The 111312-nt window shown below is 41.2% G+C and overlaps 8 protein-coding genes across 13 annotated transcripts; 2 read left to right on the top strand and 6 right to left on the bottom strand.

Annotated features, from left to right (window-relative positions):
* Positions 1-6588: 6588 nt before the first annotated feature.
* Positions 6589-10880, bottom strand: sf3b4 (splicing factor 3b, subunit 4). The gene is made up of 6 exons (XM_080863986.1): positions 10794-10880; positions 9822-9950; positions 9194-9736; positions 7906-8073; positions 7489-7647; positions 6589-6918 (listed from the first exon to the last, which is right to left on the bottom strand). Exons 1-6 carry the CDS (start codon positions 10825-10827, stop codon positions 6746-6748), a joined length of 1206 nt encoding a protein of 401 aa, XP_080720112.1. The 5' UTR covers positions 10828-10880; the 3' UTR covers positions 6589-6745.
* Positions 10881-11900: 1020 nt separating this feature from the next.
* lix1l (limb and CNS expressed 1 like) lies at positions 11901-22370 on the bottom strand. Its single transcript, XM_080863907.1, has 6 exons — positions 21827-22370; positions 19490-19653; positions 17784-17924; positions 17316-17411; positions 17012-17089; positions 11901-15549 (listed from the first exon to the last, which is right to left on the bottom strand). The coding sequence occupies exons 1-6, from the start codon at positions 22164-22166 to the stop codon at positions 15298-15300; spliced, it is 1071 nt and encodes a 356-aa protein (XP_080720033.1). The 5' UTR covers positions 22167-22370; the 3' UTR covers positions 11901-15297.
* Positions 22371-30162: 7792 nt separating this feature from the next.
* On the top strand, positions 30163-32963 carry LOC308384082 (uncharacterized protein). Its single transcript, XM_080862415.1, has 4 exons — positions 30163-30313; positions 31063-31131; positions 31234-31357; positions 32123-32963. Exons 1-4 carry the CDS (start codon positions 30178-30180, stop codon positions 32322-32324), a joined length of 531 nt encoding a protein of 176 aa, XP_080718541.1. The 5' UTR covers positions 30163-30177; the 3' UTR covers positions 32325-32963.
* LOC308384081 (polyadenylate-binding protein 1) lies at positions 32565-39448 on the bottom strand. Of its 2 annotated transcripts, none has more exons than XM_080862413.1 (14): positions 38680-39448; positions 37103-37296; positions 36193-36308; positions 35809-35948; positions 35604-35698; positions 35372-35509; positions 35034-35129; positions 34548-34914; positions 34002-34112; positions 33740-33885; positions 33544-33628; positions 33285-33415; positions 33070-33162; positions 32565-32961 (listed from the first exon to the last, which is right to left on the bottom strand). In XM_080862413.1, the coding sequence occupies exons 1-13, from the start codon at positions 38870-38872 to the stop codon at positions 33070-33072; spliced, it is 1905 nt and encodes a 634-aa protein (XP_080718539.1). In that variant the 5' UTR covers positions 38873-39448; the 3' UTR covers positions 32565-32961. The 2 variants fall into 2 exon arrangements, with proteins under 2 accessions (XP_080718539.1, XP_080718540.1); XM_080862414.1 differs by lacking the exon at positions 38680-39448 and adding an exon at positions 38348-38371.
* Positions 39449-42678: 3230 nt separating this feature from the next.
* LOC308384402 (14-3-3 protein beta/alpha-A-like) lies at positions 42679-50012 on the bottom strand. 2 transcript variants are annotated; one of them, XM_080862940.1, is made up of 6 exons: positions 49893-50012; positions 47718-48049; positions 46098-46221; positions 45292-45455; positions 42916-43011; positions 42679-42817 (listed from the first exon to the last, which is right to left on the bottom strand). In XM_080862940.1, exons 2-6 carry the CDS (start codon positions 48045-48047, stop codon positions 42740-42742), a joined length of 792 nt encoding a protein of 263 aa, XP_080719066.1. In that variant the 5' UTR covers positions 48048-48049; positions 49893-50012; the 3' UTR covers positions 42679-42739. The 2 variants fall into 2 exon arrangements, with proteins under 2 accessions (XP_080719066.1, XP_080719067.1); XM_080862941.1 differs by having other exon boundaries at positions 49823-49899.
* A 4569-nt stretch (positions 50013-54581) lies between these two features.
* On the bottom strand, positions 54582-61048 carry znf706 (zinc finger protein 706). Of its 2 annotated transcripts, none has more exons than XM_080862822.1 (3): positions 60925-61048; positions 55444-55579; positions 54582-55318 (listed from the first exon to the last, which is right to left on the bottom strand). In XM_080862822.1, the coding sequence occupies exons 2-3, from the start codon at positions 55576-55578 to the stop codon at positions 55223-55225; spliced, it is 231 nt and encodes a 76-aa protein (XP_080718948.1). In that variant the 5' UTR covers position 55579; positions 60925-61048; the 3' UTR covers positions 54582-55222. The 2 variants fall into 2 exon arrangements, with proteins under 2 accessions (XP_080718948.1, XP_080718947.1); XM_080862821.1 differs by lacking the exon at positions 60925-61048 and adding an exon at positions 57140-57246.
* A 4097-nt stretch (positions 61049-65145) lies between these two features.
* Positions 65146-86092, top strand: grhl2b (grainyhead-like transcription factor 2b). Of its 2 annotated transcripts, none has more exons than XM_080862819.1 (16): positions 65146-65855; positions 67540-67711; positions 68249-68316; positions 69656-70028; positions 70637-70695; positions 70834-70990; positions 71769-71880; positions 75799-75893; positions 79566-79724; positions 80582-80639; positions 80816-80955; positions 83823-83860; positions 83999-84090; positions 84853-84938; positions 85068-85132; positions 85222-86092. In XM_080862819.1, exons 1-16 carry the CDS (start codon positions 65836-65838, stop codon positions 85334-85336), a joined length of 1809 nt encoding a protein of 602 aa, XP_080718945.1. In that variant the 5' UTR covers positions 65146-65835; the 3' UTR covers positions 85337-86092. The 2 variants fall into 2 exon arrangements, with proteins under 2 accessions (XP_080718945.1, XP_080718946.1); XM_080862820.1 differs by lacking the exon at positions 65146-65855 and adding an exon at positions 65885-66143.
* Positions 86093-86790: 698 nt separating this feature from the next.
* LOC308384264 (neurocalcin-delta B) lies at positions 86791-109947 on the bottom strand. Of its 2 annotated transcripts, none has more exons than XM_080862736.1 (4): positions 109754-109947; positions 94216-94646; positions 92306-92411; positions 86791-90767 (listed from the first exon to the last, which is right to left on the bottom strand). In XM_080862736.1, exons 2-4 carry the CDS (start codon positions 94591-94593, stop codon positions 90673-90675), a joined length of 579 nt encoding a protein of 192 aa, XP_080718862.1. In that variant the 5' UTR covers positions 94594-94646; positions 109754-109947; the 3' UTR covers positions 86791-90672. The 2 variants fall into 2 exon arrangements, with proteins under 2 accessions (XP_080718862.1, XP_080718861.1); XM_080862735.1 differs by having other exon boundaries at positions 86793-90767; positions 94216-94649.
* Positions 109948-111312: the final 1365 nt, after the last annotated feature.

The raw sequence follows: 111312 nt of genomic DNA, 5'->3' as shown, positions 1-111312 counted from the left end.
GTATCCCTGAGTGCATCAAGAACTGGCAAAACGAGACCTGAGCCCTCTCGATCAGCCTCCGAGGCTCAAAGAAAAACAGAAATGTGGTGTGGACATAAGACATCTAAATGTTTTCATTTGTGTGGAAACGTGTGGGAACTACGTGAAAAGCGTGTTTTACAACTAAAAGAGGCGACTGCTTTTAGTAATCAGCGCGTAACACCTCATTTAAGACAACATTTTTCAGGCAAACATCTGGTTAGAACACCTGCACCAATCATCTAAACGGGGGGCGGGGGTAGAGAAGCATACACAGCTGCAGTAAGCCCTGATTTGATTTTTTTTTTCTTAAGGTATGCTTGTCCTTTACAGTTAAATACCTGTAAGCACAGCAAGACCTTACAGTACTTTTTGCAGTTCACATCCTCTCATCATGGGTATGAATATCATAGTAATGCTGGGCTTTAAAGATTTCTTTGAAGTATTTGTTTTTAGGGTGTAATGATTCCACAGCACACATCTTTAATGACTTTAATAGACAAGAGCTGGGTGCACAAAATTGAATTTATTTTGAATTTGCTCTAATCCACAGTGTCAGAAGTATCCATGCACAGTAAATTTCACTGAGTACATCTGACTCAAATTGAATAAAATTTTACTCTAAAAAAGACAGCATTTGATCCCAGTCTAAATGGAGTAAAATTTACTCTTCCTTAAAATTTACTCCTTAATAATTTACTTGGTTTAGTTTAAAATAAAATAAAAACTAATTTTATTCTAAATAGAACAGAATTGTACTCTGAATGGTATTATAAATAGAAGAAAAAATCACTTTATTTCACTATGTAACTGCATTATAATCATTCACTGCAAGGTTTTAAAGGTGCAATAAATAAATCAGAAAAAAATATTTTTATTTTAACAGCCACCTTTATTATTCGGAGGAAACAGTATGGTACAATACAAAAACTGTAACTGCTTGTTGTAAATCAAATGCTTTACAGCAGAAAAGCTCTTTGACATAAATTACATGAGGTCCGTCTCTTGTGCACAGAATTTGAAAACCATTCGAATGCTCATTGAGACACACAGCTTCTTGTATGGAAACAAACGTTTGAATAACCTGTGGTGTTCGGCGATCAGGTGTTTCAAGAAAATACTGATGCCTTTTGATAACACTGGTGAAAATACAATATTCACTATTTGAAGCAACAGCAGTAGCAAATACCAGTGCTGACCATTTGGACAAACTATGTCTCTAAAGATTAGTGGTAGATTCCGAAGTAAACACCAGGACTGGATGGCGTTTAACCCCAAGTCGATTGAGTCCTCTCCCAACTTCACTGTAGGTGGTTTGTTGTTTTGTTCCATGTAGCCATAGTTAAAGCTCTTAATTCTCCTGCCCACTTCCTTTGATGTTGTATACTGATCATGTACAGAGCATTCTCACTCCCGAGGCGTAACATGTCGACGTTTTGTCACATCCCGCGGCGTTCCTGAGGAACGCGAAAGGAGACCTTCGGCGTTCTTATGGTACGCGGTGGGTTATGGCTGGAATCCAGTGCAATGACGCTCCCGCGGTAATAGACGTTCCAGCCCTGTATTCCAGCCCTAAACCTAACCTTATCCCTAGCCCTAACCATAACCTTATTCCAGACCGTAACCAGGACTTTAATGATGTTAAATAGCGTGTTTCTAAGCGATTTGAAGAAAAAGAGCGAACATGTGTAGGTTCAGTCCAGACGGTTCTCATATTTCCTCTTTTTCCGAGGTCGTCATTTAGGAACGTGGTGGGTAGCCGAAAACGTAATATGGTGACGATTTGTCACCTAGCGTAAAATGTTACGCTTTGGGAGTGAGAACGGGTTGTCATGTAACGTAATCAGTTTCATTTCATATTGTGCCACTCCCTCCAAGACATCATGCATAATATCAACAGAGAAATTTTCACATGTATTGAAGTACTGCAATGAGCTTAGAATGCAAGACTGTTTAACATCCATCACATAAGGAAGTCTCTACAAAACCAAACAGGCAGTGAAGACCAAGTTCCATGTACTGGGTCATACGGGGGAACCTTAACTCCATCCCTCTCCGGGATTTTCATATCCTTCACAGTTGGATCAAGTATCTTAGAGAAGCCATATGTTTGGGATGTTGAACTCCTTGGCAACTGTGAACATAATACAATTGCATTACACATTTGAAATAAACACCAGAACAAGCAAAAAAAAAAGTGAAATTAAATAAACTGAACAAAATAAACCTAAACATTTGGTATAGCAGCTATTATAACATCATCATCAAAGCTTGACTGATTCACACTACGAAACACGCTGAAAACCTTAATGTTTTTTTACTCACCGCAATCCAAAAACGATCAGTAGGTCAGTTGGCCTTCAAAACATATGTACTTCTGTTGTTCTCTGCACTTCATATGCACAGCTGGCATCCTTAATGATATGAAAAGGATATTTTTCAGTACAAATTCTTACAAAATTGAACAAAAAACACAAATATATTCCATGTGTGTCTTACAATCTCGTGTTATATTCTGATAATGTGAATGAATATAAAAAATAAATAATAATAGTAAGGGCAAACTCAACGTTGCAGCAGTCGGAAGTTTGTATAATACCAATCTAATACACTAGGGGCTTAAGAAACGTCTAAAACTGCAACCATGTATACTTTACAATTCAGAGTAAAGCAGGCGTGCTTTCTAGCTCAACAGGTGAAACATCCACAAACGTCAATCCACGATTAAACACACATTTATAACAGAACACATTAGGTTAAAAAAAAGTGGATTTGCATGCCTCAATTTGGTGTAAAACACATGTGTTCACAGACCTTTTTGGATAAAAAACTGGTGCACCGGATTTGTTAAAAACACACTAGCCTGGTCAATTATACTACCTAAAAGCAGCTATTGAGCAATGCTAAATTTAGTTTAGTGACATATATACCTTAATGCTGTCTGCTAATTACTCATAATGTTGACCTTTGCTTAACAGGCGAAAGGACACTTTCTCAGGCTGAACTCAGGACACACACCCCGACACGCACGCACACATGCACACTGATACCACACTCCCTTCCCCGGATCCAGCGCCTTCTCCCATGCTTGCTCCCCCCTAACCAACCTTGTCACAAACTCGCAAGCTGTAATGTTACTTACAGGCGTTACCTTTCAGATAAACAAAAAAATCCCCATTTTATCCTAAATGAAATCATTATTAAGCACTTTACTCACTTACCTGGCTCACCGCTGACAGTTGTCTCTGTTCCACTGCAGGACAGCAGCAGAAAGGAAACTTAGGAAACTTAGGAATTTCCTCCGTTTTTTTTTTTCTCTGTTCAACTCCAGTGGCCAATCGAAATGATTACAATCCAAAATGAGTAAAAATTATTCTTAGATGAAAATGTTAACTCTGGAAAAATCATTCTCGCCATTTTCCTGTGTACATAATCCCCACTAATGCTTAGTTAAGTGAGCCTTTTCAAATTGCACAGTGTTTTTGGTAGCAATCAGCAAACTTCTGGCATAATTCTAGCTCGATATTTGCTCATGCTTCTTGGCAGAATTGGTAGTTCATTTAAACTGGTAAGTTTCCTGGTACCGACCCAGCTTTAAATTGTAGCCCACAGATTTTCAGCAGGCTTGAGGTTGGGCTTTCCAGAAGGTTAGCCTGCTTTATCCATTCAAATCCAGTTTTGATGTGCGTGGAATCATTGTCCTGTTGGAACACGCAACTGTGTACAAGTTAAAAACATCTAGGACTTGGTTTGAAGTAATACGCCTTCTTCATTTTTCTATACACTTTGTGCAGTGTACCAGTACCACTGCTAGCAAAACAGCCACACAGCATGATGCTACCACCACCATGCTTGACAGCTGGTGCTGTTGTTAGGTGTGAAATCCTCACCTTTACTCAATTTTTGTCTCCTCTGATCATAAAACCTTCAACCTTCAACCTTCAGCCGCCGGTGCATCGAGCCGCCTGGGGGGCTCTTCAACTGGTGGGGGGGATGGTCACATCTTGCAGGAGCTTTCTTCTCTCAGGAACTCTCTGCAGGAGGGGGAGATACAGGAGAGGTGGAGGAAGATCTCAGCCTGGGCGTTTACCGTCTTATGTAGTCTGGAAGATGTGTGGTTGGTGGGGTGGGTGCAGTTTTCTCTGTGGTGGGGTTGGGTGGACTGTCCAGGGCTCTGTGGAGCCGGGGGGCGCTACTGCACTGGGCCCCGGTCTGATGGGCCTGGGCCCCCCTTCCCTGGCGGGTCGCGGAGGGTGGGAGTGCCTACTGGGGTCAGCGGGGGAGCTGGCCCCAGGGAGGGGTTACCTGCCCCTCCCTTCCTTCCCTCCCCATCTCCAGCTGCCTCCCTCTTCCCGCTCCTCCACAACCACCCACACATGCAGGGCCTTGGAGTGGGAGTATGTCACCAGGGTGCAGAGGAGGCTACGCCCCCCCCCCCCCCCCCCCCCCCCCCCGTCCCCTTCTGGCTGCCTCTGCCTCAATTTTATCCCACAACTTAGACATTCACATTATTCACACTCTCATTACACATACATATAGGATCTTGGGGGTGGGCACAATCACGGAGTCCAAATCACCATCAGGGTGTATACCTCACCCCTGACGTCGTTGCCCACCTCTCAATTTTAAATACACTTAGTCATTGAGGGTTAGCAGGAGGGACTATGCGCTTACCTGCTGCTCCTTGGCAGGTAGCTCCATGCCCTCCTGGGTTTTAATTGCACCTTAGAACACATATGCATCAACACTACAATGAGCGGGTGGAGGGAGGTTTGGAGTCTTCTCCCACCCCCATTCTCTGCGGCCTGCTGGAGCGGGAGGGCTAGTAGGAGGAGTTGGCCGTCCGACTGCGGTCTGGGGTGTGGGGCCTCCCTGCTGCTGCGGAGTCGGGGTGGTCTGCCTCTCCCCACCGCAGGGAAAAGGGTAACACCACCTGGGTCTGGGTGCAATTCCCCCCTCCAGGGGCAAGGGTACCTAGACCCGGTTTGTAGAGTACGCTTGGGGAGTGTGATTGTGTGTACAGCGTCTCTTTATGTCTGTCTCCACGTTGGTTGAGTGTGGAGTGAGTGCATATGAGAGCATGAGGGTGGGAATGGATGTTTGTGTCTGTGTGTGCCTGTATGTCTGTGTCTATATGTCAGGTTGGGTATCAGACGCCACCTCTCTGGGGACACCTCAGGCCCTCCAAGGTTTGGAGGCCTATCTCCACCCACCACCACTTCCCCTGCCGGTGGCGGACTCCCTCAGGTGTCAGTGTGTTGGTGGTTCTTTGTGTCTGGGGGTGGGCGTCCGGGTGCACACCGGCTCACTCCTTGGCGGCCGCTTGTCGGGGCCTGGGGCCTGGGGCTCGCTCGGGCCCCTTTGGAGGTGGGGTGCCCCCGGCCTCTCGGCCTAGGGCTCGGTCACTCAGGCGCAGCTGGGGGCCGGCGGAGCTCACGGGCGCGTCACTGCAACTCCCCCTGACTTCTGCTCCGCGGCTGCTGGGCGAGCCCTCATCTGGGACTCTCCTCAGCTCTTACTGGGACAGTGGCGCGGCTGCCCCTCTGTTGGTCTTCCTTGGTCTCTTGTGTTCTGGGGGCCTCTGGATGTCTGGAGTTTTGATCTCCTCCATACCCGCTTCACACCCTGGAGGACGGGGCTGTGGCCCCCCCACACTCCCTAGCAGATCATTACATGGAGAAACCTTTGGAATGCAAGCATGCTGATCCACACAGGTATGCACACATGGGTATTCACAGACGCGGACTAAAGCTTTCTTGGCTGCTGCCTCAAAGCACACTGTGCGCTGTCTATCTTGCGTGCTGCACAATATCGTTTATTACTTAGTAAATACTGATATCTATGACTAGCTAGTTTATTGTGATGGTGCTTTGTTTTCTCTATTATTATGTTGCTCTTTGTTGTTTGCTGTCTCCTCTGTTTGTTTTTGTTTGTTTGTTTGTTTTTTTTTCTCCATACAGGTGACCCAGGAGTTTTCTTTTTTTTTTTCTCTCTCTCTTCCCCCCCCTTCTCACCGTCTCTTCTCCCCTTTGGTTTTCTTTCTTTCTCTCCCCCTCTCTCTCTCATTCATTCCCCCTGTCCTATTTATTAAAAAAAAAAAAAAAAAAATGACAAAGGATGAACTGAAGCTCTGCCATCACGTAATGTCGCATACTGCTGTTTCTGATGTCATTTAGAAAAAATAAATAAATAAATAAATAAATAAATAAATAAAACCTTCATCCAGGAGGAGTTTGGTTTATCCATGTGGGCAGCTGTAAATTTCATTCAAGCTTAAAGGACCCTCTCAGTGTATGTCTTCACTAGGCACAGTGACACTGTCATTCCAGCAGTTTCCAGTTCCTCCAGCTGTCCTGGGTACACCCCCCGGACCTCCTCCCATGCCCCCACAACAGCTCACCTAGGAGCAATAGTTTCAACAATTCTTCTATAAGATTTCTGAGCACACAGATGCTCCGGGAGGAATAAAACTATACTTTGAAAGCAACATCTGATCTGTGTCCCTTTTAGAGCCACAAGTCTGTTATTTGATGCTGTGTTTTGTTGTCAGAGTAAATAAAAACAGTAAAGAATTGTACTAAAATTTTTATTTGTTGTTCATCTGTACAATGACCAAAAAAAACCCAAAATACAAACAGGTGGTTAAATTACTCTCACGCTTACAAACTAAGCCTAAGGATGCGTTTTTTTAAAAAAAGCAAAATGACAGACAGTTATCTAACAGGAATTACGATGGCATCGGTGCTCTCAGAGGAGCCCGTGGGGGGACACCTGGGGGCCTCGGTGGCATCGGAGGTCCTCTCTGGAAGCCAAAGGGAGGTGGTCGAGGAGGACCGGCACCATAGCCAGGTGGAGGCATGGGAGGAGGAGGCCCTCTCATGCCTGGAGGGACAGGAGGGCCTGAGAGAGAGAGAGAGAACAAGTGGTCACAGTCTGATAAAACCGCTGTAAAACGCTACCAGGAGCCGGGGTTCACACCAGAAACCTTCTTGCCATGACGCAACAGTGCTAACTGCTGTCTTGCCATGCCGCCCAACATGATGTTACATCTTATTCAGCTTCCTTCCCATATCCTTTCTTCTGGGTATCAGAGCCCAGATTTTGTGCCACAGCTGGCTGGTGTAACAGCAATAATACATTTTTTAAGGCTTGGCTCACAAATTTTAGTAGGGTACCTTCACAGGCATCAGCATGAGTCAATGAACATTTGACTGCTTTCCAAATCATCTCACAGCTCAAATGTTTATTTTATATGCTAAATTATCAATGTGTTTCATCAACAACAGCGCAACCTGAGCGCAAGACAGCAAAACCATTTTCAATGCATAATATCAGTTGTGTTACGGAGAGAACCCTTCAATGATTCTTTTTACAGGGAAATGTTTCTTTGAAGGACTTTTCCTCTTATTTTGGTGCTCAGAGAAACTTTTATTAGACAACAAAGACTGAAGGAGATGCCACAGCGCTTACCTGTGGGAGGCCCATATGGCGCTCTGGGAGGCATGCCCATAGGTGGGGGTGGAGGCATGCTGGGGGGCGGCGGTGCCCGGGGGTTTGATCCTGGTGGAGCAGGAGGCGGAGGCACCATGCCAGGAGGAGCAGGAGGAGGCATGGGCATCTGAGGCATACCTGCATGGCAGCAACAAAGCAAGCTCAAGCTTAACATTTGTCCACATGGACCAAACTGGTAAGAGTGAAACTCCAGGTATATTTAAATACGCCAAACACAGGTAATCTATAACTGATAACGTCATGCAGGCTCATATGTACAAGAACTACATAAAAAGCATGTAAATATACATATCTAAACTTTTATAACGTACTACTGCATTACTTTCCACAAGGAATGAATATGGAAACACATTGAAAGCATAAATGTAGCTTTACCTGGATGCATGCTGCCAGGAGGGAACGGTGGTGGTCCGGGTGGAGGTCCGCCACCACCCTGCGGGCCTGGTGTCACAGCTACTGGTGGTATAGCCATAGCAGGGGGCATTGATGGAGGTATCGATCCAGGTGGAGGAACAGGAGGGAAAGCACCAGGAGGTGGCATGCCTGCACGCAAACAGGTTGCATTTGCAAAGTGAGTCTCATATTTCACATTTGAGCAGAGCAATGTGACTTATAATGATCTACCCATGGTAGCTAATGTAATATCTATGAAGAACTTCATTAAAGGACCAATCTGTCAGCTGTCATGTTCACTTTACTCCACACACTGATCAAGATTAGTTAGATTAAAAATAATCTCTTTATCACCTACTGATAAAAGAGGCATCATCCAGAGCAGCACAGACACACTTCCTACATCATCTTAATGCTCATGATGGAAACTCAGCTACTCCCATGACAGCCTGTAATCTATAACAATTAATCACATACTGCTGCTGTTTAGAGATTATCCCGAGAAGAACAAAAGGAAGCACAACAACATGACCGCATATCACCGGCATATCACCTGCTAATTACTCAGAATTTATTACTTCTTAGAATAAAATGATCACAATAACTGAGCGTACAGGAAGCATGAGCAGCAGGTATAACGTCCTGTCTATTTCCAAACAGGATCTGGTCAACAATTGGATTGTGTGTGTGCAAAAGAAGGCAAACTCACGCTTTCGTAAATTAAGTTTAACTGACGCCGTTTGTACTTTAATCGATAGTTTAACAGAGTAATATAATTAACTGCCATGAATAACGAGCCCAAGATGGGGCTGGCTGTTGAACAGCAATTCTAAGATAATCATTCAAGTACTGCATCGTTCTCTTAGACAGACAAAACTATTTAAAATATATCATCACAGCCCACTGGACAAACTCTGTGTAATAGATACTGCTCTTTTTATTTAATGTCCAACCATTCAGATGTAAAGTAAACTACAGGAAGTTCCATGTGAGCATAATGTAAAAAGAGATTAAAACGTATGAGGAACAACTTTTATTCTTAGACCACTCCAGTTTGATTACTTCTTTTTCCTGGAAGTAGGTCAAGTTGTACCAGAAACCCAAATTCATCTTGTAAGCTAATCACTTAAAATCGACACCTATTAACTTCTTATTAACGGAAACAAGATTTTTCCACATTACCTGATGAACGGTGCCTGAAATGTTGTGTAACACCCCACAGAAATGTTCAAATGCCCAAAATGCAATAAAACAACTTCCATTTGCTTACCTGGAATGGCCATCGCAGCTCCCAGCGTGGTCAGGACTGGCGTTGGAGCCGTTGGCGGTGGAGGAGCATCTGCAAACAGCTGGTGAGGCCTGTCTGCCTGGGAGAGAGGATTCTGAGCGGCCAGGAGTCGCTCTGCGGCCGAGCCGTGACGCTCTCCTTTGGAATCTTTCTTGAAGGCATACGACACTGTGATGGGCCTGTTGCAGAGGTACTGGCCGTTCATGGCCTCAATGGCGGCATCGGATGCATCGAAGCTGGCAAAATTGATGAAAGCATAACCCTTAGAGTTGCCGGTGTCTGGGTCTCTCATGATCTTTGGCGTCTGGAGGATCACACCAAAGGCACTGAACGTGTCGTAGAGCAGTTTCTCATCAATCTCTGGGTCCAGGTTACCGATGAAGATGTTAGCACCGACATCCAGGTTTTTGTTGTGTGCAGAAGCTTTATTAACCCTGATCGGTTTGCCATAGAGCTTTATCATATTCATGATTTTGATGGCATAGTCGGCATCCTCTTCACTGAGGAACTCCACAAAGCCATAGCCTGAGAAAGTAGCAAAAACTGTTAGATGAGCTTGTTTTTAGTGATCCTTCAAAACACGTACCAAAAAGGTGATCTGATTACTTACCTTGATGTTGGCCTGTGACTCTGTCTTTGGGCATGTGTGTGTTGACCACAGGACCAGCCTGCAGGAAAAGCTCCCATAGTAACGGCTCAGACACTTTCTCATCCAAACCACCAACATATACAGTAGCGTCTAAAACATGAAGAGAAAATAAACCTCATAATGATCAGTGCGTCATCACAGGTCGTCAATCTCTTTTTCAGTGGACACACGTGACATTAAAGTAAAAGTCGATGGAGAAACTTCAAGAATAGAAAAATAGCTAATATTTGGAAATAAATTAGTTAATCAGTGAGATCCAGTCGCTTGTGTCCTTTGGAAGGCCTGTTAATATAATTCAGCCAGAAGATGTGTACAGATAACTATGCGTTGTGACCGGATAAAAGATTTATAAATTATTTACTTGCTTCTTCTTAAAGTTCCTTTATTGCCTCTCACACTCTCCTCACATTTATTATACGTGTACAATATTTAATCAGGAAACTCACGTTTAGTGTTTACATCTAAAATACCTATATCTGTATACCCACATCAAGAAATAAAATAGCCCCGTATAAAATCAGCACGATACGAAACAAAGACGTTTAATATGTTTAACATGACCGCCGAGTCAAGCTATAAGCTATGTTGTTAGCTTCTTCGGCTACTTGTAGTTGTTGGTCAACTAGACGTTAAGTCTGCTGCTAATTTGTTTGGAAGAGTCGCACTTTAAAACAACCAAAAACCATCGCTGAACTGGCTTCTATATAAGTAACAAGTAAAAGGATTAAAAAGTCTGTTTGCAAAGGAAAATCAGCGACATGCTAAGCTAGCGACAACTCAATGTTTCCATGTGATCTGCCATTTGTTTATCACAAACTGCTGTCTAAAGGAGGCAGTCGGTACGTAAAAATGAGCCGGTTCCGGTGAAATGTACCAGCACTTTTATGAATGAGAAGTGCAAAGAAACAAAACAGAGTTTAATGATGAGTTTACCTTGGTTTCTTTCTGAAATTGGTCCCGCTGCCATGTTGAATGACCAATGCAGGGGGAGCGCAGCACAATAAAACCCCGCCTCTTCCGATGTTGTGTACCGGAAGTATAAAACAAAAAAAATAATTTAATTTAATTTAATTTAATTTAATTTAATTTAATTTTTTCTGGTATGATATTAAATGTCGGATTTTAAAGAACATTATGTGAAAAACGAGTTCATTTCAGCTAGAATTGAATTTAATTATTTTTTAATGCTTCTGGACACAATTTTCCAAAAAAAAAAAAAGAAAAATTCCAAACAACTTATTATTAATTTATTTTAATTTAATAATAACAAACATAATTAATTAGTTTCACAAACACAGTCCAGGTACTGAGTAGCTTAGTTGTAGTTAGGTAGTCAGTGGGGTTGTAGTCTCATTTAGGATTCTAAAGGATTCAGGTTAAAAGCTCTCCCTCTTTCTTTCTGTCCTGCACACGGTAGGGTAGCATTTCGTTGATGGCAGTATGGACAACAGTCTGGATCCCATGCGATCATCTTGGCTGAATCATTTGATTTATATGTCACCCAGATTTAGGAGATTGAACTTAATGGTTCAATCTCCTAAATCTCCTAAAACGACCCCCATGAGAACCAAGTGATCCCGGTCAGGCGCAGCTCCCTATCCAGTTGGTGATGCTGCCATTCAAGATCCTGAGCAACCTGGACAGGGGTATCAAGTCCTTTGATTATCTGAGGTAATAGAGGAAATTAGTCTATTAAAGTTGTTTTTACTTTGATAACTCTTGTGGGCTCTGAAAGAGGAAAGATAAATGCACCAGTATTGCTCTGTAATGTTAATCGTGTTTGGTTTTGATGCCTACGATGCCTAACTAAGATTGTGGGTGGAAGGCTGTTATGCCTTCTGGTGGCATTTGCAAGTTATTGCATAATTTAAAAAAAATAAAGTGAATGAAATCAGTGCTTTTATACTCTAAAAATCTGGAATATGCATTTTTATTAATTTGGAATATTAAATTATTACCACTGTGTGTGTGTGTGTGTGTGTGGCCTTGATTTTCAGTCACTGAAAACAAGTGGCTCGACACAGTGCCATTTGTAACAGCAAATTTATTACATATACATATAAATCTACTAAAAGTATAAACATGGAATACAAAATGTTCATAGAAAATACAAACAGTAAGGACCTCGAGAAACACTCTTATAAAACAATACTGTATAGAATATGAAACATATAAAACCAGAACTTAATCAACACATCATGCATCAAAGCAAAAAAAACAAAAAAACAAAAACATGTAGAGCCAAAACTGTTTTTTAGCAAACAAATGGCAAAAAACAAACATACGGTTCAAAAAAACTTCAATTATATTGATAACAAAGAAAGATCAAAGGCATTTTTACAGAAGGAGCCTTGAGATTAATGGCTTGTGGCTATAAAAACAAACAAACTAAAAACCCAAACAAACCAGAAGTTGAGCATCTAAATTGAAACAAACAGCCTCAGCCTCCTTCCCGTTAAGCAGTTCATTAAAACACTGCTTGAGATTTCCTCATTAATCACATTTACTTTTCTTAATTGAGTCAAAGAAGGATAAAATCCCTGAAAGTGTTTCTGCATATGAAATCCTGGCAATCTGTTTAGTACCAAGTTTAAAATTTACTGATTTGAAATTTACACATTTGAAAAAGTTGAAGATATTAACCAGGATATATAAAGATGACTTTTTCTGTCAATTATAAATTTGCATTATTAATTAAAGAGAACTGCAAAGTCAACATTTTTATATTTGCACCACACACATATGCTGCAAAGTGGGCACAAAAAAAGAAAACAGAAACAGAATCAGTATATAATGTTTATAAATTTATACCAAAGGTAATAATATTAAATACATCCTTCACAATCGCCATGTAGCATATTAAGGAAATTATTTGAATAAAACACTCTGCAGGTACTGGAAGTATTACCCAGCACAGATGCCACTTCAGACTGTAATTAAAAGACGGACGTAGCCACCATGTCATCACCCACTGGTTTGGAAGCCCTGCATTTGGCATTTTGGACTGTTTTGATACCAGACATAACAAACAAGTGGTGAGAAACTGGGACTGTTGTGGACGGCTGGATCAATAAGCTTATGAAGAGATAAAAATGAATACTGAGCAGAAAGTAGTTCAGCTTATTGATCCGGCCCTCCACAACAGTCCTGGTCTAGCACACACCGTATTTTATCATAGTCAACACCAGCTCATAATTTACCAACAGACATCATGCTGTGTGTTAAAAGGGACCACAATGACATAAGGAAAGTAGTGACTGGGGTCAGTCATTCCAGAGGAGTTGACAATTATAAAGAATGCAGGTTGAAGGCACTTCTGCACTGGCTTCACTTTTCAGACTACAGGGGCTTGTTTGCTGGAAAAAAATTTTTAAAAATCGCCATTCCTAACTTGAAATTTCAAGTTAAGTTGAAATTTAGCTAGCTCTGCCAATCAGAAAGCTCTGTGAAGGCAGATCATTTCCTTGTCATCAGCTGTCTAACACTTTGACATGAACACACCTTTATCCATTTCTGCAAAGAGCCATTCAACGTTTGCTATACATTGGTAGCTCACAAGCTTCTATATTAGCAGAGAAGCTATGTCCATCTTTTTTATACAGTCTGTGATTCAGACCAATGAAGTAACATTGGTCAGATTTTGTTACCTTTGGGGCCGAGTGTGGGAACTTGTTTACATCCGTTTTCAGTCTTTATGCTAATCTATGGCGAAGCGGCTTTATTTAGCTTCATATTAACCAGACGCCCTTCGTGTAACGTCAATCAAATTCTTAGAGTAAATTTCCCCCAAATGTTTGAACTATTCTTTTAAAATTCTGTAACAGTAAGAAATTAACCGCATGTGTAAAGAGGACTGTTCAAACATTGCTAGCTACCATTTTCATAAAGGCACAAAGACTCCAGAGATGAGTTATAGAAACTTCCTGCACTTTTTCTTTGTTTGTTCTTTCTTTATATTTCGTATAATCGGGTTCTGCTCCTGCTAATAATCCAGCATTCAGCAGCAAGAACGAGCCCTCCTGTTGTCTGACTTTCATTACATCCAAAAGAACCATATCACATCAATTAAAACTTGTGTGGGGTCTTTTTAATGCTGCTTGTTAAAACGCCTTTATCCCTACAACATATAAAAATGCATTTTATAAAGACGAACAAATATAAAGTTATGACATTTATGGGGAAAAAATGGTAATAAATGCCTGTTATATTACATTTTTTTGGCATGCAGACATTATAACACTGCCAAAACCCAATTCCTTCTTCCAGTATCTCAAAAAAAACTTAGACCACAGAAGCTGGCACTGTTCTGACTACAATGACTCAAAACTGATGGTTCAGCTTTAAAAAAAAAAAAAAGAGAAAAAAAGCCCAACTCATTCTCTGGCCTCCATTTTTTAACTGCTGAGACCCTGACCTACATTTAAGTCCTAACAAACACTCACTTTGTTTGAACTCCACTAGCTGACCAACACAATCTGCATCACAAGAGCAGATTTTGCAGTTTTTGTAAGTCGTGTTGCTTTGCAGGTCCTTTTTGCTGATAACGCATTAAAAATGATACATTCGGCTAGTGTCATCGTCGCCAAGCAAGAGACGAAGCTTTAAAAAATGCCTTTGCAAGAAAAGCTGAAGTACAACGGCATAGTGGTGGTTTAATATTTGATCTTTTTTTTTAACCTGAGCTGCTGTCAGAGCATCAATTACCTGCTGACATGTTTCTTCATTTGCAAATTACCCACAAATTATTATTACATGAGTCAATAAGCGTATTTCTGTGCTTACTGGAAGTCTAGTATTATTAGAGGCTGCTTCCCATAAAAAACCTGTAGGAGCAGGTTGCACATCCATTACAGAAAACCGGTGATATTAGCTGGGATCTTTTATCCCCTTCATTCATATCTTGCTGAGTGGGTGACCTCTGTTCCTGTGCTTTATTCATGAACAAACACAGGCTTCTTGCATCATCAATTTTGGCATCTTCCCATCCCAAATACTACAACCAACCAAAACAAACCAAAGCCGAGAAGAAACACAGGAGCTATACCTCATTAGGTTTTGGTCTGATGGGTCATTTTATGCCCCGTACATTCACTGATCCATAAAGGTTTTGTCTCCATAGGTCTACTTTGAGTAAGTACAGTATGAAATAATGAAAACAAAACATGTAAATCCCAGTCACATTGAATGCCGAGCACTTTTACAGGCATCTAGAAAAAAAGCACTGTCATCCTGTAATTACTAGGCACAAAGAGGTAACGGGCTATAGCGGCTAGTATTTGTTTTATGGACAAGATGTGCATACTGTAAGTCAAGGCTTGATTACCTGGTACACGAAACAAAACCAAACCTAAAACGTTCTGAGAAGTCACCTATGAAGTGATCAGTACTGTTACCAGGAATCCTACGGAGTGTGAAGGCATGTTGCCATACGGTTGGTTTAGTGTGATGGCAGAGTGGCGGTGTTGGCTGCACTGAGCTGACCCACAGCTAACATGAGGATGTCCTTCTTCTCTTTGTAAAAACGCAGTTCTCTGCCCGCCAGCCTGGCGTCCTCTAGTTCCCGCTCTGTCGTGGCCAGCTCCTGCGCGATGGTGCCCGCTACGCTCTGCTCTCGGTTCACCCAGTCGGCGGCCATCTGAGTGCGCATGTCATCATCCAGAGCCCGATGGGAGTAGTGAGCCAGCACCTCCTGCAAGTTCAGCCAGAAAGTCATTTAGAGTCAGAAGATGTGATAGTGGGAAACAGCATTCCCAATTAGATATTCCTCGAGTTATTCAGATTCTGATGCTGAACCTAATAAAACTTCATTTTAAATTTCATAAGACATGAAATTTCTTTATAATTTTTGGTGAAAATGTGAAATAAGCACAGTAAACATGCACAGAAATACAGTATATATAAGACAGAAACAGAGTTATACAATCCTAACAAGGTTGAAAGTCAACATTTGGACCACCTTTATTCTTATTTGTCCTCTAGACTTCTTGAAAAACATGAAAAGCTCTATTTTGGATGTTCGCTATCTTTAGATGATCCCACACTGCTGCAGTAATGCTGAAATCCAGCCTGTGGGGAGGCCAATCCATGGCCCTGATAGTGCTCCGCTGTGTGTTTTTCTATGCAGGTATGCTTTCACTGCACTGGCAGTGTGTTTGTGATCATTGTCACACTGTCATGCATTCATAATTCCATCATTTTTGACAAGACCTCCATCACCACTGGCTGAAATGCTGCCCCAAACCATGACAGAGCCTCCACCATATTTCACAGATGGCTGTAGGCACTCTCTGTTGTCTCTCAAGAGAGGTCAACGTATGTGCAGACAGTTTTTTCTACTCTTGGCTCTGTATGATGCCAAAAAAGAGTTTTAAATTAGAAGAAAAATGCAAAGAATTCATTTTTATGATCATATCATGCACAAAGCTTCGACTACACCGCACCTCCTTTTAAAGCGGCTTCATGTGGCTGCCTTAAAAGGAGGGAGACCCTAACTGGCGCTACAACAACTTTCAGAGGATGGGCTAAGGGGCTGTACAAAAGCCCAATTTGAGATAAATGGGGATTATTTTGAAACACACATATTTTAGGAGGCACATGCTTTGTTTTTGCTCTTTTTTCACTCACTGCTCATGGTGAGAAAGATAACTACAAATTTATCTAGAACAGTCCTGTCACAGAGAAAAAGCCCTGCTAAACGCTGATCGGCCACAACATTAAAACCACCAGTCAGATTTTGTGTTGGTCACCAAAACAGCTGTGGCCCATCTGGGCGTGGACACAGGACCTCTTTGGGAGTGTTTTGGTGTCTGCCACTGGGACGCTGGATGCGGTTCGTTTTGGATATGTGGGTTGCTGGGTGGGGCCTCGATTGATTGAATCTGTCCCGACTCTTACAAAGGGAAAAGAATAGGAATTTGGGCTTTTCATTGTGGTCCTTGAGCTGTTCCTGAGCAAGTTTTGCATTTTGGTGAGGAGCTAAGAAACAGCAGGACATTGCACTGTGGAGATAATCTCTTTTTTTTTCACTTCACCTCTCAGTAGGTTTAATTTTGTGACTGATTACTGGGAAATTTGTTCATTAAAAAAATAAAATAAAAGTAGCTGAAAACTGTTACTATTTTTGTATAATAGAAGGCATTTGTTGGCTTTACCTGTCGGGAACATTGTCGTTCTCTCATGGCTTTGAGGCTTCCGTTCCAGTGCAGCAGCTGGAACACAGTCATCAGCTCCTGGAAGACAAACACAGCCGAGACCAAGAATAAGAGACCAGTAATTCAACACTGTGGGGCCAAACTAACTACATATTATCACTTTTGGGCGAACATTTACACATAAAACTGCTACTTTTATGCATACGTGTTCTGTATGTAGCTACTCTCATACAGGCTCTGGGCCTACATTTATCATAAGTTTTCTTTTTGTTTTTTTTTTTAAAAAGCTACTTAAAACACGCACCTGAAACTCCAGCATGGACTTTCCTTTATTGGACTCGAGCATGAAGCGAAACGCCCCGATCCCTGTGTTGGGGTTGTCGGCCTCTTCTCTGTTTCCCTGTGAGCATAGACAAGCACTTAAAGTCAAGTCAGCCACAGGTTGAGCTCACATAGTAAATGCTACTTACTCATATCTCCCTACAGATATTTGGCACATATTTGTGTTGAGTTTGGGAGTCAGTCCAATGCAGTGTAATTTTCCTTCATTTAATTTTGAGAAGCATCAGCTATTTGTATCCATAGTATACACTTTCATAATATTTACTATGTGTAAAAAAACAAAACAATCCATGCGTATGATGCCAGCAACTGAGCAAAATTAACCTAATACATCATGTTTTTGGAAGCGCGTTCAAATCGACCATCCTACTTGACTGACAGTCGTACAAACACAACTTTGAGTTCTCTGCAGTTCTTTTTTTAAACTTACATTAAAGGAGGCCAACGCCTCATTCACGCTCTTCTCAATGAAGTCGTCTGTAATCCGACGCGAGGGATGTTCGTTAAAAACGGAGTTCATCAGGGCGATTTTGGCGGCGCTGCGTCTCGCCTCTGCCTTTGTGGGACAGAACTGTCAAACAGCAAAGAGAGCATGTATCAGTGGACAGATAAACAGTCAAAAGGCCAACGACAACCCGGCCGGTCTTTAAATGACTCTTTGTGGCTTTGAGCTTGCATCCATATTTGGTCTTGTGGTTTTAGGAATGCTTGCAACAGAATAACCAAACCACAACACATTCACTGACGTTCAACCAAAGACAATGGCGTGTTTTTACAGTAACGTGCAAAAAAAGTCTTGAGCCACTCCTCGTTTTTTTATATGTTGATGGGAAAGCGGGAAGGAAAATTAGAGTTAATGACCTCGAAAGTCAGTACTTGGTATGACTACCTTTATTCTTCAACACAGCCTGAGCTCGCTTTGGCAGCTTTCTTGTCATTTCTTTAAGTAGTTTCTTTGGATGTTGGCTGCCTTTTTGTTCGGTTTTATGTCAAGATGATCCCAATGATGTTGACGGCACCTGGGAGCCCAATCCATGACTGATAGTGGTCCATTGTGCGTGCTGAAAACTGAAGTTGTTGCGAATTGGATCCTTTTCAGAAGGTGTTGCATGTTGAATCAAAATCTAAGGGCACTTTTCTGCGTTCACAAGTCCGTCAGACTGAAATGGAACCTCAAACCATGACAGAGCCTCCACCTTGTTTTACACGTGACTGTAGACACTCATGTAATTTGGCATAACTCAGCCTTCCTTAAGAATGACTCCTTGACAGCCAGCCTTCCACAGGGACATTTATGATGAGGCTTCAATGAACATTAGATGGATCAGCTGAAGGTCCAGATGCATCTCTCAGGTCCTGTCAGGTCTTTTTTGGATTCCTTTCTATTTCTTACGTAAATAACTTTCCAATACCGTTCGTCTGATGTAGATAGTTTTTAGGCCACTTCTTTTGTCAAGGCATTATGCCAAGTTTTCAGCCAACAGATGTTTGGGAATCACCTCGTTAATATGAAAATATAACTTTATGCCTGTCAAACTATGTTATTGTTGGCATTTTTACAGACTCGGCTAAAGAAAATTGAACAAATGATGTGTTTTTGTGGCAGGATGAAAGCAACAAAGTAGTTAAAGATACACTTGGTTGGTTGGTTAACTGCCGAGTTGTCTGTTACGTGTAGACACAGCACTGGTTCATCCCTCCTGTCAGGTCTTTGAGAGTTTTTTTTAAGGACGTGACCTTCAGATACTGTTCATATGCTCTAGATAGTTTTTTAGGCTTCCTGCTTCTTTTTTGTCCTCCACTGCGCACCATCGAGACGTATACCAAGTTTTCCAGTAATAGCTCTTTGGAAATCACAAATATATACAATTTTATGCCTAAGCTTTCACATTTTTCATGCTCGACTAAAGAAATGTGTTCTTGTGACAGGCAGCAGTTTAAAATTGTAAGATGTCTGTTATGTGCAGACATGCATAAAAAAACGTTCCTTTGAAACGGAGTAAAAAAGCAGCCAATGTCCAAACCCGCTTTAAAAATTCCAAGGAAGTCCGGCTCCTTTGGAAGCAAAGTATAAAGACTTTCATACAGTACTGCATATTTCATAATATTCACGCTAACAGAAAGCAGACACTGCACCTGGAAACTTCCAAAGCAGCTGCCGCCTGGAAGGCTAACATAGCAAACATAAGGAGGGCTGTTGGACGGGACCATTTCATAAACAACGAGGGCTCCGTTCCTCAGGTCGGCTCCTCTGGTCAGCTTCATCTGCCAAAATTCCTGCAAAGCCTCCACCACGTTCACTGCAGGACACACAGATAAAAGAAGAAGCCCTGTTACATCACACTAATACAAATCATTAGTGCAGTTTACATGTTTTGGTCTGTAGCCGTTAGGCGAGCTCTGCGACATCCTCTCTAAACAAAGATGGAAAGGTGCAGGGGAAGGTCGTCTCCAGGATGCCACAGGGTTTTCCGGAAAGATTTTAGGTGGCTGCCCAGAGGAAATTCTGCATCACCTCAGAGGAGAGGCTTGGAGAAAAACACTCGACTCTGGCCCTCACACGAGAGAACGGAGTTCATGTCATCCACAAGGAAACAAAAACAACAATGGAAAGCTGCAAACTCTGCAACTGAGTCATAAATGATTACTTGGGTTTGGGGTCTGTTGGGAAATATGTGTGCAGCCAACACGATTTGAACGAAGTTACCGCCTGAATCTTGCTCTGGAGGCCAGGCCACTTTGTCGAACATTAAAAACAAAAAATTAAAGCTTCTGTCAACAAACTACAAGCCATATTTTCCATACTATAGAGCCCTGAAGGACAATCCAAATCATTTTTTAAACACACACGGCTCTCTTGCTTTTACTCTGTGACACAGTTTTTATCAAAAGTTTTAAAATGTTTTAGATACTTTAAATATTTTGGTTGCTTTCCATCAGGGAGGCGCCTGATCTCTCGCTCGCTCGCTCTGCAGGATGACAGATAATGCGTCCAAAGACACAGCCAGAGTTGTAAAGAACCATCTTCAGTGTCAACACGAACAAGGAGAGGCGCAACAGATGGTCAGGCCCCCACGGAGCCCTGATCTCAAAGTCAAGTCAGTCTGGGATTACATAAAGAGAGAGCCTAAAGAAACGGAAACAGCCTAAATCTGCTCATTAATGTGGGCAAGAGTTGGTGCTACTTTAAAGACAGTTTTTTTGTGTGTTTAATGCTTTTTACATAAAGTTAAAAAAAACTTATTTTACAAATACTGTTTTTTGTACTTCCACTGCAGCTTTTGTCCAGAATCTACTCTATTTTAAAGTCTGGAGGTATGACGAGATATTGGATTTGCATTGCGGGTCTGCAGCCTGTAGTGCAGCAACTGGGGCTAACAAACCAATTCAGGCTTGTGACAGTGGTTTATTAAGGCCTCTTGGTCTGTTTTTATCCAATTCTGAGGATTTCCTCCATAACAAAAGTGCAAAGAGACAGGAAACTCTCGGAGATATCGAAGGATGTAATGTGAAGCTGATCCAAACTACAGTCAAAGAACATCCTGCAACTCCACTTGAAAGTCCAACGAAATCTTTTCCAAAGGTGTATTTGCACACATGCCCCCCCTTTTTTTTCTTATAGTACTCCTTTAAATACACTTAATAGGCCTTTTTGAAATTGCAACTTAATCGCTTGAAAACAAAAGTATAGGAAAGCCTAATTACATCACCTCGTGTGTGTGTTTTACTGCCAAAAGTCTTCAAAAAATGCTGCCAATAATTGTGTTAAGAAGCCTAACTGGCATGCAGGGGGAGAGGCTGTTAGTTAGGGACACATGGGGACCATCTTTTGGAAATAAATCCTATTAGCCTGGGACAGGCACACATGTTAACATTACTTAAGCTTTTGGTCTAATGATAGTTTTAGGAAAACTCTGATAGAAATCAGTCAAGTACTTTAAATTAAACTGGATTTTTCAAGTAATTATTACTAATGATGTGCATTTTGCACATCATGAAGTAATAATATAAAGTTTAATATAAAGTACATAAAGCCTTATAGGGGCACTGCTCTTTCATTTTTCAAGGTTATTATCGATTTCCACAGTGTCTATTCTTGTTATTTACCGTGTAACATGAGTGTAACGGCTAATTTACGAACAATAGTGTATTGTTCGTAAATGCAAACCCCTGCAGCCCCTGGATGTTAATCCTGTGATGGAGTGACTGGAGCGAATATCAAAGGAAACTTCACGGTAACATTGCATCAGGTGCAAATGACCACTGGTGTGTTTACACACCGGAGATAAAGGTGGAAATTACAGGAGTTTGTTCTAAGTGTGGTGGAGGTTTTTTGTGCCTTCCTTCCAAACAAATGGCGCAGCTGAAAGTGGTTTCCAGCTCTCCAAAAGTCCCCTCCCCAGCTACAGCCTGAAGCAGTATGACACGCGTTAACGCCGCTATTTCCAGGACAGTGTCAGCAGCGGACATTACCTCTGCCGTAACCCTGCGTGTGTTTGGCGAAGCTGCGAACCACAGCCTCCACCGCCTCCTTCAGCACGGCCGGGTTCCCCGGGTTACAGTGACCGCTAGCCCCCGGCCCCAGCCCCGCTCCCATTCCGCCGTACAGGCTGTGGAGCTGCAGCGGAGGCGGCGGGGGAGGAGGCCCGGAGGACGCCGCCAGAGAGGCCGGAGAGGACAGCAACGGTGCGATGGGGACCGTAACCCCGGGCCGGAGAGAGGAGCGGAGGGTCCCGGTCGCTCCCGAACTGAATCCGATGCCCGGCTGTAGCCGCTGATGGCGGACACTGTCCGGGATAACGTTAGATTCCATTGTCCCGACGTAACGTCTGCGGAGTCCCGGCTCTGGAGCAAATCTGTAGCGAGGAGCCCGACGGCTTGAGCTGAAAAAGTGAGCTTTAAGAGCTGAATGAGCGAAGTACGGCAGGGTTTTTCTCAGTCACAGCCTGTAAGCGCCGAGCCGACGTTGATTCGACACATAACGGAGCTGCTGAGTCCTCACTCCCTGGATTAGACTGCGGGACTGTCAGTCAAGTGCTGCCTTCAAGGACCCCTCGTATCCTGTTTCTTCTACACTGTGAAATGCATTTACAGTCACAGTCAGGCTGTACACGTTTTCTAATGTGTGTTTGTAAGCTGGTATTCTTTTAATTTTATTGCACCTGTTCATTGTTACACGGACTGTGTTTTTAATGGGCTAATTTCCTCCCCCCCACCTGTGTTTGCTTGTTTTTGTGGAGTATTTCCTCATCCTAGCTGAGGATCCAAGGATGCAGGAAGCTTTACTTCCTGGGATAGTAATAACACACTGACCTTAAGTTGTTATAATATTATCTTTGCATTCAGATTGTAATACAAGCGCACAAAATATTCTACAGCTAGGAAACACCTTTTTTTTTTATTTTTGTTTAGCTCTGATTTAGCTTTATGATGAAATCCTACCAGAAATAATAAACCAGCTTCTAGGTTATTATAGCTAGTATGGTAAGCTAAACTAAAAAGTGAAGCTACATGTAAAAAAAAAAAAAAAAAAAGTTAAATAAAAGGAAAAAAACTGGACATTTAAAGAAAAAAAATTAAAGCTAACTAAAGCGGTTTTGTAAACTTGAAAAGCCAACTAAAGTTGAATAAAAATAGAGAAAATGTTAGTAGTTCTTCTTTTTGTTAATTTGATCAAATTAAATTAAAGTAAAACAAAAAACGTAATAGATGTGGCTCAGGTGATCGAGCAGGTCGTCTACGGGTTTGTGGATCGACAGTATCCTTGGGCAACTGTCATGAGAATTCCAATGTTTTCTGGAGGACGTGAAGGCAACAGTGGAAAATCAGAAAATATCAAGCCAAGAAATCTGAGCCTCCTCTGTTCTCCTCTGGCTCCAACAGAGAACAACTACAGTGCGGGTTTACAGCTCCAACTCTGCTGAAGCATGTGATTAAAACTTGGATCAGACTAACTCAGTTTACTCGATAAGAGGTGGAAAAAAAAGATGATCTTACTTTGAAATACTGAAACATAATGCAACTTTGTACTACCTTAACTCTGAGCTGGAGTGAGGGTGAGACCACCAACCTAGAGCAGAACAAAGACTTGAAGAGGAAATGGGACCTCCTCTTGTGCCTCCTAAATATTTTTTAGGACTTTGTGGGTCTTGTGTCATTTTTCATTCTTTCTGCGGTCTGCGATGAAGCCAGAGAAGTCCAAAGGAGGAACTAGTCCTCCCTCACTTTTTTTGTTAAACTGAATCTGCATTAAGTCAAAGATTGAACCTAATCTGTTTCCACTAAAAAGCCCATTTTAAACAAATTAGAGCCCAGTGAGAAACTGGAAATCGCACAAAGGACAAGAAAAACCGTCAGAAATAGTGTTTACTGCAGAGTCTGCAAACAGCTGAAGGATTTCTGCAGATGCGCACTTTATAACTGTGAATGAGTGTGTGCCTGACTAGTGCATGCTTTTATTTCCCGACCCCAGTTCATAACTTCAAGGTCCATGGCTTATGTTCACTTCCTCTGACATTTGTCTGTTGATCCTGTTCTCCAGTTTTCTAATGGGATCTTGTGTCAGCATGGACTGAACTCCACGATGGATACAACTTTGATGATGGAGGTTTCAAGATTAGGTCCAAGCAAAGCTGCTACGGGTGATCCTCTGACCTAAATACTGAGCATTCTCACTCTTTTTTTTCCTTCTTAAATATTCAGTTTGTCTCATTGTTTGCTATATTACAATTATTATCATTTACAGACATCTTGAACATGTGCTGTTCCCTCTAAAGAGACCTGTGAAATTTCTGGTTTTAGAAACACCGCAGACATGCAGGAAATTTAAGTAACTTCTGAAACAAGCTGTTTTAGCATCTCTCGCTTTCTTCTGATTGGCTGCCACTCATAAACAAAGGGTTTGAGCAGCAGGTTGGTGGGGCTTCTGTGCTTACAACTGTGCATCTGATGATTATAGACATCACACAGAGACAAGAATAAAAAAAGAAACTGGCAGAAAATGAGTGTTTACAGCTGTCAGAGCCAATCCCTGTAATGGACTGGCAACTTGTCTATTTCAGTATCTATCTGCACTTACATTTCAAGCCATTACACATTTAAATTTTTGTGATTACAGCTTGTAGTAGCTCATGAAAATACAAAATCTGGTAGCGCAAACTAGTAGAATAATTATTAGAATGTATTTAATTTTGTTTTGGGGGATGCAGTGCATCTAGAAAGTATTCACAGCACTTTTCTTGTTCCACATTTTGTCATGTTACAACTTTATTCCAATGTGCATTAAATTCATTTGTACCTCAAAATTCCATGAAAAACTTTGTTTAAAATTCTTGAAACGTTATTGAATATAAAGAACAAAAGTTTAACATGTACCTAAGTATTCACAGCCTTTGTCATGACACTCAGACTTGAAGTGAGGTGTATCCTGTTTCAACTTACAATCCGTCATTGTTCCTATAGCTTAACTGGAGTCCTGTGATGATTTCAGTTAATTGGATGTGATTTGGAAAGGCACACACTTGTATATACGAGGTCCCATAGTTGACAGTACAGGTCAGCGCACAAACCAAGCCATGAAGTCCAACAAATTGTTTTTAGATCTCGGAGACAGGATTGTACCGAGGCGCAGATCTGGGGAAGGGTACAAAAAAATTCTGCAGGATTGAAAGTCCCAATGAACACAGTGGCCTCCTCCATCACCCATAAATGGAAGAAATTTGGAGCCAACAGGTCTCTTCTTAGAGCTAGCCTTTAGTCAGGTGACCAAGAACTTGACGGTTACACTGACAGAGCTCCAGCTGCTCTCTGGTGAGATGCGAAGCATAGGGTCATCATTTCTCCAGCACTTCATTAATCAGGCCTGTATGGTAGAACAGCCAGGTGGAAGCCACTCCTCAGTAACAGGCCCATTACAGCCTCTCTGGAGTTTGTCATAAGACACCTGAAGGAATCTCAGACCACGAGAAATAAAACCCTCTGGTCTAATGAAACAAAGATTGAACTCTTTGGCCTGAATACCAAGGAAACCAGGCATCGCTCATCACCTGGCCAATACCATCCCTACAGTAAAGCATGGTGGTGGCACCATCATGCTGTGGGGACAGTTTTCAACAGGAGGGACTGGGAGACTAGTTAGGGTCAAGGGAAAGATGAATGCAGCTATGTAAATAGACATCCTTTATGATAAACTGCTGCACAGCACTCTGGACTTCAGACTGAGACGAAGGTTCATCTTCCAGCAGGACAATGACCCTAAGCACATAGCCAAGATAACAAAGGAGCGCCTTCAGGACCACTCTGCGAATGTCCTTGAGTATGCAAGCCAGGATCCCACACTTGAACCCAATTGAACAGCTCAGTGCACAGATGTCTTCAGAAAAGGAGCTACAGCTGTTGTATTCCTAATATCAAGCTGCTCTTGAGCTAGAGACATAGTCAGAAGTGGGCAAAGAAGAAAAAGGAACTGGATTGTTGCTCATTGGTCCAAAGTTCTCTTCAGGTGAAAGTAAATTTTGCATTTCGTTTTGAAGTCAAAGTCCTGGAGTCTGGAAGGAGAGTGGAAAGCCACAGAATCCAATGTGTTTGAAGTCCAGGGTGAAGTTTCTGCAGGCTGTGATGAGTTGGCATGCCATGTCATCTGCTGCTGTTGGAGGTGGTTAGCCACTGTGTTTTATCAAGTCCAGAGTCAATGCAGCGTCCACTGAGAGATTTTAGAGCACTTCATGCTTCCATCTGTGGACAGGCTTTATGGAGGTGCAGGTTTCCTGTTCCAGGAGGAATAAGTACCAGCCCACGGTACCAAAACTAGCATGTTTTTCTCACCGTGTTATTACCGCCGGGTCGCCTAATCTGAACCTCACAGAGAGTCTGGGGGAAACATGAAAACAGCCTGGCCTCAGCAGCGCCAAAACCCGATCACCTCCGTGTTACACCACCCTGATGCAGTAATTCTTGCTAACAGAGCCACAGTCAAGTACTGAGTATATAAATTAACTGGATGAAATATTCTAACAATCTGAGACACTGGATTTCTGTTTTTCATGAGCTATAAGCCATAACCATCACAACTAAAACAAAAAACTTCATATGTTTCACTTTAGATATAATGACAATAACATAAATGAAAGTTTTCCTTTCAGGCATAACTTAACAGCATTAAGATGCTCTTGTATATAGCTCTTCCACAATTGGGTACAACATTTAAAAAGTTGATAGCAGTACATCAGTTTTGTCTATTTTAATATAAGAGGGCAGCTTAGTACATGATTCACTTTAGCAGCAGCTGCTTTACTGAATGTTATTACAGCTCTGAGTACGTTAGTGCTTCTTTCCCGCTGAGTTGAGCGCGTAATGCAATCAATCATTTTTATGGATGAGCGAGAGCCTCAGGGGGTCAAAGCTTAAAGGAAAGACAGAATCAGGACACTTTTTCTTTTTTCATGCTGACATCTTTTCGAGTAAATGCCCCCATTGTTCACGTCGTAGCTCTGCTGAACTACTTTATTCCTGCTGCACACACTTTAATGTCAAGTGATGCATCCTCACGTCGATTGCATACCACAAAGCAGATGGTTCTGTGTCTGGAGCACTTTTTAGAGACGCAAACAGCTTAAGCCAATAGGACAGTGCAGGCCTGGACACAGAGAATAAATGCTGGGTTGCAAACATGGTGCATGTTTCCACATCTGGTTTTGATCAAAGCTTTACGGTCATAATCTCATTTTTAAAACTCCACTGCAGACTTTTCCCACCAGATGAATAGAGGCTCACGATACATTTGTACAAGGTTTATTAAACAGCTCGTGTTGTTTATGCTCCCTGCTCACATATTTCTATCCAAACACATGTATGAGATTGTTTATTACTGGCTGGGGTGGGAAGCAGTCGGGAATTAATCATTTTACAGCAGCTATAAAGATAGATTGGAGGCAATAACACCCTGCTGGATGTAAGCCAAAGGTAGAAGGTTTACATTCACATGAATGAGTGTAATCCATGACAGTGCTTCCTAAAGAACAGCTGAATGAGGCAGCTTGAAATATTTTTTTTCCCACTTAATAAAAAAAATGTTCTGCTTAGTAATTAATTAGAGTAATTAAAGATGAACAAATTCAAAAAGGGTGATATTTTGTGTTATACAGCATGAAGTTAGCATGCTAACATTTGGTGTTATTTTATTTTGCAGGTACCGTTATGGTCAAAAGTTCTTACATCCACTCATCATGGTCATTTCAAATTTCATGGTAATTTTAGCTTTTAGTGATTTATTGAACTGTTCTTTATCCGGGGTGGAATGATTGTACAGCATAAATCTTTGATGACTTTAAAAGACAATGGCTGAGTGTTACTCACTTTGGATCTTCTCCAATCCACATGGGGTCGAAAGTATAAATACAGACTTATAAGTGTTTATAATCGGTTAGATGTCCCTCAGCATGATGCACGGCAGCCAGATAGTTTTGGTAGGCATGAGCAAGCCTCTGGTATAGTTCTGGCTGAATATTTGACCACTCTTCTTGGCAGAAAGTTAATTTCCTGGTATGAAACCAGCTCTGACGTGTAGTACACAAAGTTTCAATAGGGTTGAGGTTTATGCTTTGGGAAGACCATTCCTAAAGCTTAATGTTAGCCAGCTTTATCCATTCCCAAACCAATTTTGATGTGTTTGGGATCATTGCTCTGTTGTAAAAGCCAACCGTGTCCAGGTTTCAGGTGTTGATTTGAGGGGAAGTTGAAGAGTAGTCCTCCTCCATCGTTATTCTTTGCGCAATGTAACAGTACTGGTAACAAAACAACCCCAAAGCATGATGCTACCACCAAGCTGCTTGACAGCTTGTATAGTTTAGTGTTCTTAGGTTTCAAAGCTTTACATTTACTCTTCCAAACATACCTCTTGTCATTGTGGACAAATAGCACAATCTTTGTCTCATCTAACTATAAAGCTATCCTCCAGAAAGCATTTGGCTCGTCCATGTGGGCAGCAGCAAATTTTAGTTGAGGTTAAAGGTGTTGATTTTATGGCAACACTTCTTATTCGGTCAGCAATCTCTCAGTCCATGGAGACTTAAAACTGGCAGCAGTTCATGACAGGCTTGAGCCTTAGTAGTTCCTGGGTTGTTCCAGAACATCTTAACCAATTTCCTCTCATTTGAGGGTGACAGTATGAGTCTTCTCCAAACCTTGTAAGAGTGGTGCCACGTTCAAATAACTTGTATTTATGTTTAGAAATGGCTTGAAGAGACCTTCCCAACTAGTGTAAATCTACAATTCCCTTTCTTAGATCTTCACTGAGTTCCTGAAAACAGGAGCACAACACTGCCATCAAGCCTATGATAATCCATTGCCATATATGTTGATGTTAATGTCACCAAAAGTCTTCTCAGAGATGGCCTTGCTGTCGTAATGCTGACGCTGTTAGTTATGATCAAGTGTTTTCTTCAATCAGCGTGATAAGATGCACAGTCATGTGTTTACTGAGTTCCTTGGACTTTCCCATTGTTCTGAGTATAGGTTTATCTAAAGACCTTGCAATAATTAAACGTTTTTATGATGTCAAAAAGAAACTACCAGTTGTTCTCTAATGAAAGGTTAAATGTAAAGTTAAAAGCCCCAAATTACAATAACGTCCATGCCTCTGATCAGTGGATCAGTGGATGTGAAGCCAAAAAGTAACTCAGACCTCCATTCTTCGTACTGGCCACCAGGGGGCGATAGCTGTGATGGCAAAAAAACAAACAAAAAAAGCCAAAAACAAATTCCAGTCCTGAAGACGTCTGAGAGAAACTAGCTCTCAAACATGATCTCCGTTAACATGTTGCTGTTGACTTTGTGGTTTCTGGGACTCATTTTATTATTATAAAATATTAGGACATTTAAAAAACAGAAACGAAGCTTTTTTCAGAGAGCAGAATTATTCAGACACAGTGACCTGCCCCTTGATCATTACATCCAGTTTTGAAACACCAATGACAAAAAGACTCATCATAAGGCTTCAAACCGGGACTAAATTAACTAATGGATGACATCACGACAGCTGCGTCCATCTTTTATACCACCTATGCTTCTTAAAAGGCAAAGCTATATTATTTCACCCATTGTTCGCTGGTTTCATGTCACCAGGTCGTCTCTAGTTGCTTCCTGTAACTGTTTTACTTTTCAAAGATGAACATAAAATAACAAAACCCGGGACGGTGGAAACTTGTGCTTCAGTATGTGGCTTACATATTACTACACCATGGATTTTCAATAGTTCTTCATCTGCTTTAGTTTGGTGCCACCCCAGTCCAAAAATCATTGAAAGGCTCCTGGCTTAGGGAACTATAGAAACAGAATATACAAATGGCAAGATTTTTGATTTAACCTCTGTGAACCACACATGGATTTATTGAATTTATCCAATAAGATGATTTGATCTGGACCAAAGTGGTCTTTCTTTAGAGAACTCCATAGTTTACCAAAGAGTCCAGTGCTTTGTACACACACTGAAGAACACATCAATAAACTAATCAGTCATAAGAACTCAGTTTACTCAATATACTCCTGAGCTTTCACAATGTGTGCACATCTTACTGAGAAATGAACACAGAAGCACAACACTGACATCAACCCTGATTTTATAATCACACGTATCACATCTGTTAAAGATGATGTCACCAAAAGTTCCCCCAACCTCACTGGCCTCACTGTGGTAACCTTGATACTGTTCTTGATGATTAAATATTTTTGCCTAATCATCATGATAAGAGCCACACTCATGTTGGCTGTTGGACTTTGCTTGGGTTTGCCCAGCTGGCAGACAGAGCAGCAAGGTTCAGCATCCAGTAATGTTTTTTTTCTTTCTTTCTTTGTCTCATCCAATCAGATCTCCGTCTGACAGGAATGCATCATCACCCTGGGCTATAAGAAGTGTAAGAGTCCTGAGTAAAGCCACCATCTGGTCCACATTCTCCTGCAGCACAGGTGAGTCTGATTTATTTTCTAATAGGTTTGAATTAAAACCTTTTCTCTCCTTTCCCCCAAAAAGCCTTAAATTGTTTATATTTTCTGAGACTTGCTGTAAAAGTGCACCTCGTAGTATGTGAAATGTCAGCATTTAACAGTGACGTGAGGCAGAGCTCAGAGGCAGCAAAAGTTTATTTAAAGACAGGCATTAAATAAGCCAACTCCTACAAACATTTACTATGCTACTTAAATGCAATAATAGAGCAGAACGTAATATAAATGCTGGAAATGTAAAGAAAATGACTTTTAAAAGTACTCTCATGTGTAGGATTGATCCTTAAAGTTATATTTTTACATAAAAATTCTGGAAGAGGCACTTTTTATGTGCTTTAAGTAAATTATAGCATTTCTTTTGCTAGTTAACAACCAAAGAAGCAAGAAGCTCATTAAAAATAAACAAAAAAAACCTCATTCCAGTTTCTACCCAGGTTGAGCTTCAAGGCTTAATTTTCTCTGTGATAAATTATTTCAAAGGTTTAGAGTATATAAGCTATAATCACTGACTGCTGAAGTTTGAAAAAATACACAAAACATTGATTCTGTTTCCATGTGACAACAAGTCAAACCAGGATTCCTAGACAATAACTTTGTCATTGACTCACCTGATTAAACATGGTGTGGATTTTGTGGGTGACTTCAGGCAAATACTGCTTTTTAACATCTAACGCCTCAAGCGCACTGCTCACCAAACGTTATGTGTTGTGCAGGTGTAATCCAGTCAGCAGTCATGAAATTCTCCCTCATTGTCGCCGTTGTCGTGCTCGCCCTGGCACAAGGTATGACCAGATTTTGACATTTTTGTTAAATATCTATCGGGGAAGGTGGGAAGTTTAAAAACAAACAAAACACTTTATTTCATTTCTGTTTTTTTCCAACAGGAAGCTTTGCACAGGAAGCCTTAAATCTTGACAACCTCAGTCAGTACTTTGAGGACCTGAAGAACAAAATGCCTCAAGACCTGAGTGAGATCATCCGCAACCCAGATCTGGTCAACCAGGCTCGGTGAGTAACCAACTATCTGCAAAACGTCTTCACACGCATGTAGACGTGTTCAGAATGATTAAAACTGGACTTTGTCCACTGTTAAATAACCAGCCAACAGCTCCTCTGTGCCTCTCAGTGATAACGTAATCATGCAAGGCAGACCAGACCCACACAGTAACCCTGAGCACTGCGTGTGTGATAGAGATGTTCTTATCTCTGTGTTTTTACTAGCTGCGATAAGTGCAGGGAAGCTTATTGTAATAATAGACTAGTTACTGTATTTATTTACAATTACTTGGCATTTTTTTTGCATATATATAAATGAAATAGTCATTAATATGTGATCATATAAACCAAGCAGTTTGTAATTATGATTATCAAGCACTTTTTAAATAAAATAAGATTTATTTATATATCGCCAAGATGCTTTATACTATAAGGTAAGGACCCTACAATAATAAAGAGAAAACCTCAACAATCAGATGATCCCTCTATGAGCAAGCACTTGGCAACAGTGGGAAGGAAAAACTCCCTTTTAATAGGAAGTAATCCCCAACAGAACCAGGCTCAGAGGGTCAGCCATCCTCCGTGACTACTGTGATTAATATGCAGTACATGTAGCTGAAATATGAGTATTTCTACCACTCATACTCTACATGTATTTATACCTAGATTGTCAATAAATGAGAGGTGTGAGCATGTAAAGAAGCCTGCCAGTAAACATGGCCAGTGGTGCGTTTCTGATTTCTAAATGTAACAGTGAGTCATTTTCTACCCTAACAGGACTTTCTTGGAGGAGAGGAAAGCCCAGCTGGAGCCTCTGGCCATTCAGATCCAGGAACAACTGAGGGCCGCTTCCACCAACGTGGAGGAGCAGCTCAAACCTCTGGCCACCCAGTTGCAGCCCATGTTTGAGAACCTCCAGAAGCAGGTGGAGGCTATGGTCCAGACAATGAGAGATCAGGCCGCTGCCATCGGCAACTAAATGAAAACGATCAGCTTCTCTAGCAGACGTGCCACCACATCACCATCTTTTGTCGTGGACTGAATTCATACAGCTGCTCGTGTTGGATGGCTGACTTGACATCAGGGAGCCTAAAAATGTGTTTCAGTGCTTGTTAATGTTTGACTGTTCCTCCTGTCACAAAAGCACAAATAAAGAAAAAAGACTTGAAACACAACTTCTGTGGTGGTTTCATAATGTGAACTAGTGATGCCTCAGATCGAGCATGTAACAGATGTGTTTTATTATTCGTTTTATTCAAGCAAGCAAAGGTCAGGGGAAAATTGACAACAACAGGTCCAAACATTCAAAAACGAAATTGATAAAATGGCAGAAAGGAATGCTTTCAATCTTTTGTTCCACAGAATTCTCCTTTAAAACCCCTCAAAACTGAGCATTTTTTATTTGAACTTTTTCCCTTTTTTTCCCCATCTTTCATTCAACAAACCAGACCTGATGTTTCTGTTCATTGTAGGCCGGGCTGGAGATTTGTTTTCATTGTTATTTTTTTTTAATATATTATTTATTTTCTTTTTACTTTGTTTTGTGTGTTTTTCAACTTTTTCCACTGTGAAATTCTTTTGTCCATCGGTGAAGCTGGTCTCAAGGTTCCACACTCCTGCGGGGAAAAAAAAAAAAAAAAAGTGACGTTTTCTATTTACAAGAGGCTCTAAATGAAATGAAAGCACTAGCCTCTCCTTGTTACAGCAGCTCTGAAAAGTCATACCTAAACACTTGGGACACCAGCTGAATTGGTCACTGTCTTCTGGGCGGCTTCCTTGGCCTGATGAGCCTGCAGTACAGCCACAGCCTCATCCACCTAAACACAGCAGGTCACCTAATGTTAGCAACAGCGAGCACTCTGCTCTCCTTTTTAAGAGGAAGACTCTTAAAATAATTAACGGCCTGACATTGTTGATAATAACTTGCGTAAGTACTGACCTTTGAGCGGAGAGACTCTGGGGACTCCAGCATGTGGAGCAGCTCTGAGTTGTCGATCTCCAGCAGCATGCCTGTGATCTTGCCTGCCAGGCTGGGGTGCATGTTCTGGATCAGTGGAAACAGACGCTCACCTATTGGAGGGACACATAAGAGATTTAAAGACAGGATGAACAAAGAAAGGCCGTGCCTGTACTCAGTACTACTGCTATAGATAGGCTAAGGCTACATTTAGTCATGGAGAGCTGCTACTAAACCTTACCCAGCATCTGCTTCTGCTCCTGAGGAGGAGCAGCAGCCAGCATGGAGGCAGTCAGAGGCTCCTGTCCCTGGACGTGGACTGCAGGCTTTGGGAAGATTGGAAATTTAAAAAAAAAAAAAATTTATGTACATCCCAGTTTTTCCTCAGTTGTAGGGCAGAAAAAAAGCCATTAGTTCTAGATAATGAGCATTCCTACCTGCTGCATGTTAACTTGTGGCTGAGTGTTCATGTGCTGTTGGGTATTGCGAACTCCTGCTGCATACTTGTACTGAGGTACTCCACGCACGGGGGTAGCTGCTGCGGCAGCTGCAGTGGCTGGTCGGGGGCCCATGGTCTGAGTGGCTGAAGGGGGGAAAAAAGAAAAAGAAAAAACAAAAAGGATGAGCATGAAATATAATAACTAACAAGCAGAAGAGTTACAGGACACAACTGTGTGTGGACAGTGTCAGTGGACTGACCGACTCGCTGGGTGGTCATCATGCGGGGCACCTGGGAGGAAGGCCGCACTGTGCTGAAGGTTTGAGGGCGAGGGCCTGAGGGACGTATTCCACCCGACATGTTCTGGAAGTCTATGGACAAATAAAATCAAACTGCTATTAATATCCCATTTATAGTTCATTAGTTAAATTCATTCAAGCCCAACACACACTCCAGAAGGTGCATTTGAATATTTTAGCAGCACAAACATCTCATTCTCATTTCAGCTCCTTTTCATACTTGTTCTGCTTTCTGACCAGATAAAGTGAAAAGTATGTAAATGAAAACAGCTTTATTGGGAATTTGACTATATTAAGAAACAGTGCTGTCTCTGAACATCTCTAAATGAGCCGTTCAACTGAAGTAGACTATGGACACAAAACGCAGGTGGTCTGCTGATTTTTGCATAATTGGTGAAAATAATAGACAATCTGTATTTTACAAAATAACATATCTTTCAAGTCTCTTTTAAAACAAGAATAAATATCAACACAAATATTACAAAAGGACAACCTCTGAATACTCACGCTGTGGTCGAACATTTTGGGTGGTCCAGCGTGGGCTCGGGCGGAGCTGGGCCATCTGGCCAGCAGCTGGGTAGTAAGCGGCACGGTTCTGGGCCTGGGGGATGGCTGCCATGAAGTAGCCGGACGGCGGGGCGGCCTGGTACGGGTTAATGACTGGATTTGGCACTGCGCGCACACTGGCCATGCGCTGCATGTACTGGTTGGTCAGGTGGGCTTGACGCTCCTCTTTCCTCTGGGCCAGGGCCACGTACAGCGGCTTGGTGGCTACGATACGTCCGTTCATTTCTGTCACAGCTTTGGTGGCCTCCTCTGGGGACGAGAAGCAGACAAAGCCAAAGCCTTTACTGCGCCCTCCTTCCATCATCACCTGAGAGAGAAGAGAAAAGGCATTTATAAATACTACATAGTCACCAACTGCCAGTATCATAATAGAGAGCATTAAAAGATCATTAGTGCCAGCTCATAAAATTCTATTATCGGTCATACCTTGGCACTGGTTATGGTGCCGAATGGCGAAAACTCCTTCCTCAGACGTTCGTCGTCTATTCCATCGTCAAGGTTCTTCACATACAAATTAACACCCTGCAAATAACCAAAAGTAATCTTGTAACTTCTTATAAACACTACATATACAAAGTGATCTCCAGCAGATGTTTTTGTCTGCAGCACATTTTTATCCCCAGGATCCACGGTGAAGGAAAGTGGGGCCCATGAACTACAGTGTCACTGTTGCAGCCATTTTGGCCAGTGCAGCCCACCAAAGAGGGAGCACTGAATTTGACAAAGCTGCGGTCTCTGGGCAGACTTGTCAAGAAGAAACGAACCTGGTAGCGAGTCATGCGGTCTTGCTTCATCTGCTCAAATTTGCGCTTCAGCTCAGTCTGTCGCTCCACCTTCTTCTGGGCGCGGCCGACATACATAAGCTTGCCGTTCATCTCCTTCCCGTTCATCTCATCCACCGCCTGAAGAAAGCATGAAATCGGGTCAAGTTTGTGAACATTTTCTGGCGGATACGATGTTTACTGTTTTTGTTGAAAGAAATTAAACGTGGCTCACCTTTTGGGCATCCTCGTGTCTTTCAAAGCTAACGAACCCAAACCCTCGAGACTTTCCATTTTCGTCCGTCATGACCCGGATACTCATGGCATTACCTAAGAAACAAAAAAACCTTATTGCCTTCCTTTTTTTTTTTTTTGAATACCTCTTTATGCCAACACTGGAGCAGCTGAAACCATTTTAAAGTTGGGACACGCCGACTTACCATATTTACTGAAGAGCTCCCTCAGCTTCTCATCGTCCATCTCATCGCCAAAGTTTTTAATGTAGACATTTGTAAACTCCTTGGCTCGGGCACCCAACTCAGCCTCGCGCTCTTTGCGAGATTTGAAGCGGCCCACAAACCTGCATTAAAAGGATATTTTAAAACTTACAAGCGCATTCATTATGGGGGACAGTAAAAATTAGTACAGTTTAATTACTGCATAACTGTTATGACTTATTTGTATATTACAGCTATACACTTTTATCACAAACAAACTTCATCAACATTGCACTGAAACATCCAACACTGTTGGTTAACATGACTCAGCAGCTTTCAGAAATTATACATCCAAACACCTGGAAGCCAGTGAATACATTCACTTACACTTTCCGGTCATTGAGCAGCATGCCATTCATTTTCTCAATGGCTCGTTCAGCCGCCTCCTGAGTCTCAAAATGCACAAACCCGTAGCCTTTAGAGCCATTCTCGTCACAAACCACCTTACAGGAAGAGAACACATGCAGCTTTTAAAAACACACACAGACACAAACATGCAGCAACAAGTATACTTAACCTGAACAGTCTGTAGGATCACACTCACATTAAAACATTGTTATTATTATATGGTCATGTTATTGTATATGAATGTTTATATTGTTTATATTGTTATTGGTTGTGTATATTTGTGTGGAAATATTCTATGTACATATATTGTTTAAAATTCAGATCAGATGCATAACTGCATTTTATTATTTTGAGTTGTGCATTTTTCCAGCGATGATACGTTGAATCTAACCTGTCTCACTGTTACCTTTTCTAATATTTCTGGCTATGCAGCCAGTTTTATCACGAAAAGTATACCCTGAAAAATAACCTGCATATTATGATTTGTAATAAACCAATTAGAAAATCTAAACACGGTCTAATGAATGAATGTAAATCTTTCTCTGGATCCAGTGTGTCACTTTACATCCAAACTGACTGGTTCAGGGATGCAAACCCTCTCCTCCTTATAATCTGTTTTTCTCTACATCTCCACATTACTATGTTGCAGCTACAGATCCAAATTGACGCGTTTTTCCATCTTTCGTGACGTGAGGAGTGAGTATTCCGGTGTCAGCAGAAAAGGTGAAAAAATGTGTTAATGGGAGAATGCTTTTCACAACTCTGTAGCACATAGTCTCTAGTAGAGCTCTTGCATGCGAATACAATCATACGACCTGCTGAGCCACCTCCACCTCTGCTTTCAGGTTACCTGTAACAAAAGGGAGAGAAAGGGGCAGAAAAGCTTTACCTTGCAGGACAGGATGTTGCCAAAAGCGGAGAAGGTGTCATAAAGAGCCTTGTTGTCAATGGACTTGTCAAGATTCTTGATGAAGATGTTTCCCACGCCGCTTTTTCTCAGTGATGGATCACGCTGCGACCACATGATGCGTACAGGCTGCCCCTTTATCACGTCAAAGTTCATGGTGTCCAGTGCACGCTCAGCTGAAGAGAGACGGAGAAGGGGGGGGGGGGGGGGGGGGGGGGGTTAAAAGAAATGATTAGGTCTGAGTCATCCATTGTGTTTGGGTGTGATAGCAACCAGCTGATATGCAGGTTAGTCTTGAGAGGGGGGGGGGGGGGGGGGGGGGGGGGGGGGTTGTGAAAAGCTGTTTAGCAAACCAATGTGAGAAATCTTGATTTACAAGATTTTTTTTCCCCTGAGCCATTTCAAAGAAATGAAAGCAGCATTAATTCTGTAAAGGTGTTAAGGCACATTAGCATGTGTTAGTCCTCCTTTCAGGTATCATCCCCCAGGGCAACTTCACAGTAGGTGCTTTAATCGACTTCCTTCAGTTCAAACTGGTCCTTCTGGTCACAAGTACATCAGCATATGTACATTAGTAACCTCTTGCGTTCTCCCCACTGAGAGCAGCACAGCAAATATTACATCCTGTGCATTAATTGGGGCTAACCTTAGTTCATCTGCACCTTAATCTCAATATTAAACCCCTCTGGTGAATCTAGATGCTGTCAAGCATCCCCACTAGTTTCCCCAAACTTAGACAAATAAACCTGAAGGCATTGCTGTACATATGCATTTCAACTGGCAACAACTTTAAAATCAGAAAACATCCTACAAATAAAGTGTGTGTGTGTGTGTGTGGGGGGGGGGGGGGGGGGGGGGGGGGACACAAGTGGAGTCAAACCATTAGGTAAATATGAGATGATGGAACAACATCTGAACAAACTGAAACATGGTCAAAATTCTGGCCATCGCTGTTGAAGATTAGAAACATACTCAAGAGTCCCTTTTCTCTTTGCTCAAACAGTGTTAGGCAGAAAACGTTTATAGAGGTGGATGGAGGCAGATTTGTGGCCTCTAGACAGAAAAGCATTTTGCAAAAAAAATAAAAATAAAAATAAAAACTTGTTTGAAAGTCAGCACTCTTATTTTTCCCTTCCTTTAAGCCTGAGATCTGTGGACTCATTGGTTTAATTTAGCACTTTGTGATTTTTGTCTTGAAAGGTTCTATACAAATAAAATTTTACTTACTTATTTTTCCCTGATGCTGATAAATGTTTACACCACCACTTCTAAACTGTTGTCTAATCGTTTTAAGGGTAAGAGTTGGGGTGTTGTCCGCACAGAAGGGAGATAAAAGTGGACCAAGTATTCGCTCGGCAGCCTGCAGCAATGCTACATTACTGGGGAGGGCTGGGCGGACTCGGTGCTGCTACGCCACTGCTGGGAGGTTCACATGAGGAGACCCTACCTACAACATGTCGGCCGCAGTCACGTGTAGTAGGAATAGGCTAGCTCTCACTTGTCACTGATTTCTTATAAAGCACATTTTCTCAAATGTTATATTTAAATAAATTACTTACCGTCCGCCGGTTGCTGGAAGTTTACATAGGCGTATCCCAAGGAACGCCGGGTGATCATGTCCCTACAGACCCGGATAGAGAGGATTGCTCCGGCTGGGCTGAATTTCTCGTACAGCATGGCCTCGGTCACATCTTGATGCAGATCTCCGACGTACAGGGAGGCCATGGGGTAACTGGGAGCACTGGGGTTCATTTTCCCGTGGCTGTGGAGGCTAGTAGAATAATCGTACGAAGCTATATGTTCTTAAAGAAAAAGTTTGCGACGATGAGCCAATACCTCGGTTGTCCAACGGTCGCTAGCGTCACGTCGGTTCGGGGCAGAACGTGATACAACCGTTGACTAGTCAAGTCAGTTGCAGTGTTTTCGGGTAAAAGAATTTATAAGACGGAGATGCTAAAATGGCAAAACGTCGACTTCTTATTGGCTTAAAACTGTCATTCAAACCTGACATGCAGAAATAAAAGCAAATATAGCGGTACTTGGCCTCGCTACGGAATCAGTAACACGTCGACTAAAAAAATTCGATACGTTAGGCAGCCCCTGCTTGTACGTTACCGTCCAGTCCTCGAATGTCTCCTCCAGCTTCACCGACTTGTTACAAAAAGAAAAGTAAACGGAAAAAAAAAAAAAGATTTTTTGGCGTTTTTTATGTTTTAAATTTTTTTTGTATTTTTATTTTTTTATAGAATGTGTGCCGAGCGAGCTCAGGAGCACACACGCACTCACACAGCACTGACAGCCGGGTTTGAGGGGGAGGAAGTCCTCGGGAAGTTGTCTGATATATACTACTGGGCGCGTCACCGAAATGGACCAATCATTGTTTGGCGAGAGAGAAAGAAAAAAAAAGATAACAAAGGGGCGTTGACCACTACTCTAGGCGTGATGATGAAATCATGAAAAACGTTTTGTTAAATCCTCAAAATGCCTGATTGTGCCCACCAGAAAGCTCTCTTGTTAAGTGATGATGCAGAAGAACGAGCTAAATTCGCGCTCTTTAGTATCAACTGGCGGGAAAGGCAATGCCCATATTCATATACATACATGCAACATTCCCAACTGCTAATCAGTTTTAACACTGAAACTGCGATAGGCATGGCTGAGACACCCCTCCCTCATTTGGCAAGAGTCTGAGGTTATTTAGGACTATATGTAAGGGTTTTAAGGAAGGATGCACACCCCTTTAACTCTACATTATTAAGCTTTCATACATATTTAGTGACTTAAGTCATTAAATGATACCTTTACAGAAATGAAAGAGAGCTTCAGTGACTGTCACTGATCAAAGGTGAACAGACCCACTGATCTGAAGTGGCCCACTGATCAAAAAAAAAAATACCCACAGATATAAAGTGAATAAGTGAGAATATTTTCTCCCACATTCCACCTAAATGCATCACATGTGCCCTTTAATACATCACTATCTGCAGAGGGCAGTGTTTTCAGTCCAGGAAGCATCCATCTCTCGTCAGACCAGAATACAACTGTGTCTGATCTTTAGTGTTAATTTTGCACCTCAAACTGCTTTATAATTCTTCTACAGGCAGTGATATGATGAGAGTACGAGGTTTTATCCCATATAAAGGGTGAAATTTGACATGCCATTCAAATTTTATTCACTTCAGCCACCTAAAATCGCTTAAATCTTCCATAGGAATTAATTGGTCAAGTAGCAGCTATGGTGCAGATGATCAAATACACTCGAGTACGTGTGAGCGCTTCTATAAAAGCAGACATTTTGACATTCATGTGTGTGAACACAATGCCACAACCTTCCCAGTAGTGGACATCCCAGCCGGAACAAGGAACAAGTATGGCTTGTTTTAAAGTTTACTTAGGAGAAACCCTCTTCTCTCTCTCAAAAGAACACGAGTACAGTAGGTCTTTGTTTAATTGAGTCGAAACAAGGATGGATGAGTTCTTGGACAATGTTCTTTGGACAGATGATTAAGATTACGCATGGCAGTGGAGGAGTCCTAAAATGGGCAAATTGCACTCACTCATCCTACTATGAACTCCTCTATATGCCAAAATGATTTGTCTGATAACTAAAGTTTGACCAAAACTGCGGTCATTGTCTTGCTGCAGACGCAAGCACAGCAGGAAATCTATAACAGAATGGTTGAAAAACAAAGGAATCAAGGTGTTACAATGGCTCAGTTATGTCCACACCTCAACCTCATTCAAATGCTGTGGTGGGACTTTCAACAGAGGTGTGAATTCCTGCAAATCTCCATGAACTGAAGCAACACCCTAACATTGTAAATAAAAGTGGGCCAAAATTCCTCCATAACAATGTGAGAGAGTGATAAAGTTCAAATTAACATAGCCGAGGTCTGTTCTACAAGCTATTGAGTCATAGGATGTGCTTGACTTTTTCCCCACATGACTGCTTGAAGCCCTGTGGAAACTTTTCACATGACTGTATGGAACAGCCCTCATTTCTTTGCTTTAAACATTATTTCATGCTTGGGGCATTTGTGGGTTTGTCTCAGTGAAATCTGTGAACCAACAATTCACATCACACATAAAGAACAGAGAAACCGAGCACACCATCTTAATTTGAATGTTTTAATTCCACTTACATGAAAGCACATAACCAAATAACATACCCAAGAGCGTTACTCGCCAAATCCTGCATCCCAACTTTTTTTAAAACCAAGATACTGTACTTAGAAGAAACTGGCACTACTTTGTGATCACTAAATGACCTTAATGCAATTTCCTATCAACTTACCTAAAATTCTCATTTTTATATATGCCATGGTTTGAAATTTTGCCTTTTCAAAATGTACTTTCAAGGAAGATAAATGTAACTGTATTCCACCTAATCCTAAACAGAGATTGCCAGTTTTAAAAGCGATGCCTAACCCTCACACCAGACTACTGAGAACCACATACATTCCAGGAGTCAAATCAATACTCAATAAGGGAATAAAATAAACAAAAGAAAATACAAAAAACACCTGAATAGAAAAAGAGTAGAAAGCCACATAAAAGCACATGGCAAAAAGTATCCTCTGCACTGCTGAAGAGATAAAATATCAAAAGTTACAGTATCGAGCCATTTTATCAAGTTGTTAACTTTATCTTAGGCTGTCTATATAGCTTGTCACGTGGTATGCAAAACTGCAGGACATTACAGTCTACTCGTTTCACTGATGAGTGAAAAGATGTCAGTAAAATGGAATGTAACCCTCTCAACAAACCAAAAGTAAATTACAGCTTTTGTAAGTGGTCATTCATATAGAAAACCTTTCCTATGCCTGAAAGCACTGTAAAAACCCATTGAGCCATGACACATGTACCATCCATTTAAAAAAAAAAAAAAAAAAAAAAAAAAAAAAAAAAAATCTCTACCTGCTACACTGGACACTGACAGGGCCGTATGGATACAAGCAATACCGTAATAGGTGAAACCTGCCAACAGTATGTGTGTACTGCTATTGTCAGATGAAGAAAAAAAAAGTAATGAATTCAGACTACTGTGACCATTTTTTTCCCCTTTAACACGTGCCTCAAAGGAGTTTTGTGGACTAAAGTGTCACAAAGGTTGTAAATGTTCAGTTCAAGTAAAAACATACAAATTATTATCAAAGTTACACTTCGAGGTTGGTTGGTTTGCTTTCCTGCAACAGCAGCGGTTTGCTACAGTGAATAAGGTTCGAGAGAATGGGGCAGATTTGGATCCAAAGGAGGGATTTCATTTGGACTAAAAGAGACAAAATTATTTAAAGGAAAAGAATTCTAAAGGAAATGAACATCCACTGGGTCACACAATGAGTTATGTTAAAAAAATAAAAATAAAAACAACCAATCTATTCCATTCTTTTCCCTGTGGAGGTGTTGATACACTTAACACATACACTTCAATGCTTCAATGTATCTGCACACACATACTGTACTTTACACACAGAGTGGAGTGTAAACATACATATTTGTGCATGTATGTGGACACACAACCACACACACACAACTTAGGCTGGTGAGAGGTTTTAAAAAAAAAAAAAAAAAAAAAAAAAGGGGAAAGAAAACTGCGGGGTTTCTTTTCTCGTCTGAAGTTCAGTTCTTGTCTTCAGCTGGCTGCTCCCCCTCTTCTACCTCAATCCCGCCCTCACCGCTTGGGTCCGACATCCACAGCTGCATTTAAAAAGTGCAAGATAATAAATTTAGCGCTCATGTATAAGCATAAGGGAAAACCAAATTTTAATATAGTTTCATCAAGAGGAGACACTCACAGTCAGGTTGTCACGGAGCAGCTGCATGATCAAGGTGCTGTCTTTGTAAGATTCAGTGTTGAGTGAGTCCAGCTTGGCGATGGCATCATCAAAGGCCTGGAAGACACACAGTGAAACAATCAGGACTTCCAAAACCCAGAGTACAGTCTTGAAAGTGCCTACAGTGAGCTTGTATTAGCAGGGCCAAAAACAATAAGCTAAACAGAAAGCAACAACAAGCAGCCATTTATAGATCTCTAGGATAAAAGGGTACATCTGTGTTGTGCCTGATACTGTAAACTACTTTGATTATATGGGGTGGTCTTTTAGAAACAAGTACAAGTGTTTGCACAAAACTGTGCTCTGGCAGACCATTTATTCACAAATCCATAAACACACTCAATTATTTTAGCCTTTTCCTAACTGCATCGAATGACCAAAAAAAAAAAAAAAAAAAAAAGTGTCCCAAAGACGTCAACACAAGAAGTTATATAAAAATCTAGCGGCGAGCTGTTATGTGATGCCAGGAATGTCCAGACTACTGCGGTGTCCATCAAATTATTTATTTTTTCTTTCAATAGTATGTTCTCTCATAGTGTGATGAAAGGTATTGCAGTGAGGTTCAGCTTTACCTGTGGTTGCTAGGATATTTAAAAGTAGAACAGGAGGCAGAACCTTAAGCTTTCAGGCTCCTCTTCTGTGGAACCAGCTCCCAGTTTGGATTCGGGAGATAAACACCCTCTTTACTTTTATGATTAGGCTTAAAACTTCCCTTTTTGATAAAGCTTATAGTTAGGGCTGGATCAGGTGGTCACAAACGCTTCCATAGTTATGCTGCTGGGGAATTCCAATGGTGCACTGACTGTTGGTTGTTGGCTGCCCCTGCCAGAATTATCCATCTGTCCATTCGCTTCCGCTTATCATTTTCAGGGTCACGGGGGGAGCTGGAACCTATCCCAGCTGTCTTAGGGCGAGAGGCAGGGTACTCCCTGGACAGGTCGCCAGTCTGTCGCAGGGCTAACACTTAGACTGGAGACAAGCAATCGCATTCGCTCCCCCATTCACACCTATGGGCAATTTAGTGTTTCCAATTAACCTGTCCCCACTAACTGCATGTCTTTGGACTATATTCGCGTAGTTTCTCCCCGGGTACTCCCGCTGCCAGAATTATCTTCCTCTTGAATTCGTTTTTTTCCTTAAAGTGACCTTTGTTGTATTTATAAATAAATCTGAACTGAGCTGAAAATTGAATTCAAAATACGAGTCCGTTGCTTTATTGGAGGGTTTTAGTCTTCTTGCCTGGGCACAGTAAATTTGTGGGATCCTGACATGTGGTTGCCATAGGTTAACATGGAAATTACAAGAAATTTCTAAATGATAATCATTAGCAGCTTTATTTTACTTTATAGCAGTGACTTTGGTTTAATAGTGTGTGGCGATACTAACAGATTCCATCTAAACCTAAATCTCACTTTGATTTGATTGGTCACCGTGAAATAAAAGTCTGAATGAATTATATCACTATTTAAAAAAAAATTCAAAGCTTTATCCCACACCCGACAGTTACACTGTTACCCCTATCTTTAGTCTTTGAGTGACACGGACAACAGAAGACCCAACGGCCAACCAGTCACTCCTGTTATACCCGTTTTACTTCTCTGAAGTGTGCTGGCTGTAACACATTCATAGTTCGTACATTACAGTGCACTAACTAAGCATGGTCACAAAAAAACAAGAATACAGGCAGGCACAAAGACACCCATTCGAGCACTTACTGTCCGATCATTTGGACACAAGTGGACCCTAACAGAGTCGTGGAAGTGGAAAGGCTTAATGTTGTCTTTGGTATCAATTACATTAATCAAGGGTCTGTACTATTATCAGCAATTCCTCAGAATGTTGTGAAAAAGAAACGCTGCCTTTACTCCCCCATTTTTCAAGGTCTCCTTTAACAAAATCCTAAAGTATAAAGAGTACTGTAAGCAGAAAATTTTAAAAGACTCATCATCCTTTCCGCTGACAAACTAACAGTGTAGTTTCAAGCATAACCTTATTTCCACCAAAGGGTTAGGGTCATACCAATCAGAGTCAAGTCAGAGACATGGAGATTAGCAGCAGTGCGAGGACCGGAGATAGCAGAATATCAATTTAATCTTCAGACTCATGGCAATGATAGGCACAGAAACCACTGAGTGACACTCAGCTACGAGAGAGTGCACGCGTGCTACTAAGTGTATTTATTATTTTTATGTATCCATAAGGTGATATGCATGACATTAATAATGGCCTCAAAATCAGTACCTGTACACCTCTGGTGGAAAAGTGGTACTAACATCATTTTCATGATGCTTCAGTGCTTTTTAAAGAGAGGGACAACAAACAGAGGACCCTTCTTACCGTCTTGGCCAGTTTGCAAGCCTCCTCAGGCAGGTTTGCAATCTCGTAGTAGAAGACGGAGAAGTTCAGCGCAAGGCCCAGGCGGATGGGATGTGTAGCCTCCATTTCCTTTAGGCTGATGTCATAGGCATCCTGGTAGCCACCTTGTGAGTTCTTAACAATTTCTGCACAAGCAAAAAAGCAGATATGGTTTCAAATGAGAAAAATTATTTCTTGGAAACCACACACTGAATTTTTAGAAGTTAGACAACAACAAAAATACATTAAACAAAAAGTAAAATCATCTGATTAATATTTCTATTCAGCTCCACTGTCAAGTACAGGTCCTCAGAACCAAAAAGATGAAGTATCCAATCATTTGAAAGCGGATTTGATGGATATTTTATGGAATATGTAACAAAAGAACACAATCTTTTACAAAACCACCCAAAATTAACAAAAGAAAAGTAATCTAAAATGCCTTCTGGCAACTAGAAGCAGCCAACACCCTGCTGCTGCTGCAGTTGCCATGACAACCTCGCAGCAGCACTTGCCAGCATTTTGGCGGACAGTTGTAGGTCAAGGACGAGAAGCGCGTTAGCATTCTGGCTAAAAACAACACCTGAACCAGTCCTAGGGTCTCCTACCCTAAAAAGGATGTTCAGGACGCCCAGTCAGCACACGTTCATCCCACCGACCGGCAGCTGCGTGACACACCACCGCATGGTTTTCATAAACCCTGAACATAAGCACTCACTATCACTACCTTGAGTGACTGCACGACAGGATAAGAAGAAGGGGCGGTGTATGATGTCTGTTTTATTTACCGTTCCTCTCGTCTCCGGTAGCCACCTCAGCCAGGTAGCGGAAGTAGTCTCCCTTCATCTTCAGGTAGAAGACTTTGCCCTCTGCGCCTGATGCTTTGGGGATCAGATATTTGTCGAGCAGGTCCTGCGAAAAGAAATGTGGAAGTTTAACTCTAAAGAACACGTGCAACACACACAAACCCCAGCAGTTATAAGTGAGCCAGTGACATTTTTAACTCCTTTTCCCAAATGGCTGCCTCACTGGGCCAGGGTGCTGTTATGGAGGTGCTCAGTATCATTCAGTTACTTCATCCAGAGGGGATTTGCTCACATGGTTGAATGTATTCCAAATCCACCACCATACACTGGAAGTCGCAACAGCAGTTCTCATGCTTTTGAGATCAACAGCGATCACGTATCTGCAGCAGGTGGAGAAGTGCTCCACATGCTGCTATGTAGATCTCACCCAGGCTGCACTGCAGAACAAGACCTACTGTTTGCTGCAGTCCAACCGAGCTTTGCTATTTTTTCTTTACAAAGTATACTTGGTAAATAATTTAAATATCTTTTTATAAGTTTGTAAGAGTGAATGTATTTAGTATTTATTTATTTATTGTCATTGTCAAGAACAATGAAATTGCGTTTGGGGCTTCCATACAACCCAAAAAAAAGAAGAAAATAATAAATACAATGTGTCTCCCTTTATATGTGCATTTCCCCATTTCCACCACAATTAACATGAAATATGTAGAAATCACTCGACAGGTATGTTAAGAGTACACACCTGTCCAGTGAAACTATGAGCAGGGAATATTTCTCTTCCTTTAACGTAGCTGCCAATCATATTCTAGGCCTTAAAATTCTAGGCTACACCCATCTGATTCATCATGTGGACTTTGGCAGGAAGTGCTGAACTTTTTAGTCCTATTTCATGCGCTGCAATTTTAATGCGTACTGGACGCTTCCTGTGTATAAGTTAATATAAAACATCAAAGACAGTTTCATTTGAGTAAAATATACTAATCTACTATATCTACTTATAGTAGAGCTAGATATGCTTTACAACATGCAAACTTTCGTCTATGGAGTTGAATCAGTGTAGTGGGCCTATATGTTTAAGTTTCCTTTTAAAGGTCACAAGGTCACAGGGCTGTGAATCCGCAAATACAGGATGTATCCAAACTACCCAAATACTGAAGTTTATCTGTGTGATATTCAAACAACTGCTAGGAAGAGTGCCTTCATTTGCCTACTTGGTGCTTTGTGTTCATAGTTCCAACTGTGTAAGATGGGCCTAAATACTACAGCTAAGATATTCAGAGGTGAACAGCGACGTAAGTAAAGCCATATTAACCTAGACAAGTGCTTGTATGCTGAGAACTATGACTAATATTTAAATCCTGTTAGCTGCAGGTTTATATTGTCCCTCTTTAGATCCCTACCACATAAACACAAGCACCACAACATACCTGTAGGTGTCACTAATGTGTAAAAAGCATGGTTCTACTACTACTTTTTGTAAGGGATGTGTGTTTGCTTCCATTCATAAGGAAGCTGTTCTTTTGTTTATATTTTCTTTATTTTATATTTTATATTTTCTTGCAACAAGCATTTAGCTTCAACACCTCTGCTCCTCCTTACCCGAACTTCCTGGCAGATCTGTTTGAGCTCCCCCTCGATCTTCTCTCTGTACTCCTTGACCAGCGTGGCCTTCTTTTCGCTTTCAGGCGTCTTTTCGGCTTCAGCCTTCTTTTCGGCTTCAGCCTTCTGCTCGATGCTGGAGATCACCCTCCAGGAGGACCTTCGAGCTCCGACCACATTCTTGTAGGCAACAGAGAGCAGATTGCGCTCCTCGTTGTTGAGCTCCTGGTTCAGCTCTGTGACAGCCTTCATGGCTGCAGCCATGTCCTCGTAGCGCTCAGCCTGCTCGGCCAGTTTGGCCTTCTGTACCAGCTCCTCTCTGTCTGCCATGACTGTCATGTGGGGGTGGAGGAAGGAGAGAGGAAAGGGAGTCAGGAAGGACAAAACAAACAGGACAGGAGTTAAGGACGGTGTGTTAAGGGAGGCCAAGCAAAGAAATTGTAGAGAGAGAAAAAGTAGATTTCATTACTATATGTGAATAATGGAGGACTACTGTGCAAGTAAATGTGCTGTTATTCCAGCATAACCTCATTTCTCAGGTATGTGTTAAACATTTTGACTGTGAAGACATCCCCATTTTTAACAAAAAAAAAAAAATTATATATTACAGTTAGTTAACTGTGAGAAAATAGAACATTTATAACCTTGAAGCATATTACATAATCAAAAACTGACAGGACTGTAGCTAAAACAACAGTGTGTCGGCTGTTAAGAATTCATGGGAACACTGGGTGTGTCCACACCAGCAAAGCACCTTTTTTTTTCTTAAATACAAATCAATCTGCTTGTCTCGTCTTCACTCGATCGGGCACAGACTTGATTTAAAGTGGTGACTAAATCATTTGGACTCTAAGTCTTTAGAAATACAAAGGGGGAAAGTGCCTATAATCACGACTTGTACAGCAGATACAGTTTTAGGCTTCTTCTGACTCACTATCCTGAAGACAAGAATAGGCAAAATGTCATAATAGATCACAGGAAAAGTGTAGCCGGCATGTAAAAAAAATTATAAGTGGTTATGAAATTCCAGAAAATTTACATTAGATGATGGACATTTCCCCAGAAATCAGTGGTCATCAGTGGTTATTTTTTTATTAGTCTACAGACTATTTTATATCATTTAGTTCTTCCATCAAAATGTCCCACAGCATAAGTTGTCAACATTGTCTGTTTTCCTCTACAGCCAGTTAACACGCATGCCACAGTGCTGAGCTAATCTCAGACTAGTTGCATATTAACTTCGGTCAGTCAACGATCTGTTTTAGTTTTAACTTAAATGATTGTAAATCGGCTCATAGCACAGGACAGGAAGTCTAATTTACTGTAGTAGAATACAGACAGTAACCTATGCTGAGGAACTCGTTTCCTTTTTAAAAAAATATGTAGACCCCTTCACAGGTAAAAGATGCTGCAGTATAAAAGGACTACGTGTGCGAATAAATGTGCAGCCTGTTTACAAAGCAAAATATATAAAAGAAAAAAAATCCCAAACCTATGAATTCATTTCAAAAGCCACAAAATGGGTGAGAAAATTTTCCCTGCACGCTGCCACCTGCACCCCTTAGAGGAATGTCGGCCACCCAGTTTCACGTCACACTCATTCACACACCTGCCCACCCAGCGCGTACCATGTAAGGCACGAATGCAGACCGAACAAAAAAAATCATTTTCAAGAGCTTAATAAACGATATGGATTACACAGTCTCTGCGTTTAATTTGGGGAAAGCTTCCTAACGCTGCAGGCGGCTATAGGATAATAAGTGTGTCACTGAGTCGGTTAGAGGAATGAAAGGAGCCTCGCTTCGTTCAGTCCTCAGTGAACGCCCTTTTTCGCTTCCCGGAAAGCAAACCAGACCGCTTCTTCTAGCCACAGTTATTCTCACATTTTAGACTGCTTCATTCACAAAAAAATGCCGCTTAGCAGGGACGAGAGGCGTCCTCTAAAAACAGCGAGCGAACAAAAATAGATGGGTTAACGTTGCCGTAAGTAACGCTTCCCTGTCAGGCGAGCACCGAACAATGACTGAGCAGCGCGGAGCATCAACGATTTCCACTTACAGCCGCTAGATGCGGCGATTAATGCAGGGTTTAAAAAGATACCTTACCAGAAGCACAAGCAGGGACTCTTTGGATAAAAACACCACCGAGCAAGAGCAGTAAATAGATGTAACTAACCTGCGAGTGTCGTTAGACGGTGTTGTTCCTGATTCCCGGCCGCACAGCTGATGATCTCTCCCGCTCATCCACGGGGTTTCCCTCCAATCAAAGACACGGCAGCAGGGTCGAGCCCGGATGGGTGACGTAAGAAGGGAGTTGCTATGGTAGCCAAATCTAAGGGCAATTTTTTTTAAGACTGCGCCGAATGAGCAAAAAACAAATAAACGAATCTCACAGAAAATTAACAAAAATATGATTATGATAATGTAAAACATTATGTAAAAAATCTTCTAAATATAGATTTAATTTTTTTTTTTATATTTACGTACAAACGGCATAAACGCTTGGTTTGTCCGGTACGCCCGCAAGGATGCTTGGGAGATGTAGTTTATAGTTATTATAAATCAAATGAAACTTTTCAGGAGAATTTATACTTATATCTACCATACTTATATCTATCAAGACACTGGAAGGAAAAACGTTTGTGTTTTAAAAAAAAATAAATCCTTTGTGAGTGTGTGTGTGTTTGTGTGTGTGAAAGGTCATTATGCAAGAAGATAGAAGCCAGGAGGAGGAACCCGGAAGTGGGGCAGGATTGACATAAAGTGGTTTTGTCTACCTTATTATATTTTCAAACGAGCATATTATTGGCCCGTGGCTTAGATATTAATGTAATTTCAGTTTCACTCTCATAATTTGCCGTTTAATAGAATAGAATGCCTTTATTGTCACTATACAGTTGTACAATGAGATACAGAGCATCTCCTACTCAGTGTAAACATGCTGGGGGGGGGGGGGTACAGTTCTGCAGCGCTATGTACTCTGCCTTTACGGCCGTTTGTGTTAGCTGTGCACACTTGCCCACAAAGAATACGCATTTTTACTGAGACTGAAAACGTGATAAAAACGATTATGATAACGTGTGCTCTCTATATATGTCATTACTTTTAGAAACAAACACTAAAATCGCAAAATGGCATTTAATTTTTTTTTAATCCAGAAAAAGCTGCAAATAGCGGTGTCTTTGTACACCTTTATCATGTAAAACTATACCCATCAGAGCTTTCTACAAGGAGTGGTCTAACATGTATAGAGAGGAACTGATAAAATGAGGAAATTATGCAAAATTATGTTGGTGTCAGGCTAATATTATGTATACTGAAACTGTTTTATCTAATGCCTATATAAATACTGAGGTACTGTGGCTCTTCTCAGTAGAAAGGCTTCTTCATTCAAATGCCTTGACCCATTGAGTAGTCCAGACATCAGTCATGTTTTTCTAGTTATTCTAGTTTTACAAATTTCAGGTTTAGGTCTATTGTGATGGATCACTTCCCCTGACCTTGTAAAACTGGTTGAAAGTAGCAGCGATCCAAGCAAGTCTGTTATCAGGGTTGGGGATGGACGAAGACACCAATCAGACCCTGCAGTACTTTCTTAGAGACATAAATCATGCACAGAAGTTTTAGAATTAGAGGTGTGCTAATCAGTGGCCAAGCAGAACTAGAGTAAGGTAGATAAGCAGTGTTTGACAAATACAAATAAATATTCCCAACCTCCTGCTGGACATGTTGATCACTAGCTATTATTACACCACACATAAACTAAATGAATGAAAATATTGTTCCACAGAAACACCGAAACAACACAGCAGGTGCCACGATGCCCAGACACTGGAGTTAAGCTGGTGCTTCAGTGTTTCTTTCTCACTAGTGCGATGAGAGCTGAAAATAGATGATCTATAGCCACAGGGAAATTCTTAACCTAATTAAGTTGTAACGAGTTTGTACGAGTGCTCTCATTTTTTTCCTGTGACTCTTGCATGTTGAGATCAAAGACAGGCTGTAGAAAAAAAAATCTTACATATGTGTATGTGTTTATATGAATGAACATGTGTTGTGTTTTTGATTCACAAGTTTACAGATGGGAAGGCAGGATGTGGATTATGTGTGAGGAGGCTGGGGAACAATGTGGGTTGTGAGTCATTTGGCCGAGCTGCTCAAACAACTAAAACAACAGGCAGCGTCTCACTGACCGTGGTGTGTGTGTGTGTGTGTGTGTTTGTTACTTCTGAGTAGTCAGAATTAAAGGAAGTCAAGCCACATTTCCCCCTAAATGATTTAATTATGACAAAGAAGACAGATGGTGTGGTCTTTATGGTTTGAGTGACTTCACACATGAAGTGCAATGGTGTGGTTGTAGCCATGTCTGCATGGTTGGCTTACACACTATATTCTTGCAGTTATTGTGTTTCAGCTGAAGTGAAGCGTTTGTCATTACTGGACATGTTAAAGACCTCTTTATGCAGACCGAGTTGCATAATGGTTTAGAGGTTTTTGATTGTTAACTGCTGCACATTGAGCCATTTCAGCTGATCCAAGGTAACAGATGCACAATTTGAACTTGTTTTTGATATTTGGTACCGATTCTGTCACTTCCTGTACATATTTGTGTTTAAACCGGTGAGTAAAGCTCTGTGTAGCTGGGAGAGGAGATTAATTTATTCAGTTAAAAATGTCAGAACCTCCTGGGATGATGTTCATGTCAGCTGCCAGTTACTCTCTGTGAGTCATCCTGCCATCCCTACAGTTAAAGCTCTGTATCCAGATACATTCAGTTCTTGGTGGGTGAGAGCTGATGACACATAAATGACATTCATTTACATAAAAGTTTTATGATTTTCCTCATTTTCTGTCGCACAGTAAATACTATTAAAGTGGTGGATGCTTATAATAAACCGGGCCAGCCTACATGTGAGTAAGCCGTAAGCCAAAAACTCAGGCTTCACACATTTTATTCTACTCCCGGGGTGTGTCCGGTATTACTCACTCAGCCTATGCAGCACACCCAAAGCGTCCCACACTGCCTCACAAAAAGGAGTGTAAAACCAGTGGTCATTATCCAAGCACGGTATGCTGTCATGCAATGAACTGAAGTAAAAAAGACAGCCTTACAGTCACGAGACTAAAAATGTAATAACTGTGTAACTACCAGTATTTATTTATCCAGCCTGTTTTCATCTGTTTTGCTCGACAGTTACTATGTAACTAACAGCACAGAGAAAATGACGTGATCAGTGATCACTGTACACTCACTGGCTATTTTATTAGGTACACCTGATGGTTAAAGAGGTATCACAGAATTAAAAAAGGTGCTGGAAATATTCCTCAGAGATTAATGTCAATGCTGACATGATAGCATCACAGTTACTGCAGATTTGTCAATAGAGCATCCCAACAATGCTCTATTGGTTTGAAATCTGGTGACTATGGAAGCCATTTGAGTACACTGATCTTATTGTGATGTTCAACAAAAGTTTGACATTATTTGAGCTTTGTGATATGATATAATCACGTATCAGATGGGTACACTGGTTATAAAGGGAGCCATAATACTCAGGTAGGCTGTGGGGTTTAAACCATATGCAGCCTGAACTATTGATACAAGGCATGATAGGTCTATACCTTCACATTATTGACACCAAGTTCTGATTCTACCATCCTAATGTCACAAAGGAATTTGAGACCGAACGATTGCCCAGTCTTCTTCCAGTTTTGGTGAGCTTGTGTGAATTGTAGCCTCAGTTTCCTATTCCTACCTGACAGGAGCGGCGCCCTGTGTGGTCTTCTGCTGCTGTAGCTCATCTGCTTTTAGGCTCAATGTTTGCATTCAGAGATGCTCTTTTGCATGTCTTTATTATAGTGAATGGTTACTTGAGTTGCTGTTGCCTTCCTATTAGCTTGAAGCAGTCTGGCCATTCTCCTCTGAACTGTGACATCAAAAAGCGGATTTCACACAGAGACATTTCACTGGACATAGCCATCTGTCAAAAAGAGGAAATGTGGGAAAATCCCAGTAGATCAGCAGTTTCTGAAATACTCAAGAGTAGCCCGTCTAATACCAATCACCATAAACCGGTTAAATCACATTTTCTCCCCATTCTGATGCTCAGTTTGAACTTCAGCAAGTTATCTTAACCATGTCTAAATGACTAAGACATGAGAAGCAGCAAATCAGAGAAAGTCAGATTAAAGTTGAAGGAGCCCACAGAGCTTGTTTTACACAGGATGCACTGAGCTGTACAGAGGCTCAATATAAGATGCATAAGAAAGAATTTGAACTGAATCTAGCAGAGTGCAAAAAATAAAAACATGGCACTGGAAATGATCTCCAGAGATCCACTTTAAAGCCGTTTTCAGGAATGGAATCGAGGCTCACGCCTGGACTTGTTCAAGGTTGTCCTTTCCTCACTTATAGCCCAAAACAGTAGATAATCCTATCTCACTATTGGGAATACTCAGTTTGGTTTAAGAAAAGGCGGTGCCTGGAAAGAGTGGAGCTGGACGCCCACTCGCTCGCTGTAAATCCACGGTAATTGCCCAAGCTAGTCTCACAATCGGACATCGCACAGACTTTGTTCTGCCCAGATTCTGAGTCAAAGACCATTAATCCCGAAGGGCAAACAGGTTCTCACATGCAGCCTCGCTGAGTAATAAGAAAAGAAACAGTCAGGTTTAGAAGGCAGGAGAAAGTAAAAAAGAGACTTTGGAAGGAAGACAATAAATTACTCGGCACAAAATTAAACAACCGACACACAAGCAGAGTGAAGGAACACAGGGACTGTTTGTGATAACATTACCTGCTTAAACACATAATGTATCAGTGAAATTCATCCTTGCCAGAAAACATTATCACACAAAGCAGAGCTACAACAAAGTGAACCTTTAATAAAATGACTTAACAATTCATCATTGGAGCATACATTCATTGGTTTACAATTCATCCAGCAGCTTGGAAATGGCTATCAAAATGTCACTTTTTTTTTTTTACTGAAACAATTACGAAATTATGATGAATTAAAATGAGAATATGCAGTAATAACCAGGCAGACACGACCGAGGACGATTTACGCTCTGAGCACTTATGGATAAAGATTCACAGTCCCTGTTTCCATTCAGCGCTCAAAGCACTAATTAAGAAGACGAGGTCAGTTTTGTCACCGCTGTAACTTCAGCAAACACTGTGCATTTATCTCGAGCGATCAATCCACCAAAGCTAAAGCGTAAAGAGACAAGAGCGGGCAGCAAGAAATACTCCAATACGCCAGTTTGTTCAGGGAAGCTGAATAAGAAGCCATCTCCTTTTACAACTTTTCATCGTTCACAGGTCGTACAGGTCTGCTGTGACATGTATTCGAAGACGAGCACACCGGACTCGACCCGGCCTGTTAAAGAATTAATAGACAAGTGCTTCATGTTGGTCACGTGAAATCATCCGTTGCTGTCAGACTGAGACGAGAGCAGAGCCGGCACAGGGTTGAAGAGTTTAGTATCCATGTCGACGACCACCTACGCCTCCACTCCCTCTAACTCAGGGGGCAGAGGGGATTTTGGGTGTTTGCTCTCAAAGTGCTGCTTGAAGGTTTTGGGGTCCGGCATCTGAGACTGTGAGAAGAAATGAAACATCCAACAGTTGTTAAAGGAAAGGAGGATTTGGAGGAAAAGGCACTGCATTTGGTTTCAAATATGACTCCCACCCTCATTTGGGAGTTCTGAGGGGTCATACTTACTCTGCACACAGCGCAGGTGAATACGAGCGCTGCCTTGGCCGCCGTCTTTTGATCGTGACCTTTGGCCTTCTTCATCTCCGCCTGCTTCTTGGCGTTTTTCTGCTGGGACTGAATCTTCTGATGCCCTCGTGCCATGCTGGGAATGCAGAGAGAGGAAGATGTAAGGACAGAATACTTATGCATGAGCAATCAGTAAGTAAACAACTAATTACGGTTATTTTTGTGTGTAAGGAGCAGCTTAATAATACCATGTTTGCTCATAAACAATTAGAAAACAGTGATCAATCAAGGACTTCCTTAAATGCAGTTTAGGGTTTAATGCAGCAGTGTCAAACATAAGGCCTGGGGGTCAAAAGAGGCCTGGCACAGACTCAAACGAGCCCACTGAATGGCTTTGGAAAATGTGAAGTATGGCATAAATTTTGGACTTTTAACTGTATTTTAAGTTTCAGTTTTACAGCATTACCTTCACTGATAAACATCACCCTAATGGTCATATTACACCAAATTAAGTTATAGATAAACAATCACATGACATTTTTACGGTCTACTATAGATAGTAAGTAGTTAAACTTCTTTATGCTGACAGAAACACTGATTTCACTGCTTCGGCCCACTTAAGATCAACACGAGCTTTATGTGGCCCACAATGTAAAATAAGTTTGACAGTATTAGTGCACTAAATATTACAAACACTTACCATTGTGATTTTCTCATTTCAAAGAGAAAGTAACTTTCCCCCTTTTTGGGGGACCAGGACCGGGTTTGTCAGCTTTATGCTACAAGGTAATTACATTTTGGCATTTTTACAAGCTTTACAACCAAAGGAACAAGTTTTCTCATGCTCTTACAGGCTTTTAAATGTTGATCTTAGCTTTAATTGACTAGTTTAGCCTGTTCTCTGCAGATCAGATTGTCAGTGAGTGAGAACCTTGCTTGATAACGGTTTGGGTGGATACCAGTAAAGGTTTGGTTATGTAACCAAGATGTCTGTCGAGGCTCATAACTACAGGACAAACAGTCACTGAGTGTGTGGTACCTTTAACCCATAGACCAAAAATAAGGTTCTGCTGAACAACAACACAATGCTGGGCCACAAAAAAAAGCAACAGATTTTATCATTTAGATTGCTTTTAGGGGGCAGAAATACACCCCCCCCCCCCCCCCCCCCAACACACACACACACACACACACACACTGTGACTGACAGACTGCACTGTGGGGGTCCAGGGACTTGGTAATGTGGCCTTGCTCACTAGACGCTTCCATAAATAGCCCTCTGTTGGTCAGCAATGTTGTGAAGTGTTGTAAAACCACGTTAACGCCATTTTTTTTAAACAAGCTGCTCTTTAAAAACTAAGTAGCTCCACTGGTTCCTGTTAGTTAGTCATTAAAAATGGCTAATGTCGGTGATATATTTACTCAGCTCTTACTGCTTTTTGAGGTTTCGTCGTTTGTCTGCTGCTCTCCTCTGTTTTACAACACAATTTGCAAGTTAACGTCACTTTGTCTTCACTAATCCAGCTGCTAGCTGACAGTTGGTAGCGTTTACACTGTACGTGCTATTCGTGTTAGCTTCGCCGACCGGTTTAACCATATGAAGATTTCACTGCTCGCCGGGAGTAGCATTCTTACAGACAAGCTATATACTCTTATATTATAGCGAATAAATGTTTACAGAGATAAGAGCCCTTACCTTTAAAAAATGGGAGTACGTGTCGTTTGCTAGGTGCCTGCACACTCAAATGTGACAGCTGCACAGTTCACACTAACAGGTGAACGTCACGCTCTGTTCATTGACCATGACAAGAGTCGGTAATTATATACTTTCACTGATTTTAGCGACTAAAAATGTTTACTTAAGAGACTGTATTTGGACAAAAATTATAAAAACAAAATACAAGATAAAACATTTTCTCATCGTATATAAAACTGCATTGCGAATTACAGGATAAGGTAATAATCAGTCATTAAAGATATCAGAAGTGCACCTGTGCTCGTTTGTTCATTAAGTATCATTGTAACATAATATACCATAAAAGTCCTCTTCGTGGTCAGCCAAAATTCTTTTTCTGAGATGCAGAAAGTAAAGGAACAGCATACGAGGTTAACCAAATCTAAATAAAAGGTGAGCTGATATGTACAAATATTGAAGGGATCCCTGAATGCACCGTTGTTCAAATCGACGTGCTGAAGACACAGAATGTTGCCACTGTCGCCCCCTAGTGTCTGAATTACAGAGGTACAAGTGTTTAGATCAGTCACTGTAGTTTCATGTACAGGATTCCACACCAACACTGACTGAGAAATCAAGTCAAGCTTTTTGATTTAAACATAATATGATGGGCCTTGAGTTAAAATTCATTGTGTACCCAGTTTTGTATCATTAATACTGATCTTTAGAGCACAAAAGTGCAAATATTACGCTTGGGTTTTCATCTTCATTCATTTATTTTGTGAAAATAAATTTTGTGAAAATGTAAAAGTAATCGTTTCACATAATTGGACTTATTTTATTACCATTAATTAAAATTGGACATTAGTCAAAATTGGACATTATTCCTCTGTACTGACACATGGTAATCTTACTATTGTATACACTGCTCAAAAAGAATAAAATCTTGATGAATGAAATATTCAAATAGAAAATCTTTATTTACAATATTTAATTTGTTGTGAGCAAATGAAGAATAATTATCAACGTCTGCATTTTCAACTCTAAATCATCAACCTTGAAAAGTTTTCCCTGTAAAGTTTTCCCTTAAGCTGTGAAAATTATGAAAATGGGAAGCAGGCGCAGCAATTTATTGAAACATCTGTAAACACATATGGAAATACAAGATAAAAGGCAGAAACAGTGTTTGTACAACTCCATCGAATTGAATGTCAGTAAGTTGAAGAACAAAGATGTTCATACCAAAGTATGAACATCTTTGTTCTTCAACACAGCCTGAACTCTCTTAGCCAAAATTTCTTGCAATTTCTTGAGGAGTAGTTCTCCAGCTTCTTGAAGGACTCTCATCCAGACCTCATCTATGTACAGTCACAATGATTTCAATCAAACATTTCAGCAGTCTGTAACTCTGTTACCACTGATTTTCAGCCATACTTCCTTCCCCTGAGACCATTTCTGATGAGCCTTCAGTAAACAGATGGATCAACTGAAGGTCCAGATCTATCTGGTGGATTTTCTTCCTGTTTTTTAAGAACACGACTTTCAGATACTGCTCATCTCCTGTAGATTTTTTAGGTCTGCCACTTCTTCTTTGCCCTCCACTTATCCGGGTTCCTCTAATTTGTTGAGGCCACACTCCACACCATACAGAGATATGCCAGGTTTTCAGCTGGTGGTGCTGATGGTGCTATTTTATATATGTCAGGTCAGGTAACACTTCATAATAAGGTCCATCACTAAGGGCGTAATTCACCTGTAATTAAATGGAATTTCAACGCACTTTATTTGAAATAACAATGTAATTATATTTACCTTAAATACTCAAAAAATAAAAACTCAAATACTTACACTAGAATAAAGGGGTAAGCTGTGATATTTTCATTTTGCTGTAATTATTATGAAGTGTTTCATCACTGGTGTTGTCTCTTCTCTGTGTCTTTCACTGGGATTACAGGTGGATGTTTGCTTGCTACACAAGCAAACAGTTGGTACAGAAAGAGTCCCAAAATCTCCACAGTAAAAGAAATGAGCTCCCTCAGAAAAACACTAGGGGGCCTCTTTGGAGGAGGAACCGGCCGTGCTCCACAGTGAACACTTGTATGATGTGTGGAGGAATTTGTTAGTGTGCCACCAGCGTCCACTAACACTGGAACGCACATGATACCAGGAGTAAAATTTAACATCCTGACGTGTCATCGTAACAATCTCACCTCAAAGGTTTGCTGCACTTTTACATTTATCATACATATTTTAACCACGCAGTGCTATGCAAACACTGCAGCAGCACGGCCTGTACGCACCATCATGTGGTTCACTGTGCTGCATTAGATGTTTATCTCTTCTGTCGTTGACACTGGTCACAGTGAAGCTGTTCACCGCCACTCGTTATTTGACTAAATTCAGCTAATATGTAAATGTTCTGCAACTGCAGTCATCACACGATGGATATGCAGACAAGTTGTCTCGATAACACCAAATTATTAATAAGAGTGTGAATAAAAAAACAGGAAAAAACCTGCTGTTTGTGTGTTTTTGTTCATTTCATCACATTAGAGTAATCCAGCCACTGTGTTTGGGTAGGAGAGAGAGAGGAGGATCTATTTTTATCCACTATCAGGCACTATGGTCCATATTCCTGTTGGAGATCATCTCAACAGGTGTCATGAATTTCTTGAGAGAAATATTATCATTGTGAGAAAAGCCTCCAGCAGGCCTGTTGCGCACCCCCTCCACCTCCCCATACCAAGAAAAGAGAGATAATCTTTTCAGTCTTTTGTGAAAAGAGGGAAATATCTCTCAAGAGAGAAGGATGTGATTATGCTTTGAGAAGGGGGGCAGACAGTAAAAGAAAGAAAAGCGTGTGTAGGGGGTGGGTTGACAAAAGCCACACATTGCTCAGATTCCCCCACCCTGGAGGATGTTGTGCAGGGACTTGCTAGCTTAGGTTTGGGGTGGGGTTCTCCAGCCTTAGGGGCTGTGTGAAAGCAAATCTTCCAGGTGTCAGCTTCAACAGTGGAGGAGAATATTATCTGGCTGTCCATTGTGAGTATGAATAAGCAGGGTTTGCCACAGACAGCAAGAGATGTGTTTTTTTTCTCCTCCATTTGGGTCTTCTCCTCCCACCATGAGGGCTTTCCTTCCTCACACCCAGATCATGGTGTAAATTACTTTTTTGCTATGTTGCTGTCAAATGTTTACTTTTTTTGGTTGTTTATACACTTTATACGAGGTTAAGCAGAATTAAGAAGAAAAATAAAAGAGGCTGGCAGCAAAACCGCACACAGAGGGAGAAAGGTCCCCTGTCAGAGGTGAACAAGGCCTCCTTTTCTCCTCTGGAGGCTGTTTAGTGTAGAGGAAGTTGGATTTCATCTTCCCCATTAGCCACTTCCTCTCACTGCTCCCCCTTTCGCGCTTTCCCTTTTTTTCCGAACCAACAGGTTTAGCCGCAGTCCACACCACGGCTCGCATCACTGTGACATGCCACAATGTTGCCAGACCAGTCAGGCTGTACACAAGCGGTGACACAGTCACAACAAATCCACTAGCCGACAACTTTCACTGCTGCTTCAGCAACCCGGCTTTATTGATGTAAACAACACGGGAAGCGCTCGGAAGGTTATTTCACGGCAAGAAAAGAAAGAAGAAAAGAAGAAAGAGACATCAACCCGATTAAAGATTAAACCGCCGATATCAACCCAGTCTGAGGAAACGAGTGTTTCTGTTCATTGTTTCATTAAAACTGATTCCGAGAAATCACATCACAAGGGCATATCATGCCTTCGGGGAGAGGGAAGTTAATTTCTTACCTCCGCGCAGTCACACACGCCTACATCCTCGCAGAGTGCAGCTGAAGGAGAGGTGAGGTCTTGGGTCAGGCAGACATAAGCTGGTCAAACAGAGGCTGATTGTGAAGGTGGTGACAGCTCACCAGCAGCAGCTCTCTGATATTTCAACTGTGACCGTTGGTGAACGGAGTCAGCAGCACTGGAAGGCAGCTTTAGCACAAATTTAAAGGAATTTGTAGTTTATCAGACAAAGCAGATCTTTTTTACGGTCCTGGAAGTTACCAAAATCTGACAATGTGAAACTGAGGTTTGTACATTGCACACGGTTAGTTTAAAGTGCTCTGACAGACTAATTAAAGGGTAGAAAGAGGGTAAGTAAATAGGTTGGAGACTATGGCACACACACACACAAGGACACACACAAAGAAATACTGAAGGATTAAAAAATGAAATATGTGAAGAGCAGTTTATAAGGACAACAAAATGTTTTTATGAAAGTTTTGGACAGTTTTATTAACTATAATCCTTTAGAGACCAGATACCAGTAGAGCGCTGGTTATTTACAGAGTTATCAGAAATTCAGCGAATCGATCCGTGGCTCACACACTGAAGTATCTTTTGGGCAGAAGTCCCAAATTTCCCCTAAAGCATCCATCAAGGAGTGAATGTTACCAGAAGTGCTCACACAAAGAGAAAAGTGGTGTATGAATGTTTGGGTGATTGGGTGAATGTGACTTGTAGCAGGAAGCACTTTGCGTGCTCGAATTGAGTAAAAAGGCACTGTGTCAGTACCACTGCAACGCTTTGTTTCATTACTGAGAAAAATTGGGCTTAAGGGTGGTTGGACTGCCTGCATGTGCTGCAGACCATCAGAGCTGCAATGCTGGAGAAATTGTGGTTTCTAAGTTACCTCAAGGATCTTTTCTGTTGTGGTTTTGCAGTGTAGTGGTTTGCACAGTCACACATTCACCTAATGAGTGAAAATGCCCCGATTTGGTCCTGCGAGGTGTCTGGTGCAAAAACCTGCCAAATCAAAAATGCAGACTTAACTGCTCTGGTGACTCTTGGTGAATATGGGAGCAACTTAAAGTAGTAGTTTGAATGTCATTAGGCAAGCTGCAGAGGTTGGGAGTCTATCACACAAAGACAAAGAAACACTTCAAATTAGAATCACCAGTTAACCAGAGAAGTCTCTCAGTGGATTGTATGAGGGAAACCCACGCGTCCAGAGCCTGCATCAATGACACCCACTGCATCAGCAGCACAGAGACACCTGGGACAGCTCGTTACACTGACAAAGTCAATCCATCCATTTTCTTAACTGCTTGTTCAATTGTGGGTGGCACCGTGTCCAGTGTGTACCCTTTAGGCCTATGATCCCCTCCAAACCTTGAACTGGATAACCAGAAGAAGCTTAATGGATGTCATCAGTATTAATTCTGACACCAAAGCTAATATTATTCGAGCACCCATGCTGCAGTCAACCTTATCCTCTATGTTTGGCTTCATTCATGTTCAAGCATGTGTTTGCAACCCCTCATGTCATTCATCCACCCCCTCCCTCCACCTCTTCTTGATCTAACCTCCATCTGAATGTCAACATCCCCCCTCCTACATGCACACATACCCACACCCCTGTCTCCTTCTCAGCTGTGGGCTTCTCAACTCAAACAGGTAGACTCAGACACAAAATCCCAGCCAAGTCCAGACAAGCTGCTGCTCCTGCGAAAAAACGCCTGGAATGCAGGATACACCTTTCACCTCACAGTTGCACACACACACACACACACACACACACACACACACACACACACACACACACACACACACACACACACACACACACACACACAAACACACACGAAAAGTATGTGGTGGCTCGTGGCCCCTGACTTTCCAGTCTTGCTTTGGCCTGCTTGTGGCAGCTTGTACGTTAGCCCTCGCACGATTTCAGCTGTCATCTCGCCCCATGGCTGAGATTCCAGCAGGCGGGAGTCATGTAGGGGGAGGTAAAGATAAGAGAAAAGCACATGTACAACCATTATTTTGATCTCACTCTGTTTTCTGTGCAGCGTTAATGAGTCGTGCATGGATTATGAGTCAACACAGACTTGGGTGCATTTAGGTAAAAGCCGCTCTTGTGTAATGTAACAGCCCTCGCTGTAATTTTGCACCTCTCTGGTGTTGTTGAATCTATTTCTTCTGTAATCACATGCATCTTAAAATGCAGCAATAAAGCTGGAAGGAGGTAGGCAACAGAGCTGAATAGAACATTTTTATTTCCTTCTTTTGTCTCTCTGTTGCTCTTTCACTCAGTCTGTGTGTTGTCAGAAGAAAGGGACCCCACCTGTATTTATCTAGCAGTCCCATTTACACACACACGTACACAGAGAGAGCTCAGCCAAGGCCCAGGTGCTCTGTAAAACAAATTGGACAAGGGAGGATAGTAATCACCAACAGGGCACGCAAACACACGCATCCTCAGACACACAAACAGGAACACACATGCACGCACACACACTGCTGACGGTTTAACTGAATCTGAAACGTAATTTTTGGATTTCCATATAAAGGCGCCCGAAAGCATTCATAAGCAAAAGGCTGGCATGTTGTCATGCAAACACTTCCATCAAACCAGTTTGGAAACGTCTCCCCAGCCGTTTCTCAAGCTTCAACAAAACTCAGGTGCAGACTTAGACAACTGCTCGGGTTCGGAGGAGATGAAACGTGATTTGTTTCCCCCTGAAATGCAAAGGAGAAAACAAAGGCAGCAGAAGAATTTCACTTTTTATACGCTTACTTAAATATTTATACCACTAATACTCTATAATAACATATAGATATACAGGTCCTTCCTTTAAACTTCTCTTTGAGTAAAATAAAGGAGTTTTATACTTTAAGCTGTATCAGTAATGCAGATTAAACAGAATCACAGGTCTACTGGGATTTTCCTTATATATGAGCAACACTCAGCACAGAGTCATTGTCTCCCAGTTTATTGCTAATTTGTATGGAAATTTCCCAAAATGGTAAATGATATAACTCAATGAGAGGTTAAAAAAACACAGGAAAATTAACAGTAAAAAAGTAGCATGGATAAAAATGCTTCAAACTGGTGCACTGAACTGTATTTTTACAGATTTTGACTGTGCACAGCACTGCATTTTTTGTGGGTAAATATGCACATTTTAAATAAAACACTTCTCAATCCTGCGACTAAAAACATACAAAAAGATGTAACAATGTAAATTAAATTATACTCATTTTTGTTGATGTAAAAGCAAATTATGGTGAGGCTACTGTGAACATGTGTTACAGTCTTTGTAACTCAGTAACTCTGTAAGAGCTAAGAAAAGCTAAGAAAAAGGGGGGAGGGGGGTGCAAATAAAAGGAAATCATTTTCAGCTGGATTCATATGTTTGACTCTCTGACACTCAGGACTTGGGAGAAAGATAGAAATGAGATATTCTTATAGTATGGGGTTAGATTACCTGTCATCATTCTCTTTTACTTAGACTTCATGGTATTAAATTCATTAATGCATTACACATTAAAACTCATGTCCAGGGGGTCAAAACCTAAAAACAGAAGAAGCTGTAAATCTGTTTACAGCGTTATCTGTTTAAAATCTTAAACTATTTTACCATTTATTCAGCTTTCAAAAATAACATATATCACAATTGTGCTCAAATAATTAATTTCCTACCACTTATCCTGTTTCTCTTTGACCAAACAAGTCGACATATTGTTTATATACTGAGTATATATAGTATAGTTTTATTTGCTGTGTCTCTGCTCTGTGAATGGACACTTGTGTCCATCAACCGTCTTCATTAAAAAAAGAAAAATGAAGTTTTATATTCAGCAATTATAGATTGTTTGCACCCCACCTGACCACTTCCACAGTCATTGTATGACACACACACACACACACACACACACACACACACACACACACACACACACACACACACACACACACACACACAGAGAGACACACACACACTGTTTGCTCTGGCAGGGTATTCCTAAACACTGGGATCTCCTTATACAATAGCTTCATTAAGGGGACAATGGCATTGTGTCAGCTAATGACAGGGCTCCTCCCTGCCTTCGCTCTGCTCTGAGATTACCTGGAACACACACACACACACACACACACACACACACACACACACACACACACACACACACACACACACACACACACGAGTCACTATTGAAATCTGAGGGGTCAGAAGTAAAATCAGCCGATGGGGGAATGAAAGACAGCCTGAGGCAGTGAGTGGCCAGTTCGAGGCTGTGCAGTCACGCCTCGAGTCCTCCTGTTTCAAACATAATCAATCATAACAGAATCAAATCATATCTGAAGCCGTAAAAATCCGTAAATCTAATCTGTTTCCTGTGTGTCTTCGTTTTCTGTGTCACTGCGGCGTCTTTGCTTCGCTCGCAGGTAAGGTGGGCCTCTACCTGCCCCCAGCAGCCAATCGGATCTCCTCTCCCCTCGACAGCAGCCAATCAGCGGGCAGACTCGCCCTCAGCCTCAATTGTTCCACTGTGAAAGAATTCAGAGCCACAAAGTTGACCGGCTGCCATTAAAAGAGAGTCATGGCAAATATCGCAATGCGCTAAGTATGACACGCTGATGTTTGTCACCGTAATCTACGTTTAAGGTGAGCGAGAGAGACGCAGAGGGATTGGCTGCTACCTTACCTGCCCAGGTGGAAGGAGCGGAGGAGAGGCAAGCCAAACACAAACACAGGGAGAGAGAGAGAGAGGAGAGAGAGGGAGAGAGGGGCAGGGAGAAAAGAAGCGGGGCGAGAAAAAGTCGACTTACCTGTAGCCCAACTTCTGGCAACTGACTCTCACTCTATTACCTGCTCCGACTTGAAAGTCCAGTTTCACAAGGAAGAATCGTAGAGGAAGCTAAATATGTCACAGGAGACAGACAAGTAAGTGATCGAGCCAGAGGAGAGGATCTTTGCTGATTTCTACATGCGGGGGGGAGAAAGTTGTTCAAGTGTTTTCTTTTGAGTCTGTTATTAAAACGAAGCTGCTTTAAACCCGGGATTACCTTTGTTTAGGACACACACACTTTAAAAAATAATAATAATAAGGGGGGTGTAAAATGGGGCTCGCGTACCGGTTTCGCTCCGTTTGGACTGTTTATGACAGATATGAAGCTGTTCTAGGGCCTGGAGGAGAAGCTGACAAGCTTGGCGCCGTGGATTTCATTAGAGGTGAATTCGCCATTTTTGACTGATGGGAAACCCTTCAGGGTGCAAGGACTGTTATTTTTAAACACTTTAACTAAAAAAATATACTTTTTTGTGCTGCTTTTGGATATCATTGCATCGTTTCATTCCCTCCTCCTATTTAAGGCCTAGAGAGCGTGTTGGATCTGCTTGTGAATGGGAACAGTTTGTAAAGCCTGCTGGTCTCTTCTGTTGTTTTCTAACGGGATATACAAACTCCTTTGTTTATTAACAGTTATTTTAAAGAAATCAACCTTTGGACTGCAGCGCTAAAATTTTAATAGAGTCAGAAGGATTTTGCTCTTGAAAATTAAAAATTAAAATTGTTATTTTTTCCTTAACAATCATAATAATATTAATAATACAGACCAGATGTTACAGGTGTCCTGCTTTCTCCAAATTCTGTGTAATTTAAATTGTAATTGTGTCTAATATTGTTATAACAGGGATTAACTGCATTAAAAATAATCTTATGCCTTATTTCATTTAGTTAGATCATTCCCAACACGATAATCAATTATTATTTCATCCATTATCATCACTATTAGAAGTATATGTTGCAACAAATATGGTTGTCAAAGTGTGGCTGCCCATAGTTGATTTTCCAGTTTTTCTGCAGAGCTGCTGTCTCCCGCATAAGTGGAAGCAGCAGGTGTCTGCCTCTATTTTGACACACAGCGTTAACATTTACTCAAACCCAGCAGATTAAAGCTCCAAAACTCCTAAACATCGCTCAGACGTCTGCTTTCCGGCGACCCTCTTTCACAATACAAGCTCGATCCAAAGGCAGGAGCATTATTTATTTGCAGCCGGGTAAAGAAAGCATGCCATCGTGCCTTTTTGTGTGATTCAGTATAAGGAAGACACAGCGGAGCTTCTCTTTTGCCCTTTATTTTCTGTATAAAGCTTTTGCATCACTGGTCGCAGTGCACAAATAGAGAAAGCGGATCTTTCATACACTTACACAGAGATCTATGAAAGAAAAAAATTCTCATTAATATTTCCTGTGTAAATGTCTAGAAGTGTGTTGAAGCCACAAACATGAAAGCCAAATGAAAAATGGCCACTGTCAGACATGACAGGAGCATTTCGTTGTGCAAGTTGCCACATTCGGAGCCTTTCCTGTGATTGGCTGAGCTCAGAGAGATGTTGTGGCAACACTGTGTGTATTTAACTGGTCTCTGATCTGATCTTAAGTGAGCCTAAAGAGCAAAGAGGAAAACACACAGAGAAAAACAGACAGGCGTGAACGCTGCTCTAGCTAATTAGTTCATCCATCACAGTTCAGCCTGGAAAATAACAGTTGTCATGTTTTTTTGATCGCCTACCAAAAAAAACTGTACATGTGTAAAACAGTGTTTAAATCCCTGTGCTTCTCAAGCAAACGTCTGGTAGTGGTGGTCCCCAACGAGAGGAGGGCGTACACCAGCGAGGATGAGGCGTGGCGGTCGTACCTGGAGAACCCGCTGACAGCCGCCACCAAGGCGATGATGAGCATCAATGGAGACGAGGACAGTGCCAACGCCCTGGGTCTGCTCTACGACTACTACAAGGTGCCCAAAACCCTCATAAAGAGCACCTGTTGTCCTTCGCCTTTGATTCTTTCATGCATCTGTACCATTAATGAAACATTCAACATAGCAAAAGTGATAATGAACTCGGTGTGTGTGCAAGTAAGCCCTGTCTAAAAGCTCTGAACACAGTTTTTCTACTGATTGACGTTTATGATGTCACTGAGATCAGATATCCCCAATATGGTCATCTCAGGCACTCACCTGCTGATCAGAGCTTTTTGTTTGTGAGGGGCAGCCAATCAGAGGAAAGCTGGCTGAAAGGAGATGAAATAATAATTAAAATGTAGCAGCATATTAATTAACATATTTTGGACATTTCCTTTCTATTTAGATTTGTCAAATAAGTTAAATCAGACCACAATGACAATTGTTTTAACTGAATCGACTGAAACATTACACAGCACAGAGGTCTGACGTAAACAGGTGACATGTTGCATGTGGGACACTAAACTGGGAGCTACAGCTCCCTTATAGGCTTGACCGAGAGTGACTTGACTGTCCTCCTTTTCTCTGTAGGTGCCCAAAGAAAAGAGACTTCTGCAACTTTCCAAAGCCACTGAAATTACAGAGGAACAGGAGAAGAGGTCAGTGAACACTCGCCTCGTTCGAAACACCACGAAAATACACCCAACATGGTGGTCGACGTTTCCAGCAGCAGGTGGAAACAAACAAGGGCGCTCAGTGCAATGAAAGTAGACAGTTAAAAAGATGTTCTATGAAAACTGTTTAATACAAAAAGCCATTTCTTCAAAAATTGCTTTCAGTTACAATAGTAGCGAGTCATCTAATCTAAGGTCGCAGTGATATGAGACAAACACCAGGAGCATGAACGTGTGAAAATATCACAGATCAGTGAGTCTTGTTTCACTCCAAGCACTGATACTGAAAGAAAGAAGCCCAGACTGGACTGAAGCCAATGAAAGGCTCCCGCTCCCTGAGGAAAAAAGAAGAATACAAAAGATTTGATGATATAATACGCTCCGGCTCTGGGAGCAAACTGCTGTTTTCTACTTACTATCTGTAAAAAGGGAAACATCGCCTCATTTCCATTTAGACAACATGCTGCGTGAGTGTTTAGAGAAACTGTGCCTGGGAGCATCATTACATTTATTTTATTATTATTTTTCAGCTCTTCAACGCTGACTTGCAAATTAGTGCTAACCTTTAAATGAAAGCAGCTTCTCATTGGAGTTTTCTTCTTCTACATAAACCTGCATGTGTTGTATTTTAGTGGCGAACGCATTTTTACATCTTAAAATATGAAAAGGGGACTTTTTTAAAGACCTGCATTGACCCTCTGTAACCATGTTTATTAGAGTTAAGCCAAAAAACGACCCCCTGAAGTTAAAAAACAGCAAAGAAGCACAAAATACAGTCGCAATGTGATTTTTCTGGGAATCGGCTAAGTCACTGCTGTATTCATATAAATTACAAAAACCTGCATTAAACATCATCAGATTATAATCAGTGGTCTTGAGATCGCAGTTCATCAAATGCTTAGCCTTTTATGCCCTCCATGCAGGCTTTTTACCTGCATGCAACCAAAACCTGATTGTTCATAAACCAAAAAGCTTCCTGAAGTGCCAAAGCTTTTGCCTCCTGCAGACAGATTTTGCATATTCATATACAGATATCTATTTATAGTGAATGCATGTTTTACCTGTTTTATTCCATTTGTTGCTTTAGCGTACATCAAACCCACACAAAAGACACCACAGGGAACCTTTCTTTTACTAAAACGAACATCAGTTTTAGGGCTACTTATGATTATTTTTTTTTTTTTTTTTTTTTTTGTTGAGGCCGTAAAGAGAGCAGCAGACATTTACCTCAAGATGTAGCTCACCCAATAATTTTACTATCTAATAGTTTGTGCGTTTCACAAAGAAACACATGTAATCCTATTAATTTCATGTTTTTATTCAGGCCGATGTTGCAGAACAACCCCAGCAGCCAAAGCGAGGTGGAGATGGTGGACAACCGCGTTCAGGTCCTCAAGTCCGTCCCCGTCAACCTGTCCTTGAACACCGAGCACCAGGAGACCAAGCGGGAGCAGTTCAGCGGCTCGACGGGGTCGGGGGACGGAGGCTCTCCGGCTGTTGCCGTGGTGAAGGCCGAGGTATATGCGCCCGTCTTCATGCCAGGAGGGGGGGCTCACTACAGGGTGGAAGGAGAAGACTCGGCGCGGGTGATCTACGAACAGAGTCCGTATGAGGTGACCACGGTCAGTCACAACTCGTACGCCAAAGACGACGAGCAGAGCCCGCCTGACAGTCCGTACGAAGAGGAACGAGACGCGGTGAGAATGGAAAGAGTGTGACATGAACAGACACTGATGAAGATAAACATAGAATCGGCTTCTTTTTAAGGGAACACTGAACAAAAAAAGCACACTGTTGGTGCTAAACTTGTTGGGCATTGTAGTTTATGTGCTGTTGATGCCAGTAAATCTACAAGATAATCAGCGAATATAGCAACTGTCCAAAGCTGCTCAGTAGACCACAATGCATTGCAATGACAGGATCAGGTCTGCTTCTTTTCTTCTTTTTGCTGTGTTGTTATTATAATCCTATAAACCACCGCTGCATGAATGATGAGGTGCTAGAAGGCATGCCGGGAAGAGAAATAAAGCAGGCACTAAAACAGGAAATGTAACACAAGAGGACTGCTGATGATTTGAACTGTATATGCTGGACAGAGACTGATAAATGTACAAATATGAATCACTCAGAGGTTAAAGGCTCACTACATTCGTCCATCCGATGTGCTCCCTGTAGCTCGGAGGTCTCCAGCTGACCAGGACCTTCACGTCTTTCCACCTGCAGCATTGTTTGAGCAGTTCCTCTAAAATGTGCCTTTATATTGAATAATTTCCTCTTTTTCTGTGTTTTTGTGCCTTTTCAACAGAAGTACCACTCGCCTTCCTCTCTAGCCACAGGTGACTTCTTATTTCATCAGGAGGGAATGTAAGTGACTCAAGCCCACCTGCTATCACAGTGGCTGTGGCGTAAATGTTCACATGCAGACCATTTTGTAACCAGAAGAGCCTTTCGGTGCGATTGTCATTTCCAGTCACGGGGCTCTCGGTGTGTTTGTGTGTACAGCGACAGCTTCCAGTACACGCTGGACGCCACGCGCTCGCTGCGTCAGAAGCAGGGCGAAGGGCCGATGACCTACCTGAACAAAGGCCAGTTCTACGCTGTGACGCTCAACGAGCTCAGCGCCAACAAGCGCCTCCGACACCCCATCAGTAAAGTCCGGGTGAGCATGTCCACATCCGTCTTTAATCTCTCTTTCGGCATTATGACCTGTAGCAAGTAAAATTGCTAAAATTGCTAAAATATAAACTCAGATGTTATGAATCGGATACTGCCCAGAAGAATATGTGGAGATCAAAAACAGAGCTAAAACAAAGGTAAGAAATTAAGGAGAATCTGTTGTTCTTTTCCTTATTTTATGTGATTGGCTGCTGATCGTATTACACATTTCCAAACTCCCAAATGAGGTCACCATATGCAGGAGTAATCCCCTTGAGCTAAAAGGCTTCAAGCTCCTCCAAATGTTCACTTTTAAAGCGGATTTTCTGCTATTTTCTCTTTGTGGTGTCAATAAGAGTATTATCGCTAATGTAGTCATCTCAAGGCCCGGCTCTGGCTGCAGATGGAAAGTGCAGATAAACTCTCAGATTAAGATAGAGTCCAGTATGAAGCTGTGAAATAGCAAAATATGTGCCTTTAACTTCATAAAATGTGATTTTTTTTTCATAGCTTGGCCATTATGATGTGAGCAGTTTGGCTAGGATAAGCAGGAAACAGTTAACCCTAATCACTCAGACAGAGTTTATTAAAACTTGGGTAAATTTTGAGGTGATCATCCCCTTTTTGTTGTTATATTGATGCAACTCTCTGGAGATAATCTGAGTCCAAAGTTACAAATAAAAGCCAAGCTGTAATATAAAAATGAATGTCAGATAGGACTGGTGTTGTCTGACTCATAAGTCGTGTTAACGTTTTGTTTTCTGTCTCGTCTCCCTCCTCAGAGTGTGATCATGGTGGTGTTCAGTGAGGATAAGAACCGAGACGAGCAGCTTAAATACTGGAAGTACTGGCACTCCCGGCAGCACACGGCCAAACAGCGAGTCCTGGACATCGGTGAGACTTTCACTGCCTCCCTCCATCTTTTTGTCTTCATGTTCCTTCCCATGTTGAACAGATGAGTGAATGAAAACGCACAAAGCAAAGGACAAGATGACACATTTATGCTGGAATGTGCTTAACCAATAAACACAGCATTGCTAAACTGAGAGCAAACAAGCCTCCACCCAGATGTCTGTCTGTGGCCGTACAGCTGCCCACCATCAGACAAAAGGCTGGGCCGTCGCACACGCACACACACCTGAGTCTCCTAATGTCTACGTATGGCTGAGACCCACCACTTAAATCCTCTAATCTCTTTCACATTACCTGGGAGACTGAGCAGAAATAATTGTGAAAAGAGAGAAAAACAATAATCCAAAGCAGGGTTCAACTTGAAGTTGTGAAACTCCGTCTCACAGCGTTTCCCACGGGTAAACGCGTTCTCATCTGAAGACTCGTAATCGTCACACTTTTGACCTTTTGTCTGCCGTCGATTTTCAGTTGATGCATTTGAATTTGAACCGTCTTTTTCTACGCCTTGTTGAATGAGTGTGTGTGAGAAGCGAGTAGGCGGTTTGCCTTTTGACAAGCTAGGGCCTGCTCGGAGAGCGGAGATGTAGAGGTATGTGGGAGAATTCGATGGGAGAAGCACACACAGACATAGGCAGCTTGTCAGGACAGGGAGAGGAATGCTAGCCACACTGTTACCTTAGCTGGTCGTGGTCTGTTGGAAGTAATTCTTCCCCAGTTTAGATCTTCATCTTAATTCTTATATTTATACAACCCGAGACAAGTCCCAATCAGCCTACAATTCACACACATCTTTACATCTGCCGGGAGAGACGATCCAGAGGATGCCAAACCCGTTAACATTTTGGACTTCTTTCATTTTTAGTCAAGAAAATATTGGTCAGTTTGCTCTCGGATGGGTAGATCCACTGGAAGAACTGAACATTTTCAAAGACAGTTGTGTCAGGACCACTTTAGTGAAAGTAGGCTCTAATCAGAGACAAAAGATATATGATTAATGCTGCTGTTGTAGTCATAGAGAATTCTGGCCAATATTTAGCTTGAATATATTAAGTCACATTTAAATAATATGTTATGAGCTTTAACTTGTTGCGTTTTTAATGTTTGTTCTTGATTTTTTTAAGCTGATTTTGTAAATGTTGTGCTCCATTTTTTCTCCCTGGTTTTGTGAGTCTGTTCTGTTTGTCTGTCTGTTGGTCTGTGTGGTTGGGCCGGCCCGGCATGCGTGGATTAAGTTAGGCAAGTAAGCACGATGTGGAGCAACAGTTTTCTGACAGTTGTTTAAGGTATATTAGTAAGATAAACATATAATCAAGAGTTCAACTGGAGGCTTGTTTTGTAGTTGTAGTTATGTGTGGAATAAATAACCTTTTCCCCTTTTTTCCTTTACATCCACCTTGCTTTTTATTACGTAATGACGTGCACGCTTCCTCCTGAAAAGCTTGGGTTAAAAACTTTACTTTACAAAGAAGATTTGAAGGTTGCAGCTATAGTAGAATTCAATTTGAAGTGGTAAATCCCAACTTCCAAATCAGAATTTTCAAGTGGAACACCCATCAAGTCAAATTTCCAACTCAGGAAGTTGGAGAAACCCCAGCAACTCCAACTTCACAATCCAAATGCATGTTGACATTAGTAAAACTGTAAAACAGCAACCACTGCTATGTATTTGTGGCTTGCTTATTTAGTGTGTCACAAATACACATGGAGCTCAAGAGCAAAATAAAGTCTGGACCCACAAAGGTCAGGAGTGACATCTGATTTCCGAGATAAAAGTATGCACAGCAACTTGGTTATAGCATGAGGACAAGGAGCTAGGATGGAGGATGGGTTGCAAAGCAGCTTGCAGAGGCAGCAACTGAGTTGAGCACTCAAAGCACTTTCTAGGATTCACATGGGCCAACTCAGGATTCAGTATCTTGGCATTAAATGTTTTCCTAAAGCCCTGTGGAAGATCCATTATTGACTTTTAGTCGTGTTTGTTTGGTTTACTGTGTATTCAGGACAGACAGAAAGTATAGTAGTCTTGATGATAAACAGAGCCTCCTGTTTCCTGACTGTGACCACGGATTTGAAAGTGATATGAGGCATCTAATAACAACATTTCTCAAAATGCTGAACTGTACTTTTAAAGGGATCTAGAGCCACTGTGCTGTTGCTGTGACAGGGCACCCAGGCAATCCTAGAAGATAAAACCTCAGTTTGCAAAAGGGCTCAGTGTTCAGATCCTGGATAGGAGCCCACTTTTTCTAGACGGGTTCCCAGACTACGATAAGTGCAGAAATGATCACACAGCGGACGACAATAAAATAAGAGATTGTTATAACTAAATGAAACGAGAGATGAGTCGCAAAACTTAAATAAAAAAGAGGTTAACTAAAGGGAAAGCATGCTAATTTAGGTGTTAATGAGCCAACATAAGAGTTTCTGTCATCCAGGACTGCTTTGCCCAGGTGCACCAAATGTAGCTGTCTGCTTTCCTGGTCCCTTCATAGACACATAGGAAAACACAGTTAAGAGAAAGAGTAAGATTATATGGCACATTTTATTATCAAATTACATAAATAGTCTTCAAATAACTGCAAAGCAAGAACTTGAATTCATCTCAGCATTAACATGATTACTTGGAAATTAAAGGTATTTTACTGCTGTTTTCATGTAATCGCATGTGTGCGTCTGTTTGGAGGAAGTGTGGTAGCTTTTTCAGCCTGCAATTCTTTGACATCCTGTTTGGCATTTGCTAGTGTAATGAGTTTCTGTTTATAGGTGTGCATATATGATACAAAGATCGTTATCATGTATCAACAGAGAGATATTATCTGCACACGGACACGCTGATCTTTCAAAAAGTATACATTCGTTAAAGATCATGCTGACAAACCAGGCCAGCGATCGAGGACGGGCCGTCGTCCCCGCAGCTTCAGCTAGCTCAGACTGCGCGGCGGTAACTCGAAGATATTCGGTGATCTGAGGTGAATAGCGAGTCGTGGGGGTTAGTGGGGATGAGGCGGGATCCGTCGTGCCCCTGGGCAGCGTCACAGAATGGATCATTTGAATGAGCCTACTTAAAGTGGGCTGTTAGCAGACAGGCATGTTGTTGCTGCTCGCCTTGCAGCTTTGTGCACCTGTTCAGAAAGCAGGAAGTATTGCTGTAACGGTGGTTAGGTTGAGGGAGGAGATGAGCAGTCACTGACAGAGGGGGCGGGGGGCATTGAACTGATCACAATTGGATCTCATCCTCCCACACGAAGATTTTTATTCCAAGGCTATTTCTTGGAGATGATGGATGGATGATGGATTCTATACTTTACTTAGTGGCAAAAAATTGTGTGGCAGGCAATGCTTTCTTCATTATCTGCATATTTGTGGCGTTCCTTCCAAATAACGATATAAACCTTTGGAAATGGGCCACATGAGCACAAATCTCTCCGCAGTTTTACAGTCTAAATCCTCAAAATGAAGGGACGCGTGAAATCTCTTTGCTAAAATAGACAGACGTAAATTCATTCTTACAGTAATGATAGTCATGATTCACTCTTTACATTGAAATAAAATCCCGGGCCACATGTGAGTCATTATGCCAGCATACCACAGCCCTGCAAGTCCATCCTGTTTGTAAGTCTGAGGTCAACAATATGAATCTGATGCACTCATCTGACTGGCTTTTAATGTGGTCCTCTGCGGCCAATAGTCTTCTGTGTTTCCTCCTGCTGCCTTTGAAGCCCGAGTCTCTGTTTGCTCTTGCCGATAAGGCTTTATCTCACAAAAGTGAAGCGTGTCATTTCATTGCTTATCTTAAATAACAATAGCTACCTGCTTTTATTGACCGGTTTGAGGGGCGGTATGACTGTTTGCTGAAGAACTCATACTTGAAATGAACCGTGTCCCCGTGTGTCCCCACAGCTGATTACAAGGAGAGCTTCAACACGATCAGCAACATTGAAGAAATCGCCTACAACGCCGTCTCCTTCACCTGGGATGTGAACGAAGAGGCCAAGGTACAAATTTATTACGGCTGGGTGTGTGTGTGTGTGTGTGTGTGTGTGTGTGTGTGTGTGTGTGTGTGTGTGTGTGTGTGTGTGTGTGTGTGTGTGTGTGTGTGTGCGTGTGCATGTGTGTGTGCGTGTGTGTGTAGGAAATAAATGTCATTGTAATTTTCCCAGAAACTCCATAGTATTTACTCTTGCTGGAGGCGTGTTGGAAATAAGAAAAAGCAGTGGGACAGGTTTTTTGAGCTGATTCAGTTGTTGGCAAACAAAAGCACTTTCGAATGTGATGCAAGCACCTGCCTGACCCGTAGGCATCACTAACGCTCTTGCGCTCATTTTGAAATCAACAATTGATTCCTAAAACGTTGGCAAATGGTTTCTGCCGCTGTGATCGGAGTGGTTTTGACTGCGTGTCATAAAACTGCCGGGCAGTGTTGCGTAGCTTTGCTCTGTTTGTCCTCCTTTGTGGCCACTCCTTAAACGGAGCCCCGCCGGTGTTTGAACTCCAGAGTGCCCCCAAGGGCCAACACACACACTAGTCTCCGTCCCCACCCTCTGTTGTTTGTTTTGCCCTCATTTCTGTGTGAGCACCAGCGACTGTGTGAATCACTCCGTGTTGTGTGCCTCTTTCATTGTAATAGCAGCCTGGGGACAAAGACAGTGCTGGAGAAAATGCAAGCTCACTTCTCTAGATAAATATTTGCTCTGTCTGTTCATCTTTTTCTGTCTTTCTTTCCTTCTGTCACTCTTTTTGCCTCTCTGAATCTGCACAACTATTGAGCCTGAACGTATGCATGTTGAACCACGGAAACAGGTGTACTGCCCTGCTAGTTTAGTGTATTTGCTCTTCTCTGTCAGGACTAAAAGAAAACCAGGAGGACTTTAAAGAGACAGAGTCTTTTTCACTTCCATGATATGTTTTTACACGCCTGATATGCCTGATAGCAAGTTGAAAAACACTGCTTGTCAAATGAATAAGATGTAAGGCAATAAAGAAGAACACAACACCCAGAGGCTGAGCCTCAATTAAACACAATAGAACTATTTTCAGAGTAAAGCGCAAATGATATGGTGTGCACGCCTGAAACAGAGGTTCCTGCTTTAAGTGCTTTTTATTTGAAGAAAAACTTATGTCAGGGGCCGCTTTAGTCAAAGGAAGATTACAACTGTTATACTGTTCTATTGTGTGAAGCCTAAAGAGATCAAAACAGCTGCAAAACCCAGAACAACAGTTGCGACATCAGACACAGCAGAAAAAAGAGGGGCTTAGGTGATGGTGGGTTGCAAAGTGGCTTGCAGATGCAACGTTTAAATACTGTGCCCATGTCAGCATGTCCTTTGACATTGTTGATTTGACTCATCAGCAGTGGAAAATATCGAATATTAAGAGTTATTGGCCTTCTTTTGTTGAGCTGCATTCAGAAGTCACAGTTCTGTCACCAAGAAATCACAGTTTTTGTCCCAGTTTTGGGAGATTAATTTTTATTTGTTTCCATTCAGTTTAACCTTTGCTTTTAGTGACAGGTTAGGTGCAGATACCAAAAACTCCTTGGTTAGGTTTAAGAAGAGGTTGTGGTTTGGGTTACAATATGGTTGTTTACACCATTATCCCTGCAGACTGAAAAGTGATGCCTGCCCAGTGACAGCCAGGGACGTTTGCAAGCACCACCTTGTAATGAGTTGAGAGTAACATACCTGTTTCACTATTTTCTAATGCCCGTGGGTCACGGCACTGAAGCCTAAAAACACCTTGTGTCTATCAGAGAGACACAGCTTTGTTAAAACAGCAGGATTTGACCCGCCCGAGCATAAAAATGGACCAATGCTACATAATATTTAGACACAAGAGCCCATCTGTCTAGAGAGAAAAGTTATTATTGTACGGGAAGACAAACAAACTACTCTGAGAGAAATGGGAGATTTTTTTGTTAGCCCTTTGCACAAGTACTTGATTATTTTTATTATATTTATTTATTATTTTAAACTTTTAATGGAGTTTATTGCTTCATAAATAGAAACCAGAGAGAGTGCACAGCATAAGTTCCCATGTAATATTTTATTTTCATTTTATGAGGCCGAGTAATCTTCCTACATGTCACTAAAGTACATCTCAAGGATTTAAGCTGGTAGTCTTCCAACAGGGTGCTGTTGAGAAACAGTTACTCGATCTTTATCAATTTTTTTCTTTTCTTTTTAGCGGCTCACCTTGCTCTGCCATGTATTTATAAACGGGTGGTGCAGTTAACGGTTGTAGCTTTGGTGTTTAAATAGAAAAATCAGAGAAAATAAAAGTGAGAGAAGTACTGCAGAGCAGAGAATAATAAAAGAATGGCGCTTTAGCATTGACCCTGCCTCTTCTCCACAGGCTTTCCTCTTGGCTGCTGTAGATAATGGAGTTTTTATGGTTCAAGTTAATGACCAACCTCCTTGGCTTTTGTTGTACTGCACATTTATAACACAGACCAAAGATTGATGGCGATGTGTGCCGAGGCTTGACGAACAAGAAAAGCAGAAACATAACAGATTTTTTTTTTCTAACTGATGGGAACACCACCACATGAAAAAGAAAACAGTTTCTCACTGATCTGTTATCTCTGTACTTTTGATTTTTATCTGCTGAGAAGAAAACACATCGCAGGGGAAAGGAATTTTGTTTGTTAGACACTTAACAGCCAAGTGTCTGTCAAAAAAAGGGGGGGAAAGGCTCCCACTGGCTAACTAAAGGTGTTTCAGAGCTGACAAAACTGTATGCCGAACATTTGAGTTTTAAAATTAAAACATGCTGGCTCGCTTTGGGATTTAAATATGGACAGACTCTAACAAGGTGCTGGAAACATTCCTCAGACATTTAGATTCATATTGAAATGATAGCATCACACAGTTGCTGCACGTTCTGTGATGTGAATCTCTCATTTCACAACATCCCAAAGGTGCTCTGTGGGATTGAGATGTGATGGCTGTGGAGGCCATCAGAGTACATCTGAACTCATTGGGGTGATTTGAGATTTTGCGTGTTATACTTCTGGAAGCAGCAATTAGAAGATGGGTACATTGTGTTTAAATGATACTCAATTGGTACTAAGGGGCCCAAAGTGTGCCAAGAAAATTTCCCCACACCATTACACCTACAAGCAGCCTAAATCATTGATGCAAGACAAGATGGATCCAAGGTTTCATGTTGTTTATGTCAAATTCTGACTCCACCATCTAAAAGTTGCAGCAGAAGTTGAGACTCATCAGACCGGGCGACATTCTTCCAATCTTCCAGAGTACAATTTTGGTCAGCCTAAATTTTCTGTTCTGAGCTGACAGAAGTGTCACCCAGTGTGGTCTTCTGCTGCTGTAGCCCATTCAGAGATGCTCTTCTGCATACCTTGGTTGTAAAGATAGTTATTCGAGCTCGTGATGCCATCCTGTGAAGCCTAGAGATGATTGTGTGGGAAAATCCCAGTAAATCCGTTTCTGAAATACTGTCTGACAGCTGTCTGATGCTGGTTGTCTTGACCATGTCTGCATGCATAAATGAACTGAGTTGCTGCAATGTGATTGGCCGATTGGATATCTGCGTTAAAGAGCAGCGTATCTAAAAAAGTGAGGACTGAGTGTACTTTTATTCCTAAATTGCAGAGTTAAAGTATTTTAACATTTCCACCTCTCCTTCCTTGTTCTGTGTCCCTGAAGATCTTCATCACAGTGAACTGCCTGAGCACAGACTTCTCGTCTCAGAAGGGGGTGAAGGGTCTTCCTCTGATGATCCAGATTGACACTTATAGCTACAACAACCGCAGCAACAGGCCGCTGCACAGGGCCTACTCACAGATCAAGGTCTTCTGTGACAAGGTGATAGATCACTTCTTCTGTATTTCTTTATATGTGGAGTCCTTTAGCCAGAACCAAATGCGCGTTATTTGTTTAGTAAGTTTGATTATTCTTATTTTCTTGACTCATTCATTTCTCAGGAGAGATTTTAAAGGGACAGCCCACTCCAATCGCACATGTGCATGTTTACCCTCTGGCCTATAATGCCGTTTTTGTCCATCTAGATTGTTTTGGTGTGAGTTGCCCAGTTATGGAGATATCAGGTGTCTGCCTTTTCTTGAATACAATGGATATAAAAATGCACTTGCCTTGTGTTACTCAGGGTGACAATAAATACCCTCAAAAACTCTTTTCATGAACTGTGACCTGTTTCCTTAAAAAAACCCTCATTAATCTTTGTTGTGAGCTGTTTCTTTAATAATTAAAGGCGCCTAAAATGTGTGACTTAAAGAAGTTGTAGTTTAAAGGACTATAAATGAAGTTCGTGCCTTCATTTTCTGTACAGATTACATAACAGCTCAAACAGTGAACTAAATTCAGAAGCTTGAACAGAAATACGCTACTGTGAGTTTAACTGCTGTCTGGTTTTGTCTCAGTTCATGTGGCATTGACGTGAAGTCATTAAGCTGAAGTTACTTGTGTGTTCTGAGCTGCTGGGAGTTACCAGTAAGGGGCGCACTCATTGTAAAATATTCAGACAGGTAGCTGCAGTGAGGCAGTTATATCATGACATCAGTCCTCCCTCTAGTGGTCAGTTTATGCATCCTCTGCACAAAATGAAGCTCACACACACACACACACACACACACACAGATGTGTTTTTTTTCTGAGGCTTGTTCGTATACACAAACTGATGTCTCTTTTCTTTTTGTTTCCAGGGAGCTGAGAGGAAAATAAGGGATGAGGAGAGAAAACTGTTACGCAAGAAGTCGAAAGGTACGAGCCGAGTGAGAAATAATTTAGTTTTGAATGAAAATGAAAAAATAATCAGAGAAAATTATAGCTCCAGGGTTCAGTTTGAGGTTTGCAAATCACTGTGAATATATCTCCCCTTCATAAGTAATAATTGTTGCTATTCATATTCTGCTTTTTTCATTTGGACTTATCTCCAGGGAAAGACGGAGGCGTCGGGGTGATAAGTGCCACCAAGAAGTCCGACACCACCTATTTCAAGACCATGACCGACTTGGATGCCCAGCCCGTGCTCTTCATCCCCGATGTTCACTTTGGAAACCTGCAGAGAGCCGGACAGGTAGGTCACCTCGTCTTTTTCTTCTTCTTCTTTTTTTTTTTTTAAAAAAAAGAAGAAAAAAAGCAAACTTTGTATTTTTGCAAAAATGTAACCCAAAATATCTGAATTTCACACATGTCCTTAGAGTAGATAAAGAGAGCCCCAACTCAGTAGGTGGCAACATGAAGGAGGAAACACAATGGGATAAACAAAGACCTATTAAGAAAACTGGATAAAAGGAACAAATAATGGCGTGCCTGCAGAGCCTACAGGCTGAGAGGAAGCTTACCTCGAGTCTGTCTTTGGCAGAATTAAACAAAAGAGATGAAAATATATGAAAATGTTCAGTCATTAATATTATCTGTGAGTGGTGAAAGTATGTGAACCTTGAGGATTAGCAGGTGAAATGAGAATTGGGTGTGAAGTGATACCATGTTTTTATATAGCGAGCAAGGATCAAGGTCTGATCTTTTTAATATTGTGGAGGAAGTGTATCGTGGCATGAGCAAACAAGACCTATGAAAAAGCGTTTTTGTTGCTTCTACGGCTGGAAAAGGTTACTGAAGCGTCTCTGAGGAGTTTTAACTCCATCAATATACAGTCAGACACAAATAAAGACTCGGTGGGTTCATAAAAATCACTCCAGATGTGTAAAAGCTGTAGCACAAGACTGAAAAACAAAGGTGTGCACAAGAAGGCTACAAGAGAACGCTACTGCTGTCCATCTGCTCTTGGCCAGAGGAGCCCAAAATAAAGTTTAAGGGTATAAATAAGAAGCATTATGTTTGGAGATATGAAAACACTGAATCCAAACACGCAAGAATTCAACATCCCTCCATATTTCAAATTCAAATTCAAATTTTATTTGTCACGTACACAGTCATACACAGTACGATATGTAGTGAAATGCTTGGACAACTGCTCGTGACCTAAAGAAAACAAAAAAAGGAAAGGCTATGAATAAGATAGGAAATAAATATGAAAAATTAAAAAGGGTAAATTTAACTAGGAAGGAATAAAATATAAATTAAGGTTAAAAATGAAATAACTGTACAACACAAATTAGAATGAAGGGTAAATTTAACTGGGAAGAATAAGATAAAATATATAAATTAAAGTTGAAAATAAAATAACTGTACAACAAAATACACAATACACAATATAGAACTATATAAGAATGTATGAAGAAATCTAAATATAAATAAATATATACACAATAACAGCAGCTGTACAAGTATTAACCGGAAATGAAGAATATAGTGACCAGTGTTGTGCAAAACCAAAGTCCAGAAAGTCCAGTGTGTGTGTAAGAACCATATGTGTGGGTCAGTACTGTGTGGTGGTGTGATTGAGAGACCGTATCGCCTGCGGGAAGAAGCTCCTCCTCAGTCTCTCTGTGTTGGTCTTCAGGGAGCGGAATCGCTTTCCTGACCTCAACAGAGAGAACAGTCCATTGTTGGGATGGCTTGGGATATTTTGGGATATTTTGCTGGATCTGTGCCCGGAAGGATGAAACAATGAATATAAGAAGCAAATTATAACTATAAATTATACAATCAAAGAAGAATAAAATTAACCTGCTTCCTGAAAGTCAGTATTCCAGACATCCTTTTCTCCAGCAACACTTCCCAGTATTTCCTGGGGGAACCTGGGGCATTCCCAGGGTTGACAAGATATACAGGGTGTATCAAAAAGAATAATCCGATTTCAAAGTGCTTTCATTCCTCAGCCATTTAACCAGTAACGATCAAAACACGTCCTCTTTGCTGGGGAAGCAGAACAGCAGCCGTGACTCCAGACATACTTGCACGAGACGAGTTTGACTATTGTTTGGACATATGCTGCATGTCTGGAATGGGACACATTACACATTTACATGTAAAACTTTACATTCGGCATGGATTTTAAAATTTACTGCAAGATACACCACCCTGTATAATAGTGTTACGGCCCCTTCCTCCAAGAAAACCTAGAAAGGGAGGCCCCCAAGGGGCATTCTAACCAAAATCTCAAAGCATATCGACAAACTCTTTTTGACCTGGAGGATCAACAGTTCTACTCCAGGCTCCTTCAAGAGCCTTACCCTATCCCCAAGGCTCAGCCCAGCCTCCCTGCACATGAAAATCATTTGGGGTGGCCGTAGCTCAGGAAGTAGAGCAGGTCATCTGTTAACTGGAAGGCTGGTGGTTTAGATCCCTGGTTGCTTCAATCTAATGCATCCATCGGAATATGAATCTGTGTGAATCCTAGATAGAAGAAGGGCTTGTGTGAATGAGCAGGTTTAGAAAAGCTATATAAGAACCAGATGGTTCACCAGTTGTTGCCTTTAGAATCTCATCCAAACCTGGTGCCTTGCTACTGGGCAGCTTCTTAACTTCCCCAGCAACCTCTGCCATTGTAAAAGTCTTCCTTCTTCACAGAGGACTTTTGGCAGGGTTTAGGAGTTCCTTGGTCAGAGGTTCTCCTCCCAAACTGAACACGGCTTGAGCTAAGCCCTGCTATCCAAGTCCTAAAAGTTCCTAATCCAGTAGAAATCTTGTGGAAGGACCTCAAATGTCCAGTTTATATTCAGAAATCCATCAACATTGTGGAGTTAAATATACTCTGAGCATTACACCTGATCAGTCACCTCGAACACGGGGTGAAGTCATCTTAGAAGGTTCACATACATACCCCAACAGAAATCTGTACTACTCGAGAAGTTTCTCCAAAAACAACCGAGCAAAACATTCTCGTCTCATTTGCTTAACTGTTTTTTAAGGAGCCATGTAAATCGTATATGTGCAGAAATATAGAAAATTCCAAAGACTTTTAGATTTATTTCTTCGTGTTTTTATATTTTCAATAAGATTAATTTCTGCCACTAATACCTAAAGCTTCCTTTTCAGGTGTTTACCTTCAACACAGAGGAGATTGAGAGAGAAGGGTGAGTACGCGTCAACACGAAACTCCTGTTTTCATACAAATATAAGTCATGCAAATGAAAGCAGTTTAAGTGCACATCACCGCAATGGAAAAAAGAAGACGTGCTTGCGCTTGACCTGACGCTGTTCTGTGTTTACAGGAGTGTGGTGGTGAAGAGGATGTTCAGGTCGTCAGATGAAGATCTGTGCCCGTCTCCTCACAAGCAGATCAAAGAGGAGGCGCACAAGAGAGGTACGAGCACGGCCGCCTTCTCCTACACCTGGACGTCATCTCTTCTGTCTTCTTTAAGTGACCTTCTAGAAATGACAAAGTCCAGGAAGGAGAGCAGGGAAATACGCAAGAGAGTTTGACATTTCTAATGATTAACGATGCAATTTATAACAAATCAGGCCCGAGAAAGGGAAACACCGTGCCCAGAACCTTTTCCATCCAGATATTTTCCATCATACGTAACACGAGCAGCACTATTTACGCTTAGTAACAATTCGATCATTTTGATTTAACTGATTATTTGGATAAGCAACATGAAACCGTTCTCAGAAGCATCTATGATTTGTCTCACCGGGTAATCTTCTGTATGTTAGCAGATAGAGGTACATTTAGCAGCTGTTCTGGAGCTTCACAGATGCTTACGTTTCCATTTCTTCCAAGCACTTCTTCTTCTTCTTCTGTGAGACTGAAAGTTCATTCCTTGCAAGGTTCACTGAGTCACACCACCTCCTTTTGCAGCCTCCCGGCTGTTATGAAACTGCATTTTTCAGATTTCCGATCGCTTATTTAGTCTGTAAAATGTCACAAAAACAAAATGTGTTTGTGTGGCCCCGAAGGACTGTTGACATCAGATGAAAAGTAGTAAAAGGATTTATAAATGGTTGCTGATTAGTTTGACAAACACAATACCTCTAAGTGCTTCCGTCTGTGCACTCCAATCATAGGCACATTATTATGTATATAAACTAAAAGGTGGCCTGCTCTCCTCCCTCCTGTCTGCAGTGCTGCTGTATGTCAGAAAGGAGACAGACGAGGTGTTCGACGCTCTGATGCTGAAGTCTCCCACGCTCAGAGGCCTGATGGATGCTGTGAGTGATGCCTCTCTGTTTGTACGTGGGAACTAATGTCAAAGGCACAGTTTGTTTGCAGCCCGAGCGCCTGTTCATAAGCTGCTTTTTTATTTTTGCTTCTTTTCTGTTTTTTTTTCTCATCGGTAGATATCAGAGAAATATGGCGTGCCGACGGAGAGGATAGCCAAGGTGTACAAGAAAAGTAAGAAAGGGTGAGTGAGGCAAACAAAAGGAAGAGGAAACTAACTTGGAGCTTGAACTTTTTCCACACGAAATCAAACTTTTGCTGTTTTTGCGGCAGGATCCTGGTGAACATGGACGATAACATCATCGAGCACTACTCCAACGAAGACACCTTCATCCTCAGCATCGAGAGCTACGCAGACGCCTTCAAGATCATGCTGACGGAGATTTGACAGCTTGTTAACTGACTCAAGAGACTGTGGGGGAAAAAAATCAAAAGAGACACTGTGACTGGTTGATAAGCTGACTGGCATTACTGGAGACAGTCCACTGGAGCTGTACAGATGCTTTGAGGTCAACGTGGAAACACGTGATATCTCTCCCACACTGTTACACTATGAAGCAAATTGCATTTCCTGATTGTCTTGTTGAAAGGACGTTCCTATGAACTGGTTTGGGGTTAGATGATGGACCACAGATTCGTATTCTCCAGTTTCACAGCATGTTTGTTTTGTATAAAAGAATATGTATGCTTATCCTCATTCTGTACAGACTTTATGTTGCCAAATAACACATCAGGAGTAGACTTGTGAAATGCCTGATGTACTGTATTTAGCTGCAGCTTGATTTAGTTTACCCCAAGTAATTTAGTAGCTTTGCATGCTGGCCTTTTTTTGTTAGATGTTATTTATTAATGCTTTAATGAGATTTTAAATTTCGCAATTTATCCAAGAATTTCAAGTGCTACATTTTAGTGACTTTTAACTAGTACTCTTTAACAGTACTCGTTAAGTTTTAAAATGTCATATCCCTTCATTTCAGCCGTGTTGTAGTATTTACAGGTCAAAATAAATATGATTTCTAGTCCTAAATGAGAATAACATTTGAAGACTAAAAACAATCTCATTGGAGACACGCGATATGCTGTTGTTGTTGGAAACTCAAGTGTTTGGTTGTGTTGAAAAATTAATAAAGGTATGGCGATATCATTTTTTGGCAAAACTGTGATTAGGAGTCTGTGAGTTAAATGCTAGCATGCTCACTAGTACACAAGGAAAGACTGTTAGACTAAACATAGAAAAGTCTGGTTGCCAAACTAATAAATTACATATACAAGTGTGTTTTCTTTGTGCATTTTAAAGCAGCTCAACATTAAACACAATGAATAGAACTGGAGTCAAAGACAGCAGCTAGAGCTGTACTATGCTATGTATGTATATATATATATATATATATATATATATATATATATATATATATATATATATATATATATGTATATATATATATATATATATATATATATATATAATGTTAAAGCTTTTAAAATTTAGGTGAGTTGTCTACATTTGAACTATTATTATTTGTAATCTAGAGGATGTAATGTGGAATGTTAGTATGCTAACATTTTCCAGTTAGCGCGGTACACTAGCTAGCTAAAGCTAATAGGAGTTTATTTTATTAAAATAATATTTAAGCTTTCAGCTGCTAGTTTATTCACAAGGGATCACCAAAGCGACTGTTTCGCGCTTCATTCTTACATCAGATACTCTTTTTAATGTAATCCTAAAGGGATTTTATTTCTCCTCCCAGGATTGATCCAGGCATTTTCTTTTAACTTGTTCAGTGAATGTATAAACTATAATGTGGAGCCACTGATATTTTTTTTTTTATAAAATATTTAGTTCAACTTTTGTTCTCAGAGAGGCTCCAAATGTTTGAGTTTCATTGCAGTTTCATAACAGCTAAGAAAGAAGCTGTCCAAGATGTTGCTGTGACTTGGTGAACAGTTTTCATGAATATGCTTTCAGTTTAACAGAAGTCCTTACAGTGAATGGGGTCTTGAACACAGTGTGCCCGGACCAGGCTGTTCTCGGTGAGTATTGTTAATTCCAACCGCCTGGGCAGCCGAATGTTGGCAAGGCAAGGTGGCTGTTAGGCCAGCAAGACTTTGCATCTCCATAAATATCAGAGCACATTTGCAAATAGCTAGCTTGCAAATTCCAAGAGATGTTTAAAGGTCACACCACTACATTGTCACCTAAAAACAAATCTTGAAAGTATATTTGGCAACACAGAAACACAAGAAAATCACATATAGTTTGTAGTACTTTAGCCACCATTGTGATTTAAATAAGAATGCATTCTGGGACAACTGGTTACCTGATGTCCTCTGCTTTAGTCTTTTATTTGGGATCTGTTTACCTTTACTTGCTGTGCAGGGTACCAGCACGTTAGGGTCTTGATGAATTGCAGTGACAGTTTATTTCATGATGCTTTGTATTTTCTATTAATTATTAATTATTTCATTTTGGCATTCGTATTGGCACCTATCAGGTATGCTAGCATGTCATTTTCTCATAGTTTATCACCATGTTAGCCTTTACCAATTAGAACTAAACACAAACAACACACTAAAACTAATAAGACTTTATATAAATTGGTTGGAGTCATTCTGTTTCCCCATTTTACATCACCAATAAATATTGCACTTAGTGGAAACATGATAAAGGGCCCTCTGTTCAAACCTCCAAAACAGGAGTGATTTTACAGTTGGAGGCCATTTTTGTCATTCCTCATCTTTTCTGTTGTTGATTTTTGTTTTGTTTTTACTAGCTTTGTATTTGGCTAGGATCTGTGTTACTAGTAGTAGCATGAGGCCATACCTGGACCCTACCAAAGGCTGCACCTGCAGTCCTCTAGAAAAAGTTAGTCTCAAGAGCATGGAGGAAATTCCAGGAGACAGGCAGTTACTCTAGGAGAGCTGAAAAGGATCTTAGAAGGTCCTTAACCCATTAGCAGGACTGGTATCATGCCCGGGCTCATGTGGAGAGGGTATCCAGGTAGTTCCAGGAGGACAAGGGAATTGATACACTGATTGGCCCCCAAGGCTGCCTGACCTAAATCCAACTGAACACCTCTGGGACATTATTTTTTTGGTCCATCCGACAACACCAGGTTGCCCCTCAGACTGTCCAGGAGCTCAGTAATGCCCGGATCCAGATGTGGGAGGAGATCTCTCATCATCCATCAACTCATTAGTAGCATGCCCCGACATTGTCAGGCACACGCACAACCACATGGGGGCCCACTGTGGGTTGGTCATTTCCATTTCCATTAAACAATATGGCATTCTTTAGTTCCTAACACATTACCCAGACCATATGAATACAGATATCCAGCATTATTGTTTTCCACTTTTTTTAAGCCTTGTATATAATCTGTTGGGGATTATAAGACTGCTATGGCATGAGGAGTCAAAAGGCCACAAATTATAACTAATTAATCCTGTGGAGAAATATGTATTTGTAGCTGTCATAACATCACAAACATAACCCATGTGGAGGTGCCTGCAGAGAAAATTACAAAGTAATTAATGGACGTAGACATTTTTTCCAGTCAACTTCCTTAACAGTGTGTCTTCAAATTAAATATCATTAAAGACAGTGAAAAAAACAATAAGCCTTTTTCCCCATTTTATCTTTATTTTAATAACAAAATGGACATCCTACACAGAACACATTTTGCAAGTTAACAATACAAAATCTACAAAATGACAGTTTTTTGGATTTTATTTTTTTTGTTCGACAGGTCACAGCTGTACAGTATAAACAGATACAATACTGTGTTTTTTTCTTTTCCTTTTTTAAAATTCCTCTACATTTGGCACTTGACCACAAGATGCTATTGAAATGACATGTGAGACTGTAGTACCAATCGCCTCATTGAAATGTTAACAGTGTTAATTAAATTATTATCATTTTTCCACCTTAATATCACATTTATCCAGACAAGAAGACTTCCTTTACATCATGTTCAGCTTTAAATCCTAAAAAACCTTTTGCTTGAGAGATGCTGACTTTATTTCACCCTTGTTTCATCTGTATTATTGTATGGCTGTTTTACTTTTAATGTTTTGTGTGTTTTATTAATTTCACTTGTATTTTTAATGTGTATTTTATACCTCATGTGAGCTAGTGTGTTGTAGTTCTTTACTATGTATTATTTATTCCTCCGCACAGCACTTTGGTCCATTGTGGTCATTTTAAAGTGCTTCACAAATAAAGGTGGTTATGTACGGTAACGTCAGTGCATCGACCTGTCAGTTAAGCAACCGTTATCATTTACATCTGTCACAGCATCAATTTGAAATTGATTGATTTTTTATTTTTTTGCACGTGAGACAAAAACTGCACGTTCAGGACACGACGTCACATTTGCGCAAGAATGTAAGATTACATTGGAATTTAAACATCGACGCTGAGAAGTGGAAAAACTTAACTACCGGCATTTTATTATCTTACGTCAGTGTAGGAGACTTTTAAAAGTTTTAAAATGCAGCAGATGATATTCAAAGCTGAATGCATAGCAATATGTGTGGTCCTCTCCTTTTTTTTTAACATCTCTAGCATAAATATGAGTGAATATACTGTACAACTTTCTTCCACATCATGTTTGTCAAGAAAAAGAAAATGTTCATCATCACATTCCAATAATTTATATGTCAATATTTTAAAATGAATCTCTTCCATTGCAGCGAATTGCTACAATGTTACCACAGAGTAAAAGAATATATAAGTACGTACTATATATATTCATATAACATCTATCTTTGATTTTCAAATTATATACTTGTTGAACTATAGTTGAAGGAGAATCACAGCTCGGTTTCTATGCATATGCCAAGTTCGTGTATTCGTAGTTAAAATTAATGTGTGTACATACTGTATGTGTGGGTGTGGATACAGAACTTGGCATGAAAAGTCACTTTCAAAGAAGCAGATGGTTGTAATCTGTAGTCACGATATTCCCCTTCATTTAGACATCTGAGTCAGTTTTGGTTCCATGTAACATTCCTCCAAAATGTACAAAAAAAATTCAAACAAAAGACAAAAATAAACAAAAAATAATAATCTTTCATCCCCATCTACAATTACTCTTTGGTTAAAAACTACAATTCCCAGATCTTCAGTCTACTGTAAGCTCAGAACGCTTTTAGGCCCACGCTTACTTACTTCATTTTTTCCAGTGTTGACATGGATTTACACTGCAGTACTTAAAGAACCACCCAGTCAGTCAGTCACACAGAACAAAGCCAGCATGACTCCCTTTACATCAGGAATAATGCTTTCAATAACAACAAAGGGGAGGAAAACAAACAGCCAAAACTTGATTTGGCTCAGAGTACCTCACAAATGTGCTGAATTATCCTCACTGGCCGTCCTCTCAGACAGAAAGCACAGCTTTCACTCTGCGTTTCACAAGTCTTTGATGGGATTTCAGTTCTTTTGACTTATATCTGTACCTTATGTGAGATAACCCACATGTGTTTGTCTGGAGTTTTTGACCAGGCGTAGAGGCGCATGAGCCGTGTGTGCATGTAGGAATCTGAAAGATTATATACTATTTGTAGCATGTGCATGTTAATCTGTGTCTGTTTGCGTTCATGTGCCTCTAAAGCTCGAGGTATCCCATGTGGAAGAGAAAAATCTCAGGTGTGTCAGATGGGAGAGATTTTGAAAATGTGTTAAATCTATTAAACTGCAGTGGAAAAAGTCCTTTTTTCGTTTTACTGCCCAGCACTGCTGGGATCACACTGAAGCAGTCGGACAATGGAGGGATCGTTCTTCGCTCCATCGACGAACTCCTCCAGGGACAGTTTACCTGTGAGAGACATAAATGACTTTAACAGGTGCTGCAATATGAATAGTTCAATTTTAAAAAGCAGCTTCAAAAAATATATATTCACTATTTTTTCAGCTCTTTTTTATAATCCATGAACTGCTGCAAAAGCTGGCAGGAGGAGGAAGAGACAACAAGCACAACCACACCAACTGTGAGTGGGAACCAGTTTTTAAGGACAGACACAGAAAAATCAAGAAATGGATTTGTGCTTAAAATGTAGCTGCAATAAAACTAAAAAAAAAAAAAATTGGAAAAAGCAGTGAGCCATGAAGTAACAGGCCTCCTCTCCTGTAATGGCGCAATTTAAAACAAAGCAGTTAAAAAGACTGATAACTGCTGCTGCTGCCAGTGAAACAGTTTCCTCTAAATCTGAAGAGCACCTTCAAAATTTAGATGTGCGTTGTGTGTGTGGGGTGGTGTCGTAATCTGGCTCTCTTTATTAGACAACCCATGCAAACAGAAGGTTTGAACAGAAGGTGGGTGGGGCTGCTGTAGACACAGTCATAGCTGACTGATCTCATTGTAGGGAGATCCTGTCATGATTCCAGGGTTCTGTGTGGATTTTGAGCTTTTTTGTTTGCTTTTATTATTAACATCACCGTTAATGTTATTATTAAGTTGTGATTTCGCTTTAGTTTCACTGCTGTTTAAGACTTGCTAGTTTTGTTGTTGTTGTTACTGTCAGGTTGAGGGTTTCCATACTTGTAAATGTGATCGTGAGGCTGCGTCCACACAGGAAATCATTTGTAATGCAAAGGGGGCAGATCCTAAGATGAACTTTTCTCAACTACAAGGCGAGCGATACAAGCGTCTACCCATTGGGGCACAGATTATAAGCGACTGCAAGGTAATGCATAGGTTGCAGGGTTACCGTGGCAACTGGAGTCTGGAATCTCTGTTGGCTTCAGAGCGATAGGCGATGAGGGAATCACTTCCTGTCTGGACGAGGCTTTACTTCTTATTGAATTTATGGAGTTTTAGTGGGCTAGTGTCAGTTTTGAATTCTTGGTTTTTTGAATTCCTCTTCCTGGGTTTTTTAGTTCCCTCTGTTCAACCCTGTGGCTCTTCTTCCTCTTTAGATCTTATTTAGCGTTTGCCTCCTTATAGAAGTGCAGTTTCACCCTTTTTTAAATTCCTTGCTTTCGACCTTTTTACTTCCCGCCTTTACAATCGTCTTGATTGCCTTCACATTTGTTTCATTCCCCATCAGCTCTCAGTGTATAAACAGTCCCATTTTCCTTGCAGATCATCTATTGATGTTGTCCACGTTTTCTGTGTTGATTTCTGATTTTCAAATACTTACTTAGTGTAGTATTTGGACTACAAACAGCCAATAAAGTGCTTGCTTTTGATAAAACTTAGTGTCCTCTCTCCACTACCAGAGCTTATACATACTCACGCTGAGTATGTATAAGTATTGTAGACAAACTATTTGAAAACTGCAATGTTGAACATGAGCATCCTTTGCTGACATTAATAAATGGAAATAATAAGAACAGATAATAAGGAAGCCTTACCATCTCTATTTGTGTCCATCTGCCTGAAAATCTTATCTGTGCGTTTCTCAGGTGTGGATTCGTCCTCAGGCATCTTCATCACAGAGGAAACCATCTTGTAAATGGCCTGAAGACAGATGGGGGGAAAAACAGTTTCAGTATGTACATTTTGAGGGAAAAATAGTACCGAAATAGTGTTTCGTGCACTGAACAACAAAATAACCTTAATGTCCTTTTATGCAGGTTCAAACTTTCTAAGAGTGGCTGTAATGCATTACAAACAGATGATATCTCAGTGGAAAACTGGAGTCCATTAAGCACAACTGCAAAGTGCACAAAAAAAGATCATCTTAGTGACCCATTGATCAACTTATCTCTGCAGGGAAGAAGCAAGATAGAGTGGCCCTTTCATTTATTTTTCACTCTTTGCTGCCTGATTTCACCGCAGGGAAATAAACAGAAAGCGTTCATGTAAATAAAAAAAAATAAAAAAACAAAAGAAAAGAAATACTCTTTGACATTTTTGTTTTAGGTTTTATTAAATATATGGAGCAGAAGAAAATTTCCGCAATAAAAAAAAAAAGGTTAAAAAAAATATGAAAATCACTTTTGTTAATTCAGATTTTGTTAAATCTGAAGGGTTGTGGGTGGCGGGTTTTTTTCCCCCCCACCTTCCTTTCATTCCTGCATCTCTGCATGGGATGATTTTAATGGGAGAACAAGTGAAACATTTGTTGTTATCGTGAGGAATTTTCTCATCATTGCAACTGAAAATTAGATGGTGATTAATTTCATCATCTCATAAGCTACTTCTTTTCCACTAGTACCCACTCGGCCCGCATTTTAGGGTGTGGCATGAGGTGGCAGAACCTGGTATCCCCCCACTATCTCTGCCAGGATTCCAGGTGAGCTGAGTCAACCCACAAATGTGACGTCAACAGAATGCATGCCGCTGATTGGCCAGAAAGCGTTCCCACTGGATGAGTCATGAAAGCATAGAGGTTCTTGTAATTTATGGATGGACAAATAGGTCCTTCGACTGGATTAGCTAAAAATCTCTAGTTCACCGCTTTTTCCTCATAATATGACTATAACTTTTTTTTTTTTTTTTTTTAAACAGTTTTATTACAAAGAAACTTAATTCATCATGGTAAATGGCCTGTATTTGTGTAGCGCTTTTCTAGTCCCTAAGGACCCCAAAGCGCTTTACATATCCAGTCATCCACCCATTCACACACTGGTGATGGGAGCTACATTGTAGCCACAGCCACCCTGTGTCTTACAGACTAAATTCAAACTCGGCCTGCGTGGAACAGCTAATGTATCGGATTATGTCCAGATATAGGCTCCATCTCACCTTACGCATGCGCTTTAAATAAACAACACCGACTTTGGAGAATGGGATTACACCTTCTTTGGTACTCGGCTCAATTTAGCGCCGCAACGTGTGATGTAACAACATGTGTACAGGATTGCTGGGTTGTGTGAGAGCGTGCGTGATGCTCCGACTGACGTCTGAAGCATTCGTCCAATAAGGCGAGGAGCCTGTTTCCTGTAGAGTAACGATGGGGAAGTGCGCAGCTGTCCCAACTAGTGTTGAGCCAATATGACAATCAGAAGGTGGACCACACATCGCAGCAGAGTCTTTTTTAGGGAAGCAGAGAGGAACTTCTGGTTTCTTAAATTACACATCGTTGCTTTCCCCGCTGTGGGCAGTGAAATGGTTCAGAGCACAAAAGCAGATATGATGCAGCAGCTGGTATGGATGGCTGAGCAAAATATTGCTCCACTGCAGGAATAGTTTTATGAGCAGGGGAGCATGATGGCATGCAGCTCCCTCTAAAAAGCCTGAGGGGTACATAAAGCTAGAGAAGCAGAAAGATGGAGGGAAATAAAGTTAGAAAGGAACAAAAAAACAAAGCAAGACCCACCGTTACGATCTCGAGCATCTCGGCCTTGCTTATGTACCCATTCCCGTCCAGGTCGTACATACTGAACGCCCACTTCAGTTTCTGGTCCAGCCGACCACGTGAGGTCACGCTCAGAGCGATGATGAACTCCCTGAAGTCTATAGTCCCATCTCCGTTGGCGTCAAATGTGCGGAAGACGTGCTCAGCAAACTTTGAGGCGTCACCGTAAGGGAAGAAGTTGGCGTAGATCTTCTTGAACTCCTCCATGGACAGAGAGCCGCTGGGGCAGTCCCGCAGGAAGCCCTTGTACCACTCGGTGATCTCGTGCTCGGTGAAGTCCGTGTTCTCCATCAGGTCTTGCATGACGTCGGGACGGAGCTTGCTGTTCTGTTTACCCATGGTCACTGCTTGCGTTGAGGCTGTAGTCGGTGTGAGGGCAGCGATGCTTTAGACTGCTGACAGCGGAAAACAGAAGACATTAAAAGGTTGTTAGAAAATCATCTGCAGTGACCTCGAGGCTTACTGAGACAGGAGGCGGGAAGCAGATATAAATGGGAATAAAAGCGCTTAATGCATTTTCACACTTTAACTTTTCCGCGTAAATATCTCATATTTACATAAAACCATTCATCACAAGCTTTTATTTTTAGGCAAGGCAATAAATCCACATTTTACAGCCGAAAAACGGTTTTGCTCTGTCATATGAGTGAGTGAATAGCTCAATATACATTCATCACCCACGGAACAACAGCTTCATTCGCTGAGTCGAGTTTGCCATCAGCTGATAAACATCCAGTCCAATATTATCTGCTAAATGCTGGTCTCCCTCTGTGTTTATCGGTGCATGCTGCAGCCAGAAATTAGCCTGATGAGAGCAAAAGACAGTAAACTGCAGTAAACCTATCCCTTAAGGTGTTTTGGCATGTCCTAGCATTGTAACGTCACATTTACTTGTGCTGCTCATGTCAAACAAACTTTGGTAAAATGTGCATTTATAATTTTTCCCTTGGATGAAGACTTTACTAATCCCACACCCAGAAAATTCACATGTTAGAGCAGCACAAGGGTCAGAAAGAATGAGAAATAGGAAGGACAAAAACAGTATACAAATAATAATAATAATAATAATTTGTACCATTTATAAATTTTATTTAATGCCTTTGATTAAATTAATGTCACTGATTAAATCTGTTTATATTCTCCACTGTTCTTTCTTATCTTTCTGCAGGGAAATCACTTATGTGGCGCTGAACTAGCACATGCTCTCTTATCTTATGTGATTTTATCTTTTTCATTTATTTGGTGGCTGATTAAATGGAAAAATGCGCGCGCACACACACACACACTAGATAAAAGGAAAGCATAAGCTTGATCTTGTGCACAAGCAACTGCAACACAAGACCATTGTATGTTCTCATGGTGTAGCACTACGACAGATGCACAACCACACCTATAACATGCCTTTCTGCCTGTGCATGCATCTCTGCAGATGCATCTTTCATTTCCTGCATGAACTCTGAGGCTCATTCGCAGACACAGCTATTAACATCCTCTGTAATCGCAGCCGAGATGGCTTATTGAGCTGGTATCAAAACATCTGACAGCTTTTCTTTCATTTTGATTGAGGAAAGTAAGATAAACACAGTGTGACAAATGTTGCACTCCTCCATAACTAATAATTTGGTGCAGAAAGGAAACTCAGCAGAGGACACAGTTCATCGTCTTCCCCTGTAGCTAATTTGTTTAGCACCCTCCCTTGTCACACTGCTTGCTGCTGAGTTCTTCAGGCTAAAGAAAGAGGGAAGCTGTAAAAAGCTTAGCCGAGGATAATGACAGATACAATCAGCAATGTCAGGTCGGGTCGAAGCAGTGGAGGTACTTTGCTCCAGGAAGGGTAATAAAGTTCCAGGACCTCTCTGTTTACACTCAGGCTTTTGGCCTTTTTCCTATTCCAAATCTTGACAATGAAACTTGTAAACCTCATAAAATGTAGCAAAAACAAACACATGTGAACTTATTAGCTCACAATAACTACACGTTAGTCTATTGTAAGCTCTTGAGTGAAACATACAGGTACAGTCTTCAGTTTCTTAATCATCATCATCATCATCATCATGTATGCAGACAGTTTTCTGCTCATTTAGCTGATCCATTAATTCATTGACAGAGCTTCATACACACTGTGGAAACAGCATGAGCTCTTATAGCTAAGAGGATTAAGTCAAACTTCTGCTACAGAAAAAAAATAAAATTAAAAAAAGGCAGGAAACAGATTTAACCCTCATCAGTTCATTTAGCAGTGACAGTAGTTTAAGTAATCCTGCAGCAAGTGTGAAAGTGTGTGCGCGCGCCTTGAATTAAACAGTCTGTGTTTTTATTGGTTTTTCTTAAATCCAATTTCGTCTTCTTTTATTTCACATTCACACTGTTCCATAAACAGGCGGCTATAATCCTCTAATTAACTCAGAGTAAACAATGAGCGCAGACAGTGCGGCAGCCACCTCAGACGAGCTCCCTGCTGTTTTACCAGTAGTTCACTCCCATTCTGCGGCAGCGGGAACAGAGATTAGCACCTGTTTACACACCTATCCTGGAGCAAAACGCCACACGGAGGGGAGGGGGTCTCCGACTGCACGGTGGATGTACGGACAGGGAAGCGAGTCTGTGCCTTTAAATTAGACAGACGCAAACAGTCTGGAGCTGAAGGGTATAGCTGATATATGGACAGAGAGGGGGGCTTTATCCTTTCATAAACCCATTAAAGACACACACTAATCTGAGGACACCGTTCCCTAAACATTACACTCCTCAGGATTCTGCTGGTATCTGCAGGATGTCTTCTAGATCTTTGGCGTTATTTTTAACTCTTTTTAAACCGGATTTTAAGGAATGCTGCTTTTTGCTTAACCTGCAGGCTATAGCCTGCTGTGGACCGCATGTTTTTGTGGAAAATTGGTAGTCTGTGTATGCTACACAGAATTTTACCAGTGTTTGTTGTATAAGTAACAGAGCACATTAGCTGTGTCTGGTTACATGAGGGCAAAAACACCTCGACCAATTGGTAATGTGGGCTGCTCTTGTTTATGTTTGTACTGCTGTTGATCCTTCAGCTCAGCCCCTGGAGATGTGGCAGAAGTCACAATGTCTTTGTGGTGAAGTGAAACTGAGTGTGAAAAAAGCAGGATGAGGATACAGATTGAACCCTTTCCCACTGAAGCCTTAGTAAGTAAGCATTAAGTCTGATTCCCCACAGACTTCTGTGGAATCTGCACCAGCCCCCTGCTGGACATCAAAAAAAGTGCAGGTTTGAGGCACCGTGACCATCTTTTATATACAGCCTATGGGCATTCAGTGATTCCTGTAGTGAGTCTGGTGACCTTTACGGCTCTCCTTTTTCAGGCACATCTGTTCATTATCATACTTCTAATAAGCTTTAATAGTCCTAAAAGTTACTGTATGAAATTAAACCTTCAGGGTGTCAGTTCATAAATTATTGAGCCTGCAAAAAACATATCAGCTTATTTTGTTTATTTTCTTGTTTTACTTGTTCACCGCATTTAGAGCAAAAATAAAAACCTCACATCATGTTACTGATTCACATGTAAGAATCAGAGTGCAATATCTCTAAAATTAGAAACATCCTGCGATACTGAAAGGCTAATTTTGTTAGTTCACTTCTGTACGACCCCAAAGAGTCATGAAGCAGTCACTCTGCCCCTCAGTGAATGGTTGTCCCGCAAGAAGTAGTGATTCCTTACAGACATTTTATCATCCAAGAAAAGATAACACAGTATTTACAGCTTAGGACTAAGAAGCAAGTTCTGCATACCCAGGATTGCTAAGACAACTGCAAACCGAGTGAATAGATGATCCGGGTTTGTTGGAACTTGAAGGCAATCAATGTTAATAACCAGTAGTACCCATTAATGGTCTAAACAGTCCCCCATCAAATCATTTCCCGCTATGAATTCCAGACCCCCAAGTGTCTTTGAACCCCACATTTAAAATCCATCTTTATAAGAAATCTTATCACATCCAAAATACATTTTTACGCCTAACATACAAAAACACAGCTTCTGTTACGTACGTGTGCCCAACCCTCTGGTTTAGTTTAGTTTTCTCCTACATTTTCTGACATTTCCACTTCATTCATAAACTCATCCCTTATCTGACGCGTTGACTGGTGCCACCGCAGCCTCGAATCTGCATTTTAATTGCTCGATGGATTCGGGTACATTTTTTTGATTATTTGGTCCTGCGTAGTCATGACGACTGACCCTGCAATCACTCCTGTTTATCGCTGTGAGTGGGCCCAAATAAACAAGAAAAGAAAAGCGCATAATTAGTCAGAAAAGAATGAAACGGCACTTCCTACAACGACTGATGGCTTGTTAATTTGCTTGCTTTTAGCTGCGGTCCTAATCACACAGAGTCCCTCCAGCTTTGCTGTTTAAACATTAATATGGAGGAACTGAGGCAGCTAATACGTCCTCTCTCCATTACTTTAAACCAGAGGGGGAAGGTTAATTAGTATTGCCCTTAATGGCTTTACAAAAAAAGGAAAGAGCAGAGGTGGATTAAAGCATGTTGACAGTTTAAATATGTCTATGTGTTGCTTTTAAGGTTATTTTCACTCTACATAAAATTTGCTTATTGTTGCTAATTTTCCGTACATACCATTAAAGAGCTGAAATAATCACAGAAGAATAAACTGATATAGCAGAGACAAAACTGGCAACTCAACTCAAACCAGTGTTCCTCCCTGTTCAGGATCTGTACATCCTCATCATTGAAAGACTTTAGGCCGATCTCCAAGTTACCTTAGGGGGAAAAAAGCTATTTACACCCAGCTGAAGGCCTTCCTGAATGAATATCAAATTTTGAAAGTGTTCATTTATATGCTGTTGACTGTCAAATCTATTTTCCTTTAAATTATTGGTTCTTGATTGTCTTGATGACATCAGGGGATGGACAGCGCTGAATTTCCATAATTTTTACAGAAATTTACAGAGGTCCTCCTTTTTAAATCCTGTGGCTCCAGCTGTATCCCTACCTTTGACTTTTCTTCTTTGGCCCCACATAAAAAAAAAAAATCCAGCATCACTAATCTAAGTATAAAACTTGAGTCACATGTCAACACTGTGCAGGGCTTGCAAAATCGCTAGCCCGACGTCCCGGGGCTAGCGATTTTTCCAGTCGGGCTACCAAAATCTATCTCTGCCCTGCCCGTTGGGCTATAGTAGGAAGGAAAAATATATGTCAATGCTTTTGCATTCTTTCAGAAATGTAGCTGGGTAATTATGTCATTGGCATCGGTGAGCCACTGTCAATATGTGACATATTGAAATCACGTTTGAATTTGCGCTTGTTTTTTGCTTTCACTTTGCAATTGCGCGAACTGTGTATAGAGAGCGACAGTACTGATTGGTGAGTGATGATAATTTGTGCACCAATTCCTCTGACATCGTCTTATCAATCGTTAGCTTACTATGCAAACATGACAAGTGAAATCTCCCGCAGCAAGCTTAAACATGTGAGAGGTTGATCGCGCAGAGAATCGCTGAGCGTTATGTGAGTGCCTGTGTAAAAGCAGCAGGATATATATTTTAGTTCTGCTGAGCCAAATAAGACAGGTCGGGGTGAAGAAGTGACAGCCAAAGAAAAGCTTACCACAAAACGGAAAAGTTATGACAAATCAGACTATAAGGCAAAAAGAAAGTGCAGCTTTATGGTTTCTTGGACAAAAGAATTTCTGTGGCTGCAATATGACGAGCTAAATAACCAGGGCTGCACATAACTGGTTCGCAGGTGCGCATTCGCTGTCAAAAAAAAAAAAAAAAAAAAAAAAAAAAACGCGCACGAGATATGAAGTTGCAACGCGTGTTTGCATACATAAGATTTTCAGGAGGAGGACAGACATTTGTTTAGAACTCTTAAAGATGTCGAAGAAGCTCCTTTAAGCAATTACTTTGGTGTTCCTCCACCTCCAAAGAAATGTCAGAAGGAGTCCGAACCACAAAAGAAGCACGTATTCTCGGAAAAGTGGTTTCAGGAGGTGAGCTGGCTTCAAACAAATGATGAACGCACAGAGATGTGGTGCAGAATGTGCCGTGAAAATCCCACTCTAGCGGACAAAAACAGTGCTTTTTATATGGACGCAAACGCTCGTTGCAACTTCTTATCTGGTGCGCGTCTTTTATTTTGACAGCGAATGCGCACATGCGGACCACTTATGTGCACCCGTGTAAATAACATAATGTTCTGCCGGGTGTGTTGTTGGTTTTCTCTCGATTTCTGAGTCGACAAGCGCCTTTGTTACTGGGACCAGTCATTTTAAGAAAGGCCCCCATTAGAACCCATGAGAAATGCAAGAAATGCATTATTGCTCAGTCTGCAATATCTTTCCCAGAACAAACACCAATTGCAAATAACATACTAAAAATAAACCTGAAAAATCTGTTTAGAACAGCGTACTATGTTGCAAAGAGTGAACTACCACTGGCAAAATGTAGCAGTCTTTGCAAACTTCAAAAAGCTAGATCTTGGTTCCACTTGTCTCTTACCCGTGACTTCAGTGGAAATTTCAAATTCAGGATCTGACACAGACTGATTCATGTCCTACACAGTTCTTACAAGTTCATATAAATTTCTGTTCAATTAGAACCAAGTATTTGAGTTGATGATTGTAATTTTTATACAATGTTGTAATTTGTTTTTCAACAATTTTTTGATTAATGTTTTGTTTCCTTTACAATATTATACATTAAAGTATAATATTGTAAAGGAAACAAAACATCAATCAAAAAATTGCTCTCTTTTTTATTCGGGCTACTTAAATTTATTTTGGGCTACCAAAAACTGAAGAGTCCCTGCCCGAAGGGCTACCAGGGATTTTGAAATTTTGAGAGGCCTGCTGTGGTTAAGTCGCCTATCTTTCAGATGAGGTGGCTATCAAAATTCAAGTCCATCCTGTCTAGAAGCCACCTAGAGACACTGATCCATGCCTCTTGCCTGGATTATTTTAACTGTCTTTTGATTGGAATTAGCCAGGCCAGACAGGTTCCATCTCTCGTCGATTTTAAAACTTCATGGCTTTTACCCAGTGTGAGCTGCTATCTGTCTTGTACTCTGGCCCTTTGTATGTACCTGTACCATACGCAGGTACATACAATTATAAGTTAATTCATAAAAGCTAGTTAATTCACTAGCTTTTATGAATTAACTTATAGCTGATTTATTGTTTTATTCTGGTTCTCTCATTTTTATACATCGCTTTGGTCAGCTGTTATGTTGGAGTTTTTTAAGTGCTTTAGAAATAAAGTGATGGTGATGATGACAAAGAGTTATCAGACTCATAAAATCAGTGATTTCACCACATCTTCCAGCGAAAAGCAGACTAAACTTCGAATGGCACAAAGGCTGATGAGGACACAGCAGCCTTGAAAAATTAGACGGTTTGCTTTGAGGCTATGAATTAATGCTCCAATCCCCTTTGTCCCAGTCTAATTTGTATTTGCACATTTCTCTCACAGAGCCATGTTGCACACTTATTACGAGCCAAATAATTAATATAATGAAAACTTAACTTTAGGTTTATCTGTGTCTAGTTTGCATCTCCTCTGCGTTTTTCTTTTCTCTCCACTGTGATCTGTGACTGATGAGATGATTTACAGTTTAACTGGTAAGTAAGCACAGGCCAATTAGAGCAAATGTTTTCCTGTCCTTTTTATTACCGCTCATAAAAAACTAACAAACTATTTCATACAAACATATGTATAAAACTACAAGACAGATTTAAGCACATAAAGTTATTCTAAGTATTTAGTAATGCACAGTATTACTCCTATGATGATGTGTGAGGCCGTTTACACACCACCCTGCAATTATGGGTAACCACAGGAGTTACAGCTGCAAACAAACCCAGTTTACTACCATCATTATTTGCTCACAAGCATCTGAAACCATCTCTGTGGCACTACATTTTTAACTGCAGGAGCTACATTAGCCAGAGAAATCTAAACAGTGGTGTTTGTTTAATATCGGACATCAACAACTTCTTCTACTATTTCCGGATGGTTAGAAAGTTCTGATGTCAAAACAATTTATTTGGCAAGTAAACGCACGTCATGATGGGTCACGATCATTTTATTTAGGGTCCGTGTAAACAGTGAAGATCTGATCTGAGCTTTAATGAGACTGAAGAAATTTTGCACATGTAAACATCGCTAATGTTACATTAACCTTTTGCTCTGACCCCCGTCTCCCTCAGTTAATCAGATGTAATTAAATCCAACTTAAATTAAAGCTTAGCTGCAGCAGGTTTGCCATTAATGATGTGTTTTCGATTCAGGCATGGATGGCTCTCTCTCTTCCACTATCATGCACAGTTCATGCAGCCCTCTGAGACAGTCGAGAGGAACGGCTCTCGGTTGAAGGTCTGTGTGTATTTTAAAAGAAATACTGATGGGAAAAAAGCTGAACATCTCTTCAGCCAGTCACCCTAAGAACTCCGCTATTTCTAGCTCTGTGAGATCACTGCCAACAATTAACCGGTAAGGCTCTTACCTGGTGCTGCAGGCGGACCAGCGATGGCACTAGGGCTGCCACGATTAGTCGACTAGTCACGATTACGTCGACTATCAAAATCGTCGACGACTAATTTAATAGTCGACGCGTCGTTTGAAGCTTTGTAAGATCCCAAAAGACGCAGGAATTAGTAGGATTTAAGAGTGTAATAACGGACTGAAACAGAAGATGGCAGCACTGCATGTACAAGGATGCCAGCTGCCGTTAAACCCCGAAGAAGAAGAAGCTCTGTCCCAGAATTCATAGCGCGGCCCAGCCCAGTTTCCAACAATGGCGGCAGCTAGTTAGTTTTAATGTTACTCTTATTATTCTTTCTGGGTCACAAAATAAACGTTTAACATATTTTCAGGCGAGAATGTAGCTGTGTAAACCTCAAATATCTGCTCAGTTTATCAAGACACCACATATTTTCAAAAGCGCTCCGACGTTTTCGGAGACATCTGTTACCCACTAGCTCGATAGCGAGCCGGGGGCGAGGCTCACTAGCGCCGTGAGAACACCGGACTCCCGGCAGATCATTTTCAAACCCACTGCCGTCTTTCGCTACTCAGGTTAAATATATATAAGTCACTTAGATAACTTAAAATGTTATTGTTTGGCTTTTTTTTAGTATTTTATTTGTTCCTGAGTAAATCGGTTTGGCTGAGATTAAAGTTATAGTTCTTACACAGCTGAATAAACGTCAAGCAGACAGCTGATTATCAGAAGTGTGAGATGCTGGAAAATTTACTCCGGTGTCCCGTTATATTTTAGATAGCAAGGAGTTGATTAAACTTCACCGAAACAATCTGCAGATTTCATTAAAATTTAATAAACTATCATCTTGTCTTTATTTTTAGTTAGCACAGACCTTAAACACTTAAAGCTGTAAGCTAATGATAGTTATATAAGAGCAGATGCTGCTGGTGCAATAAGCTGTAGTTTTACGTCCAATGGATGATGATCTGATTAGTCGACTAATCGCAAAAATAATCGGTGACTAGTCGACTATCAAAATAATCGTTTGTGGCAGCCCTAGATGGCACCGTTACATAACTAATGCTTTGACAAGTAGACGGATCTTGCGGTTTAGCCGGGCTCTCCCTCGACCATCTCATAAGGTCAGCACAAGAGTGTGACTCTAGTCTAACCCGAGGAGGGGAGAACGGGCCTGAGATAGAGCCGCTGACCTCAGCCTGCACAGGTGTTAGTGAAGCTCTCCAGAACAGGCTGTCTCTTTCAGTGCGGCCTTGACGGTGCACACACAGCCACCATGAGCTTTAGTGTTCGAGGTTTGAGGTCTTTAGCAGAAGACGGGATACACCTGCTGGGCCTCCAGGCAGATTTAACTCCAAAAACAGCCCAACAAACAAACTGCACACCTGCAGCACCAGCATCATCAGTGGCACCAACAGGAGGATCAAAGCCAAGAGAAGAGAAAATACACCTTTAAATCCACCAAGAACTACACTGAAATCAACCGCATGTAGAAAGGAAGATTCAGTACTTACACACATATTTAACCTTTTTTTGGCATAAAATAGATCTTAACATGCTTAAAATGCATCAGTCTGACAGCAAGTGGGCTTAGTTTTCAGAGAAAGTCAAAAGCCGCTGCTGTAAAGTTGGATTTGAGCATCACCACAATCCCCGTTTTATCTAGTCTTGAACACAAAATCCAACGAATTGCACAGCCCTAGTATGCAGACAGCTCTTCGCACTGTACTACACTTGACTCATTCGTGCTGTTTGACTCAAAGGGCCTCCACATGGCATTCGTCCCAGAACATCTCATTGCCCACTTACGCAACAGCCACAAGGCTCCATTTATATCCTGCAGGTAAATCTTAACCCCACAGTCCAACAGATAATCCAAGAACAGATCTGAGGAGGTCAACGGAGAGCGCGAGAGGCCGAAAGACACGATCGCAGATAGACAGTTTATGAATGACACATTCATAATGAAATATGATGCATCTGTGCCCGCGCTGCAGAGCTGAGGGCGGCTATCCTTGACCTAACAAGCAAGCAATTATTAGACCTATGGGGGCGGCAATCCGATCTCCACCCGCAATTCAAAAGTTTGTTTCATCTCAGCTGTGATAAGATATTAAAAATGACACTTTTACCATCTCACATTAGACGAGGACACATGTGAACGCCCCCAGAGGCTCGGTTTACGCAACGGCAAACCGACGTCACAACCAGCCTCTTTCGTCTTTGAGTAGCTTATCTGCAGTTCTCTTCCACTTCATCTGCGTTTGAAAGAATTTGTGATCAGATGATTGTGGCTGTATAACTCTTTAAAACTCTTATATATGCTGCCTTCTAGGCTTTAGTACGACCTTCAAACCTGAAAATCACAGATCTTTGTCCCCATGTTATTTTTGGTGGGGGTTTTTAAAGTGCTTCCATATTCAAAAATTCAGGCCAGTCCACGTTAACTAGCACGTAAATCCACCACTTTAATGGATAAATGGTCAAAGATGTTACCAGGTGATTTGATGAAGCATGAGGCAAAAATGATAAACAAGACAAACAAGACAAACAAAACAAACAAATAAACTGTCTTATTTCTGCAGGAGACGTGCCAAGAGGAGGCTGCGACACATATTCCAAATGAAAGGGAAATACTGGACGAGGTTCAAGCAGCTGGCAGCTTTAAAATGTTCTTCATCTCACGTCCTTTCTGTTTCTATTAAATTCGTTTCATCCTCGCTGCCAGTTTGCTTTGTTGAGTTCAACTTGACTGACGTTTGGTGCATGAAAATGAAGTATGAAAGCAAACAACAAGGCCTTGAAAGCCTTATTTACAAGCGCAGTTTTAGTTATAGATGAACTTCGGAGTTATTCCAGCGGAGTGAAGTGCAAAGCCGACAAACTCCTGCATTTTTTATGGGAGAAACGAAGCGCAAAGACACACTGAAGCATCATAGGTAGTCTCGTGCAGCTGGAAAAGTGAGGTTTCGCTCATGTCAAAGGTTAAAACACATAAATATAAACATCTTCTGGCCACCATCCATCAGCGATCACATGCTTGATGATCCCGAACATCTCAAAGCACCTCAGATATCTGCTGCAGGCCGCATAGCTCTGGGAGCACACACACTCACGTTACAAGTGACGACGGCTGTTCGGTGCAGCATGCCTTAGCAGCTCCTTGAATGTCTCCGAGCAACTCTATCTGCCGTGTTATTTAGCATAAGGTCAGAGTGGGATTGCTGCTGATTATCCAACACAGTCTGAGGATGTGAGTGAGGTTTCACTGGGTTTCTGCCGGTGAAACAGGATGCACAGACCAACAGTGAAACTCAGTTGTAGTAACTTAGTACGACAGCGACTCAAGGTTTAGGTTTAGGAAAAGTGAAACAACTTAAAAGTCAAAGCAGGTTGGTAAACTTAATCAACTCCAATTACATGTGAAACATCATCCAGAGCTGAATCAATGACTATTCAGCTGAAATGTTCTGACTTTGGATTCTCAGATTTGATCACTTCGTGAATTTCTTGGTGACATGATCCCAAACATATTTATAGACCACTGGTCAAAACACACAGACCCTTAATCATTCGTCTTAATCATCAAATAAAGTAGAAACGATTCAGAGTACATGAAAACAATCGCTCGCTGCATAAAATGTAAAAGTTTGGTATTAAAACCGAGACAAAAACTCAAATTACTCTTAAAACAAAAACTAAAGCTCTTCATCCACACAGGAAGTGATTCTCAGTGACGTGACAACCAGAGAGTGCTGAAAGTCAACAACCTTCAACTCCAAGAAAATAATGAAACGCTTTTCTCGACTCTGAGACGCATAAATGAAGCCACTGCCGATGACAGGATACTGGTGATTGACTTATGATAAGATATTTAAATACATCAGAGGGTTTCCAGGGTAACCTGGGCCTAGCGACTAACCTTCAGCGTGAGCAACAGCTTTAAAGTTTTAAAGTTAGCCACTTCTGTCTTCTAACACCCCCTATTGTTTGTGTTTATCTTAACAATGCATTTATTACTACCGGTGTGTCATTTCATCGGGGGGGGGGGGGGGGGGGGGGGGGGGATATCATTATGTCTCTGAAGGAGCTCCAGCTTCTGACTGTGAAAGTCTGGGATGATGCTGGTGTTTTAAATAACCATTTTGTTTTCTCATTTGTTCATGTAAACAAAAGAAAGTCCTTCTGCCTTTCACCACATACTCTTTAAAAACTCAGCGAGCACAAATCTGATGTGAAATAACAGAAAAATAACAGCTACTGTTTTTTCCAAGGATACATATCAGACAAGGGAGCCAATATTCCAGCAATTTATTGGTAAATCCCCAGAAAATAAATAAGTAAATAAAATAAAACCAAATTTATGTGCCTAGCTGAAACATATCCACAGTTTTATTAATGGACATACAGAACAGACAGTTAATCCATCTGCTCCTCTAGCTTTAACTTCATGCTTGCGCGACGAACCTTTTGGCGTTCGACATATGCTTAACGTGCACTTTGCTCTCCAATGTCAAAAACGACTTCTTCCCTTCCCACGGCAACAACTTCATCATAATTCAGCGCACATGAGCTCCCATTGTGAGACAGCGTTGTGCGTCAAGGCGCTGCAGAAAACCACAATCATGACACCGAAGCCATTATGAGGGAGCGAATGAGAACAAGATAAAAACGAAAAAAAGAAGAAAAAAAAAGGAGCGTCTCTGACAACGACTCCAAAGGAGGCAGAGCTGCAGAACGGACAAACGCCATCACACACTCACAGCAAAATGCCACTGATTGCATGAGAGGGCCGCTTATTTTTGCACAGAGTCTCTAAATGTGAGTCTCTCCCTGAAACAGCCTGTTGTAAAGACAAAAGGCTACAGAGATGGAAATGTCAATCTATCAGATGACTAAACAACTCCCACCCCTCTCAGTCAGAGATATCTGCATGCCAGAAATGTGGCTTTCTATCCAAAACACAGTCCATGTGACAGGTCGGAATCTGTTTCTTCTCTCTCGTGTTATCTCCAGCTTTCTCCTTCACTTCCTTTTATCCCCCCCCCAGTCTACTCTCTCTAAAAAAAGTGTAATTCAATTTAAAGAGGCGCAGACTGCTGCTCAGACAAGCCTAACTACAGACCAGGCTACCAGTGCGGTCAGTCTGGCCCAAAACAAACTGAGAAGACACCCACGCCGGTGAAAATAGAACATCTGTTCAAATTTAGCACACATCTGTGAGCATCCTGAAAGCGTTTGACACCAAGGGGGCCATTATCTCGACTCCACCCTCCACAGGTCTTTCAATTATCTTGTTATGCTGTATTGGCCGCTCGAGCTGTTGAATTACTAAAATCGAATCAGAAGTCTGGAAGCTAGAGGTTTCGTGTGTGAGTGTGTTTTCTGTTTTCTTTGCATGCGAATGACCCTCCTTTCTCCCATTTCTTCTGGACCACTGAACTCTCGGATTTATTTCTCGGCTTCTGTGTCCGTTAATGGTTTCCCCCTCACACCACCTCCCTGTCTGATCCCCCCGTGGCCACTTCACTGGAACCATCAGAGGAAACTCAACCGTAATGCACCACAGTGTTTACATCAACAAATGAAACCAAAAAGACGCCTTAAAAAAAGAAAGAAATTTGCACGAGTTCAACTGAAGCCTGGAGGAGCTACTTGGAGATGGAGCTTCAGTCAGTTTAATCCTACATTAGCTGCTGGTCCGTCTCATGGAAACCTGAAACCAACAGAGTCAATATTTTATATATTAATTATTTACTCTACATGCTGTTGGGAGGAAATCTTCACATAATGGGCACCAATTGCTACCAATTGATTGCTATTAAACAGCAAAAATATTCAGCTTTTTTGTTATGAGCTAACCAAATTAATCAATCCATACCCATTTAACTCGCATTAAATTTATTAATTACTTTTGCTCAACCTCAGGAAGAGTGAGAGGGATGTTTTATGTGTGTTCTATAGGAAAAACAAAACATGATTTGTGTCAGGTTAAGCCAGAGTCTCTTGATAAAGCAAAAGATTCAATTCATTTCAGTTTTACTTATATAAAATTGAAGCCTTTACCATCCCTCAAAAGAAATCAAAAGGACAGCTTCTACAAGTGGGATTTATTTTATTCTAAATTAAAATACACGTTATGTTTGTCAAAATGCTCAGACTTCTGTTATTTAAGCTAACAGAGACTCTTTGCCTTAAGTATATGCAGCTCAAGCAGGCTTACATGTGGTCTGCAGTGCATGCAACTACACTAAACAAACAAAAAGCAAAAGACTCAGATAAGAGAAGCAGAAGCCTGCAAATATTTGAAACGCTTTCTGGTGGTTTCTCAGTGGCTTTCCTTTTTGTGCGTTTTCCTTCTGGGTCTTCTTCCAACAGCTTATTAGTGCACTGACCAGACACCCCACACTTTAACCAGAAACTCTGCAGAAAGCAGATTGCCCACTCACCTGACAAAGGTGAAGCAGCACCACCAGTCCAGTAAAGCTACCCTTGCCCTGCTTTAATCCACTGGCTAACTGATGTGCATTTGCTGAAATGAGATACCCTGCTTCACTCAGCCTTGTGTGGTAGCAGGACTCCCTTCTTTTTTCACTTCCTGTTCTCACTCCTGCTTCAATCAAATGGAGAGTGCAAAGACTGAAAACGAACACCTCTCTTCTCTTCAGGGGCTCATTTAGGACAAGAAGAAGCACCTTCATCCGATTAGAAATGTAGGTAAAGCTTTATCCGCTGCTAGCGTCGCGAAATACCTCTGCAACTGCAAAGTTATGTTAGAAAAACATGTGCAAAAAAGGCTGCTTGTTTTGGTCATTTAAGACAAGCGAATAAAAGTGGAGGCAAGCGCTTTGGAAGCGGTACAAGGACGCTTCTTCAACCTGTAAAGTCATCTCACCTGAGTGCGGGGAGGGAAAACTGAGGAGGGGTGGGAAACAAAGTATGAGGAAGCGGGCAAACTGCGAAGGAAGAGACGAACACAACATCAGCGACCGCTTACCTCGCTTTCAAGTTGCTGTGGGGGGCTCGTTAGGAGTCTCTTTAGAAGTCCATTATTAGTACGAGGACGGTGAACGTTTCAGAGGAAGCAGAGCTGTGCGGTAGGTGAGCTGGAGTTTCCCGGGTGCTCGCAGTCCAAACTCTACCAGGCTCTTTTCCCGATCCGCTGCACACACTCTGTTTAGCCCCACAGCCTCTGGGCGTGACGTCAAGGCTCGGCATCACGTGGAGCGGCAGCGGCCAATGGGAAGCCACGGTTTCCTGGCAACAGGAGCCCGGCACCTGAATGGCGATTAGCATTTAAAAACTGTAGCCACAAGTTGTTCGTTTACTAAAGAGTATATCAAATGAAACATAACCCCACTGTATTTAATAGCATCTATGTGCTTATTAATGTTTATTAATGTTTTATAATGGTCTATAAACATATAGAAGTAATTGTTTTATAAGTCATTTTGTGGCTAATGGCCACCTGATGCACATACACAAGAATACAGATCAAGAACCTGTTTAAAATAATTTAAAAAGCATTAAAATAACTTATACTTTTATTTACTTATTAATTGCTTACAAATTATTTACCATTAAAAAAATTAAATAACGCTGCACATACAGCGCCACCTTTTACTAAATATTTACACAGTTTATGGCAGCTCCGGCTCTTATTTAAACATTTTCTCCAGTTTTGCATGCGTTCTGTATCTTTTACCTGCCGTACTGTTTGTTTCTCCCCTAATGTGGGATGTGTGCAAACTAGACCTTCGGATGGATTCAAATGATAAAGATAAACAGCTGACACTAAGACTACATTTTCAGTCATTTGCATTAAAGTTCAGCTTACTTGCTTTGTTTTGCATTCACTTGATCAGCATAAATGCGCTTGCTTATTTCTGAGTATTGCATGAGGAACAGGAGGGTGATTAAGATGATAACCACCATCCATTTGCTGTGGCCCAGTACAGGTGTTCCCATGCAGGCACATTGGGAGCCATGCTTTGGCTAAGATGATTAAAGGAAGTCAAAGCCACAGGGATTATTCAGACTGTGTTCCAGGGAGTATATTCTTAATGGCCTTATGAAGTACACCGAGAACCCCCTCCCTCCTGTCGAGTCAGCAAAATGCTCATCACACTGATCACAGCAATCCATTACCTGTACAAAACAATGTTCGATGAACATTAATCACATATCCATGCACAGGAATCATCTCAGCTTCTTTTGATCTCTTTCTAGTGTTGAAATATGTAATAAAGGATTACAATAGAATTCAGAATAATTATTCAGCAGGGTGATGGCCTCCCTTGCTCAGATTCACTTAACTTTGTTTCCTGAATAGATGAGCTTATAAACATAGCGGTGGTGCTTGCAACAACAAAATCTGATCATGAAACACCATCTGTTGAAACAGGGAGATAGCGAGCACACCCAGTAGATCATTCAAAGTTTAACAAATACAGTTTTGTGCAATCAGTATGATCACAACATAAGCAGCTTCAACTGTTGATACAAGGTAGGATGGATCCATGCTTTCATGCTGTTTAGCAAAAACAACAAACATAA

Source organism: Rhamphochromis sp. 'chilingali' (assembly GCF_963969265.1).
Source record: "Rhamphochromis sp. 'chilingali' genome assembly, chromosome: 17".
Classification (NCBI taxonomy): Eukaryota; Metazoa; Chordata; class Actinopteri; order Cichliformes; family Cichlidae; genus Rhamphochromis; species Rhamphochromis sp. 'chilingali'.
This window is presented reverse-complemented; position numbering and strand designations above follow the sequence as displayed.

Coding starts and splice junctions, on each gene's coding strand:
- sf3b4 (XM_080863986.1), bottom strand. CDS start 10,827: ATGGCAGCGGGACCAATTTCAGAAAGAAACCAAG. Junction 8,074..9,193: donor AGCTGCGATGGCCATTCCAG/GTAAGCAAATGG, acceptor GTTTGCGTGCAG/GCATGCCACCTCCTGGTGCT. Junction 7,648..7,905: donor TCCTGGCAGCATGCATCCAG/GTAAAGCTACAT, acceptor GCTGCCATGCAG/GTATGCCTCAGATGCCCATG.
- lix1l (XM_080863907.1), bottom strand. CDS start 22,166: ATGGAATCTAACGTTATCCCGGACAGTGTCCGCCATCAGCGGCTACAG. Junction 17,412..17,783: donor AGGCGTTGGCCTCCTTTAAT/GTAAGTTTAAAA, acceptor CTATGCTCACAG/GGAAACAGAGAAGAGGCCGA. Junction 17,090..17,315: donor AGTCCATGCTGGAGTTTCAG/GTGCGTGTTTTA, acceptor TTTGTCTTCCAG/GAGCTGATGACTGTGTTCCA.
- LOC308384082 (XM_080862415.1), top strand. CDS start 30,178: ATGTTTTTTTTCTTTCTTTCTTTGTCTCATCCAATCAGATCTCCGTCT. Junction 30,314..31,062: donor CACATTCTCCTGCAGCACAG/GTGAGTCTGATT, acceptor TGTGTTGTGCAG/GTGTAATCCAGTCAGCAGTC. Junction 31,358..32,122: donor GATCTGGTCAACCAGGCTCG/GTGAGTAACCAA, acceptor CTACCCTAACAG/GACTTTCTTGGAGGAGAGGA.
- LOC308384081 (XM_080862413.1), bottom strand. CDS start 38,872: ATGAACCCCAGTGCTCCCAGTTACCCCATGGCCTCCCTGTACGTCGGA. Junction 36,309..37,102: donor GCAACATCCTGTCCTGCAAG/GTAAAGCTTTTC, acceptor TCTTCCTGTAAG/GTGGTTTGTGACGAGAATGG. Junction 33,629..33,739: donor CACAAGTTAACATGCAGCAG/GTAGGAATGCTC, acceptor ATCTTCCCAAAG/CCTGCAGTCCACGTCCAGGG.
- LOC308384402 (XM_080862940.1), bottom strand. CDS start 48,047: ATGGCAGACAGAGAGGAGCTGGTACAGAAGGCCAAACTGGCCGAGCAG. Junction 46,222..47,717: donor AGATCTGCCAGGAAGTTCGG/GTAAGGAGGAGC, acceptor TTCTTTTCGCAG/GACCTGCTCGACAAATATCT. Junction 42,818..42,915: donor TGCTCCGTGACAACCTGACT/GTGAGTGTCTCC, acceptor TTTTAAATGCAG/CTGTGGATGTCGGACCCAAG.
- znf706 (XM_080862822.1), bottom strand. CDS start 55,578: ATGGCACGAGGGCATCAGAAGATTCAGTCCCAGCAGAAAAACGCCAAG. Junction 55,319..55,443: donor TCACCTGCGCTGTGTGCAGA/GTAAGTATGACC, acceptor TTCTTCTCACAG/TCTCAGATGCCGGACCCCAA.
- grhl2b (XM_080862819.1), top strand. CDS start 65,836: ATGTCACAGGAGACAGACAA. Junction 71,881..75,798: donor ACAGCGAGTCCTGGACATCG/GTGAGACTTTCA, acceptor GTGTCCCCACAG/CTGATTACAAGGAGAGCTTC. Junction 85,133..85,221: donor TACAAGAAAAGTAAGAAAGG/GTGAGTGAGGCA, acceptor TTTTTGCGGCAG/GATCCTGGTGAACATGGACG.
- LOC308384264 (XM_080862736.1), bottom strand. CDS start 94,593: ATGGGTAAACAGAACAGCAAGCTCCGTCCCGACGTCATGCAAGACCTG. Junction 92,412..94,215: donor AGATGCTCGAGATCGTAACG/GTGGGTCTTGCT, acceptor ATCTGTCTTCAG/GCCATTTACAAGATGGTTTC. Junction 90,768..92,305: donor GATGGACACAAATAGAGATG/GTAAGGCTTCCT, acceptor TGTCTCTCACAG/GTAAACTGTCCCTGGAGGAG.